General features: G+C 44.5%; 6 protein-coding genes across 10 annotated transcripts; 2 read left to right on the top strand and 4 right to left on the bottom strand.

The window, feature by feature from the left end:
- Positions 1-876: 876 nt before the first annotated feature.
- On the top strand, positions 877-7,381 carry LOC308673889 (ERI1 exoribonuclease 2-like; the record flags this gene model as incomplete). The annotated part of the gene is made up of 9 exons (XM_081337935.1): positions 877-899; positions 1,715-1,785; positions 1,881-1,958; positions 2,179-2,306; positions 2,820-2,967; positions 3,694-3,794; positions 4,351-4,432; positions 5,741-5,829; positions 5,972-7,381. The coding sequence occupies 9 exons, from the start codon at positions 877-879 to the stop codon at positions 7,238-7,240; spliced, it is 1,989 nt and encodes a 662-aa protein (XP_081194061.1). The 3' UTR covers positions 7,241-7,381.
- A 145-nt stretch (positions 7,382-7,526) lies between these two features.
- LOC308674142 (acyl-coenzyme A synthetase ACSM3, mitochondrial-like) lies at positions 7,527-25,122 on the bottom strand. Of its 3 annotated transcripts, XM_081338391.1 has the most exons (15): positions 24,957-25,122; positions 21,125-21,395; positions 20,562-20,772; positions 19,056-19,263; positions 18,087-18,230; positions 16,751-16,907; positions 15,939-16,018; positions 14,592-14,715; positions 13,746-13,826; positions 13,175-13,276; positions 11,611-11,738; positions 11,416-11,515; positions 9,802-9,921; positions 8,822-8,933; positions 7,527-8,684 (listed from the first exon to the last, which is right to left on the bottom strand). In XM_081338391.1, the coding sequence occupies exons 2-14, from the start codon at positions 21,344-21,346 to the stop codon at positions 8,847-8,849; spliced, it is 1,764 nt and encodes a 587-aa protein (XP_081194517.1). In that variant the 5' UTR covers positions 21,347-21,395; positions 24,957-25,122; the 3' UTR covers positions 7,527-8,684; positions 8,822-8,846. The 3 variants fall into 3 exon arrangements, with proteins under 3 accessions (XP_081194517.1, XP_081194516.1, XP_081194515.1); XM_081338390.1 differs by having other exon boundaries at positions 7,527-8,933; XM_081338389.1 differs by having other exon boundaries at positions 7,527-8,959.
- Positions 25,123-26,794: 1,672 nt separating this feature from the next.
- Positions 26,795-38,533, top strand: THUMPD1 (THUMP domain 1 NAT10 acetyltransferase adaptor). 3 transcript variants are annotated; one of them, XR_014027813.1, is made up of 5 exons: positions 26,795-27,058; positions 28,420-28,618; positions 29,130-29,378; positions 31,370-31,723; positions 34,600-38,533. XR_014027813.1 is itself a non-coding variant. In XM_081338393.1 (4 exons), the coding sequence occupies exons 1-4, from the start codon at positions 26,828-26,830 to the stop codon at positions 31,666-31,668; spliced, it is 978 nt and encodes a 325-aa protein (XP_081194519.1). In that variant the 5' UTR covers positions 26,795-26,827; the 3' UTR covers positions 31,669-34,010. The 3 variants fall into 3 exon arrangements, 1 of the variants encoding a protein (XP_081194519.1); XR_014027814.1 differs by lacking the exon at positions 34,600-38,533 and adding an exon at positions 32,709-34,010; XM_081338393.1 differs by lacking the exon at positions 34,600-38,533 and having other exon boundaries at positions 31,370-34,010.
- Positions 35,098-68,807, bottom strand: LOC308673914 (acyl-coenzyme A synthetase ACSM3, mitochondrial-like; the record flags this gene model as incomplete). Its single annotated transcript, XM_081337963.1, has 13 exons — positions 35,098-35,184; positions 56,746-56,865; positions 58,729-58,828; positions 59,035-59,162; positions 60,070-60,171; positions 61,519-61,599; positions 62,354-62,477; positions 63,638-63,717; positions 64,182-64,338; positions 65,089-65,232; positions 66,194-66,404; positions 67,308-67,518; positions 68,598-68,807. 13 exons carry the CDS (start codon positions 68,805-68,807, stop codon positions 35,098-35,100), a joined length of 1,755 nt encoding a protein of 584 aa, XP_081194089.1.
- A 7,388-nt stretch (positions 68,808-76,195) lies between these two features.
- On the bottom strand, positions 76,196-87,313 carry LOC308673915 (acyl-coenzyme A synthetase ACSM4, mitochondrial-like; the record flags this gene model as incomplete). Its single annotated transcript, XM_081337964.1, has 13 exons — positions 76,196-76,282; positions 77,261-77,380; positions 77,465-77,564; positions 78,596-78,723; positions 79,365-79,466; positions 79,964-80,044; positions 80,689-80,812; positions 81,882-81,961; positions 82,643-82,799; positions 83,506-83,649; positions 84,421-84,631; positions 85,777-85,987; positions 87,128-87,313. The coding sequence occupies 13 exons, from the start codon at positions 87,311-87,313 to the stop codon at positions 76,196-76,198; spliced, it is 1,731 nt and encodes a 576-aa protein (XP_081194090.1).
- A 3,760-nt stretch (positions 87,314-91,073) lies between these two features.
- On the bottom strand, positions 91,074-103,192 carry LOC308674143 (acyl-coenzyme A synthetase ACSM5, mitochondrial-like; the record flags this gene model as incomplete). The annotated part of the gene is made up of 13 exons (XM_081338392.1): positions 91,074-91,234; positions 92,765-92,884; positions 93,712-93,811; positions 93,894-94,021; positions 95,399-95,500; positions 96,164-96,244; positions 97,757-97,880; positions 98,427-98,506; positions 99,186-99,342; positions 99,494-99,637; positions 100,375-100,582; positions 102,018-102,228; positions 103,007-103,192. The coding sequence occupies 13 exons, from the start codon at positions 103,190-103,192 to the stop codon at positions 91,130-91,132; spliced, it is 1,746 nt and encodes a 581-aa protein (XP_081194518.1). The 3' UTR covers positions 91,074-91,129.
- Positions 103,193-142,499: the final 39,307 nt, after the last annotated feature.

Consider the following 142,499-nt stretch of genomic DNA (forward strand, 5'->3'; position numbering starts at 1 on the left):
CTATGTTTTCCAAACTTGGCAACTTTAAAGTGTGTGGACTTCACTCCCCTGCCTCCATGCTCACAAGGAATTCTGGGGGTTGAAGTCCAGACACCTTGAAGTTGCTAAATTTGAAAAATATTGCATTGAAATGACACCTCGCATAATGTAATTAAGGCCATTATCATAATATAAAATAAAGAGCAGCTCTCAGCACCCTTTTTGCACCCAGCCTCGACTGCGGGACAGCAGCTCCCATAATCCCCATCCAGGTGGAGATCAGCAAGTTCCCCTTGATTTTAAATCTGGCTGGGGGCGGGTACGGGGATAGTGGTCCAGCAATGTAAAAGCAGTAGGTTTAAAGCTGGAGCAAGCTGCTCTAAAGCGGCGCGTGGTTCCATCCGTGCAATTCTCAAGGGTTGGCAACCACGTGCGAGCCTGCAAACACGTGTAAGGGAGAATTGTAATCTATTTTCTCTCCCCTGCAAGCAACCGCCTCCCAACAGTTAACCTGGGATCGCCTTTCCTTGCTAACAACCGCTCCCCATTAAAAAAAATGGGGGGGCGGAAAGAGGGGAAAAAATGAAGTTAGTGGGAAGCCTGACCTGGGTCTCTGCACCCTATTCCCGGGGAAGCCCTTCTTGCAATCGAGGAGAATCCTCGCTCGGCAATCGTCTGCTCGGCCCTGAGCCGCCACCAGCCCCGCCCCACGCTTAGCTGCCGATGCTTTTAGAGGAGGAAGCAAGAGAGCGAATGGAAGGCGGGCAGACCTTCTTAGTCGATGGGCCGAAAGCATCGAGGGGAGGAGGCGGGGCCTGCGCCGCGGCGGGCTGTTTGAAATGGCGGCTGCCGAGTAGAGCGAGCCGGGTGGGACCGGGGCGCGGGGCGGCGGTTGCCATGGCGACGAGGCAGCTGGCCAGGTAAGGGGCCCAGGTGGCGTCGACCTCTCGGTTGGTTGGGGCTGCAACCCCCCCGTTTGGATCAAGCTGTAAAGCAGGGGTCTCCAAACTTTGCAACTGTTAAGCTTTCTGGACTTCAACTCCCAGAATTCCCCAGCTAGCATGAACCCTAAGTCATTAAAATACACTAGCTTTACATCAGGGGTGTCCAACCTTGACCACTTTCAGACTTGTGGACTTCAACTCCCAGAATTCCCCAGCCAGCATGAACCCTAAGTCATTAAAATACAGTAGCTTTACATCAGGGGTGTCCAACCTTGACCACTTTCAGACTTGTGGACTTCAACTCCCAGAATTCCCCAGCCAGCATGAACCCTAAGTCATTAAAATACACTAGCTTTACATCAGGGGTGTCCAACCTTGCCCACTTTCAGACTTGTGGACTTCAACTCCCAGAATTCCCCAGCCAGCATGAACCCTAAGTCATTAAAATACAGTAGCTTTACATCAGGGGTGTCCAACCTTGACCACTTTCAGACTTGTGGACTTCAACTCCCAGAATTCCCCAGCCAGCATGAACCCTAAGTCATTAAAATACAGTAGCTTTACATCAGGGGTGTCCAACCTTGACCACTTTCAGACTTGTGGACTTCAACTCCCAGAATTCCCCAGCCAGCCTAGGTACTGGGGAATTCTGGGAGATGAAATCCACAGGTCTTAAAGTTGCCAAAGGGAAATAACCAACAGGAATGGCCTTGAATTACATCCTAATGGGACCTTTGCTTTAACACTCTAAAATTGGCATGATGGATTTTGTCTTCTTTCTTGTTTGATAGGCAGCTGGGCATTATTCGAAGTGTTTCTAAGCCCTCTCCTGGTGCCCAAAGTCACAAACAACGCAAGCTGCGTGAGTATGCCACTTACTTCATAAAGTCAGTGTTTTGTTATCTGCAGGTTAGGGCAATGAGATAATATATGATTTTTTCCCCACCGATATTGCAGGGCAACTGTTTGACTACTTAATAATTATTGATTTTGAGTCCACCTGCTGGAAGGATGGCCGAAGATGTCAAGAAATAAGTAAGTCAAGCCTTAATAATTTTAACAGTTGCTTCCGTATGAATTGGGGGGGGGGGGGCAAAGAGAAGGCTTGATCATAGTTCACACAAATGCAGTTAGTCCTTGACACACAACCTTCATTTAGCGATAGTTTGACTGTATTATTAGCCTGATGAACTTCATGGCTTACTGTTTACATAGTGGTAGAACTAATATAATTTTTTGTTTTTTTTTGACATAGTTGAATTTCCAGCAGTTCTCTTAAACACCTCAAATGGAGAAATTGAGACTGAATTTCATACGTACATCCAGCCCCAGGAACATCCGACTCTCTCTGAATTTTGTATTGAGCTAACCGGAATAAAACAGGTATAATTTCAATAGACTGCAGTCAGAGTTATTAGTTTCATTTTGTTTTGAAGCATTTTACTTAACTTTTGGTGAATGTTCTTAAAGAAAGGAATATGCTTGCTGGCTTGAACATATTTCTTTTATCATCAGAATATGACTTTTCTTTGATGCTCCAAGGCTCTAGCAATGACCAAAAAGGTTTTTCATTTTTATTGAATCATTTTAAAATTGCTGATTTAAATTCTTTTCTGTTTCCAGCTGTTCATTTCTATCCATTAAAAGTGGGCCTAATACTGTATATTTTAATTGAATACCAGTGTGCACTCTTGGAAATCAAATTAAAATGGATATACTGTATATTGGTTGTTTTCACCATTTTGTGTATTAGAGGAAATTTTTTTGGTTCTTATACAATGCTGGTAGAATTTGACTTCATGGTCCAATCAGAAATATCAATATCGATGTCGATAAAACCAAATCTAAATCTAGATTCTGAATGTTATCAGCAAGTTCTTTTTTCTTTGAATTAAGAATCAAGTTGACGAAGGAGTTCCTCTACATATAAGCCTGTCCCAGTTTTCCAAGTGGATTCAGAAAATCCAGAAGGAGAAACACATTGTTTTCGGTTCGACTTGTGCAGCCCCCGAAGAAAAATTATGTGCCTTTGTTACGTGGTCAGGTAATTCATAATGTTTATCAACATTATCTATGATAAAGTTTGCTCGTTCTTCATTGCTGGGCTTGCTGAAGATTTAAGACTGTGGTTTCCCTGATAATAAAATGGAAAAATGGTTTGTTTTGTTATGCTTTTTGATTTCTGACTCCGTGTAGCACTCTGGACTATTCAAATAATAACCAGTTCTGTCTTCTGCTTAGGTTTTTGAGACCACTCATTATCAGCTATTTTACTACACTGTCACATGGTGCTCGTGAGTGCTGCATTCCCCCTGGCTCGTGTACCCTCTCTGCTGTGTATTTTCATGGCTTTCCCACCATCGTGAGGACTAGAAGCTTGCTTGAGGGAATCAGAAATCCTTTGGCCCTCTAGCCTCATTGCATGATCTGACATTAGAACCATAGGTGCTCTCCATCGAAACGGGAATGAATAATTTACATTCCTAAGTACTGCTTCGTGAATTCCAGAATCAAACCCTCAGAATGGCCAGGTTTGATTTAGTTTTCCATTACGCTACACATTTGGACAGATTGCCCTGTGTGCTTCACAACCGGACTGCACAGGACAGGTGGCTAAATAAATAGCTTCTCTTGCTTTTGATCCTCACGTTTCTATTGCACGAAATCATGACTGTTGCACAAAAAGAAAATTTCACACCCAGGGTGAAAAACGATGGAGGGGGAACAATCAGGAAACCGGAAACTTTTATGAACATTTGTTTTTATGCAGACTGGGACCTGGGAGTTTGCCTGCACTACGAATGTAAAAGAAAACAGCTACGGAAGCCTCATATTTTAAATTCTTGGATTGACTTACGGGCCACCTACAAGGTGAGGGTATTTGCCTCTGGTAGTGATCACGACAAGAAAATGTACGTTTTATTTATTTGGGGGGGGCATACATTTTAAGGACGCTGAGCTTGTCGATCAGAAGGTCGACAGTTTGGCGGGTCGAATCCCGAGTGCTGCGTAGCAGAGTTAGCGCCTGTTACTCGTCCCAGCTTCTGCCAACCTAGCAGTTCGAAAGCACGTAAAAATGCAAGTAGAAAAATAGGGACCACTACAGTGGGAAGGTAACAGCGTTCCGTGCGCCTTTGGCGTCTAGTCATGCCGGCCACATGACCACGGAGACATCCTCGGACAAGTGCCGGCTCTTTGGCTTTGAAACGGAGATGAGCACCGGCCCCTAGAGTCGGAAACGACTAGCATGCATGTGCGGGGGAACCTTTATCTTTACCTTTATACAATTTAATCCAGATACATCCAGCTCTCTTTGAGTTGCCAAGGCTGAGAAAACACTGGCTTAAAAGAGCCCTGAGCAATTTACATTGAATTGAGCAAAAGAGCAGATATAATGAGGGTTTTATTTGCACCTTTTGTTCCTTAGAACTTTTACTCCAGGAGGCCGCAAGGTTTAAATGGCGCACTGAAAGATGTGGGTATCCTTTTTGAAGGACGAGAGCACTCCGGTAAGCGAGTATATGTACCTATGTCAAGGAACTGCTGAAAAAACAGATTTGGGGTCTTGTTTTTATGCAAGAAAGGGCCTGCAAGCACGGAATGAATAGGGGTTCAGTGCAACTTAACTGGACTTTAATATATAACGTTGCCAGCGGGTAACGTTCTATATTGAAGTCCAAGACAATATAGTCCATTCTGATCACCTTTGGGTATGAAATCCGTTAACTAAAAGTAATCAAGTGAACCTAAGGTGTTTTTTTTTCTTCAAGAGGCAACTGGACTTCCTTGTTTTTCTTTGAAGCTCTTTCTTTGAAGCTCTTCAGCTCTGACTGGATGGTGGGGAATGGAAGGATGCTGTTGGTCAGAGCTGAAGAAACTTCTTGGGCAAGAAGCGAAACGTCTTCAAAGAATGTCTTCAAAGAGCCTTGGTGGAGCAGTGGGCTAATGCCTCCTTAAGTAACACCAGCTGCCTGCAATTAGTGCAGGTTCGAGTCCCACCAGGCTCAAGGTTGACTCAGCCTTCCATCCTTCCCAGGTAGGTAAAATGAGGACCCAGATTGTTGGGGGCAATTAAGCTGACTTTGTAATAATGCCGCTTGGGGGGGGGAAGCCCTAATAAGCAGGCATATACATAGAATGAAGGCTACTGCTAAGCTTGTAAGCCGCCCTGAGTCTTCGGAGAAGGGCGGGATATAAATGGGATTTAAAAACAAACAAACAAGAAAGTCCACTTGCCTCTGGGAAAAGCACCTTTGGGACAACCATGAGCTGGATGACGGAGAACCTCCATAGACAAGTGGACCTAAGATGATCTTCCTCAGTTCCTCCAGGACTGAGTTTACGTTCCATGTAGACATTAAATACAGGAAGTCCTCGACTACGACGGGGCCCATATTTTCTGCGGCTAAGCTGCCAAGGAAATCGCTGTGGTGGTTAAGTTTCGTAGCACAGTCGTTGAACGGATCTTGCCTCCCCAGTGACTTTGTCAGAAGGTCGCAAAAGGGGAATCACATGGGCCACTGCCACCGTCATAAATACGAGTCAGTTGCCAAGCATCTTGAGTTTGGATCGCGTGACCACGGATGGATGCTGCAACGGTCGTGTGAAAAACGACCATCGGTCATTTTGTTTTTCATTGCGGTTGTAATGTTGAGCTGTTGTAAGTCGAGGCTTACCTATAAGAGGTGAAGAAGGGACGTGCTTTGGAAATTGCCATAGGTATTATTAGGCTAACTTAGGATTGCCAGGATGAGCAGTAAGGAGAAATAGGTTTATTAGGCCTTTCGACTAGCAATGACGCCTCCTGTTTTCCGTAGGACTGGACGATTCTCGGAATACCGCCCGCCTGGCTTGGAAGATGATTCGCGACGGGTGTGTAATGAAAATCACAAAATCCGTCGCTAAGGTTAGTGGATTCTCTTCTTGGCACCCGTGACTGATGAACGTTGAACCAAAATAAAATTCTGTGGACCAAAGCTTTGACTTAGGATCTTGTCTGAAGCTACGCCAGGGGCGGGGTTGACCTCCTTTGTTTGTGGAATCCTTAGGCACCTCCGGCGAAGAGTTCCATTGCCAGATTTGGGGGTGAGAAACCCACCCGTGGTGGCCCTTTGGCAATCAATCCTCTTGTCAAAGCATCACCTTTGGATGAAAGGGAAAATGAAGTTCTTCCAGGAATCAGAAAGAAAGAGGAAGATCCACCGCAAGAGACGGTTCATGTAGGCTTGTTGGAGGACACACGTCTTACGTCTAGAAGCAGCAAAGAGACTGTTGCACTTTGTAGAAGCACAGAGAGCCTAACCTGGTCCTTGGGAAGACTCCATTGGCCTCTGGGTAATCTTCAACACCCCTGCTGTAGACCTTCAGGCTGGGGAGACAAGGGGCATCTAATTTCAAACCTTTCTAGACCCAATCAAGGGCTAGTTTTGGTCCCCACGACTCTTTCCACCGTCAACATTTCCGAGACTGACGTCGGCACCTCTCCAGAATGTCTATCTTCGTTGGCCGATTGGGAGGACGTAGCAATCATTCCAGAAAAGGAAGATGACCCAGATCCAGAATCCTGGCCATCCAAAGATAACCCTCCACTTAAGAGCGCCTTAGCGACAGAGGATGGGAACAAACTGATGAATTGGGCGGCTGAAAATATGGCAGAGGCTCCTCCGAGTGCAGCGCTCTCGAAATCTGTTGTCTACAAGAGTCCAAACACCACTATTTATAACACGGCCGGAGCTCCAAACGAAACTTTGGATGCTTCTACGTTTAAATTCCCTCTTGTGACGACAGAGGCATCTCCCCCCAAGCTGCCGGCTAGAAATCTTCCAGCATCCTCAACCGAGGCCATCAAAAGGAAGCCTTCCAGCCCCAAATCTTTGCCTCCGACCAAAAAACCATCTTTCAGAATCTACGAGGACGGAAGCCCGACGTCAAGCATCTCCCTGTCGCCCAGGGCAAATCCGTGCGGCGTCTCTCCTGCCCTCTTGAGCTCTTCGGGCCGTTTCAACCCAACCTTTAGGGCTGGCGAAACCGGGAGGATGACCCCTCCGCTCTGCCGGTGTGGCCGAAGAGCTAGAAGGTTGAACGTTTCAAATGGCGGCCCTAATCAGGGCAAAGCATTTTACAGCTGCCCGGTGAGAAAATGCGAAAGGAACACGAAGGGCTGCAGCTATTTTCGATGGGAAGATTCGCTTATAAAGGAGAAAATGGCCCTTCCGACTTTGACTTTTGAGGCTGGGGGTTTAAAGCCTTTGAAAACTCAGGGCTCCTCCCTGGGAAATGTTAAATGCCTGCGTCTCCGGCCTTCCATGCGAAACTAAGCAGATTTTCTCTCTCTCCCCCCCCCCCCTTTACTGGGGAAATTGAGTATTTCACCTCTGGAAAGTTAGTTTTTCTCTTCTACAAAGTACAATTAGAAGCATCACCCAAGTTGTGTGTGCATTGAGCATCTGGTCTCGTCTGAATGCAGCACAACAAACTGTCTTGTCTTTTAAGTGTGTTCTTTCTCTCCTGTGTTCTAGGCTCCTGAGTTTGATTATTATTATTATTATTATTTTAGGAATTGCGTTGTCTATACTTTAAATCAGTAAGCCTGACTGCCGAGCAATTTTTTTTTAAAGAACTGGCTTGTAAAACTTGCATCATGCTTTTAAACGTTGGTTTAAAAATATCCTTGATTCTGAGAAATGAAATAAAATGAACTCTTTCTGCCCACCCGCTCCCCCATCCGAAAAAAGTAAGTGAAGTTTGTCCATTTTAACAACGGCAGGAAAGCTGATTTATTTGGAATTGTATTCAGTGTGCTTTTTAACTGCCCCAAATTTCCATAGCACAGCAGGTGTAAAAAAGAAGAAGGAAAAAAAATAATCCAGAAAAGGATGCAGCTGCTTTAATGAGTCACAGACGAGCTGTTTTCATATTCTGGGGTATGTTGAAGCATCATTTCCAAATTGTATCTGAAACACTGCACAGTAAGGAGATCATAAAAAATCTGGCGAACAGAACGACAGGCACAGATTCTTTGAGGAATTCAGAAGGAGCTGGCATGGTGGGAACGTTGCCTGGGCTATAAAATATACCATGGAGATTAAGTTTTCAGCATGCAAAAGATAAAGGGTGGGGGGGCGATAGGTTCTCATTGACGAAACTATTTTAATTTGGAATTTGGTAATTAGCTGAAATGCATGCAGTGGAAATGAAACCCTTGCTTTTTTTTCTTCTTTTTTTTCTTCTATTGATGGCTTGACTTTTACAGCGTGTTAGGCAACTGTGAAAAGAATAAATCCGACAATATTAATAGCTTAGCTTGAAAGCCAGCCACGTTCAACCTTTGAACTTCAAAGGGGTTCTATTTGATTGTGGAGCTTGGCTGGCTGGGTAATTCTGGGAGTTGAAGTCTCTCTCACGGTTGAGAAACACGGTTCTACTGTAACAAATTGCAGTTCTACTTTTTTTTCAGTAACCTAGCTTTGAAAAACCCGCACCATCATTGCTTAATTAATTGAGCTGGTCAAAATGTCTCTGTGTTCTCATATAGACTTTTGTCCTTTAGGGATTAGAAAGAATGTTCTGATTTATGTACTGTTTACATATCTGGCTTGGTCATGCAGCTCCCTGGAGCTTTATGATGCCGGTAACATCTTGACTGTGAAAGATACCGTACTCTGCGTTCTTTCCGATTGAAAAATCGACATCTGGAAGCAGAGTTACATCTTTGCTTAACCTGGCCAGCTACGGTTAGGCTTTTGTACGAAGTTCAACCCGCTGATAAGCAAGCAGAGGAGAGCTAGTTGGACAAACAGCCCACGGAAGGGACCGCAAATGCGAAGCTTTCGGGACATCAAAATTTCTAAATATGGAGAGTAACGCAACAGGCTTTTATTCCTGGAACGATTGCTCACTCAGAGAGTAAACAGACAAGGAATTCTACGCGTGTCCCCATTCTTTCTTGCGCAATTCATTTCTTCTGATTTTCCCACTGATTGTCTTTGGCAAATGTGGAACAAACTCCATCTGTTGGGCAAGAGCAGAAATGAAGGCTGGCCAGAAAAAGGAAGGATGTGTTGGTAGATACAGCTGGAATAAATTCAGACATTGCAAAAGTGCGAAACGAAAAGAAATAATGTCTGACGCAGCTTTTCTCCTGGTTATGACAGACATTCAGCTTGCATCTGTTAAAATAATCACCATGTTCCTAATCTGTAAACCCACTCAGTACACAAAAGCTTTAATTTATACCAGGGGTCCCCATACTTGGCAACTTTAAGTCTTATGGACTTCAACTCCCAGAATTCCTCAGCCAGCCGTGCTAGCTGCGGAATTCTAAGAGTTGAAGTCCACAAGACTTAAAGTTGCCAACTTTGGAGACCCCTGGATTAATAATAACAACAATAATAATAAAGTTGGAAGGGATCTTGGAGGTCATCTAGTCCAACCCCCGCTCAGGCAGCAAACCCTATACCATTTGAGACAAATGGCTGTCCAGTTTCTTCTTAAAAACTTCCGGTGTTGGAGCATTCACAGCTTCTGGAGGCAGGTTGTTCCACTGCTTAATTGTTCTAACTGTCAGGAAGTTTCTCCTTAGTTCTAGGTTGCTTCTCTCCTTGATTAGTTTCCCTCCGTTGCTTCTTGTCCTGCCTTCAGGGGCTTTGGACAATAGCTTGACTCCCTCTTCTTTGGGGCAGCCCCTGAGTTACTGGAAGACTGCTATCATGTCCCCTCTCGTCCTTCTCTTCATTAGACTAGACATACCCAATTCCAGCAACCGTTCCTAGTATGTTTTAGCCTGCAGTCCTCTGATCATCTTTGTTGCTCTTCTCTGCCCTCTTTCTAGAGTCTCAACCTCTTTTTTTACATTGTGGTGACCAAAATCACAGCTTACCTTTCTAGGATATTTGTATGGGGCAGTGACCGTCTTGACGTAGTCCTGTAGTTCCTTAATCAAGGCTTCTTGGTCATGGGAAATGTATTCAGGGGCCAAAACTACGAAGGCTTTCACCACCTTGAATGTAAGCAATTTGATCAGGAGAAGGACATTTTGAAAAACGCAGGCAGTTTATAAAATGGGAAATTTCTAGTAGTGCCACAGCAGCTGAAAAGTGCCAAATGAAGTGTCTTGGACCCAGTCGGTTGTACTTTTCAACATTAAAAGCTTGAACTTTTTTTGGAAAAAAAAATCTGGAGATTGTTTCTTTTTTAATATATTTTTTTAAGTCTAAATAGAAAATCCTGAAACCTGCAACCTCTTGGCTTCTACTTTCTGCCTAGATCTTCTGGAAATTAAGGGAATTCTGAAAGGCTTAATTTCTTTGCGTTTGATCAAGCGTTCAGGTTATCGGATGACAAATCTTACAAAAAATTCTGGTTGCTGAATTGAAAAGGTAAGCATAAGCCCTCGCTGTGATCACCCAGTTCATTAAGCTCCTGCCTGCTTAGCCATGATTTATTACATTCATTACGTAAGCTAATAATTAGTCACCCAAGATAATTGGCTATAAACTACAGTTTGCCAACAGCTGGATACATGAGCTGCAAAAGGAAAACAAAACCGCGCCGTTTTCCAGCTTAGTGTGTGTTGCATGAATCCAGGCATTCAATCCACAGTTTGTGCTGCAAACCAGCGTTGAGTTAGTATTAAGTCGGTAGGTGGTTGAAAGGTGAACTTTGACACGGCTGATGGATAAGATGCAGCTTCTGAGCTCAAGGGAGACCTGGGTGATGAACAGGGGTCTTCAGACTTGGCCCTTTTATGACTTGTGGGTTTCAACTCCCAGAATTCTTCAGCCAGGCACGCTGGCTGAGGAATTCTGGGAGTTGAAGTCCACAAGGCATAAAAGGGCCAAGTTTGAAGACCTCTAAGTGATGAAGAATCAACCCTACTTTAGCATCTCAACAGCTGAGCTTCATCTGTTTGAGAGATTCTGCAAACGTTTGTAGACTACACCAGGGCTCTTCAAACTTGGCCACTTTAAGACTTGTGGACTTCAACTCCCAGAATTCCTCTGGCTGAGGAATTCTGGGAGTTGAAGTCCACAAGTCTTAAAGCTGCCAAGTTTGAAGAGCCCTGGACTACACTGTCCCTCTCTTTTCAAAGCACATATAGGTAATCCTCGACTTTGTTTAGTGACCAAAGTTACCACAGCACTGAAAAAAAAGTGATCTATGACCATGCTCTCATGCTTACGACCGTTGCAGCATCCCCAGTGTCACGTGATCAAAATTTGCACGCTTGGCCCCTCTCTCATATTTATGATGCAGTCTCCCAGCATCATGGAATCCCCTTTTGTGCCCTGACAAGCAAAAAGCCAGATTCACTTAACAACCATGTTACTAACTTGATAACTGGGGGGGTCCCTGAAGTGTGGCGAGACATCATAAAATGGGGCAAAGCTCACTTAACAAATGTCTCTCTTAGCAACAGAAATTTGGGGGCTCCATTGTGACCCTAAGTCAAGGACTACCAATAGTTTGCTTGCATACGTTCAGCCTTCTTTACCTCGCCTCGAATAGGGTCTGGGCTGCTGACGACGGCCGCTTCAACCACCGCATCGTGTTCGATCAAAGCGTTCTCCACTTCAAAGGGTCCGATGCGGTATCTTTGAAAAGAAAAAAAAAGAATTGAATCGCTTTGATCTTTGAAAATCTTCCAGAAAAGCGTTGTACAATTGGGGCGTGGTTGAATTAACCTTACCCGGCAGAATTGATTACATCGTCTCTTCGTCCCACCAGCCAGATGTAGCCCTCCTCATCTTGAAATCCTCGGTCCCCAGTGATGTAAAAGTCCCCGCGAATAGTGGAAGCTGTTCTTTCTAGATCATCCTGGACAGGGGATCAACGATTTAGAAAGTCGTGACTCTCTGCCAACACTGGACAGAGGAGACCACATAGTTTATGAGTTTCAATAAATGCCCACATTATGCATTGACCCGTATCTGAGAGTGTATAGTTCCAAAATTCACAGCCAGATAAATATTTTATGAATTGTCTGAGGTCACTGCCCAGCACTAATGTTAATTTGTTTGGGCTGTTTTAGTTATAAAGAAGATTATCCGGGTTTCTTAGCCGAGGGTGTCAGTCTTGTCCCAAGACAATTTCTGCGGTCATGTAGCCAGCATGGCTATATGCCCAAGATGCACAGAACGCTGTTATCTTCTCACTGAAGTGGTACCTATTTATCTACTCGCATGTTTTGTCCCAGCCTACGTGAGTCCTTGTTATGCTCACAAGGAGAAACCCCTCTTCCAAGAAACAGGCAGGAACCGCAAGAAAAAAACAACCTCTTATTATTCACAGACCTGAGTCAATGTCCAAGGCAAACAAACACAGTCCACAGAAACTCGATCCTCAACACAAACAGTTGCCTTCGGCAACCAACACCTCCCACACCTTCCCTTTTATTATTCAGCCAAGGCGTGGCTTTCCTAATGCCTTCTCCTTTGCCTTTGGAGCCGCCCCGTTGCGTTCCTCTGTCCTACTCGCTTCTCTTGCCTGCGCTTTCATGTATCCGGGATTTGTCCCAACTGTGCTTCATCACTGTCCAACTCAGACTCCCAGCACAGCTGTGTTTCAGCCTGAGCGCGAGTAGAGGGGCCAGGCTCCTCCACAGACTGCAAGTCTTGGAGCTCCTCAGAGCCTCCCTCTGACTCTGGTGTCACTCCAGGCCCCCCCCTCCTCCTCCTCTGATTCCTCAGACTCACCTGCCAGGTCCAGTGGCTGGCGAGGAATCACATCATTGCACTCGCATGCTTTCAAACTGCTAGGTGGATAGGAGCTGCAGCAAGGAACGCGAGCTCATGCCGTCGCACTTAGCTCAGGTCTCGAACCGAGCTGTCAGCTTTCCAGCTGACAAACTCAGTGTCTTTAATGGCTGAGCTACCACATCCCCAAAGAAGATTAGACTGCTACAAGGAACACCAAGGAACCCATTTTTTTGTTGAATTGGCAAACATCCAAACCGCAAAAAGGGAGCTTCTGAATAGTTAGGCAATTAAGAGCAGTCTTGTGTCAAGAGTTTTTGTCTAAATGCCACAGGAGTTGTTATTATAATGCATACCGGCTGGTGAAAATTTCTGTTCCAAGATTCTGCTTGTATTTATGCTAGCCATGGTGGAACATAGTGAGCATCCTTCCACGGTCTAACATTCCCATTATTCTGGAACCAGGTTACCAACTAGGGCTGGCAAGCACGCTGACAATATTCAAGTGGCTTAATTGCCTTTTTCCCCCGGATTTGCCCTTGGTCAATAAATACTTACTGTATATTGAGTGAAGAGGCAAAATGATCTTGTCGGTTTGATTCGGAGAGCGAGATCTCCTTCTACCCCGGGAGGTAAAATGTTACCGTTTTCATCTATTACCTTAAGCGCAAATAGCAAAATGAATTTTATTCAACAAGTACAGACAGTCCTCAAGTTGGAACAGTTCACTTAATGATTGTTCGAAGTGACAACGGCGCTGAAAAAAAAGGGACTTAGGACCGTTGTTTCACACCGTTGCACACCCTCCCCCTGGTCACCTGATCAAAATTGGGACACTTGACTCATATTTATGACGATTGCAGTGTCCCGGGATCACGTGATTTCCCCTTTTGCAAACTTCTGATGAAGAAAATCAGTGGGGAAGCCAGATTCACTTAACAACCGTGTTAACTAGCTGAACAACTGCAGTGATTCACTTAAGAACTGTGGCAAGGAAGGTCGTAAAACGGGGCAGAAAGAAGCCAGTATGTAAACAAAAGAAACAGTTCAAAGTGGACTCAGCCTTGTCAGTGCCTCCCTCTCGGCCCCACCTCCCCGCTTTTCCTGGAGTATTAATAAATAACAGTACCTGAGTATCATAGACTGGTGTTGGTTTCCCCACAGATCCTGGCTTGATTTTCATACCCTTGAAAGTTCCACAGACCAGCACCTAATTGCAGGGGTGGAATGTCAAGCAGATTGAGAAGCAAATTGTGTAGAAACCTTTCAGGTGGGGTGGGGGAATATGTGTTCACTGTCTAGGATATCTAGTGAGGAGGCCGTAGGAAGAACCTCAAAAACCCCAATCACATACAGGGAACTCAGTTAATCCTAATTCAAGGAACTGTCAAGAAGACAACACTCCCACCAACACTGACAGAGTAAGTATATAAACCAAACTCAGAGAGCGCCAAGGACCCCACAGTCCTCCTCCTCCTCCTCCTCTCCACAAACCCCATTCCCTTCTAGCACTGATGATGTTCCCTAGTTGGGTCATGAAATGTCTGCAAGAAAACCACCAAGCTCAGAGTAGCACCAAGGTCCCCACAGTCCTCCTCCTCCTCCTCCTCCTCCTCCTCCCTACAAATACCACTCCCTTCTAGCACTGATGATGTTCCCTAGTTGGGTCATGAAATGTCTGCAAGAAAACCGCCAAGCTCAAAGTAGCACCAAGGTTCCTGCAGTTCAACCCTGAGGTATAAATAATATTCTCTATTGGTACAATTTGTTGAACAATTCAAAGGTCAACCCTTTCCATCCAGTCCCATCGGAGATGCTGGGTTTGTAATGGGCTGTTACATTTTTGAAATAGATCAAAGCGTGAAAGAGGGTGGTGATTTTAACCAGCACGCCACCTTTCTCCCCAAAGAGCCTTCGAAGCTCTTCAAACTTTTATGAGTAGACTGTCCTCCATTGGCAAAAGAGCTGAGCTCACCGTTTCCGTCTGCCCGTAGCCTTCATAAATGTCCAGGCTGGTTTGTGTTTTCCACTGGTCCATCACTTCAGGATTGATGGGTTCTCCCGCACTTACACAATGTTTGAGGTTCTGGAATTTATAACTTGGAATAAATGAAGAATAGCAGAGAAGGAAAGACATCATTTTGTAAAGGTTAGCTGTCATGGTTATTAACAGCTGACTTGCTGAGTTGGCAGTCTAGATTTTACAAACGTAGGCATGAATCGGCTTGGAAAAAGAAGACCTTGTTTTGAAGATGCTGTGGGATGACCCGGGGACCTGCAGTTTGAGGAAATATTGTCCCCTTCCTGCAAAATCTAGGGTTTAAAATGAAAAGACACCCACATAGATGCTTTCACAATGCTTAAAATGTTTCCGCTTATAGCATACTGGCTTATTAGTTTCTCTTAATCAGAGAAGGCTAATTCCTTTTAACCAAATAAGCAGAGATTAATCTCAGGAGTAATACAGACCAACAGTCAAGCAGGAAGCAATACCCCAATCGGGGAACTGCCAACTCAAACCAATAGTAAGCAACTACCTAATCAAGGTAGACTGTTGTTCCCATCAACACTGACAAAGCAAGCTACTAGTATATAAATAAAGAGCAAAGCTTGCTTCCTTGTAGCACTGATGATGTTACTTAGTTGGGTAATGAAACATCTGCAAGAAAACAATCAAGCTCAGAGAGCACCAAGGACCACACAATTCTCCTCCTCCTTCTCCTCCTCCTCCTCCTGTCCACAAATCCCACTCTTTCCTAGTACTGATGATGTTACCTAGTTGGGTAATGAAACGTCTGCAAGAAAACAATCAAGCTCAGAGAGCACCAAGGACCACACAATTCTCCTCCTCCTCCTCCTCCTCCTCCTGTCCACAAATCCCACTCTTTCCTAGTACTGATGATGTTACCTAGTTGGGTAATGAAATGTCTGCGAGAAAACAACCAAGCTCAGAAAGCACCAAAGGACCCCAGAGAAGACTATAACAGATCTTTCTGTCCAAACTGAGATCAGCATCCGTTGGGCGTGTAATCAAGTTCTTGCTAACCTCCCACCTAATCTAATTGAATCACGTCATGCCCCTAGGGTGACAGCTCAGTCAACATGTCCTGGTCGCCTGATTTTGAAGAATAGTCAACCATAAACCACAGTTTATAAACTGCAGAGCTGGGATCTCATCTTGCCTTCCATCCACCATGACATGGCACCACGTGATGGGTGAATCCAGCTAAGGCTTCCTGGGGCTTGTTCCCAATCGTCTAATTGTGGTTTAAAGGATCCAATCTCGAAATGCCTTAACTGCAAACGGCAGCTACCACTTTACCTGCTGAAATCATGTTGGACAAGCATCCGATAAACGGTTGGCGCAGAACATAAAGTTGTGATGGGAAATTTGGACAGTGTCTAGATAATTAGAAAAGATAATAAAATAATTAGAAAAGATGAGGACAGATGATGGAATGCACAACAGCCTCAATGCAACCAGCTCATGGCAAGCCACGCCAAACATGGTTAAGGAAGCTAACAAACAATGGTTAAAAGTGAGTTCACAATCCATTGTTTTGCTTGTGCACCCGGTACTGTGTGCTCAGGGGAGAGGAACTCAGATTTTGGCTTAATGTCATGGTTCCGACAGATGAAACCCTTCAAAGAACTTCGAGGCATTGTTTACCTTAAAGAATCTTTATTTGAGAAGCATAGCATCGGCGCTAACATAGTTGAAGCCAAAACTGAGTTCCCCTCCACTGAGCACATAGTATCAAAGCACAATTCCCTCCTCCAATTAACAGTCATAAATCACATTCTCCAATTAGCTTGAAATGCAGGCTTCCCCTCCAGCTCTCCAGCCCGCCAATTCTTTATCATCTCTTTGTTTCAATAACCTTGGTTCTCACACTAGGTTCAGTGTTGTTATATCTAGCTAGACTCTCATGCACATTTCTCCCCCCAGCATCATCTAACTCTAAGAGTAAAACATAAGAAAAAAATGGTTGCATCTCCATCTGCTGTCCAAGCAAAAACATTTGATGTTAGCAGCGTTGACAATGTACCTCTAGTGGTTCAATAAACCTTGGTCCAGTTGCCACAATTTAATCTTTTTTGAAATGGCTAAATATTAATATACTTGATGCTTACTTCAAGGACAAGTTTAGGATCAAAGCGTGGCATGTGATGGACAAACACGCCCGCTCCTTGGCTCCATGGACCAAAAACGCTACTCCACGCTGATTTTGCCCAGCCGGTGTCTGAAGTATTCCAGATCAGGTCTGTCGGAGTCAAATCAAGCCAATACCTAAATAACAGGAAAGTATATTAAAATATCATTTACCAATGGAAGAGAATAATTGTAGTTGAGGGTTGAGCTGTGAAATTCTGGGTGCTCTCTGTACTTGGTGGGTTTTTTGGCAGATGTTTCATGACCCAACTAGGTAACATCATCAGCGCGGAAAAGGAGTGGGGACATGTGGAGAGGAAGAAGAGAGAAGAACTATGGGTTTGGGGGTGATTTCTGAGCTTGGTGAGTTTTTGCAGATGTTTTATGACCTAACTAGGTAACATCATCAGTGCTGGAAAGGAGTGGGGACATGTGGAGAGGAGGAGGAGGAGGAGGAGGAGGAGGAGGAGGAGGAGGAGAACTATGAGGGTTTTGGTGCTTTCTGAGCTTGGTGGAGTTTTTGCAGACATTTCATGACCCAACTAGGTATCATCATCAGTGCAGGAAAGGAGTGGGGACATGTGGAGAGGAAGAAGAGGAGAACTATGGGGGTTTTGGTGCTCTCTGAGCTTGGTGGGGTTTTTGCAGACGTTTAATTACCAAGCTAACTAACATCTTCAGTGCAAGCCTAGCAGTGATGATGTTACCTAGTTTGGTAATGAAAAGTCTGCAAGAAGCCCACTCAGCTTCAAGAGCACCAAGGACCCCACAATGTCATTTAGGAAGGGGAAAGCATTTAAGCGTATGACTCCAAGGATCGTATAAGATCTAAAATATCCGGTCTGAGGTATCTTCTTGGAATAGGATACCTAATTATAAAAGAAGCTCTGATTCGCTTTCAGATCCCAATTCAGAAGCAAGTGATGTATCGTTTGTTAGAAGCAAGGAAGGCTGAAATGAGGAACTACTGTCCTCTTACAAGCCAACATTTGCTAATTCCCACGGTATCCTGGCAGCTTGGAATCACTCGGCAGATCCCAAGTGAGACTCGCTGGATTTTGCATTGGGGATTGAATCGATAGACCACTGATAAATCACGACTGGGCTTATTGGAAAATGCAAACCACTAATTTCAAGACTGGTGCGGATGTTTTTTTTACGTGGACCTGCCGATTACGTGGGTTGTTTTAAGCCATGGTTTTGCTTGTAGAAGCTAGAAGGGCCGCGTTCACGTCACCCAACCACACCAGTCACAATTTGACAAGCAGATCTATGTCCACTGAGGCACAACACCGCAACTCGGCAGCTTTTCCCCACCTTCCATTGAAGCCAAGTCCGATTCCGTGGCTGACGTGGGAATGTTCAGTCATTTTGGGGGCTCCCGTGGTGCCACTGGTGAAATATATGGCCATTGGATCGCTGCCTTTTGTGGCCACGCACGTGTGCTCTGGAGATGCGACCCTGTGTGCAACATTGTGCATAAGCCCGTTATCATTTCAACAGGACATCTCTGCCTGATGCAAATCGCTTTCATCGGAATGCTGATCCAGAAAATGGACCGGTTATTTATTTAATTTGTATCCTGCCATTATTATTTTTTTAATAAACAACTCAAGACGGCAAACATATCTAACACATTTTATCTCTTCTTTTTCCTCCCACCACAACAGTCCTGTGAGGAGAGAGAGAGGGACTGGCCCAAAGTCACCCAACTGGCTTTCATGCCTAAGGCAGAACTAGAACCCTCAATCTCCTGGTGATTGACCCCAAGTCACCTGGCTGTCTTTCACAGCTAAGGCAGAACTAGAACTCTCATTCTCCTGGTGATTGACCCAAAGTCATCCAGCTGTCTTTCACGGCTAAGGCAGAACTAGAACTCTCATTCTCCTGGTGATTGGTGTAAAGTCCCCCAAATGGCTTTCATGGCTAAGGCAGGACTAGAACTCACTGTCTCCTCTTGTTTGGTCCAAGGTCACCCAGCTGGCTTTCACGCCTAAAGCAGGACTAGAACTCACCATCTCCTGATGATTGGCCCAAAGCCATCTAGCCGGCTTTCACGAGCAAGGCCAGACTTGAACTCCCGCTCTCCCAGTTTCTACCCTGGCGCCTTCGCCACTGGAACAAACAGGCTCTCCCTGTTCCTTCCTGCATTTTTCCCAGTCTGATTGTTTCGGCACTGCTGGCTGGGGAATTCTGGGAGTTGTAGTCCACGCCACCTTAAAGTTGCTAAGGTTGAGAAACCCTGCTTTAAACGAATGCTTCCGTTTCACTGACCTGGCTACTTACTCCATCAAATTGCTGAAGCTTAGCCAGCCTTCTCTGGGCTCCTTGGATACCACGAACTTCAGCTCCAGGGATGGGCATTTGGAAGCCACCACGTCCACCACAGGGGCCAGGGCAGAGTCCGTGATGACACATTTGGCTTTCGAAGTCTCTAAGCGATGGTGAAGGTCTTTTGCTGTCAGCTGTGTGGTCCCGGGAATCAGCACGGCTCCTAAGAGGAGAAATCAGGGGATCTACTAGCACGCGAGCCTCTTATTACTTTGGGCATTAAGACACGCCACGAAGAGAATCAGACCCTCGGCCATCTCCCACCCAGCGTTTGAATGTGAAAGAATGCATCAAGAAAGAGGACTGCGGGGTCCTTGGTGCCCTCCGAGCTTGACCGTTTTAATAATGATAAAGTTGGAAGGGACCCTGGAGGTCATCTAGTCCAACCCCCTGCTCAGGCAGGAAACCTATACCATTTCGGACAAATGGCTGCCCAGTCTCTTCTTAAAAACCTCCAGTGTTGGAGCATTTACCGCTTATGGAGGCAGGTGGTTCCACCGATTAATTAGTCTAAGCGTCAGGAAATTTCTCCTTAGTTTTCTTGCAGACGTCTCACGACCCAACTAAGTAACATCATCAGTGCTAGAAGGGAGAGGGGATTGCAGAGAGGAGGAGGAGGGAGGAGGAGGAGGAGGGACTGTGGGGTATTTGGTGCTCTATGAGCTGGCTTGTTTTCTTGCAGACGTTTCATTCCCCAACTAGATAACATCATAGAAGGGAGTGGGATTTGTGGGGAGGAGGAGGAGGAGGAGGGGGCAAAGTAGAAGAAAGAAGGGAAGGAATAGAGAACAGGAAGAAAGAAGAGAAGGGGGAAAGAAAAGAAAGGAGGAGAAGGTGGAGAATTGTGGGGTCCTTGCTGGTCTCTGAGCTTGCAGACTTTTCATTACCCAACTAGATAACCTCATCAGTACTACAAAGGAGTGGGATTTGTGGGGAGGAGGAGGAGGAGGAGGAGGGGGCAAAGTCGAAGAAAGAAGAGAAGGAATAGAAAACAGGAGGAAAGAAGAGAAGGAGAGAAGAGAAAGGTGGAGAATTGTGAGGTCCTTGCTGGCCTCTGAGCTTGCAGACGTTTCATTCCCCAACTAGACAACTAGGTCATCAAGTAACATCGTCAGTTCTACTACTGATGATGTGGCCTAGTTGGGTAATGAAATGTCTGCGCCAGAATATAACCAAGCTGAGAGAGCAGCAAGGATGAGCGAGAGAAAAAGAGGGGGGGGGGGTAGGGGTAGAAAAACCACATATATACACACACACACATATACATAGACAATGCAATGTTTCTCAACCAGGAGTTGAAGTCCACGCATCTTAAAAGTAGCCAAAGTTGAGAAACACCGGTACAATGTATTAGCTGACGCCAACGTAAAAGACACAAGTTCTGCTTGCCCATCCAGAACCATCTCCTCCTCCTCCATTCTATCAAAAACTCATGGGTGGGTGGACATCGTTCCTTCTCACCTGTTCGGATACAAGCCAGGTTCAAGAGCCACCATTCGGGAATGCGAGGGAGGATCACCACCACTCGGTCTCCTTTCCGTAGGCCACCCCGCTCGGACAGCAGGGTGGCGGCCTTTTTGGACTCCAAGGCCAGCTCCTCAAAACTCCACTTGACTTGGGTCCCTTGATCACTGACCCACCAAAGAGCAGGGCTGGAGAGGCGCCTTCCTTCCTGGGGAGGAGGGGGGGGAGAGAAGTCAGCCGTGAGTAGATCTGCTCAGATCTGGAGAGCAACTGCCGCATTCTGCGCAGGGTGCACAACTGGATAGTAGCTACGTGCAACAACATGGACACGAACGTAGCCTTCGGGGAGAGAAAGAGTTGGCTTCTTAACAACGGCAGGGATTCTCTTAAACAGTGGTAGCGAGACAGGGTGTAATTCACTTAATTGTCACACTTAGCAACAGAAAGGTCAGGCTCAATTTCATGATGCTCGTAAGTCGAGGACCACCTGTATTCACCCAACAGGGGAATCCCTTAAAGGTGATCCCTGGCAGAAAAGATGGGGGGGGGGGAAATGATACCTTTTCTGACTGGGCCCAGTTATCCACCACATCTTTGGCGAAATTGAAATATTCCGGCACCTCCGGCTTATACTGTTCACAAATGGATTTGTAGTCTGTAAAATTCTGAGCCGCCGAGGCAGTTTTGCCTTTGCTGAAGCTTCTGGAAGAAATGAGGCAGAGAGACCGCAGAATCCTAGCGGCTGGGCCTTTACACCTTATTGCCAAGGTGACACAAGCCATGATTTTTTCTTCCCGAGGTTCCGCTTGTTTTCTGTCAATCACCACCGATCTGAAACGTAGAAGGAAAACGTCCTGATTGTTTATAGCCTTCTCAGGGCAAAGCAAGACTTCATTTCCTTGACGTGTACATTTCTGCTTTTAATTAATCTTGTTTTGTACCCTACTCTGACACTCCCTGAGAATTTCAACATTAAAAAAAAGAGAGAGAGAAAAGAAAAACCAAAGCTTCATGCCAACAAGAATGATTGCAAGAAGATGAGGAATTGCAAGCCTGCAAACGTGGCTGTTGGCTCGGAGGTTACAGGATTACGCTGTCCGTGCTTCACAGCAATAACATGGAAATTGGGGGTTTATTGTTGTCAAAGCCCCCAATCCCATCAGCCACAAAGGGCAGATTGAGAGATAACAGGATTTGTAGCCCAACCTCTACAGAACTAAGATTTCTCTTTGCACCCATGTCTGAATTAACTTGCCAGTCTCAGCCCTGATTTTTGTTCTGTGCAATCCAGGCTCATTTGCAGCAAAGAGCAAGTATTAAAGCTCTAATTTAAGTGTTTGCGAGCAGTGATCTTCTAGCTAGGCACAACCTTAGGGATTATTTTATTTATTTATGAAATTGGCTGCTGGTCTCACAACAAGGGACTATCTATCGTAGGTAGCCCTCAGCTTACAATCATTCATTCAGCAGCTGTTCTAAATTTTGGCAGCGCTGTGGGAAAAAAAAAAGGGACTTACAACCGGCCCTCACAACTTATGACCATCGTAGCATCCCCAGAGTCAGGTGCTCAAAATTTGGCTGCTTAGCAACCGACGGTTGCAGCATCCCGGGGGTCATGTGATCAATATTTGCGACCTTCTGACAGAGAAAGTCAGGAGGAGAAGCCAGATTGGCTGGCAGTTGGATCGGGACAAAAACCACTCCAGGCGAAGTTCTCTTGGCATTGCGACAAAGGAGACGAATGAGGTGCCAAGTGTGATGTAGTAACAACGCTCGGTGAGGAATGTGCAACCTGGCAGAGAGCTCTAACCCTTTGTAAGCTGCAGCAATTAACTTACATACCTGTGTAAGGCTAATCCAGCCGGTGTGCTGCAATACAGGTAGTTGTCTCAAAGGATGCTTTTTTCAAGAGGCAACTGGACTTCCTTGTTTTCCTTTGAAGACGTTTTGCTTCTCATCCCAGAAGCTTCTTCAGCTCTGACCGGATGGCGGGGAATGGAAGGATTTATACTCCTTGCAGACAGACAGCCATTTGCATCCTTTTGGAGAGTCGTCGAGGCCACCTGGAGGTTTACCTGTGCCCTCAGGGTCACCTGAGTGGTGCAAATGGGTGTGGAGCCTCCTTGGACCTGCTGAAAGGACTGTGTGTTGTGGAGCTGTGCTTTCTGCAGGATGTTTTGTGCCCTGCATCCCTTCACTGTCGAACACCATTCCCCACCAGCCAGTCGGAGCTGAAGAAGCTTCTTGGGTGAGAAGCGAAACGTCTTCGAAGAAAAACAAGGAAGTCCAGTTGGGTCCTGAAAAAAGCACCTTTGGGACTGACTTTCATCTCTTTCATCCTCAGCCACCTACAACGCGCACAGATTTAAGAAACACACACAAGCCAACAATATTGAGACTCAGCAGATCTTCCTTAGCAATGCCTGTGGAGATCCTCAGTCATCCAGGTCTGTCCCAATCATGCTTTTCCACGAGGCCAATGGACTTCCTTGTTTCTCTTTGAAGGCGTTTCGCTTCCCATCCCAGAAGCTTCTTCAGCTCTTCCACTCCCCACCAGCCAGTCAGAGCTGAAGAAGCTTCTGGGATGGGAAGCGCAGGGCTTTTTTTCTCATAGAACGCTCAGAACGGAGTTCCGGCACCTTTTTTGGATGGAACCTTGTCTGGTAGGCAAGGCGGGTTGTATGACATGTGTGAGTTCCGGCACCTTTTTCTTTTACAAAAAAAGCACTGGGGAAGCGAAACGTCTTTGAAGAAAAACAAGGAAGTCCAGTTGCCTCCCGAAAAAAAGCACCTTTGGGACAAACAGGACCTGGAGGACCAACGACCTACGACCAGAATCGAGGCCAAACGTTTCTGTTATTAAGCGAGACATGTGTTAAGTGAGTTTTGCCCCATTGTGCAACCTTTTTTGCCACAGTATTTAAATAAGTCACCACAGTTGTTCAGTGGGTAACCCGCTTGTTAAGCAAATCTGGCTTCCCCGTTGATTTTGTTTTCCATAAGGCTGCCCAAAGGGAATCAGGTGACCCCAGCTCACTGCGACCATCATAAATACGAGTCAGTTGCCAAGCGTCTGAATTTTGATCATGTGACCCTGGGGCAATGCTGTGACGGTTGTAAGTGTGGAAAAAGGCCATAAGTCGCTTTTTCAGTGCGGTTGTAACTTTGAGCTGCCACTAAATGAACTGTTGTAAGTTGAGGACCACCTGTAAATTGACTTGATTCTAAAGGAGCCCCTTGGAAGATCTTGCTGTGAGCCCGTGGGGCAGGTTATCATTCAATGAATCTGCAATTTCTCCTGTTCTGGGACATCCCAACCTACTCAGGTTGCTGTTTGAATGGGGGCCACCATCCAAAATCCAGAAGAAAGTCAGCGTGGCATCTGATCCGATTCCCATTAGCAACTGCCAGGAAAGGCTTGTATGGTTCCCGTAAAAGAAAAGGAGATTATTCTGACTGTACACGTGATAACAGCGGCAAGAATCACATTGGCACAATATTGGAACAAGGAAGAAACGCCACCAGAGGAAGAAATTATTTCTAAAAATGCCAGAATGTGCGGAAATGGACAGACTAACTATGAGGTTGAGAGAAAAAAGAAGAATCAGAATACTATCAAGACTTGAGACTTGTTGTATCAATGGCTGGAGAAAAGAACAAAGGATTAGGAATCAAATTTGTATTAGTGAATGATAAACTCAGACAACATGTTGTTGAATAAGAACTATTGAATTGTATGAAAAAAATTAATAAAAAAATTATAAAGGAAAGGAAAGGAAATGACATTGTTCCGTGTCGAGGCTTTTGCAAAACTCCTGGTCTAATATAGTGTGTATTTAAAGTTTCAAGCCCAAAGAAATCTGAACAAAAAAATTAGGGACTACCCCAGTTCTGTTTGGAACAACCAGAAAGCCATTCCAGAAAACAAAATTAAATATCGGATGGCTTATAATTTCAGAGGACCCTCAATGGAAATGGACAATGCTATGGATAATCACAGAAGTTGTCAGGGCGCCGAGGCAGATGATGCTTAATGGACAAAGGTATTTTTAATTTAAAACATGGGATGTGCTGAAAAGCAGCCAAGAAAAACAACAGAGTGTTAAATGCCAGCTTGGAAACCAATTTTTTTCCTTAATAGCCATGCAATCCGCAGCCAACAAAACGCATTTCTACGTCTCCGATCCAGAGACTAGTGTAGTTAGTGTATCTGGAAAGACAGAAAACCCAGGCTAACTCTTTCCAGTCCTACGTTCATTACCTGCTAAGTGGGTCTCAGCTTGATCTGTCCCACAAAACTACATGTGCATAACCGAAAGACACAAATGCAATACAAACAATTGCAATAAGAATAATTCTAAACACGAAGAGCTGGATTTATTGTTCTCTCACCTCCTTGAAAATTCAACAGGTGCTTGCCGTTCTGATTCTGGTTATTTTATTTTATTTTTCCAAAGAATGCCCTCTTCTCGATGATTTGAAAAGCAGCTGCCCTTAGCTCTCGCCTCTTTACAGGAGCCGTAGGAAGCTAATACCAGCCAGATAAAGAGAGCTGAAAAATTACAGGAGCCAAAGCAAACTTCCCTGGGACACAGCCTCTCTTATCCTCTTGGAAATTTTCCAGAGAAGGACGTTGTTGTTTTTTTTCTTCCTAAGGGTGAAGGACAGAGTAAGTCACACCCCATAGAGGCATTTTTGCTACAAGGGGAAAACCAGTCAAGCATCTCTGAAGCAAACTGCCACCTTCCACCAGGGCCAGGGAGCAGAGAAATTGCAGAATGGAGGGAAAGGGTTGGAGAAAAGGGATATGGGCAAGACTACAGAGACCATATTCCAGAAAAGTGTCCTGTGAATTTCTTGGTTGTTTTTTTTTTAACTTTCACCATGCATGGTTCCACTTACTGCGCAGTCTGGCTGCAGAAATCTTGTTAATCTTTGCTTCTTCATCTAGAAGACAGTAAGATTGTAATGAGCAGTTGAAGAAACAGCCAGAAATATCCCTAGATTTCATAACTTAAGTGTGTTTGTTTGTTTTTCTTTCTTTTCTCGCATGCTTTTCTTTCTTTTCTTTAATTTCCATCTTTTCATTTGATTTTTACTGCAGGTAAATAAAGATAAAGAATTGTGTCTTAAACTTTTGGGGCTTTCTATGCTTTTTAGATACCTTTATTCAAATAGGGATTTTTCTAAGTTTTTCTTGGCTTTGCTGTTGAATGTTGCTTTGTAAGGAAGGGATTATAAACGTAAAGAATTTTTGTCCTTGTGAACCTTTTTTGAATTTGTGTACTCTCTCTTTCATTCTATCTCTATCTATCTACCTGTTTTCTCTCCATGTCTGTCTGTCTATCTATCTATCTATCTATCCTATATCTATCTATCTATGTGTCTGTCTGTCTATCTATCTATCTATCTATCTATCTATCTATCTATCTATCTATCTATCTATCTATCTCTATCTATCTATCTATCTATCTATCTATCTATCTATCTATGTGTCTCTGTCTATCTATATCTATCTGTCTGTCTGTCTGTCTGTCTGTCTATCTATCTATCTATCTATCTATCTATCTATCTATCTATCTATCTATCTATCTATCTATCTATCCTGTATCTATCTATGTGTCTGTCTGTCTGTCTGTCTGTCTGTCTGTCTGTCTGTCTGTCTGTCTGTCTCTCTCTCTCTCTCTATTTATCTATCTATCTATGTGTCTCTGTCTGTCTATCTGTCTGTCTGTCTGTCTGTCTATCTATCTATCTATCTATCTATCTATCTATCTATCTATCTATCTATCTATCTATCTATCTATCCTCTATCTATCTATGTGTCTGTCTATCTATCTATCTATCATCTATCTATCTATCTATCTATCTATCTATCTATCTATCTATCTATCATCTATCTATCTATCTATCTATCTATCTATCTATCTATCTATCTATCTATCTATCTATCATTAATCTCTCTCTCTCTCTTGCACAAAGTGTCCTTTTGAGTTCATTTCTGGCGTTTGTATCAAAGAATGTCTGTCCCACATCAGATCTGGGCTGCAGAACTCGGGACGGCCACTAGTTGGAGCCACAGCAGCTGAGCATCCCCTCTTGAATTTCTCCGCTCCGGCTCTATGGTCACGCCGCCCTCTACCTTTTCTTATCTCCGCGGTCGTTACCAGCCACCCGCTCCGGTCGCGGTCGGATGACGCCATCAAAGCCCCGCCGTCCGGGTTCTGGCACCTTGCTGCGCCTGCGCCACCCTCCGCCTGCCCATGGCTGCCGTGGAGACGCCGCCGGTTGCGGCGGCCTCTCGTAAGCGACGGCCGCCCAAAGGGCAGTTCGTGCAGGCGGCCAAGCGGGCCCGGCCGGCCGGGCGGCGGCAGCCGCTGGAGGCCGGCATGTGCGGCATCCTCATCACCTGCAACATGAACGAGCGCAAGTGCGTGGCTGAAGCCTACAGCCTGCTGGGCGAGTACGGAGAGCAGCTCTACGGGCCCGAGCAGGTGAGGCCGCGGCCTGGCTGGTTGTCTCTCCCGGGGACGCCTCGAGCGCTCGGGACCACAACTCCCAGGATTCCCGCTCAGCGAAGGGCCCGCTGGGAATGCTGGGAAACGTAGTTCCACGAGGTTTGCAGAGCCCCTGCGCTTCTGCTTGCTTGGGAGATGGTGGGACGGGTGTTTTTCTAGGGCAGGGGTCCTCAGACTTGTCCCTCTTGTGGCTTGTGGACTTCAGCTCCCAGAGTTCCTCAGCCGGCCTGCCTCAAGCGTGGGAAAAGGTAAAAATGTTGTAATGCGGGGAGTCCTCGACTTACGACCACTCATTTTGTGACCGTTCGGACTTAACAATGGCACTGAGTGACTTATCAGTGGTTTTCACACTTGTAACTATTTCAGCATCCCCAGGGTCATATAGGGAACGGTTGCTGGAATTGGGTATGTCTAGTTTAACGAAGAGAAGGGTGAGGGGGGGACAGGATAGCAGTCTTCCAGTATCTCAGGGGCTGCCAAAAAGAAGAGGGAGTCAAGCTATTCTCCAAAGTGCCCGAAGGCATCACAAGAAGCAACGGATGGAAACTAGTCAAGGAGAGAAGCAACCTAGAACTAAGGAGAAACTTCCTGACAGTTAGTACAATCAACCAGCGGAACAACCTGCCTCCAGAAGTGGTGAATGCTCCAACACTGGAGGTTTTTAAGAAGAGACTGGACAGCCATTTGTCTGAAATGGTATAAGGTTTCCTGCCTGAGCAGGGGGTTGGACTAGATGACCTCCAAGGTCCCTTCCAACTTCTTCTTCTTCTTCTTCTTCTTCTTCTTCTTCTTCTTCTTCTTCTTATTATTATTATTATTATTATTATTATTATTATTATTATTATTATTATTATTATGAAGTGACAGGATAGATAGGTAGGTAGGTAGATAATGGATGATGAATGATGAATGGATAGATAATGGATGATGAATGGATAAAGAAATGACTAGATAGATAGACAGGCAGACAGACAGATAGATGTGTGGTATAGGTTCTCCTGCTTGAGCTGGAGGGCTGGACTAGAAGACCTCCAAGGTCCTTTTCAGCTCTATTCTGTTCTACTTATATATTTATATTGATGAAGGTTGCACTTTCCTTGGGTCACGTGACCCTCCTTTGTAACCTTTCCAGCCGGCTTTCGACAAACAAAGTCAACGGGGAAAGCCAGATTTGCTTAATGACGGATTCATTCGCTCAACAGTTGCAGCGATTCCCTTAACTGTGGTTGTACAATGGGACGAAGCTCACTTAACTGTCTGGCTTAGCTATGGAAAGTTGGGCCTCCCTTGCAGCCGTAAGTCAAGGGCTACCTCTGTGTACCTTTGCCTGTGCTAAGTTTGCAGAGCGAGAGGAGGACAGGCACTCTGAGAATGAGGAGGAGGAGGAGGAGGAAGAAGAGGAGGAAGACGATGCCGAAGCGGCTTTGAAAAAAGAAGTGGATCAGATTCGTACCTCCACGGAACAGAAGCAGCGTCGGTTCCAGTCAGTGGAGAGCGGGGCTAACAACGTGGTTTTTATTCGAACGCTGGGTGTTGGTACGTGGGCAAAGAGTTGGTCAGTCAAACGACGGTGATTTGTTTTATTGCTAATTTTATTTACACATCGCCCTCCCTAGAAGAGCCCAAATGACTTAGAAAAGAATAAAAAAAATAACCCAAACATCTAAAGCAAGGGTGTCCGTCCTTGGCCATTTTAAAACCTGTGTAGTTCAAATCCTAGAATTCCTAGCCAGCAAAAAAAAACCAAACCACCCTGTAGTGAGTCGGCTCGACAAATACAGCATTTAAGGACTGCAGATTTCGCTCAATGCCCATGAGGTTTGGCGTAAGAACTATCGCAAGAAAAGATTGCAAAATCAGGTCCATTCACACGATGCCCTGCTTTATGACCACCCTGACTTAACGACCATAATGGCATGCTCCATTATGGTCATAAATTGAGGGCTACTTGAAGGGTGATTTCCCCCCCCCCCCCACGTCAAAGGACTGTGCTTCTCACACTTGAAACAACCTCCCTTTGAATCCTCCCCTTCGTGTCTCCTTGCAGAACCGGAGAAGTTGGTCCACTACATACTAAAGGACATGCATGCCACCAAAAAGAAGAAGACCAGGGTCATCTTGCGCATGCTGCCTGTGTCGGGGACCTGCAGAGCCTTTCTCGAAGACATGAAGCGGTATTCAGAGACCTTTTTCGAACCCTGGTTCAAAAGCCCCCAGAAGGGCACTTTCCAGATCGTTTACAAGGCGCGAAATAACAGCCACCTCAGCAGGGAAGAAGTCATAAAAGAGTTGGCAGGTAAACGAAAGGGCAAACTGATCTACTTTTAAGAGTAGATCTCCGAGCAAGGCAGATCTGCAGCGGTTTAAGAATTAGGATGAAAGGCTTTACGTCCCTGGTGGGTGTTTCGGAATCTTAACAAGGGGTTCGACCAGGGCACCCTAAAAGTTGCATCTAGATCCTCACTTCCAGAAGTGAGCATATCGGCACTTCTGTTTCTGTTTGATTTTTCAGGGGGGGTGAGTGGATTTTCAAAAAAGGCAAAATGGTTTCCTTGAGCCTTGCAGAGACTTGAAACGCGCTCACTTCATCCCTTTAGATTAGGGGTCTTCAAACTTGGCCCTTTTATGACTTGTGGACTTCAACGCCCAGAATTCCTCAGCCAGTGTACCTGGCTGAGGAATTCTGGGTGTTGAAGTCCACAAGTCATAAAAGAACCTAGTTTGAAGACCCCCGCTTTAGATGACCGGTTTTTCACGATGCACGGACATCAGAAATTTTATTCCCCCATCGCTTGGGTAGCCTTTGAGATGTTTTACGGAGCATGGCTCAGAAACTCGGTGGGAATTGCCTGGTTATATTCTAAAATTTCTGACCCTCGGCCATGCTTTCGGGCGATGGGAATTTCTTGTCTAAAATGCCCGAAGAAGACCGGGTTGTCTCAAGATTTTGTGTGAAAAGAGCACCAGAATACCTAAAACATCAAGCAGATCACCAATCCCAAAAGTTATTTCTAAGAACACACCCAGTGCCATCTCTTCCTCCCCATAAAAAGTTTTTACATTGTTTTCTTTTTTTAAAAAAAGATACTCAACCCTAGAACCAGAGTGTGGTGGGGAAGGAAAGACAAAGATAAGAATTTACACGACATTACAAAAAATGCATAAATCCCAAAGTGCTTTTTCGAAAGGCAACTGGACTTCCTGTGTTTTTTTGTTTGTTTTTCTCTCGAAGACGTTTCGCTTCTCGTCCAAGAAGCTTCTTCAGTTCTGACTGAAGAATTGAAGGAGCTTCTTGGACGAGAAGCGAAACGTCTTCAAGGAAAAACAAAAGTCCAGCTGCCTTTTGAGAAAAGCATCCTTGAGGCAGCCCTGATCTGGATGACTGAGAATCTCCTTAAGACGATAAAACAAAACCTCTTTCTTTATCTTTCTTTCTTTCTTTCTTTCTTTCTTTCTTTCTTTCTTTCTTTCTTTCTTTCTTTCTTTCTTTTCTTTTCTTTTCTTTTCTTTTCTTTTCTTTTCTTTTCTTTTCTTTTCTTTTATTAAATTTGTACACCGCCCTTCTCCCGAAGGACTCAGGGCGGTGAACAGGGCATATATAAATAGAGAATACAAAAATTAAAAGGAATTAAATAATCGCCCAGATAAAAACAATAACAGTATAAAAACCCCATTAAAAACCCTAACATCCCCCATCAGGCCAGGCCGGCTTGTTCAAATAAATGGGTCTTTAACCCGCGCTGGAAGGAGCGAAGGTCCGGTGCCGTCCGGAGCTCGACCGGCAGCTGGTTCCATAAAGCCGGAGCGCCCACAGAGAAGGCCCTCCCCCTGGGGGCCACCAGCCGACATTCTCTGACCGGAGGCACCCTGAGGAGGCCCTCTCTGTGGGAGCGTACTGGGCGGAGGGAAGTTGACGCCGGCAGCAGGTGGTCCCTGAGGTACTCCGGACCCATGCCATGTAGGGACTTAAAGACCATTACCAAAACCTTGAATCTCACCCGGAAGACAACTGGTAACCAATGCAGCTCGCGGAGCAAAGGTGTAACATGGGAGTACCGGGAAACTCCCAAGACAACTCTCGCGGCTGCATTCTGTACCAGTTGGAGCCTCCGAGTGGTCTTCAAGGGAAGCCCCATGTAAAGAGCATTGCAGTAGTCCAGACGAGAGGTCACGAGCGCATGAGTGACCGTACACAGGGCATCCCGGTCCAGATAGGGCCGCAACTAGTTATGAAATTAAATGAAGGCAATAATGCCCGCCTTCTCTCCCCCAATCGCTGCCTTGCAGGCATCGTGGGCCACCTCAACCCAGAGAACAAGGTCGACCTGAGTAACCCCGAATACACCATCGTGGTGGAGATCATCAAGAACATCTGCTGCTTGAGTGTGGTTACGGACTACGTCCTCTTCCGAAAGTACAACCTTCAGGAAGTGGTGAAAATCAAAGCCGAGGGGCAGCCGGAGGCTTCTAAAGCACCCCCGGAGAATGACACCCCCGGAGCAAAACCCCTCGAAGCACAGAGGGGAGACCAAAACGAGCGCCAAGACAAGACGGAGACCGCCGCCAACGACAATCACGAGGACTAGGAGCAGGAAGGAAAGAGCCAAGAAGAAAAAGAAAAAAAATGGATGGGTGTGACTGGTTCGTTAAGCCAGGGTTTGATGTTTGTTTTTGTTTTGCTTTTAACTGTCTTTTTAAAAAGACTCTAGGTGACTTGGCTAAAGCACAGTTTGTTTGTCTCAAGGCTACGCCTAAGGCAGGGGTAGGCAACCTTGGCTCTTTTATGACTCATGGACTTCAACTCCCAGAATTCCTGAGCCAGCATGGCTCAGCTTGGAAACCTCTCTCTTTCCCCTCAGCATGGCTGGCTCAGGAATTCTGGGAGTTGAAGTCCACGAGTCATAAAGCGGCCTAGGCCAGGGGTAGGAAACCTTGGCTCTTTTTTGACTCGTGGACTTCAACTCCCAGAATTCCTGAGCCAGCATGGCTCAGCTTGGAAACCTCTCTCTTTCCCCTCAGCATGGCTGGCTCAGGAATTCTGGGAGTTGAAGTCCACGAGTCATAAAGCGGCCTAGGCCAGGGGTAGGCAACCTTGGCTCTTTTTTGACTGGTGGACTTCAACTCCCAGAATTCCTGAGCCAGCATGCCTCAACTTGGAAACCTCTCCCTTTCCCCTCAGCATGGCTGGCTCAGGAATTCTGGGAGTTGAAGTCCATGAGTCATAAAAGAGCTAAGGTTGCCTACCCCTGGCCTAAGGGAATCTTCCCCACCATTCCTGCCTTGTTTCTAGTAGTTATTCTGGATTGGGGTGGAGGGTGGGGGGTTTCCAACTGAACGATGCAAGCCACGATTTTCACAACCCGTAGATCAGGGTTGTCCAGCCTCAGCAACTTTTTAAGAATCCCCCAATCGGCTATTCTGGAAGTTGAAGCCCATGGTTTTTAATGCTGCCAAGGGTGGACACCCCTGCCTTAGGGTGTCATGTTACCTACAAAACAGATGATTGTGGCTGGATCAAACTATGGCTAGCTTTTTCCTGACCCAGAGCCTTTTACGAGTCCCACCCTTAGGACTAAAAGCCCCTGTGCTGACCAGCCAAACATGTTTCTGCTTTCTTTTCTTCCAGTTGGAGTGTTGACCCACGACCTGCCTTTTTAAACTTAAAACTGCAAAAATGCAGCCAGGATTCGGAGGTGGGAGGTGGTATGTGGGGGGGGGGTGTGGATCGTTCCTAAACAGTGCCCGAGGTTGGAAGTAGAAGTAGCTGATCCTAGGACGGTTGGGTTATTAATGGAGGTTTTAAAATTGTCCCCTTCTGTTCTGATTATCATGACGAAAAACTCCCAGGTTGTCTTATTCAGAAGTAAGGAGGGCAGCTGGACTTTGATGACTGTTTGCTTGTAGTTTTGCAAGGTGGTTTTTTTAACTCTTCGCCCTCGGCAACTTTGTGTTTCCAAGTCCTATACTTTTCCCAAGTGAGTTATGACAGCTCTTTACTGCCAGATTTTTCAGGTGATCCCTGCCAACATCCTGATGTGAAAAGTCTAGCGGGACTGGAGAAGAGAAGGGATCATCTCCTCTTGAGCTGGCCATCTCCGTGGACGCTGGGGATCTCGCATTCCAACCTCTCTGGCAAAACAGCATCTCTTCGGATGTCGTTCAGTGACGGGGGTCTCTAACCTTAGCGACTTTTAAGCCGTATGGATTTCAGCTCCCAGAATTCCTCAAGCAGCCATGCATGAATTCTGGGAGTTGGAAGTCCACAAGTCTTAAAAGTTGCCAGCTTTGGCCACCCCTGGTCTATGAGAATAGGTAGACTAACGCTCTGGTGCTTTTTTCTGACTTGGGAACATCTTCCGCTTTCTCCTGTAGCTCTTTTAACATCTTTGAGCCTGGAGGAACTTTTGTGGGTTTGCTTGTAGAGAATCTTCTTAACTATCTGAAGCAAATTGTAAAATATTAGCCAAGTGGGGCTTTGGGGGGAAAAATACACCTTCTGTTTAAAAATGTTCTATTTGCAGTTACATTGTTAGAAGGACATGCTAATGCTTCAAATTCCTAATTATTGTGGGGAGGTCAAGGAGAGGAAATGGGGAAATCTGCAGACATGGGTCTTTGCTACCTTTAAAGAAAAAAAAACAGACAAAAATCCAGCTTTTCTCTGGTAGTTGTTCCTTGTCTGAAAATAAACGTTCACGGCATTACATCGTTGCAGGAGCATAATATTTTCCAGTTTGTATGTGGTCTTACTTTTTTGTACGTTGTTTTCTATTAAATTGACCTTCTTTTGGTTCGGAGCAGATTGGCTAACACATGTTCTGTGCTTCTGTTTTGTTTTTTTTTAAATCGCCCTTCTCTTTGTAAAAATCGAGATTCATTGTGTGAAAATAAATGATCAGTGGGGAGCAATTCTGCCTTTTAAAATCAGCATGCTTCACTATTGCAATCTGTGTCAACTGGAAAAATATTATCTCTGTGCCTGTCTATTCATTCTCTCTCTCCCTCTCTCTAATTGTTTCTCATCTCATCTATTTATCATCCATCTATTTATCTAACACACACAGAGAGAGAGAGAGAGAGAGAGAGAGAGAGAGAGAGTAGGGATAGGAGAATCGAGCTGGCTGGGGAATATTGGGAGTTTTAAGTCCATACATCCTAGCTACCAAATGTGACAAACGCTAGAGCAGGGGTCCTCAAACTTGGCCACTTTAAGACTTGTGGACTTCAGCTCCCAGAATTGAAGTTGCTGGCTAGGGAATTCTGGGACTTGAAGTCCACAAGTCTTAAAAGTGGCTAAGATTGAGGACCCCTGCGCTAAAGTGTGCAAAACACCTCAAGTTTGCAGAGCTGCTGTGGTGACCAAATTGGATAGCTTTGATTGGGGATGCTTGTGACCTCAGCACAGATTGAGAGTCCAATTTGCAATTAAGTGTTTTGAATATAGAACGTGTACGCACCATTTGCAAGCTAATATTAATTAAGAGCGTAATTAACTAATCAGTCTTCCAATATCTCAGGGGCTGCCCACAAAGAAGAGGGAGTCAAGCTGTTCTCCAAAGCCCCTGAAGGCAGGAGAAGAAGCAACGGATGGAAACTAACCAAAGAGAGAAGCAACCTAGAACTAAGGAGAAACTTCCTGACAGTGAGGACAATTAACCAGTGGAACAACCTGCCTCCAGAAGTTGTGGATGCTTCAACATTGGAGGTTTTTAAGAAGAGACTGGACAGTCATGTGTCTGACATGGTATAGGGTTTCCTGCCTGAGCAGGGGGTCGGACTAGATGACCTCCAAGGTCCCTTCCAACTTTTTTATTTTTATTATTTTTTTAATTATTTTTTATTTTTATTTTTATTTATTTATTTTGAGTAATGGGGGAACACTACGCAGAAGTTACACACTTTGCCAGACCCAGGTAGCTGCTCGGCTTTCGGCTTTTCAAATGCAACCTCGACAACACAAGTCTGCCGGCTGATCTTTCTGCAAATGGTGATGGGATGGCCAGACTGACGTGGAGCTAAATCTGACCCCATTCCCTTTTTCGCAGTTCGTTCCTTCTGATTTTGCCACTGATCGTCTTGGGCAGCTCCTGTACGAATTCCACCTTGTGAAATTTAAAATAGACAAGAAAAGAACCATCGCTACTTTCTTCCTAAGGCCAGAGAGATTGAAGTAGTTCCCGACTTGCAGCCAAAGCTACAAACACCAAAATGGTCTTTCGTGAAAAGAAGGACTAGAGGGGACACGATAGCAGCGTTCCAATATTTGAGGGGCTGCCACAAAGAAGAGGGGGTCAAGCTATTCTCCAAAGCACCTGAAGGCAGGACAAGAAGCAACGGATGGAAACTAACCAAGGAGAGAAGCAATCCAGAACTAAGGAGGAATTTCCTGACAGAACAATTAATTGTTGGAACTGCTTGCTACCAGAAGTTGTGGCTGCTTCATCACGGGGTTTTTTAAAAAGAAATTGGACAGGAGATGATAAGGGTATCCCTGCTGCAGGATTAATTCTGTGCAGGTGACAAGTAATCTCTCCAAAAGGAGTGGTCATGGGGGGGAAGGACATTTCACACACCTCCTGCTTGCCTCCCAGAGGTTGTGGGTGCTCCAACACTGGAGATTTTTAGGAAGAGATTGGACAACCACTTGTCTTGAAATGGGGTCTCCTGTTTGAGCAGGGGGTTGGACTAGAAGACCTCCAGGGTCCCTTCCAACTCTTGTTATTCTGTTATCTCCCTCCAGAGCAGGCTTCTGTATGATTCAGGATCGCCCTGCAATAACACTCACCTTTCTTGGGTACTTGTATGGAGCTGTCACTTTCTTGACGTGGTCCTGCAGCTCACAGGTCAGTTTCTCTGGGTTGTGTGAGGCGAAGTCGGGGGTCAAAACCACAAAGGCTTTTACCACCTGGAAAACAAAACTGCCTGTAACAGCTACTCTTCAAGAGACTAAAAGCAGACAAGTTTTTTATGAAAGCAAAAAGCGGGTGGAAACTTGGGTTTGCACCGATCTTCAAGCAAACACCAGGCATTGTGCAAGGCCAGGCTCTAAGTAGGCACCTATTACAATTCAGCCAATAGAAATACTTTCCTCCTGGGGAGGGAAGCCATGGCAAATTTAGACAGCACACTAAAAAGCAGAGACATCACCCTGTCAACAAAAGTGCGTGTAGTCAAGGCTATGGTCTTCCCAGTTGCAATGTATGGCTGTGAAAGTTGGACCGTAAGAAAGGCTGAGCGCCAAAGGCCTTTGAACTACAGTGCTGGAGAAGACTCCGAGTCCCTTGGACTGCAAGGCGATCAAATCGGTCAGTCCTAGAGGAGATCAACCCTGACTGCTCTTTAGAAGGCCAGATCCTGAAGCTAAAACTCAAATACTTTGGCCACCTAATGAGAAGGAAGAACTCACTGGAGAAGAGCCTAATGCTGGGAAAGGTTGAGGGCAAGAGAAGAAGGGGACGACAGAGAATGAGGTGGCTGGATGGAGTCACTGAAGCAGGAGGCCTGAGCTTAAAGGGTCTCCAGAAGATGGTAGAGGACAGGAAGGCCTGGAGGAACATTGTCCATAGGGTCGCGATGCGTCGGACACGACTTCACAGCTAACAACAACAACATATCCAACTATTTATAGTAGCACCTAAGCAGGCAGAACAGAATAAAAGGGTCCTTGGAGGTCTTGTAGTCCAGCCCCCTGCTCTGGCAGGGAACCCTATACACCATTTCAGACGAGCGGTTATCCATTCTCTTCTTAAAAACCTCCAAGGTTGGAACACCCACAATTCATTTGCAGATTTATACAAAAGCTTCCTTACCTCCCCTCGGACTATATCCGGACTGCTGACAACGGCTGATTCAACCACTGCTGGATGTTCCATCAATGCACTTTCTACTTCAAAAGGGCCAATGCGGTATCTGGGGAAGAGGGAACCAAATTATTCTCTAAACGGCACGTATGACTTTGAATGTAGGAGTGGCATTTGTCAGATGGGACCCAGAACAAAATCAAAATTTGTACATTTAAATACAATCACAATGTGCCTGGTTTGGGCTGCTCCTTAGCTGGTCTTGCCTTAGTTCAAAAAGCTGAGCAGGATTGGATTGGGTTAGATGGAAAAAGAGTTCCCCAAACCAGGATTGGAAATGTAAAAAAAAAAAGAACAAGGAACGAAAGAATATTAGAAATAAGCAATCAAAAGATCGGAGGCTGTTAGTTGATCGTCTTAGAAACTCAGTCTAGGTGGCAACAAGGAACTGAGAAGAAATATTTCACATCTTCAAAGAGACTCCACTTTAATATTGCCTTTAATATTTTAATAATCAGGTTAATGAAATCATGAATAAATCAGGGTTAGCAGTTCCCCTCTCCTTTCCCAGATTCCTTATTTGCCCCTAATTCTACGGGATCTCTGGCTAAATCTGGCTTCCTTGATCTTTACCAGCTACGTGGGGTTTAGCAGAAGTCATGAAGGAGCAGGAGTTGGCCAACGTTTACATCTAAAGGAAATCAATGATCAACAGGGTCCTTCAAGACCAAATTAGACTAGACCCAGATGATGCTAAGGATGACTTTGTGATGCTTTCCCGCCTTTGCAAGTTTTGTTGAAGATACGTTCAAGATGGACCTACCCAGAGGAGAGGATGACATCATCGGATCTTCCAATGAACCAGAAGTAGCCATCTTCGTCCCTCCAGCCTCGGTCCCCAGTGATGTAGAAATTTCCCCGGACAACTGCTGAGTTTTTTTCTGGGCAGTCCTGGATATTAACAAAATGACATTCATGTATTAATTCAAAACACGGGAACAAGAGGATTGTGGTTTAAAAAGATGCCCCGTTGGGAAAGAAGCAAAGTCTTCCTTCTCCGTGGTCATGTGGCCAGCATGACTAGACGCCAAAGGCGCACAGAACGCTGTTACCTTCCCACCGTAGTGGTCCCTATTTTTCTACTTGTATTTTTTATGTGCTTTCGAACTGCTAGGTTGGCAGAAGCTGGGATGAGTAACAGGCGCTCACTCTGCTAGGCGGCACTCGGGATTCGACCCGCCAAACTGCCAACCTTCTGATTGACAAGCTCAGCGTCCTAACACTGAGCCATCACGTCCCTTAACATCTCTGTTACTTCCATGCTAATTGAGTGAAGGAGGTCAAGATTTGGGTTGCGTTTAGATTGACGCCTCAGGCTACAATCTTCTTAGTTCCTTGCTTATCACGTAGCGAGAGAAGAAGCTAAAGGGGCGTTTGGGTTTCATCCTGATGGCGATGTTTCCTTCTTGTCCAAGCGGCAAAATCTCGCCTTCTTCATCTACAATCTAGAAAAAAAAAAGGGAAGGAAGAAGAAGGAAGAGTTGGGGTTAAGGAGAAGCAAAGGAGCCAAATTCCTGCTGACTTTCTGGGGGCTGTTCATATCGTTCTCTTGGCAAGAACAAGGAAGCGGGCTTCCGACCTTAATTTCAAATATTTTTCATTTCTTTTCTTTCCCCCCCCCCCCATTTATCTCAGATCGGCCTCCGATCCTGGGATCTCTTGGGTTCTCAGATCCAAGTCCTATCCAGGCCTGATCCTACTTATGGCTGTTTGCCTTCTATTAGTTGAAGTTGGGGGGAAGCTAAAAAATAAAAGCAACCCCCCTCCCCCCAAACAAATACATGTTTCCCTCCCCTGCTAAACAGACCTTCCAAACTTGATCCCACCTGGTCCTACCTGAACGTCGTAAGGTGGGAGTGCAGTCCCCATGGAGCCTGGTTTAACTGGTCTCCCTTTTTCGTTGGCCGTTATCATCCCCTGCAACAAACGATTTTGGATATTCCTGGAATTGCAGTTCTTTTTAAACATTTGGTTTAAAGAGCTACGTATACCAAGGTTAGGCCACCTTGGCTCTTTGATGACTCGTGTGGACTTCAACTCCCAGAATTCCTGAGCCAGCATGGGGAACTATGGCCCCTTCATGACTTGCGGACTTCAACTCCCAGAATTCCTGAGCCAGCATGGGGGAACTATGGCCCCTTCATGACTCGTGGACTTCAACTCCCAGAATTCCTGAGCCAGCTTGGCTCAGCTTGGAAACCTCACCCTTTCCCCTCAGCGTGGCTGGCTCAGGAATTCTGGGAGTTGAAGTCCGTGAGTCATAAAAGAGCCGAGGTTGCCTACCCCTGGTTTAGACAATGCCTCTTGCACTGTGAATTAATAAGACGGACTGCGTATAGACTCAGCCATGAAAAATAATATCGATAAAACCTCAGCCCTAAATTTAAGCCCCTTTAGCCACTTAACAATCCTGGTTAAGAGAAAGGAGCTTTTATAATCAGGCACATACGACTTCAGTTTGTCCATAGCCTTCGTAGATTTGCAACCCGGTCTGTTTCTTCCATTGTGACACCACTTCTGGGTTCATTGGTTCCCCTCCAGTCAAACAGTGAGACAGTTTCTTGAATTTGTAACTTTATGCAGAGGAAAAGAAGAAACAGATTGGTTCCTATAGAACATGGGATATCTTTTATCAATGGCTAGAAAAATGAGGCAGAGAGAAAGGAAGTTAATATGTATTAGTAAGTTACATGTTGGAACCCAGACAATATGTTAGCAGCAAACTCCTTGAAGGTTTTACACATACTTTTGGCTTCTCAGTTAATCAACCAACCAACCAATCAATCAATCATAAAGGGTAAAGGTAAAGGTTCCCCCCACACATGCGTGTTAGTCGTTTCCAACTCTAGGGGCCAGTGCTCATCTCCGTTTCAAAGCCGAAGAGCCAGCGCTTGTCCGAGGACGTCTTCATGGTCATGTGGCCGGCATGACTAGACGACAAAGGCACACAGAACGCTGTTACCTTCCCACCGTAGTGGTCCCTATTTTTCTACTTACATTTTTTACGTGCTTTCGAACTGCTAGGTTGGCAGAAGCTGGGATGAGTAACAGGCGCTCACTCTGCTACGCGGCACTCGGGATTCGACCCGCCAAATTGTCGACCTTCTGATCGACAAGCTCAGCGTCCTAACCCACTGAGCCACCGCGTCCCTAATCAATCATACAGATGGTTAACTGATAACCAGGTACCTGCTAAGATCCTCCTGCACCAGCATGCGGTAAGCTGTTGGAGCAGTGCACATCGTTGTCACTGGGTACTTGGAAAGTGTCTAGAGAGAGGAAAAAAGGAAGGAGGAAGAAACAAAAATAAAAGGATGGAGTTGCATCTTCCTTCATTCTTTAAACGTCTTCCTGGGTTAAAGGTTGGCAAAGCTATTACTTTCTAGATTTTGCTGATCTAGAGTAGCCCATGGCGAGATAGGCGGCAAGTAAATGTAATCATGATGATAAGCCACAAATCCAACGGTGCAAAATTGGCATGGTTAAAAGCAAGAAATAATGGCAGTTGGGAAGTCAAGAAGAAATGATAAATACGTAGCAGGGATAATGGTGAAGGATCTCAGAGCCAGCAGGATACTAGGTGTCCTATCTAGTCTGGCACATTTAAAAAAAAACCTCTTGGTATTCTGGTTCACTTTAGGTTCATAAAACGTAGAAACATAGAAAAGTTGCGTTCTTTCATTTAGTGAGCTTGTAAAATGTAATAAAATTAAAGTAATGGTGCAAAGAGTTGACCGCTCACCCAGAAAGCAATGTAAAATAGTATTATTAAGTGAACAAGGCTACAGTTAGAAAAAAATATAGAAGAAAAACTGGAGGAAACTTAACCGAAGGTGGCATTTCTACTGTACATTTTCCCCAAAGGGTTTCCACAATTTTGGCCACTACTGTACATTCCCCCAAAGGTTGGATGTATCATTCTTACGTTTAGAACCTCCTTTGGGTCAAACTGTGGCATGCTGTGTATGAAGACACTGGTCCCTCGTAGCCAAGGGGCAAAGACATTTCCTATAGCTGCCTTCACCCAACCAGTATCAGACATGTTCCACATGACATCTGAAGGTTTGAAGTCCAGCCAATACCTGTGAGATACAGACATTCAGGGTGGGATTCTGGATTCCCTTCCAACAAACTAGTTCTCACCCCATTTTAGGTGGCCTTAAATTTTCTGTAGGTCCTCAGTTTTTCATTGGCAACTGTCATCTGGGGCCATCACTTCTCCGGAGGCCTTTCAGGAAACCCCAACAGGTAGGAAGAGATCAAATTCTGGCTGGTTGGGGTCAAGTTCAAGACATACAAGAAGGATACCTTCCCAATACAGCCAAGCCCAAAGCTAAGCTGGTTTGAGAGTGTTCAGCCATCTTTGGAGATCCTGTGGTTCCACTTGTGAAGAATATAGTCATTGGTTCCTCACTCCGGGTTTGAACACAATTGTGGCTGGAAGGAGCTGCCCTGAAAGAGACCCAAGGGAGGACTTCAGCAACGAACGGAAAGAGGAGTCATTTCTTTCACTTAAAAAAAGAAAAAAGAAAAATTGACCAACGAGGTTAACTGGTTAACTGATGTCACCACTCCTAGAGGGATGTTTTATCTTCAGTGTTGTCTATCTCAAGGCTCCCTGTTGTGTTCCTCGCCTGAATAAAGTAATTGTGTGCCACAAATTCACAGCAGAGTCTAATATGTGTTGACTTGAAAGAAAGCCTCAATGTGTGTGTTGAGAATTATTCCCAGATAGGTGTTTCATTTGCAGACTTAAGTCTCTCTCTGGCCCATAATGATGGTGGAACATGGCGCTTACAAATGCAGGGGATCCGTGTCATTTGTTTTAAGCACCTGCTTATTTTATTTTCACAATGTTTAAAACGCACCACCACTGCGTCTTTGATAGCTCTCTCTCTCTCTCTCTCTCACTCTCTCTCTCTCTCTCTCTCTCTCTCTCTCTCTCTCTCTCTCTCTCTCTCTCTCTCTCTCTCTCTCCTCTCTCTCTCTCTCCTCTCTCTCCTCTGTCTCTTTCCTCTCTCTCTCTCTCTCTCTCTCTCTCTCTCTCTCTCTCTCTCTCTCTCTCTCTCTCTCTTTCCTCTCTCCTCTCTCTCCTCTGTCTCTTTCCTCTCTCCTCTTTCTCTTTCTCTCTCTCTCTCTCTCTCTCTCTCTCTCTCTCTCTCTCTCTCTCTCTCTCTCTCTCTCTCTCTCTCCCTGGGAAATAGATTTTGCTACCTTTAAAATTGCCACCTTTAACATTTCATTCGCAATTTGCATTTCTATCGCTGGCTGTTCCACGGAGAAGCTGAACTCAAAGGTGGCTCCAGGGATGTAAACAATTACGGAGCACGGATCTCTCAAAAGCGTTTTGAACGGGTACATTCTCAGATTTCTGGAATACGACAGAGACACTCATGTAATGCTCTCACCTGCCCCTTCTCAGGTGTACGAGCCTATCTACCCTTGCCAGATCTGTTTCCTTATTTCTCACACTACTCCTGGGTTCAAATTATCCAAGTAGAGGCCCATTGTGTGAAGGCCCAGCTCTCTGGAGAAGACTGATGGTGGAAACGGTGGAAGGAAGGAGAAGAAAAAGAAGACAACCGCCAACAAGGTGGAAAGACTCAGTTACGGTGACAATGTGGACACCGTTGGAAGAAGCAAAGGAGTAGATTAGGGATTATCCTGGAGAAAACCTATCTATATGGGTGCCAAGAGTCAACAGTGAATTGATGGCATGTAGTCAATCAATCATAGCGTTCTAGGGCAGTGGTGGCGAACCTATGGCACGGGTGCCAGAGGCGGCACTCAGAGCCCTCTCTGTGGGCAGCCGTGCCATGCCCCGAAGGTGGCAACTGTTCCTCTTCAACCAGCTGCCTGCTAATTTGCTGAGGTCCCACGTGGCTGAATGCATCCCGGCACGACTGGTTTCCCACCCCCCATCCCGTCCCTCCTGGCCTCGCATGCTCTCCTTTTCCCAGGCACGACCCACTGCATCACCTCCTCAGCTGTTGGCCAACCATCCATCTCAGAGGCGGCTTCTTTGAATTGCTGGTGATGGACTGTGGAACCCCAGAGTGCGCCTGTCGAGGGGCCGGCAGGCCGTGGCTACTGATGGATACCATTGCCCCCCATGCGCTCGCTGGCCTCTGTGTGTGGGGGCCAATGGTGTCAGGCAGCAGCTGCCCCAGCCCTTGCCTTGCCCCATGGCAATGGCACCCCCACCCTGCCTTGCCTCACCCCACAGGATGAGTCTCCTGCCTACCGCCCCACCTGCCAGAGACCTCCTGGAGCTCCCCCAACCCTGCCCTCCCACGGTGTCCTTCCCCACGAGCAACATTGAGGTGGCCACACCCATCCAATCTTCCATGACCACCACAGCCACGCCCACCCAGTGGGCCACGCCCACCTGGCACCCAGCGATAAATAAGTTGGTTTGGGGTTGCAGTTTGGGCACTCGGTCTCTAAAAGTTTCGCCACCACTGTTCCAGGGTAATGCTTAGGCCTTTGGTTTGTTAGAGTCTATCCCATTCTTTCTTAAAGAAGTTAAGGAGATCTAGTTTCATTTTAGAGACCCAGTTTGGCGTAGTGGTTAGATTAGAAATCAGGAGTGTTTGAGGCACAAAGCCTGAAGCACACAAAACCTGAGGCACAAACCCAGTTGGCTGACCTTGGGCCACTCACTTTCCGGGGAAAAACAGGCAATGGCAAACCGCCTCCCAAAAAACAACCTTTCCCCCCCCAAAAAAAAATTCAGGGACTTGTCCAGGCAGCCTGGAGAATCAGACCCAATTGAACGGAAGAAAACTACATACCGTATATACTTGAGTATAAGCCGAATTTTTCAGCCCACTTTTTGGGCTGAAAAATTCCACTTCGGCTTATACTCCAGTCAACAAAAAAACTTACCGAGGACTTGTGTGCGGCCGAGGCTTTGGTGCTTCCGGGATCGCGCGCACCTCTCCCAAGCCACCGCCGTCCGCAGACCTGCCGATGTTTAGGGAGGTTTGGGGAGGTGCGCGCGCACCTCCCCAAACCTCCCCAAACGTCGGCAGGTCTCCGGACCTCCGTGCCCTGCTTGCCTGCTTCTTTCCGCAGCGGAAAGAAGCAGACCTCCGCGCCCTGCCTGCCTGCTTCTTTCCGCTGCGGAAAGAAGCAGACCTCCGCGCCCTGCTTGCCTGCTTCTTTCCGCTGCGGAAAGAAGCAGACCTCCGCGCCCTGCCTGCCTGCTTCTTTCCGCAGCGGAAAGAAGCAGGCAGGCAGGGCACGGAGGTCCGGAGACCTGCCGACGTTTGGGGAGGTTTGGGGAGGTGCGCGCGCACCTCCCCAAACCTCCCCAAACTTCGGCAGGTCTCCGGACGGCGGCGGCTTGGGAGAGGTGCGCGCGATCCTGGAAGCACTGAAGCAAGTCCTCGGTAAGCTCCGGGCGGTCACTTGCTTCGCGTCTCCTGAGGGAAGGGGGGGCGACTGGAGCGGGCGTGTTTCCTCGCCTGCTGGGCGCCGCGATTTGCCCGGGGAATGCGCGGGCCCCGAATGGCAGCGTGGAGCGAGGAAGCGGACAGCCAGGGCTTCCCTGAGAGCCGCGGCCACACAGGGTATTCCTGTGTATTCAGGCTTGCAAAATGGCGGATCGAGCCTCTGCTGGCGGCAGAGGCTTGCAGAACGGCGGATCGGCTTATACTCGAGTCAACAACTTTTTCCAGTTTTTGGGGGTGAAATTGGGGGTCTCGGCTTATACTCGAGTCGGCTTATACTCAAGTATATACGGTATATTAAAATGGCTCAGAAATTAAAATGGCTACCAGTTTCACAGTGTCTGTACCTCTGGGCACACGGGTTGCTTGCGTCCGTCCTTCTGGACAGTCATTTTAGCCCAAAGGAGTTGGTTCCTTCTTAAAGGCTACGGTTACCGAGTGCCTAACACACTTCCCAATGGTGGGCGCTTATGCATTGTGCCTTACTCAAACAACTCCTTGAAATGTTGCCATCCTTCTCGCCTGCTTTCGGAGATCAGCAACTTGGTTTGCAGAGAAGGACATGCCGAAGAGATGGAGTCCACCAGAGGGGCCAACGAATCATTTGTGACGATGCCTTTAGCTTTGGAAACCTGGAGTCTATACTGGATATCTTTAGCTGTCAGCAGTGGGGTCCCCGGGATGGAGATGATCCCTGGCAAGGTCAATAAATACATCACTTTGAGAATGTTCTTGCAACTTTGCTCATTCACAAGGATTCGCCCTGTTCAAGAATGGATGAGGAGATTCTGGATCATCATTCCTGCATCCATTATTTTGACTTTTGGGAAGCCTGGAGGCAGGACACCGAAGATGGTGACAAGTAACAGAGAGTTGGAAGGAACCTGGGAGGTCTTCTAGTCCAACCCCCTGCTCAAGCAGGAGATCCAGTGCTGGAGCATCCACAACTTCTGAAGGCAAGCCGTTCTACTGGTTGATTGTTCTTGCCATTAGGTCTTCTTCTGGACATGGAAAGTCCGTGCCTTAAATTGGGTATCTCTGGTTTAATGAAAAGAAGGACAAGAGGTGACCGTATAGCAGAATTCCAATTTCTAAGGGGCTGGCAATTGAAGAGGGGGTCAAACTATTCTCCAAAGCTCCTGAAGGCAGGACAAGAAGCAATTGATGGAAACTAATCAAGGAGAGAAGCAACCTAGAACTAAGGAGAAATTTCCTGACCAGTGGAATAGCTTTCTTCCAGAAGTTGTGGTCGTTCCATCACTGGAGATTTTAAAGAAGAGATTGGACAGCCATTTGTCTGAAATGGTATAGGGTCTCCTGCTTGAGCAGGGGTTGGACTAGAAGTCCTTCAATCTCCCTTCCAACTCTGTTATTCAAGGATGGAAGCAATTGATGTGAAATAACCTGAACAGGTCTTCCTATGCCTAGATGTTTTTTTGTACCTGCTCTCATACATGCCACGGTTAACATCCACCATTCTGGGATCCGAGGCAGAATGAGGATCAGCCGATCTCCTCTCTGCAGGCCACAGGGTCCCGTGAGGACGTTGGCCGCTTTCCTGGAGACCAAGCCCAGTTCTTCAAAGCCCCATTTCACTTCTCCTCCTTTTCCGTCGATCCACCAGAGAGCTGGATAAAACGCTCTTCCTCCATCCTGAAAAACAATATTGAAAGAGACAGCGCTTGTTGTTTCCTCCGCCGTGTTAAGGAAGACGATCTGAGGAGGTTCAACCAGGCGGTTTCTCGGTTGGAGTGGTCAACCAAAAGCTACGTCTTCAGTTCTTATAAGGAGAAAGGAAAATAGAGAAGAACAGGCTGGGTCTAATGAAATTTCAGAACACTTTTGTCTTCCTGAGTTGTGGATTTCGCCTCCAGAAGGGATCAGGGTTGGCTTTAGAGATCTGGATATCCGGTAGCTTGAAGAAGATTGAAGAAGGGCATTTTAACCTTTTCATCTGTTTGGTTTGATAGTTTTAATATTTTTATATGGTATTTTTTTTTTTAAAAAAGAAACCTCTTGTTTGGGAGTCGCCCAGAGTTGATTAGAAGATGAGCAGCTTCTGCATCTGAAGGTTTTAAATAAAATAATAAAATCAAATAATAAATCAAATAAAAACCACAAGAGAGATATTTTAGAATTTTTTTAAAAAAATTCTACTGAGCAGGGCGTAGGTTTTTAGGATCCGGCTGTTTTTTATTTTCTTATTTCTTCTCCTGCTCGGATCTTCTTAAAGGAAAATATTTTCATATTCTCTTGTTTGTGTTTTATGTTTGTGTTTCTTCTCCTTACGTGTATATTAAGGCGTGTCTATTGTGTATATGACTGTGTACGTATGTTATGTCTATATATAATATTTATTTCTACATTGCCTGTTAACCAAACCCCTTGCTCAGGCGGGAAACCCTATACCATTCCAGAAAATATATTTATGGTTTCATATTTTTTGGTAGTATTTTGTTAATTTTCTAATTTTACATTTAAGTATTTAAAAAGCAACATGGTGGCTGGGTTAATCGATAATTCAATAGCATACAAAAATATTTAGTACAAATCTCGACTACATTAAATATTTCCTCTCTTTTTTCCTTAATGTCTACTGTCACACATTTGAACTAATAACAGTTCTTATTAAATCAATTGAGTACAATGGTTTCATTTTAATACTGTAAGTCTCCCAGAGTTGCCTTGTGGCAGCAAATGGGCGGCAAACAAATTTAATAAATAAAAATAAAATAAATAAAAAGCAAATATGCAGGTTAACAGGGTAAGTGGCGAGACCCTAATTATACTTATAATTTGCCAAATTTACACCTGCCTAAATTCATGCACTGTTCTTGAACTGCACAAAGGAACGGAGTTCGAAACAATATTTTCTTCTATGGTCTCTTAATACTTCTTTTTTTAAAAAAAATAAAATAAAAATACACAATTTGCTTAAAATTTGGGGCCCACAAAAGATTGGGTCTCCATCTCGTACGATGCCTCACTTCTCTTTAATTAGTTGAAGGGGGAAAAATGAGATATGGGGACATGCACATCAATCAGGAACACCCCTTCCGCCGCCCTGTTAAAGTTCCTTGGAAGGAATCTTACCTTTTCAATTTTAGACCATTTATCCAGCACGTCATTTGCAAAATTAAAGTACTTTGGCACCTCTTTGTCCCCTCGATTAATGGCTTCAAACTCAGAAAGATTGAGAGAAGTAAAGATCTTCATGGCTTGGGGGACCGATCCACCAAGTTTCCTGCTGCTCCAGATGGACTTCAGCAACTCACCTTTGAGGAATAACATCTTCATGGCTGAACGGTGAAGACCACACAGTATCTTAGAGTTGGTTCTTCAGGGAAGGAAGAGATTAGAAATGGATTTATTATCATGTATAGCATGTCAAAGAACACTTAAGCTGGATGGTGAGATGTGTGTGGATTCTCCTCCTCCTAAAAAGTCTGTTGGCAGCAGGCACGGTGCAGGAAATAATTTTATTGAGGAAAAGCCAATGCAATTCATAAAATAGTGCCCCCGACCCATTGAGATTGTGATGACAATTCAAACCGCCCTTTAATTACTCCAGGTTTTCCCCAAATACTCCCACGTTTCTGGCAAGCCCCAGAACAAATTAAGACACACGCACCTTCAGCAGCCTCTGGCTGCAAGTAAGTTTCATATACAATTAGATTAGAACAGTAATTCACTCAAGGCCACGTAGATAACAAGGGATGAAACATACACCCCAAATCTAACGAGCCTGCGGAAATGCACACTTGCCTGAGCAGTTTCAGAAGAGAAGCCAAAATCCAATCCCAGGTCTTTGAACACCAAATCCAGTTTGTCAGCCAGTCCGATGGTCAGAGTTTCAGGGTTTCCAAGCAGAAATCACAACGCCGAACAAGAGATCAGAGAGTTGCTTCCAAGATCAGCAACAGCACACAAAATTCCAAGGAATCAGCCTTTGTTCTGGACAAATACCCTTCCCCACAACTTCTCCTTAAGTCTCAGTCTCCAGGTGTGCCTTGTGGAGAGGGGCGGGGCACTCTCCTCCGGAGTAGTTGAACCTGCCTGCCTTGTTCCTTCCTTCTTTCCACTTTCCGTGCTCTAGGATCAAGAGTGGGTGGCCCTTGCTCATCGCCTGAACTCTTTCTCTCCTGTTCATCGTGTCCCAATCCTGGCCTGCCTCGGCCTGCTCTTCCCCACAGATACCTCTCCCTCAGGCTCCAACGGAGGCACGGCAGAGATGAAGTAGCTGGGATAAGGCATGTTCTACTATCACGTTACTAACACTGGGCACCGCTTGTTCCTTCTCCTCTCTTCAAACCCATTCCTCTCCCATAGAATTTAGTCCAAAGAAATCAACCCCTCGCAAATTCATATCAAAGAGACCATAGGACGCGCCTGTTCTCCAAGACCTCCTCGCCACATTCTTGGCGAGGGGCAGATAAGAAATTGTGGAAACCGTAGCAAAGCAGGGGGAAAAAAAAGAGTTAGGTAGGAATAGCAGAGAAAGGCAAAATAACGGGGTTATTCTTACTTGAAAATGATCAGATGGCGTTTGCCTGTTTAAGGTTAGTTTAGTTCGCCTTTCAGAAGCTTTTACAGGTGGATGGAAATGTCACCTCCTCGCTTTCTCTTTCGCAATCAGGCTTGCAAAAGCCCAGAAGATTTGTCGTTATGAAGTAGGTGGTTTTCAATGGAAAGAATTACGCCTTCGTGGGAACAGAGTTTTTTATTTCTCCGATTACAGGCCCCTCCCCCCCTTTTTTTTTTTTAAAAAAAAGGCAAAACAGTGAAAAGGAGAAGAGAAGGCTATCGTTTCTGCAGGATTAACTCTGAGCAGGTGACAAGTCATGTAATCTCTCCAAGACGGATGGGCATGGTGGGGGGGAAACGTTTCACAGACCTCCTTCTTGCCTCCGGAGGTTGTGGGTGCTCCAACCCTGGAGATTGTAAAGAAGAGATTGGACAGCTATGGTAATCTAGGGCTTCCTGCCTGAGCAGGGGGTTGGACTAGAAGACCTCCAAGGTCCCTTCCAACTCTGCGATTCTGTTGGCTTTAGCCATAAGAGCGACCAATTTCCTTATTTATTTAGATAAAGAGTAGTGGTTTTGACAATGACGGTAAGGAATAAGATTCAACAGCTTGGCCATCTATTGGCATTGTTTGAAAACCCAACAGCATTCCCGGATATTTGTGTATGAGTGTGTGTGTGTGTGTGTGTGTGTGTTTGTTTAAATGGAAAAGCCACAGTAAAAAAAAATGATGGTAATGTATTCTTTTTCTACGGATGAAAGGAAAAACTTCTAATAAAGCTTCTCTAAAAAGAGTCTTTACAGAGATTTGAGGGTGGTTTTTTCAACGAACAAGAATTTTTTTTTTGTCATGGCTGCCGTTCTGCTAAGCCAGAAGTCCCAAACCTTTTGGCCACACCAGGGACCACTTCCGTGGAGAGAGGTTTTTCCACAGACCGGAGGATGCGTGGTTTTGTGTGTTGCCTGCATCTCACGGATGGGGCTTTGCTTGTTTGTGCGGACCGGTTGCTGGCAGGCTGCAGCCTGCTACCGGTCCACAGCCCAGGAGTTGGGGACACCTGTGCTAAGCTACACAACACAAGCTGACAGCTGACAACACTAAAGGTGGGGGGGAGTAGTAGTGGGGGTTAGGGACACAGGGAGGGGACTCAGAAGGAACAAAACCAAGCACACCAAAAGGTCACACCGAAAAGTCTCACCAAAAGATTGTGGAGCCGGCGAGTGTAAAGACAGGGACTGTTTCCCAAACAATTTGTTAACAGGTGTTAACATTGGACATTGACTGCTAAATGGGGGGTGGGGTGGGGGGCTGGCCAGGAACAAGGGAAAGTTTTTTGTATCTTTTGCGCGTGAACCTCTCAGATCCAGCTCTGTTCTCTTCTGTAACCGCTTTGGCTTTAGTAAAGTATAAAAGGTAAAGGTAAAGGTTCCCCCGCACATGTGTGCTAGTCGTTTCTGACTCTAGGGGCCGGTGCTCATCTCCATTTCAAAGCCAAAGAGCCAGCGCTTGTCCGAGGATGTCTCCGTGGTCATGTGGCCGGCACGACTAGACGCCAAAGGTGCACGGAACGCTGTTACCTTCCCACCGCAGTGGTCCCTATTTTTCTACTTGCATTTTTACGTGCTTTACGAACTGCTAGGTTGGCAGAAGCTGGGATGAGTAACGCTAATCATGGGCCAGGAGTCTTTCTTTCCTAACTGACCAAGTTGGGATGGCTGACAATTTTCCCGCCAGCCAACTTAACAAAGCCAGACAGGAGCCCGTTTTAGGAAACTGGATACCAAGCCAAACAGGGACGCTCTGCAATCCAGGTTGATTGTAGAATATTTTGTTGGGACTATGCAAAATATCCGGGAAAGATAGCTAGATCTCTCAGCTGAAGCCAGTTTTAAACTGGGGTTAAAGGATTTTTTTTTAAAAAAAAACTTGCTCAATACCCAAGATATTTCAGAGTTTCTCTTGAAGTCCATGAAGTGGCAAGTCCTACCGGATCCTAATATTTAAAATATCATATATGAGGGAAGAAAATTGATGGTCATCTAGTAAAACCGTTGCTTCACAACTACTTCTAACTTTCACGTAGATCTCGGAGGCACCCTTAGTACATAAAAAATGGTGGGTATCTGCAACTCAACACTTGATCTGGAAATAATGTGCCCAGGAAAAGAAGGAAGAGAAAGTTAGATGTAATGGAGACCATCTTGAAAAAGTGGAGGAAAGGACGAATCATTACTTTGGCTTCTAAAGACTTCTCAGCAAATAGATTTTGTGGGCAGCCTCACTTCCTTTTGATGTGCTCTCAAATTCCAGAGGTGCCCAGAAGTTCTTAAAGATGAGAGATCCCTTTTCTGTGGATAAGCTAAGAAGGAACAAGGACATGTTCGTAACATCAGAGTCTTGCTGAAGTTCATTGGATTTGATGGCGCACGGGCTTTGTCTTGAGGGACCTGGGGGGAAAGCTGAAGCTAAACATGAGGATAGCAGATGACCCCTAATTTGAATTTAGCTATTCCCTGCCATCAACAGTGTCCGGTGGAGAAATAATTGGATCTCAACAGGCTGCAAAGCGACAGCTGATATCTGCTTTGTGTTGGTGTGTTTCTAAAGCAGCCTCAGTAGGAAAGAGCACAATTAAGTGTGATGCAAACTGGCAGGCACGCTGGGGAACTCATTAGAGGGGACTCATTGCAACAAAATTGGTCTTTAGCAAGTGATGTCTTGTTCCTCTCCCCCACCTTTTTTTTTTTGCTCCTATTTTGCGCAGCGTAGAAACACACACACACGCTGGCTGAACAGTGTCTTCAAGCAATTACGTCGCCTCTTCTTATTACAGTAGCCTCTTGTTATTACAGTATTGGGTCTTCAGAATAAGTTTTCCTTTTATGATGAGCTTCTCACTGTTTTTTTTCTCCAGATTCTGCCGTGGCCGAAGAACTAAGCACATTGCGGCAACCAAGATCCAGAAAGCAAATCTGCAAAGTCACACATGCGCAAAGTCACACCTGTGCTTTAACAAAAGAGTTTGCAGGGTTTTAGGAGAGGTTTTCAGATGCTTCAGCCTGGAGGACAGGGAAAGCATCAGTTCATTAGTACAGCTAGTCCTCGGCTTACAAGAGTTCATTTAGTGACCCGTTCCAAGTTACAACGGCACTGAAAAAGGTGACTTATGCTATGACCGATCTTCACACTTATGATCGTTGCAGCGTCCCCGTGGTCACGTGATTGAAATTTGGACGCTTGGCAACTGACTCGTATTTACGACGGTTGCAGTGTCCTGGGGTCACGTGGTCCACCTTTTGTGACTTTCCGACAAGCAAAGTCAATGGGGGGAAAGCCATATTCGCTTAACGTCCGTGTTACTAGCTTAACAACTGCATGTCTACAGGCGGTCCTTGACTTGCAACCATTTGCTTAATGGCAGTTCGGAGTTACAGTGGAGACGAAAAAGGGACTTATGAACTGTTCCCAAAGTTACAATGATACAAACACCCCTGCATCATGTGGTTGCGATTTGGGCACTTGCCAACCGGCTCATATTTCTGACGGTGGCCGCGTCCTGTGGTCTTGCGATCCTGATTTGCAACTTCACAGCCAGATTCCGACAGGCAAAATCGACGGGGGAAGCCGGATTCGCTTAAGAGCTGCAGGGTTCACTTAACAATTGCCTGATCTGCTTAAGAACTGCAGTAAAAATGGTTGCCAAATCAGGTCTGGTCATGTGATGGATCCTTTTATGACTGTGTCACTTAGCGTCACTTAATTTCTGTAAACCTCAGCTGTGGCCATACGTAAGCCCTCGACTTAGGCTTAACAACCACCGTAAAAATGGCTGTAAAATTTCAACGACAGCCTGGCTTAGCAACCTAATTTCTGCTCACCATTGTGGCCATAAGTCAGAAGACTATCTGTATTTCAGAGAACGTACAGAAAGAAGCCTGGGGCCTTTCTCTCTGCACTGAACGTTAGAATCTTTTCCCCAGGTGCAAAGACGTGGCAATTTTCTGTTCTTTCTCAGCAGCAATTAACTGCTTAGCCATTGGAGAAGCAAGCTATTCTTCCCTTCCAAGCCCGAGATTATTGAGGTATTTAAAATCCACCTATGGGACAATGCTTGGTGTGGTTCCCTTGGGGAATGGATATGTTTGTTTGCACTGCAATTATTATTATTATTATTATTATTTCTAAAATGTAACAGACTGCTTTGTAATGGAATCACTTTCCCATATGCAGGGATATGCTCCACCTGTTCTGTACCAGCCTGCTACCGGCCCTGCAGAAAAGGCAGGGACAACCCCTTTACAACCGGCAAGAGGCTGGAATTACGCCTGCCAAATTTATAGCTACAAAAACAAACAAGACACGAACCAAGAAACAGGAGCTTTAAGAAACATGAACCATCCGAGCGGTTGCCTTCAGCAAACCAGCCCTCCCAGACATTCCCCTTATATAGAGTTCAGGGCGTGGCTTCTCTCTGCCTCCTTCCGAGAAGCCCCATTGCCTTCCTCTGTTTACTCCTAATTGACTGCCTCCTGCGTTGGGCGTCCTTGAACAGGGCCAGCTGTGGGTCATCTTCATCCACGCTGTCAGGCTCACACAGCTGGGTCTCCGTGGTGACCAAGTGGGAGGGGCCTGGCTGAGGGCTATCATCAGCAAGATCTTCAACCCCCTCAGCAAGGTCTTCAACACCCCCCTCCTCCTCTGAGTCGTCCGACCCAACTGCCGAACCCACAGGCTGACCCTGAATCACAACACCACCAAGTGTGTTACCTGCGGAGAAACATAAGCCAGATCTCCAATGGGGGCAAAATTCCCTTCTGTGGGAAAATTGTGTGCTCTTCATTTTAGGGAACGATAGAGTGAAAAACATTTGCGCGGAAAACGCAATCTCCGTTGGCTTATGCGGAGACAAAAAAGTAAACTACTGTAGGCCTTGGAGCTGCTTCCTGAAAAATTTAATATCCCACATTCCAGGCCGATGTATTTTATTTTTCTCATGGGAAAACCATTGGTTGAGATGGTATAGGGTTTCCTCCTTGAGCAGGGGGTTGGACTAGAAGATCTCCAAGGTCCCTCCCAACTCTGTTATTCTGTTCATTGTTACTTTCAATGAGCCTCATCTACCATTTTGCCTTGACGTGTAAAGTTGAGGTTGCTGGATTCACACTTTAGGGCAAACTGTTGTTGTTGTTGTTAGTTGCGAAGTTGTGTCCGACCCATCGCGACCCTATGGACAACGTTCCTCCAGGCCTTCCTGTCCTCTACCATCTTCTGGAGTCCCTTTAAGCTCAGGCCTACTGCTTCAGTGACTCCATCCAGCCACCTCTTTCTCTGTCATCCCATTCTTCTCTTGCCCTCCATCTTTCCCAGCGTTAGGCTCTTCTCCAGTGAGTCCTTCCTTCTCATTAGGTGGCCAAAGTATTTGAGTTTTAGCTTCAGGATCTGGCCTTCTAAAGAGCAGTCAGGGTTGATCTCCTCTAGGACTGACCGGTTTGATCGCCTTGCAGTCCAAGGGACTCACAGGAGTCTTCTCCAGCACCATAGTTCAAAGGCTTCAATTCTTTGGCGCTCAGCCTTTTTTATGGTCCAACTTTCACTGCCATACATTGCAACTGGGAAGACCATAGCCTTGACTATACGCACTTTTGTTGACAGGGTGATGTCTCTGCTTTTTAGTGTGCTGTCTAGATTTGCCATGGCTTTCCTCCCGAGGAGCAAGCGTCTTTTAATTTCTTGGCTGCAGTCCCCATCTGCGGTGATCTTGGAGCCCAGGAAAATAAAATCTGTCACTACCTCCATTTCTTCCCCATCTAGGCAAACTGTTAGATTAAGCTAAAACGTGATTGACAAAGTAAGAACTGGCATATTGAAGGACCTAGTATTGTATGTGAATCGTGCTCTCTTTGCTAAGCCCTAACAGGGTTTATTTCTTTGGGACCGAGCTTCTGCCTTGTGTGTGTCCAATAATTAAGCTCTTCTTTCTTCTTCCTTTGATGTTGTAATTTCTGGGCGGGGTGGGTGGGTTGAGGATTGCAAAAGAAAGAGATTTGGGGGTTGGGTTGCCTGGTCCACGTGTGTATTCATTTATCGAATATTTATTTATTTGCATCCTGCCTTTATTATCTTTACAAATAAGTCAAGGCAGAGAACATATCCAACACAAGCTCCTCCTCCTAGTGTCCCCACCACCACCACAACAACCCTGTGAGGTAGGTTGGGTTGAGAGAGAGAGAGGGACAGGTCCAAAGTCAGCCAGCTGACCGCCCACCTCACCACTGACTTTGGCAAGATCCTAAAACTACAAAAAAACACAAAAAAACCCATCCCTGAGTCCACTATTAGCTCTGGAGTGCATTAGGCTTTCTCCCATTCTTTATTTCTCAGCAGCCTCTTTTGGATTTTTCCAGAAATGGTCTTGGGCAGGTCTTGAACAAACTCGATCTAATGAACACAGAATGCATTGCATTGAGAGAGAGAGAGAGAGAGAGAGAGAGAGAGAGAGAGAGAGAGAGAGAGAAGACTGTCAACCCTTTGAGACGGTCTTGACAAGAAAACCAGGAGTACTAGCATTACCTACGTTTAAGGTTGCATTAACAAAACCTTGCAGGACGTAAGGTACTTCTCTCTCGCCTTTATAGTCTACGAAACTTTTGAGATGTTTGCCACACCCCATTCTTTCTGTGGACACAGCTGTCTGTTATCTGATCATTGGTGCCTCCTCCTTCTCCTCCTCCTCTTCCTCCTCCTCCTCCTCCCTTCTAGCACTGATATTACCTAGCTGGGTCATGAAATGTCTGCATGCAAACTACCAAGCTCAGAGAGCATCAAGGACTCCACAGTCCTCCTCCTCCTCCTCCTCCTCCTCCTCTCCTTCCCCCCCATTACAACGAAATGGGCGTGGAGGTCCTTCTTCCATTGTCAGAGAAGCATCACTTGCTGAATTTCTACCTGTGTAGCTGTAGAGACACCAGGATGCCAATCCTTCCGATTGCGCATAGCTTTACACCAAGAGTTGGTGTCACTTAAGTTCAGCTTTGCCGAATCATTTAAGAGCAAAAGCGCACCGCGAAGCTTGACTAATTTGGGTAGACAATCCTCTTTATGCCACTACAGGGACTCCTTGGATTACAACCATTCATTTAGTGGCCATTTGAAGTTATAACAGCGCTGGAAAAAAAATGACTTAGGATGGTTTTTCACTCTTAACGGCCGCTGCAACATCCCCAGGGTCATGTGATCAAAATTCGGATGCCTGACAACTGGCTCGCATTTATGACGGTCGCAGTGTCCCAAGGTCAGGCGATCCGCTTTTGCGACCATTGCAGCGATTCGCTTAACCAGGTCGTAAAACGGGGCAAAACTCACTTAAAAGCAATTTCGCTTAGCAATACAATTCCTGGACTCAATTGTGGCCATAAGTCGAGGGCTGCAAAGTGCAAAGTGTTCACTCTGGTTTTTATTGCACCTAAAGCAGAGGTCCCCAACCTTTTGGCCACCAGGGACCAGTTACGTGGAGAGACGTTTTTCCGTGGACCGGAGGGGGCGTGGTTTCATGTACTGCCTGCATCCCAGGTGGGGCTTTGCTTGTTTCCGTGGACCGGTTGCTGGCTTACCGCGGCCCGGTGCCGGTTCACGGCCTGAGGGTTGGGGACCTGCGATCTAAAGCATCCACCTATTTTTTTCCGCGAACGGAAGGAGTTAGCACAGCCACTCAGGCTGTAGCCTCTGGATGGCCCTTAGAGACCGTGGCACTTCAGCCACCTTCAAGGTCCTACCAATGGTTCAAGCCCAACAAGACCCGAATCGCCTGTTGTGGCAAGGACTCACCTTTCTGGGATACTTATATGGAGCTGTAATTTTCTTCACGTGTCCTTGCAGCTCCACAGTTAATGTCTCCCTGTCTTGCGATTGGTAGGCAGGAGTTAGGATGATAAAAGCTTTTACCACCTACAGCCAAGTCAGCGTAAAAGAAGAAGAGTGAGCGTGACTTTGTGCAAAGTTAGCTTTCTGGTACTATAGCAGTAATGCTTAATAATAATGTTAGTGGTAATAAGGATGATAATACCAATAGCGATAGTTGCCTTGGGTGCAGTCCTCCCCAAAATGAGACCGCTGCTTGAACACCATCAGTATTGACAATATTGCCGTCAGTCAATTGCAAAAGGCAGCTTTATAAGGAACAGTCTACCTCCAATGTCTTTAACATCATCAATTTGCTTATCCCAGGTCTTTAGGAAGGACTCAGTGTATTGATAAAAACGCCAAATCCAATCTAAACATCTGGCTGTGTGACTAACCATAAGGTAAAGGTAAAGGTAAAGGTTCCCCCGCACACGCGTGCTAGTCGTTTCCGACTCTAGGGGCCGGTGCTCATCTCCGTTTCAAAGCCGAAGAGCCAGCGCTTGACCGAGGACGTCTCCGTGGTCATGTGGCCGGCATGACTAGATGCCAAAGGCGCACGGAACGCTGTTACCTTCCCACTGTAGTGGTCCCTATTTTTCTACTTGCATTTTTACATGCTTTCGAACTGCTAGGTTGGCAGAAGCTGGGACGAGTAACAGGCGCTCACTCTGTTACGCAGCACTCGGGATTTGACCCGCCAAACTGCCGGCCTTCTGATCAACAAGCTCAGTGTCCTAACCCACTGAGCCACCATAATGACAATTAAACTTCCATTTGTTCCCTGGAATATTGAGTGTTGTTGTCTACTGACTGTCTACTGATTGGGACTATGAGTCGATCTTGCTTAGCGTGACCTTCATTAGTTTTCTTCTGGTGTCTTCCAGATGTCTCTGGCTGCTGCCTTCACCCAGCAAGGAAGGGAGATCAGACTAAAAGATTATCACATTAAGATTTAGCACGTTGTGTGCAAGCTGGCACAATGTGCCTAATGCACTGAACCATGGCTAATATGGTGAATAACAGAATAATAGAATAAACTTTCCTTTCTTCCGTACTGTGCTTAGGAACTATGGTATGCTCTTCTCCTTGCACAAACGGAACGAGATTTCGTAGTATTGTGATTTTTTAAAATGTGAAACAGAAGTCAATGAGATCAATGAAAGACAGAAGAGATAATAGCTCAGGGTTTGGCCATTTTCAGGACCCTGGAGAGTTCCCCTAAGACTGAAATAGTACTGAAGGAGAGAGCTGTTAGAATAGATAGAATAGAATTACAGAATTGGAAGGGACCTTGGAGGTCTTCTAGTCCAACTCTCTGCTCGGGCAGGAAACCCTATACCATTTCAGACAAATGGTTGTCTTAAGAACTTCCAGTGTTGGAACATTCACCACTTCTGGAGGCAATTTGTTCCACTGGTTAATTGTTCTCCCTGTCAGGAAATTTCTCCTTAGTTCTAGATTGCTTCTCTCCTTGATTAGTTCCCATCCGTTGTTTCTTGTCCTGCCTTCGGGCGCTTTGGAGAATAGCTTGACTCCCTCTTCTTTGGGGCAGCCCCTGGGATATTGGAACATTGCTATCACGCCACCGCTAGTCCTTCTTTTCATTAAAGTTTCATTAAAATGATGTTGCTTCATAACTTCCTGCGCCAACTCAAGCCTTTTGAGAGAACATCTCTACTCCTTCATAATGTGGACTAGGGAATAAAAATTGCCCTTTCTGAAGCCTTTCCTAGAGAAGCTAAGGAAGAGTGATCACGAGATGTGAAATCACAGATTATGGGACACTATGGCCTCAGATGAGAAGGCACATAGGGGTGATGAGAGATGCTCAACAATTGGATGACCTAGGGTGATCGTGTTGGATTCCCGACTCTGAGGACCTAATACACAGCATTATGGCCACCTCACCTCTCCTCTGATGGGATCTGGGCTGCTAACAACAGCTGCTTCAGCTACTGCAGGATGCTTCATCAAAGCGTGCTCCACTTCAAAAGGACCAATGCGGTATCTAAATAGGAAAATACCATAAATCAAGGGAGGCTCTTTAGGCTGCAGCTTGTAAGCCGCCCTGAGTCTTCGGAGAAGGGCGGGATATAAATGGAATTAAAATTAAAATTAAAAAATTAAAAATGCATCTTGGATTTTGCATTGCCATTGTTGTTGTTAAGCATCTCAGATATCTTGCAAAGCCTTAGCAAACATCTAAGATCTTACCCAGAAGTCAAGATAACATCATCTGCTCTTGCGATGAACTGGACGTATCCCTCTTCATCCATGAGTCCTCGGTCTCCAGTGAGGTAGTAGTCCCCACGTTCAGTAGCTCTGGTTTTTTCAGGATCGTCCTAAGGGAAAACAAACAGGCAATCTACACCTGGACATTCTTTGCTGGGTGGTTGCAACACTGAGGGAGTCCACACTTGTGAATGTGATCCATTCATCCATCTTGAACTCTCAAGCTTCCTCCTCCCGTTATATACTCAAGATGAACAGTGTATAATATGTATTTGTTATGTATATATAGGGGTGTGGGCCTATACATATCTTGTATATAGTATGTTTAGGTGTGTGTTGTGTATGTGTTCACTTTGAGAGCGGGAAACTAAATTTCATTTCTGAGGTGTGCCGTTGTACCCACAGTAAAAAACGACAATAAAGCATATCTTATCCTATCCTATCCTATCCTATCCTGTCCTGTCCTGTCCTGTCCTGTCTTGTCTTGTCTTGTCTTGTCTTGTCTTGTCTTGTCTCGTCTCGTCTCGCCTCGCCTCACCTCACCTCTCATCTTATCTTATCTTATCTTATCATCATCTCATCATCTCATCATCTTATCATCTCATCTCATCTCATCTCATCTCATCTCATCTCATCTCATCATTAGTGTGGAAACCCCACAGTTTCTGCCTGGGCCCTAGCCTCATATTTCAGCTTGCCGAGACCCACAGCACCCCAACCCAGAACATTCTCAAATCATCTCAGTTCAAAACTCTTTCCCACCCCACTTGTCATCCACTGGTCAGCAATTATCCAATGACATCTCCCTCTACTCAGCACGAGATCACTGCTTTGCCCAATACGAACTGGGCATGTTGGGGAATAGAGAAGGGCAGAAGCTTCATTTGAAGCTTCACCCCCGATCATTTCTATAGCTTCTCACTCGGGCTGAGGGACAATGGCTCATGCTGTCTCCTCTGAGATAACCTCTTCTACTTCTTGGAATTTGCTCAGTTGTTTGAGGGCTTCCTTCCTTACCACATAAGCACTGAAAAGACCCAAGGGCCTTTGCGGCTTGATCTTTATGGCGATGTCTCCTTCTTCTCCAGGGGGAAGGCGATTGTCTTTTTCATCAATGATCTACAAAGAAAGGGAATCTATCAATGGCCATTCAGGCTTCACTTTGGACTTTTTTTTTGATAGGACCTCTTTGGCTAGCAGACTAATTGTAATGTATAATTCTCAGGGTATTGGGTTATGGCCCAGGGGTAGGCAACCTTGGCTCTTTTATGACTCATGGACTTCAACTCCCAGAATTCCTGAGCCGGCATGGCTCAGCTTGGAAACCTCTCCCTTTCCCCTCAGCATGGCTGGCTCAGGAATTCTGGGAGTTGAAGTCCACAAATCTTACTAGACCTGGGTAGGCAACCTTGGCTCTTTTATGACTCATGGACTTCAACTCCCAGAATTCCTGAGCCAGCATGGGGAAACTATGGCCCCTTCATGACTTGTGGACTTCAACTCCCAGAATTCCTGAGGTAGCATGGCTCAACTTGGAAACCTCTCCCTTCCCCCTCAGCATGGCTGGCTCAGGAATTCTGGGAGTTGAAGTCCACAAATCTTACTAGACCGGGGTAGGCAACCTTGGCTCTTTTATGACTCATGGACTTCAACTCCCAGAATTCTTGAGCCAGCATGGGGAAACTATGGCCCCCTCATGACTTGTGGACTTCAACTCCCTGAATTCCTGAGCCAGTATGGCTCAGCTTGGAAACCTCTCCCTTCCCCCTCAGCATGGCTGGCTCAGGAATTCTGGGAGTTGAAGTCCACAAGTCATAAAGCGGCCTAGGCCAGGGGTAGGTAACCTTGGCTCTTTTATGACTCATGGACTTCAACTCCCAGAATTCCTGAGCTGGCATGGCTCAGCTTGGAAACCTCTCCCTTTCCCCTCAGCGTGGCTGCCTCAGGAATTCTGGGAGTTGAAGTCCACAAGTCATAAAAGAGCCAAGTTTGAAGACCCCTGGGTTATGCTATATCAAGGAATTTCTCCACCTTACGATAAGGTAGTTCTCAACTTACGACCACAGTTGGGCCTGTTGTTAAGTGAGAAATTTGGTGAGTTTTGCCCCATTTTACCACATTTATTGCCATAGCTGTTAAGCGAATCACTGCAGCGGCTGAATTAGTGACATGGTTGTTAAGGGAATCTGGGCTTCCCCCTTGACTTTGCTTGTCAGAAGGTCGCAAAAGGGGATCACGTGACACACCCACACCCACCCCAGAACGCTGCAATGGTCATAAATATGAATCAGGTGTCGAGCGTCTGAATTTTGATGCTGTGAGCATGGGGAATGTCGCAGCGGTTGTGTGAAAAATGGCCACGAGCTCCTTTCTTTCAGTGCCCTTGTCACTGTGATGGTCACTAACCGAACTGTTGTCCACTGAGGAGGACCTGTATTGCCGCTATCCATTACAAAATGGACTTACCTGGAGATCAATGCCAGGAAGAGGCTTTCCAATGAATCCAGGTTTAATTTTCATCCCTTTTCTGGTGCTGCATAGTATCGACTGTGAGGACAAATGATAGGAGTGCAATTAAGTTATACTTTTAATAACAACAACAACAATAATAATAACAATAATAATGATGACGATGATGTTGAAAGGGACCTTGGAGGTCATCTAGTCCAATCTCCTGCCCAGGCAGGAAACCCTATACCATTTCAGACAAATGGCTGTCCAGTCTCTTCTTAAAAACTCCCAGTGTTGGAGCATTCACCACTTCTGGAGGCAGGTTGTCCCACTGCTTAATTGTTCTGTCAGGAAGTTTCTCCTTAGTTCCAGGTTGCTTCTCTCCTTGGTGAGTTTCCATCCGTTGCTTCTTGTCCTGCCTTTGGGCGCTTTGGAGAATAGCTTGACTGCCTCTTCTTTGGGGCAGCCCCTGAGATACTGGAACGACGCTATGTCTCCCCTGGTCCTTCTCTTCGTTAAACTACACATACCCAATTCCAGCAACCGTTCCTTATATGTTTTAGCCTCCAGCCCCCTGATCATCTTTGTTGCTCTTCTCTGCACTCTTTCTAGAGTCTCAACATCTTTTTTTTTACATCGTGGTGACCAAAACTGGATGCCGTATGGACTGCTGGGCAGGACGTTACCAAGTCCATGTTTGAGACCCGAGAGTTGCCGTGGGGCAAGGTTGAGCACCCGTCCTTCACTCCAGCTCCTGCCAGGGGAGTGAAAGGAGCCCATAGCTGGGCTTCCCCAGGGCAATCTGTATTTAAAAAAGAAAAAGAAAAGACTCAACGGGTTGCAGACGTACACTTTCTGTCTGCCCGTAGCCTTCACGGATATCGGACCCGGTCTGTGCTTTCCACTCTTGCAGCACTTCCAGACTGATTGGTTCTCCACCGCTCACGCAGGACTCCAGGCTCTTGAACTTGTACCTGAAGAAAGAGGAGAAGAAAGCCGTGTTCTTCAAGAAGGGATCCTCAAAACGATCAATGGGCTCCAAAATATGAAAAAAATGGAGCGCTTGGCTAGACCTTCTCTTACAACAGTTCATTTAGCGGCCGTTCGAAGGTACAACGGCACTGAAAGGAGAGACCTAGGACCATTTTTCACACTTACGACCAGTGGTGGGATTCAAATAGGTGAACCACCGGTTCTCTGTGGGGGATGCCGCTTCCGGAAGTCCATTCTGGGCCTGGGCAACCAAAAAGCTAGCTACCGGTTGTGCCGAAGTGGTGCGACCGGCTGAATCCCACCACTGTGCCTCCTCACGGGCACGTGATCAAAATTCAGATGCTTGGCCACTGACTCGTATTTATGACGGTCGCAGTGTCGCGGGATCCCCGTTTACGTCCTTCTGACAAGCAAAATCAGTGGGGAAGCCAGATCCACTTAACACCCGCGTTCCTAATTTAACAGCTGCAGCGATTCACTTAACAAACTTATTTTATCAATGGTTGGAAAAACGGGACAGGGGGTAAGAACTTAACACGTATTATTACTAAGCGAAAGAAGTCAGACCAAGCGTTGTTCATGAAGCACTAATGAATTGTAATAATGGAAAATGAATAAAATATTATGACTTGTGGATTGCAGAATGCCTGAACTAGCCATGCTGGCTCAGGAATTCTGGGAATTGAAGTCCACCAGTCATATAGAGGTCGTCCTCTCTGGCCGTCCTCTCTTGGTGGAGCAGTGGGCTAATGCCTCCTTAAGTAACACCAGCTGCTTGCAATTAGTGCAGGTTCGAGTCCCACCAGGCTCAAGGTTGACTCAGCCTTCCATCCTTCCCAGGTAGGTAAAATGAGGACCCAGATTGTTGGGGGCAATTAAGCTGACTTTGTAATAATGCCGCTTGGGGGTGGTGTGAAAGCCCTAATAAGCAGGCATATAGATAGAATGAAGGCTACTGCTAAGCTTGTAAGCCGCCCTGAGTCTTCGGAGAAGGGCGGGATATAAATGGAATTAAAATAAAAAAAATAAAATAATAATTGGTCCCCATCCTGGTCCTTCACATCTTCCAAAAGTGATACAAGATAACACAAGAGTTAAAGCACTGCAGAAGGGTGTTCTTTTTCGTGCAAATTAGTTGTACCTGCTAACATCGTGTTGGAGCAGCATCCGAAATATGGTTGGTGTGCCACAAAAAGTTGTCACCGGGTACTTGACAAGAGACTAAATAAATGAGAGGGAGCAATTTTTTTTAATACCACTGAGTATGATTCGGCAATTGCCATTGAGAAATATAACTGAGTAATACATAAACAAATTAGCAAATCTTGTAGGGTCCCCCTAGAACTCTAATGTAGATACTTAGCGTGCAGTTGGTTTGTTGGTTTGTTTATAAAATTTATAGCCCGCCCATCTTACCTCAAAGTAATTCTGGTGTCTTACAATCATAAAAGATTTTTTTTAAAAAAAACTATATATAAACTACAAACATAAAGGAGTTAATAGCTTTGGGACAGCTATGGCCCATTGAGTGGCTACTGATTCTCAAGTTTGAACTGTAGTGAAGAAAGCAGTAAACTTTTTCAGAAAATTTGGGAGGGTGAATCATGCAGATGTTGTCTGCATCTTTGGGGATTATTACCGTCTGTCCGTATGGGACCTTTCAAATAAAACATCTGGGTTCTTACCTCCAGAACTACTTTGGGATTGAACTGGAGCATGCCATGTTGAAATATACAGGATCCTTGGCTCCAAGTAGAGTAGAAAGATCCTATGGCAAACTTTATCCAGCCAGGATCAGAGAAACCCCACATAATGTCCGAAGAAGACAGACCCAGCCATTCTCTGTTAATAAAGAAGCCAAGAGATATTTGGGCAATGACATTAAGACTCATGCTACAGTTGTGGCCAAAATTGTGGAAACTTTTTGGGAAAAGTTTATTTTTGAGGTTTGATGGCTAATAACACCGCATTTTTTTAAGGAGTACCCTAAAATTATATGTCAATGGAAAGATAATTTAATCAAGAATGTAATGCAACAAAGTTTGTTCAATTATCTGTGCTGTATTCTATGAAAAGTTATAGCCAAATAACCAGAAAAAGGAAGCACAACTCGCTTAGGTTGATGTCAGGTAGCTTCATCTGATTGTAGCCAATTATCATGAGATTATTATTATTTTTTTGGTCCTCTCTGCAGCTAATCCTGCAGCGATCCATCTTCTAATATCTTACAGATCAGGACACTGCAATGAGTCACCAAGAGGCTGCAATTGAAAATTGTCCAGAATAGTAGAGACAGCAAAAATATATATATCAAAAGTTGTGATCATGTGACCACAGGATGCTACAACTGGTCTTATATGCAAGCTGATTGAAAGTGCCGAAATTGCACCCACATGGTCACGGAGCTGGTACTACGACAGCCGTAAGTGCGAGTACAGTGTATGAAGCAACTTTTTTTTGAGGCTGTTGTAACTTTGAACCAATGCAACTTTGAACCAAGGAATAGTTATAAGTCAAGGACCACCTGTAATCAATCAATTAATCAATGAAGAAATAGTTAGAGAAGGGTCAAATGCAGGCATGTAGAAGTACCTTGTAACCCTGGGCAGCCCAAGCCCCAAACTGCCGTGGGAATGTTGTACCATTTTGGGGTAGCCCATGGTCCCACTGGTAAAGTAGATGGTCATTGGATCAAGGCTCTTCGTCTGAACAGGTTGATGCTGGTCAAAGGAAGCTCTGCAAAACAGAAGCAGGGTGTCAAGTATTGATTTAACAGCTAACCAGCTGATGTAATGTAAGATGTAATGTAATGATGGGAATGACTCAGCAGGGTCTGTGTCTCTTTAAGAGCAGGGACAGCTGTGCTGGTGTGTTGTCTCCCTTACTTTCCTGCTGTAATTGTGGTTCGTTGGATCCTGCTGTATTAGCACGGGTATGTATATTGTTCCTGGTGTATGATATTGTAGATAGTCTTAAGATAAACCACCATTTAATACAAACCACTGTTTGCTGTGTTTACTCCTGGGTTATCTCAGCACAATAAAACTGTGCACGCTCTGACACAGGGAAGGTCAGAAGGACCAAGCAACATATACTAAATTATAGTAGAAAGGGACACATGTGGGGTGTCACCCATTTGTTCTTCTGAACAAGAGGCCAGATGTTGCCCCAAAGTCACGCTTCGGCAGCTGTAAAGCAAAATTCAAGTGGTCCTCGACTTACGACCGCAGTTGAGCCCAAAACCTCTGGTGAGACAGTTGTTAAGTGAATGTTGCCCCATTTTGCAACCTGTCTTGCCATAGCTGTTAAGTAAACACTGCAGTCGTTAAGTTAGCAACACGGATAAGTGGCTTCCCTATTGACTTTGCTTGTCAAGGCCACAAAAAGTGATCACATGATGCTGGCACAACAGCATAAGTACATGCAAGTTGCCAAGCCTCTGAATTTTGATCCTGTGGGCCATGAGGATCCTTCAAGGGCTGTAAGTGTCAAAAGTGGTCATAACTCACTTTTTCCCAGTGCTGTTGCAACTTCGAACAATCACCAAATGAAATGTTGTAAGTCGAGAACTACCTGTACAATATAAAGCTTGTGGGTTTAGATATTGCTTGGCAGAAATGCCAGGGTTTTCATCATGGATATATGATATTTATGGATGATATCTCTTGGGCCTTGAAGCGTCAGGAAGGATACTCACCGTAGTAGATCATGGAAGTTCAGCCAACCTTCCCTTTTGCTGCTCTTAGAAACCAGGATCCGAGTTTTCAGCCAGCTGCATTCAGACCCCACGGCGTCTACTAAGGGTGCAATAGCCTCATTGGCGACAATACCCCTGACTTTGGATTGCTGGAGTCTGTACAATATGTCTGGAGCAGTCAAGAGAATAGTAGCTGGAATGAAGACAACACCTGCCAAAGCAGAACAAAGGACTCTGAGAAAAAAAAGGAAGAGAGAGAAATGGCCTGCATTATCTGGCGCCCGATATCTGGCGCCCGATCTTCGCTCCTTCCATCGCGATCTAAAGACATTCTTATTTGAACAAGCCGGCCTGGCCTGATGGGAGATTGGTGGGGTTTTTTATTGTTATTTTAATATTTGTATTTACTGTTTTTTTAGTGGGCACATATTTAATTCTTTTTTAACTTTTGTAATTTTGTATTTTTTATTCTTGCCCTGTTCACCGCCCTGAGTCCTTCGGGAGAAGGGCGGTATATAAATAAAATAATAATAATAATAATAATAATAATAATAATAATAATAATAATAATAATAATAATAATAATAATTATTATTATTATTATTATTATTATTATTATTATTATTATTATTATTATTATTATTATTATTATTATTATTATTATTATTATTATTATTATTATTTCTCAGGTTTACTACGTCGACCCGATAGGAAATAAAAACAGAGATGAGCTAATTTTACTTTCAAGGGCCCTTGGTGCTCTCTGAGCTTGGTGGTTTTCTTTGCCTGGTTTGTCAATGAAACGTTCTGCAAGAAAGCCAGCGAGCTCAGAGAGCACCGATCCCTCATTTCAACCCTGAGCGACAAATATTCTCCTTTTGTTCTGCTTTGTCGTAAAGCTACGTTAACACAATCTTGTAAATTTCCCCTTGCCTCCTTCACAGCCAGAGAAACTAGGGCGGGTCTCTTCTGAGCTTTTTGCTCCTCCCGTTGTGCAGCTTCAGGCTAGTAGCTGACCATGCTCTCCTAGGCAGCCTCTCTTTGCCCCGTCTCCCAAGGTCTTCTCCGTAAACTATGGCAAGATGGTTGGTGCTTGAACAGTCTTTCAACTGACCTGTTCGGATACAAGCCAAGCTGATCAGCCACCACTCGGGCACTCTTGGAAGTATCATGAGGAGTCGGTCTCCCTTGCACAGGTTACAGGCCTCCGAGAGCACGTGGGCAGCTTTCCTAGATAAGTAGCTCAGCTCCTCAAAGCTCCATCGCACCTCTTCACCGTTCTCTTTAACCCACCAGAGGGCTGGATTGGAAGGCCTCCTCCCTTCCTGGCAGACAATTTAGAAGAAATGATATCAATAAAGGGGAATATCTGTAGCTCAGGATTGAAAGGAGGGGCCCTTGGTGCTCTTTGAGCTGGCTTGTTTTCTTGCAGATGTTTCATGAACCTAACTAGGGAACAGCATCAGTGCTAGAAGGGAGTTGGGGTTGTGGAGAGGAGGAGGAGGAGGAGGAGGAGGAGGAGGAGGAGGAGGACAATAATGATTATGGGATCCTTCATGCTCTCTGAGCTGGCTTGTTTTCTTGCAGATGTTTCATGAGCCTAACTAGGGAACAGCATCAGTGCTAGAAGGGAGCCCAACCAGGGGAATTCTGGGAGTTGAAGTCCACAAGTCTTAAAGTTGCCAAGTTGGAAGACCCCTGTTGTAGACCCTTGCGAATGGTGATCACGTGACCCCGGGCTGCTACCACTGTTGTAAATGCATGCCAATCTTGATCGTGTAACCATGGGGATGCTACAACATTGCAAGTGCAAGAAACCATCGTAAATCCCTTTTTTGGTGCCACTGTAATTTCAAATGGTTGCTAAATAAATGGTTGTAAGTCAAGGGCTGGGACGTGGTGGCTCAGTGGGTTAGGACGCTGAGCTTGTCGATCAGAAGGTTGGCAGTTTGGCGGGTTGAATCCCGAGTGCCGCGTAACAGAGTGAGCGCCTGTTACTCGTCCCAGCTTCTGCCAACATAGCAGTTCGAAAGCACATAAAAATGCAAGTAGAAAAATAGGGACCACTATGGTGGGAAGGTAACAGTGTTCTGTGCGCCTTTGGCGTCTAGTCATGCCGGCCACATGACCACGGAGACGTCCTTGGACAAGCGCTGGCTCTTCGGCTTTGAAACAGAGATGAGCACTGGCCCCTAGAGTTGGAAACGACTAGCATGCATGTGCGGGGGAACCTTTACCTTTACCTTTTAGTCAAGGGCTACCCGTGCAATGATTCAATTAACAGTCTGAGTTAACCGAGATTAATTGCCAGAGTCACCTGTAAAGTTGATTCCTTTCTCTATAGACTACCAGAGAATTAAGAGAAATTCTTGGGAAATTCTCAAGAAGTGTAATGCTCTCTTACCTTTTCTCTTTGACTCCATTTATCGAGAACATCACGGGCAAAATTAAAATATTCAGGCACGTCTCTGTCTTGAGGCTCAGTATCTGGGGCAGCCAGAGATGAAAACCCACGAGGGGTCTGAATGTTGAATCCACATCCACACGGGAACGTAGGAACGCTAGCAGACCGGAGCCCAGGAAGTCTGAAGAGTAACTTCATAGCACCAGCCATGGGTAATGTCTCTGTCTAGGTAAAGTAAAAAAGGGAGTAAGTTGAGGGAGCTAGTTGTGATGAAAGATAAAGAAGGAAGCCAACGAGCTGGTAGGCTCCATGCTGCCTAATGGGCAAGCAACATTTTATTTTTATAGCCTTGGTCCTAAGCTATAATCATAGGGATGACCTAGATAAGACCTTGGTAGATCTTGATAAGGGACGCAGTGGCTCAGTGGGTTAGGACGCTGAGCTTGTCGATCAGAAGGTCGGCAGTTTGGCGGGTCGAATCCCGAGTGCCGCGTAACAGAGTGAGCGCCTGTTACTCGTCCCAGCTTCTGCCAACCTACCAGTTCAAAAGCATGTAAAAATGCAAGTAGAAAAATAGGGACCACTACAGTGGGAAGGTAACAGTGTTCCGTGCGCCTTTGGCATCTAGTCATGATGGCCACATGACTACGGAGACATCTTCAGACAAACGCTGGCTCTTCGGCTTTGAAATGGAGATGAGCACCGGCCCCTAGAGTCGGAAACGACTAGCACGTCTGTGTGGGGGAACCTTTACCTTTACCTTTTAGATCTTGATAGCCGTGAAGTTACTGAAAAATGTTGGAACGTGTCTACATCTACAGGGATAAGACTCGCCCAACTGTGGTATTCCCTGTGGTATTCTATGAAAGCAACAAGACTTTGAAGACACAGGCTAGGAAAAGTATTGATACTTTTTGAACTTTGCTGTTGGAGAAGGCTCCTGAGACTACCATGGACAGCCAAGAAGACGTACAAATGAGGGGTCCTTGGTGCTCTCTGAGCTTGGTTGCCTTCTTGCAGACACGCCAAGCAAGCTAACACTAAACAGCCTAACCAAAGAACCTCCAAAACTATTCCCACCAAGGCTGACCGGGCAAGCCATCAGAATATGCTGTAAATTGACCGCAAATCCCTTCTAGCACTGATGATGTTCCCTAGTTGGGTAATGAAATGTCTGAAACAAAACAACCAAGCTCAGAGAGCAGCAAAGACCTCACAGCAGGTTCGCATCCCACCAGGCTCAAGGTTGACTCAGCCTTCCATCCTTCCCAGGTAGGTAAAATGAGGACCCAGATTGTTGGGGGCAATTAAGCTGACTTTGTAATAATGCCGCTTGGGGTGTGTGTGAAAGCCCTAATAAGCAGGCATATACATAGAATGAAGGCTATTGCTAAGCACCTTGATTTGTGCTTTAAATTGTAAGCCGCCCTGAGTCTTCGGAGAAGGGCGGGATATAAATGGAATTTAAAAAAAAAGCAAAACCCTGAAACACAAATATTCATCAGAGAACCCAGAGGCACAAATGGCCAGCTTCTTCTTACTTTAGAGCAATGATGCACCTGAGAGAAGTGGAAGGAAATAGAAGAGAAGGATAACCAGCAGTAAGGTGGATGGATTCAGATATAATGGGGATGAGTTTATCTCTGAAAGAACAGATGAGGAGATCACGATGGGAAACAACCTGTCTAGAAGGTTGCTAAGAATCCACAATTACAGTACTTGGTGGCACGTAGTCAATCCATCCAAAAATTTACGTTAGAGGTCCTTTTCTAGAGAAAATAATTTTTTTAAAAGTATAGTTCAACTTACGTCTGCTGGGACGGAGCAAAAATGATGCATTAAATCTCAAAATACTTGGGAAATGTAGCCATTAAACCCACAATTTCGGTCTCCTTCCTTGTGGCCATCTTCAACAAGACAGATGTTCTATGCATATTTGGATGGATTACTTCATATTTTCACCCTTAAACCCATGCATCTAGATCAAATCCACATTAATCTCTCTCAGATGCTCACTTTAAAAAAACACCATCCTTCTCAATCTGGAGTTTGCCAATGTTTTCAGACTATATGATTATTATTATTTTTTTAAAAAAAGAATATATACCTGTGCAGATGATTTAAAGGCCTCCTCATTAGTAAGTGAGTTCCCCAAAAGAAAGGCACATGAAAAAAATGGGATGTTTTAATACTTGAGAGATAAATTATTGTTAAAGTTAATGTTTAGCTTTGAATCAGAAGATCATATTGTGCAGGTTAAAGGTGGTTACATTTCCCCCGAACTATTTTGTAATTAAATGTTAATCTTAGACTATGCCAGTCATGTGAAAATCAAAAGATGTCAAGATTTTTATTCTCTGCCTCCTCAGTCTTCCTACCAACGTCTCCAAAAACGTGTTTTTAATATTTGAAGTGATGGGGATTTTTTTTTTAATTCCATTTATATCCCGCCCTTCTCCGAAGACTCAGGGCGGCTTACAAACTTAGCAGTAGCCTTCATTCTATGTATATGCCTGCTTATTAGGGCTTTCACACACACCCCCAAGCGGCATTATTACAAAGTCAGCTTAATTGCCCCCAACAATCTGGGTCCTCATTTTACCTACCTCGGAAGGATGGAAGGCTGAGTCAACCTTGAGCCTGGTGGGACTCAAACCTGCACTAATTGCAGGCAGCTGGTGTTACTTAAGGAGGCATTAGCCCACTGCTCCACCAAGGCTCTTGGATGGACAGTGCATTTTTCCATCCGATCCCACAAAAATAAATATTTTAAAATCATAATCCAAAAAAAAATAATCATTTGAACTTTGGCAAGATAGGAAGAACATTGGTCCCACAGAACTTTGGAGAAGTTGAAGAAGACCACATATAATCCCTGACTTACGACCACAATTGAACCCCAAAGTTCTGTTGCTAAGTGAAACATTTGTTAAATGAATTTTGCCCCATTTTACGAATTTTCTTGCCGCACTTGTTAAATGAATCACTGCGGTTATTACATTAAGTTAAGTCTGGCTTCCCCATTGACTGCTTTTAAGACGGTCGCGAAAGGGGATCACAGGACCGTCATAAATACGAGTCAGTTGCCAAGCATTCGAATTTTGGTCACATGCTGAAATGGTCGTAAGTGTGAAAAATGGTCATGAGTTACTTTTTCGGTGCCGTTGTAACTTTGAACGGTCGCTAAACAAACTGTTTTAAGTCGAGGACTACCTGTACTCAATCACTACTTACATCTCTTCTTTAGGGGGATGCTTAGCAATCATCGGCATGTTTCGCTGTTGCTTAAATTGCTTACGTACAATTTGAGATGAGCTTTATTGCAGTTGTAGACCGTTCTCAAGAAATGAAGATGCCTCAAAAAAAAAAAGAGGACACATCATTTGGGATATTTCCTATTCGTACAATAGTGATAAACCTTAATTGAAATTGACTCAGGATGTAGTAGAAAAGAAACTAAGGTCAAATCAGCGTCACCTTTCTTTTCCTGACCTGTATTCCAGGCGGACCCTTTGCATCTCATGAATATTCCAGGCTTAACGTCGTATTAGCTTGATGAGCACCTTATGAGTCATCAGCCTCTTGGCTCCCAACTGATCACGCTGCGGAACGAGAAATCAGACTGTCGTAAGCGGTGCCCAAGTTGATTTCTTACATTTCAAATAAGCGAGCTCTAGGCCAATTCTAAGAGAATAGGGTCCCTTTAAACTCATTCACTCCAGACCCCATAAAAATTATAGAACCGAAGAGTCTGTGCAAGGAGCAAAAGGGAAGTGAAAACGGGATCTCCATATTGCACTTCTGTGTTGCAATTCTTGCACTTTGGTTTTCATCCAACCATTCCATTGTACAAACCGTATTGGTTAAATAATACCTCCTAAACTCAGTTAACTTAGGACCAAGATAGAATGGGCACCTTCTTTGGGAAAGCTGGAATGGGGTCAGAAAAAAAATGTGGAGGAGCCAAGAAGAAAACTTAGGCAGAGTTTGATTGTAGGCAATGCAGTAAATGCTTTAAATCGGGGTGGACAATCTTGGTTTTCTCCTCTCTGTGGTTGAATGCCCTAGGTTTATATATTTTCAGAGACAGTTGAGTGACAGGCACAGCCATTGCAGGAGGTTAAAAAAAGTATAGTAGTTGTGACAGGTGATTAAAGCTCCACCCCTTTTACAGGTGATGACACAAGCAAACAAGGACTGGTTTTCAGCCCCACATTTGAGGGCACTATCTTGATTTTTCCTCCTTGGTCATTCTCTGCTTGAACAGGATTTTGTTGTTGTTGTTGTTATTGTTGATGTTGAAACTGCGGCAAAAGGTTCCTGAGGCCAATGACTGTCACTGTGAAATAACCTCTTTAATCAGATGCAATTTGTAAGAAGAACTCTGTAATTGAAGCTTTTGCATCTTATTTAATATGCCTGCCACACTTCTTTCACTTATGTGCATTTTTACTCAACTGCTCAGGTGGGAAACGGAGGAAATATTGGGAGAAACATTCATGAGAGTAAGGATAAAGCTTAGCTTATTTAGTCTGACCAGGATGTTATTTTGCATAAGATTATCATGAAATCTGCTCAGGTAGATTTATTGCTAGGAAAAAGGTTGAAAAATCTTGAAAACTGGTCATGTGTGAGCATCTTGGGGGCGATTCTTGATCATCTTTCTAACCGTGTCTTGGTTTAATGGGGAAGGGATTCATAACCTCACAGATACCACCCAAAAATATCCATCTGTTCTTGTTCTACAATATTCTGGAACTAGCCATATTTGTTCCCAGGCTTTGTAAAGTCTATCACAACTCACTTGTGAGGCACGTCTCACGACACCCTCAAAGAGTGAACAGTCTCTCAGAAATATCACCCCAAATACTTGGCAGAACTATATTTGTTAAGGCTGATGCCTTATACCCAACCACATGCCTCTTTGGCTAGAGAGATGAGCAGCATATAAATTGAATGATAAATAAAATAAATAATTATGGAATCTTCTTAAAAGTTGTGAGAATAGGCTCAAGGTCTAGTGACATGAGCAAGCTCCTGATTATATTATAACATGTAGCTACTGGAGCCCCCAAACCAACCATTGCAACTCTAACCAGGCTTAGCCTATACCAGGGGTAGGCAACCTTGTCTCTTTTATGACTCATGGACTTCAACTCCCAGAATTCCTGAGCCAACATGGCTCAGCTTAGAAACCTCTCTCTTTCCCCTCAGCATGGCTGGCTCAGGAATTCTGGGAGTTGAAGTCCACAAGTCATAAAAGAGCCAGGGTTGCCTATCCCGGGCCTATACAAATGCGGCTGTTCTGTCTAGTGACCATGATACAACTTGTATTGTTGTGTTGTATTCATTTAGTCCTCCTAAACTTCATGGAAAAATTATAATTACAGGAAGTCCTCAACTTACAACATTCCGCTTAGTGACTGTTCAAAGTTTCAACAGTGCTAGATTTCCCCCCCCCCTTATAACCATTGTAGCATCCCCATGGTCATGTGATCGAAATTCAGATGCTTCGCAACTAACTCGCACTTATGACGGCTGCAGTGTCCCAGAGCGATGTGATCAACTTTGGCAAATTTCTGGCAAGTCAGGTCAATGGGGAAGCCAGACTCACGTAACGTCTGTGACAAGGAAGCTTGTTCAATGGGGCAAAACTCACGTAACAACGGTCTTGTTTAGCTACGGAAATTTGGGGCACCATCGTCGTAAGTCGAGGACCGCCGATAGTGGCAAAGTCTGGAAAGATCCTCCAGGAGAGATTTAGCTAGAAAGATGTGCAATTATTTATGACTGCTAGACCGGAACGCGGAATTAGATAGCAACTGTTTTGGCTGCAAATTAAACTCTAGACTTGCTTGTAGAGTTAAATGCTGTGTCAGACTGCAAACTGTCTTGGAAAGAGGCTTTAAGGAGCACCGCTGATTGCACTGAATTTTATTTTATTTTATTCTATTTTTCTTTCAGCTGTGGCAGACGTTCAGCATAACCCAGGGCTGAACCTGGTTAGCAGGCCTTGCCTAGGGAGGGTTGATTTTGCTGAGTTCACCTTTTATTCAATCCTTTGCATTTTAACTTTTGTTAATACTTAATCAGCATTGCATTTGAACCCATCTTCTCCTATGAACTCGTCTGTAGCATGATTATTAACCCTGTCTTGTCCACGTGTGGGGCAGGGGGTGTCCAACCGTCAGCCCCAACGGTTTAATCATTTGTGATTCGAGTATTAATGCGTAGATCTAGTATCACTCCCAATCAGTTGAGCTCTTTTTGTAAAAAGGCAGAACAGTTAGCCACAGAATAGAAAGGGCCAGTTCAGGTATCAAAAATGGAAGTTTGTGGATCAGGATATAAACACCTTGGTGGTTTCAGAGCATAAGAAAGCGAGTTCTGTTAGTTATGCTTCCTGCTAGCTAACTCCCATGTAACACCTCTACTCTGCAAGCTACATTGGCTTCCGGTTGCCCTCCGGGTGAGATTCAAGGTGCTGGTGATGACCTATAAAGCCCTAAATGGCTTGGGTCCGGGATATTTGAGGGAACACCTGCTGCCAGCATCAAGTTCCCTTCGTCCTGTGCGCTCCCACTTGGAGGGCCTTCTCAGGGTGCCGCCTGTAAAAGACTGCCGGCGGACAATACCCAGGGGGAGGGCCTTCTCAGTGGGTGCGCCTGCCCTGTGGAACCAGCTGCCTGTGGAGCTTAGGACTGCCCCCGACCTTCGGTCATTCCGCCGGGACCTGAAGACCTGGCTCTTTGAGCTTTCCGGCCTAGGCTGAGAGGTTTTTTTTTTCCTCTCAGGGATCAAATTTAATTATTTTAACTGTTTTTAACTCTTGTATTGTATTGATGTTCTTAAATACTTTGTAAACCGCCCTGAGTCCTACGGGAAAAGGGCGGTATATAAATTCAATAAACTTAAACTTTCAGTGTTAATTAATTGGAAGGAATTTGGTAGCACCTTTTCAGGAGTTCCAGCTTAGGTTTTGGAATAAGCTTTGTTAGCTTAGTTTGTTAGTGTGTTTGTGCTACCTGACGCCTACTTTTTACCTAACGTGGCCTAACCTCTTACAATTTCATTGTTAACCTAATTCCGACTAGCTTTGAATGACGGTAAATGGGAATACCACAGATGCAAAGTGAAGACAGACCAGATGCCTACAGGGTCAACATTCTTACAATGAGATAATTTTCTATTCATGTAGTTGTCTGGTTGAGCTCTTATTTCTTTTTGAAACAACGTACTATCAGACACATTGGGGGAAATAGATCTTGAACTGGGAGAAATGTTGGTATGTTTAGATTTATCTCCTGCCTTTTCTCTAGGACCTCAAAGTAACTTACATAGGGATCTGTTGTGTATCTCGACAACAACCAGCATCTTGTGAGAGTGTCAAGGCTTAGAAAGAGGAGCCCAGAGAATTTCTAGGACCGACGGTGATTTGAACCTTGTTCTGCCCAGTCAGAAAGTGCAGGATCTTAACCACCCCATCCCATTCTACTTGTCCTCTAGATTTCTCTTTCATGTTGACATCAGCAACATCTTCTTGCTACATGGTTTTGAGGAAGACCACTTTTAATGTATAAAGCAAGCTTTCTCTCGATTTAAACTCGGCCCCATTCTTGGTCTCTTAATTCGTTCCGCCGGATCTTCCCTGTTGGGGATTTTGGTAGCTGCTGGACAAATTCCACCTGTTAAAGACAGAAAAAAATGCAAAACAAAGGCCATGTAGATCTTGATGAGATTGTCTTTGCAAACTTGATTACTCATCGGCGATGAATACCCTGGAATCCTTTTTTTCCCCCCCTCATTTCAGTGCCTCTCTTAAATCAGTTGGAACATCGGCGCTGAAATTTCGCTTGCTAAAAGAAGGGGATCCTAGTCTTCCAGGACAGAACGCAAGGGCCAACATTTCCCATTGTGAAGACCTGGACAGCCTCGTTTCTTTTTTTTTTTGAAGCAGTCTTCAAACCAGGAAATATATCAGGCGACTAGGTTTTTCCAAGAAGGGACAACATTTTTGTCATTGGATTTTGAAAAGAGCACTAGTAGAGAATTGTTTAAGGAGAGACAACTCTTGACCTTTTATTCACTGTCATTCGTAATGTCAATTCTAAATGAATGGACATGTCCTGTGTAATGTCAATATTGATTGACATCGTTATTGAGGGAACTAGGGTTGTCTTGTCCAACAAAGAAAAGGACTAAGGGGTGATAGGATACCAATTTTCAGTACTTCTCACAGAGAAGAGGGGTTTGATTTTCTTGTCAGGATGAGAAAATGTCATGGATAGAAGATCATTAAAGAGAGATTCAATCTAGAACTAAGAATATTCCTGAAAGTGAGAACAATTGAACAGTGGAATGACTTACCTCCGGAAGTTATGAGTGCTCCATCACTGGAGCTTTTCAAGAAGAGATTGGACAATCATTTGACTGGAATTTTATAGGGTCTCCCGTTCAAGCTGGAGATTGGACTAGGAGACCTCTCCAGGGCCCCTTCTAGCCCTACTTTTCTACTACTCTATTTTCAGTTCTGTGTCACTGGGAGCAACAAGGATTCTCAGATTCATATTCATATCTTCAGTTCAATCAATCAATCAATCAATCAATCAATCAATCAATCAGTTGTCTTTCAACACATTTCCAATATAGGAATAAATATTTACCTTTCTTGGGTATTTGTAAGGAGCAGTCATTTTTTTGACATGTTCCTGAAGTTTCTTGGTTAATTTCTCCTTGCTGTGTGTTGAGTAGCCCGTAGACAACACCACAAACGCCTTTACCACCTAAAAAGCAGCCCACAAGTCATAAAAGGGCCAAGTTTGAAGACCCCTGGTGTAGAGATTATTGCTAGGGTGGCGTCTTCTTACCTCTCCTCTGATTGGATCTGGGCTATTGACCACCGCAACCTCTGCTACCGCTGGGTGTGTCAAGAGCGCACTTTCGACTTCAAACGGTCCGATACGATAGCTAGGAAAAAGGGATTCCAGTCAATGGATACTGGGGAAATTTATACATTTATAAACCAGGAGGCGAATGGTTCTCAAATCTACTGGGGATGGGCCATTTTGGGGAACGTAAAGTGCGTTAGCGGCTCTTCAATCTGTACACAATACTGCCTTATAGATCATCAACCCAGTAAAATTACAAGCCTGTAGAACTGCAGGTAATTGTCGACTTACAATCAGAACTGGGTCCAAAATTTCCATTGCTACGTGCAGCAGTTGCTCAGTTTTGCCCCATTTTACTCACTCTCTCTCTCTCTCTCTCTCTCTCTCTCTCTCTCTCTCTCTCTCTCTCTCTCTCTCTCTCTCTTGCCACAGTTAAGTGAATGACTGGATTTGCTACGTGGATCAGGCTGCCCCCCCCCCGTCCCCCACGTGATTTTGCCTGTCGGAAGCCTGATGGGAAGGTTACAAATGGAGATCGCATGACCTCAGGACACTGCAACCATCATTACATACATGCCAGTTGCCCAGCACCCAATTTTTTACCACGCGAACATGGAGATACTGCGTTGGTCGTAAGTGTGAAAAAATAAGTCATAAGTCACTTTTTCAGTCCCATTGTAAATTCGAAGGGTAACTAAGTGAAGGGCTATCCTGCTGAGAAAGTAAATTATTGGAGGCAGAAGACCACGGGTGTGGGCTAATGACCCACAAGTCTACCCCAACTTTTCATTTCAATTCAGATCTAAGCCAGGGTCTGATCTCAGTGGAAAGTACAGATGGCAGAAAAATATGGGTAGACCTCACCGGTTGACCTTGGCACCAAAGGGGACCCAGGGTTCAGATCTCTTTTATAAAGAGAGAGAGAGAGAGAGAGAGAGAGAGAGAGAGAGAGAGAGAGAGAGAGAGAGAGAGAGAGAGAGAGAGAGAGAGAGAGAGCATTGATTTGTAAGACATTTTGATGTTTGCCTTGGCGGTCCACGTTTGCAAAATTGGAAGGTTCTCTCAACTCTAGAGGGCTATATATAAATAACCCACAGGAAGGAAACTGACCCAGATGATTTGATGATATCGTCAGCTCGTCCTATAAACCTAAAGTAGCCATCTTCATCCATCACTCCTCTGTCTCCAGTGCAGAAAAAATCCCCATGTTCTGTGGCAGCTGTTTTTTGTGGTGCATCCTGAGGAGAACATTTCAGAAGGACACAGTCAACCATATAACTACCACTTCAATGGAAGTCTGTAGGGAGAGTTTCATAGGCCACTGGGATAGGTCAGTAAAGATGTATTCCCCCATACAAAGAAAAGAACACAATCTAATTTACTCTCTAGACCAAGGGTGTCCAATCTTGGCAACCTTAAGACATGTGGACTTCAACTCCCAGAATTCCTCAGTCAGCTCTTGTAGACCAGGAGTATCCACCCTTGGCAGCTTTAAGACATGTGGACTTCAACTCCCAGAATTCCTCAGTCAGCTCTTGTATCTTTAGACCAGGAATATCTACCCTTGGCAACTGTAAGACTTGTGGACTTCAACTCCCAGAATTCCTCAGTCAGCTCTTGTATCTTTAGACCAGGAGTATCCATCCTTGGCAACTTTAAGACCTGTGGACTTCAACTTCCAGAATTCCCCAGCCAGCCATGGATGGACACCCATTTTTTAGACATATCTGGTTTTTTCCTGCAGGAAATGATTAAGAACTCTAGAAACTCTGAGTAAAATTAAGGAAGATTGTGACACATTTTCCTATTAAATAAAGGAGTTTCCCGAGCCTTAAAGAATGACTGGGATTTTTCCAAGGCTACAAGAGAGTTTACTTACAATGTACTGAGTGAACAAACCAAGGGGTCTTTCGGGTTTTATTCTGATCGCTATTTCACCTTCTTTCCCAGGAGGCAAAATATTTGCTTCTTGGTCTACAATCTAGAAAAGAAATAAACGACTCAAACACTGGCCCTTATCTGGATAGACAAGTAGTCCCCGAGTTACAACCACTAATTTGGTGACTGAAATTACGACAGCACTGGGGAAAAAAAAGGACTTATGGCTGCTGTGGCATCCCCCTGGTCACGTGATCAAAATTCGGATGCTTGGAAACTGGCATGTACTTATGACGGTTGCTAGTGTCCCGGGGTTACATGACTTCCTTTTGCGACCTTTTGACAAGCAAAGTCAATGAGGGGAAGCCAGATCCACTTAACGACCGTGTTACTAAATTAACAGCTGCAGCGATTTGTTTAACAAGGGTGGCAAGAAAGGTTGTAAAATGGGGCGAAACTCACTTAACAACTGTCTTGCTTAGCAACAAAACTTTGGGCTCGGTTGCGGTCACAAGTCAAGGACTCCCTGTAATCTCTTTTGATAGCGTGAATGCATTTAATTTGAAAATTAATACGAAGGAGAAGGTTGAAAATGCCAACCTGGACATCGTAAGGGGAAAGTGCTTTTCCAATGGTGCCAGGCTTAATTTTCATTCCTTCGGGAACTGAACAAATTGATCCCTGTATAAAAGAAAATGACTTTATTCAGAAATAAATGCACGTTCACGTACTCCCAAACACACACAGCCTCCTCATTTTTCCCATGGTTTTAGGAACACATACAATTTGGCCCACCCATATTCACAGAGGGATCTGTTTCAATAGGCTTACTCACAAAGACGTATGCAGAGGACTGTAATTTCACCTCCATTAGGCTTATTCTTGTTTTGCGTTATTGATAAATTATTATAGATCAATTAGAACTGGATTCCCAATCACCTTGTCTATATTTTTTTTCCTCAGTAGTGTCTATAGTTTACTGCCCCCCAAACATAAAATATTTGCTCGGTAGGAAACATTTGAACTATTAGAAGCCAACATCTACCAAACTATGTCAATTATAATTTTTTTTTTCCTTTACTCTTCTTCTAAAGGTAAAACAATGTTCCATCCTCTGGAGCAGTATTTCTCAAACTCAGCAAAGTTAAAATCGATGGATTTCAATTCCCAGAATTCCCCAGCCATCCGTGGGGAATTGTGGGCGTTGAGGTCCGCACACCTTAAAAGTTGTTGAGGTTGAAGAACACTGCTCTAGACATATCTGGGAGTCTTGCAAAGTTTTAAAATAATTGTGAGAAAGCCACTACGAATTAAATAGGACTTACGGTTTCTGTCTGTCCATATAATTCATAGATGTCCAGTCCTGTCTTGTTCTTCCATTGTTCCATCACCTCAAGGTTTATGGGTTCTCCTCCACTTATACAGTATTGGAGGCTCTTGAACTTGTAACTTAATGAGAGTGTACATAAGATTTTTAAGAAGGTGGACATTAATATCCTGGGGCAGGTTATAAAGAAAGCATCAAAAGAATTCTGCTAGAAGTATTATTGAGAGCGAGGTTCATTTTAGGAACCGTTAAGTGTAGAAGAGTAAGCAGAAGAAGGGGGTGGGTGGAGTTAAGTGTGTTAATCAGCTTAGAATCATTGCGTTCTCACAAATGATCCAAGGTTAACTTCTGAGTTCCATTGATCTTTATCTGGCACCAATTTAGTGTTGAACTTTAGTTGACTAGATTCTTAAATATAAGCCTTGAACAAATCTTCCATGGTGCAACTAACGGACGGTCTTGACTCTTGGTCACTGAGATTAACAAGGTTAATGAGGAGACTTCTGTATCAATGGGAGCTTCAATATAGAACCTTCATATCTCCTTACTGGGCTTCTCTTGAGTTAACTTTGGACTTTAAACCAAACTCAGTTGGTGTTAAATCATTAAACCATTACTGTTTATTACGTAAATCACAACCGAGTTTCCACCTCATGCTCTACTAGAAAACGTGGTTTATAAGCAATTACAGCTGAGTTTGTAAAACACCCTGAACCAAAACTAATCTGCAGCTGAACACAAAGTATAACCTAGATCAGGGGTAGGCAACCTTGGTTCTTTTATGACTCGTGGACTTCAACTCCCAGAATTCCTGAGCTAGCATGTCTCAGCATGCAAACCTCTCCCTTTCTCCTCAGCATGGCTGGCTCAGGAATTCTGGGAGTTGAAGTCCACGAGTCATAAAGGAGCCAAGGTTGCCTACCCCTGACCTAGATCAAGGGTGTCCAACCTTGGCCAACTTTAAGTCTTGTGCCCTTCAGCTCCCAGAATTCCCCTGGTTGGCTGGGGAATTCTAGGAGCTGAAGTCCACAGGTCTTGCCAAAGTTGGACACCCCTGACCTACGTTTTATCTTTCTGAGACCCTCAGGAGCAGGTTGGAAGGATAAACTTCAATATGGGTTCTGAAAGGAGGAACATCCTTAACAAAAAAAAACACACATTTTTTTTTAAAAAAATTGCTTCCCGCCATACCTGGTGAAATCTTCCCTCAAGAACAGGCGAAAGAAGGTAGGAGGGCTCAGGAAAGTGGTGATTGGAAATTGGGAGAAAGTCTAAAAAGAATACAGGTGTATAAATAAGAAGCCAAGCAAAAGTTGTGCATGAATTACACAATGAACTAATCCAAGGGTTGATACATTCAGTGTTAGGCTAACTGTGTTGACTTCTAACCCAAATGAGCTGATACAGAGAAAGGATAAGACACAAAGGTGAGGTTCAAGATTCTTCACCTACTCATACTGGAAGAAGTATTTGCACACCTCCTAGGCTGGAGTATAATACTTGTGAGGCTAGCTTGACTCCTGGGACATGCAGGTTTCATGGGTTGCTATTATTTAACGATACAAAATGTTGTCATTTTATAAATGTTATAAATGTATACTTTTATAAATTTTGCAAACTTGCAATTTTATAGTCTTCCCGAATTTTAATTTCGAACTTCGACTCTAATAGTCTTACGCTCCTTTTTTATATTTTGATGCCATACTGCACACCACCCAGAGTCCCTCTTTGAGGGAGATGGATGATCTGGAAATGCAAAATGTAAATAAATAAATTTATCGCTAGGTATACGGTATCCAGCAACTCGTCAAGAATTGAGCTAGGTTAGATCTTGATAAACAAGTCTTCAGACTTTGGTTTTGAGACATTTAGGATTGTTAAGTGAAGTAGGTGGCCATATAGACTCTGTCAATGAATAAAGAAGCATGAAGGTCCAAGAAATGTCAACTTACGTCTAGGACGGTCGTTTTCTCTAACATTGGTAGGTTATGGATGAAGACGCAGGATCCCAAAACCCATGGATCAAAAAATGAACCCAGGGCAGCCACCACCCAGCTTGTATCTGCTGTGCTCCATACAATGTCTGAAGGGGTTGTATATAACCAGGATCTGGTAAAACAAAGAAAACCATATTGTGAGGAGCAATTTAATGGACCCACAAAGTCAACCACTGAATGGAAATGGATGGAATGGAAGCGACTGATGAAATTGATGGAATGGAGTCAAAGCCAACTAAATAGTTGACAGACATTCAACGTGATGAGTTTGACTCAGTGATGGACAAGTCGTATTCAAGGATATGGCTGGTTGGCATCTTAGCTACTCGCATGTTTGTTTGTTTTTTCATGTGTTACGCTTTTCTCTACAGTAGAAGGGCTTTTGAAGAACCCAGTTAATGTTAGCTTCCTCAGCTTAATCACCACAATAACCATGTATGGTAGGTTCGGCTGAATGTTCCTCTTGGGCTTGTGGTTGCTCCATCACAAGAGGTTTTCAAAAATAGACTGCTCAACCATTTGACTGGAATGGTATAGGCCTCCTGCTTGAGCAGGGGGTTGGACTAGAGGACCTCCCAAACCTCTTCCCGCCCTATGATTCTATGATATTCTTATATCTAAAATTGTTGCCCTTGTTTCTTAAGCAGCCACGTTTAAAATCAGTTAACACACAGCCTCTGAACACAACAGCATTACATAATTATAAAGAAGAGTGTGCTGATCATATACTTGTCTATGAATATTCATATGCAATATATCTAACAATGAATTCCCTATGATGAATTCCCACTGAGATTTTGAGGGAGTTTCTTTCAGACCTTTGACTAATGATGGGTCTGAACCCCAGACTTCCTTGCGTGTGTTCAACCATCTTGGGAGCCCCTGTGGTTCCACTGGTGAAATAAACCAACATGGGATCATTCATCCTGGTTTTCGCACAAGCGTGGCTGTCAGGCGCCTCTCTGTATAATTAAAAAAAACCCCATCCCCAGCAATTGAAAATGTTAGAAACACAGACTATTGAAGCAGTCACCTTCAACCCCCCATACGATATTATACTTGCTGATTAGCAGATCGCAATACTTCATTTCATTTCCTTTTATTAAATTTATATGCTTACTCATCTATCCTTCTGTTTATATTCTGGCTGGAAGAAACATCGAATGTTATTGCTTGACGCTCTTTGGTTTTAAACACGTTCACCCTTTTTAGTGAAGTTTTACTGATCCTTATGTAGAATGGCCGCGGAACGAATTTTGAACTCTCTTTGGGGAAAGCAAGGGCTTCCATCTTTGGATTCGTTCTCCCATGTTCAGTATTGAGAACATTGCTCTTGATATACAACCTCCACCTACCACCCTTTGTGTAGCGATGAGTTTGGACGCTTGGCAACTGCCTTGCATTTAGGACTGTGGAGGTGTCCCAGGGTCACGTGATCGTCGTTTGCGACTTTCCGACAAGCAAGATCAAAGGGGGAAACCCAATTTGCTTAATGACCCCTCTATTCACGTAGTCTTAATTCAAGGACTGTCTGCCCTCCAGTGTAAATCTAGACTGACCTCAAAACCAGCATCTTGAATCAAACTCGGGGGGGGGGGGAATAATTTAGACAGGCTAAAACCAAACTCTTTCTTTCAGGTTCCAGCAAGGGAAGATCACCATGGTAGGGACGATTATAGCTCATAAATTCACGCTGGTGCATCCTGAGAAATAAAACTATCCCAGAGGCTCACCTGAGCAGTTCCTCAAAGTTCAGCCAGCCTTCTTGCTTGCCTTCAGAAGATACCAGCAGCTTGGTTTTCAGGGAGGTGCCCTGTGGGGCAATGGAATCCACTACAGATCCTAAGGCCTCTGTAGTGATGAGACATTTGGCTCCCGAAGCCTGGAGTCGGTACTCGATGTCCTTAGCAGTGAGTTGCGATGTTGCGGGGATGGCCACAATTCCTGCAAGGTTGAATAATAGATCAGTAACAGTCCTTGACTGACGGTCACAATCTGAGCCCAGAACTTCGGTTGCTAAGCAAGGCAGTTGAGTCCTTCGGGAGAAGGGCGGTATAAAAATTTAATTAAATAAATAAATAAATAAATAAATAAATAAATAAATAAATAAATAAATAAATAAATAAATAAATAAATAAATAAATAAATAAATAAATACATGAGTTGCGCCCCGTTTTATGACCTTTATCCCCCCCCGGGGTGATTAAGTGAATTATGCAGGCGTTAAGCGAATCCCCCGTTGACTTTGCTTGTCAGGAGACAGCTTGGGATCAAACGGTGATCCGAGGTCCCTGGGACACTGCAACTGTCACACACACATGCCGGTTGCCAAGCCCCTGAACTTTGATCCCTTGACCAGGGGATGCTGCAATAGTCATAAGTGTGAAAAACCAGTCCTAAGTTACTATTTTCAGGGGGGGTTGTAACTCTGAAGAGTCAACTAAACATATGGACTGCATTTATTGTTTTAGAAGTTCTACATTTTTTGTTTGGCAAGTTCTCTCGAAGGGAGGAAACCTGGCCAGATCAAGATCTGATCAAGATCTGAAAGCTGCTTTCAAGAGTTGGCTTGATCACAGTTCTCTACTTGCGTCCTTTTCTATCCTAGTCTGTTGATTGTAATGGATTGGATTGTGATAGATTGATAGCAGACGCCACTTTCCCCCTTCCTCTCTGCTCTCTACTGTCTATCTTTTTTTTAATCATATTGATATATTCCCCTTCCTTCCTTCCTTCCTTCCTTCCTTCCTTCCTTCCTTCCTTCCTTCCTTCCTTCCTTCCTTCCTTCCTTCCTTCCTCCCTCCCTCCCTCCCTCCCTCCCTCCCTCTCCCCTTTCCTTCCTGCCTGCCTTCCTCCCTCCCTCCCTCTTTGAATTAGTTGATCAATTTTTATGCTTTCTCTAAAACCTGTCCTTTTTCATTGTTTATTTTATCGTTCTGTTATATTACTTCTGTTTTGTTTACACTCTTTTCATTTCTTCCTTCTTACTGTTACAAGCCACCCAGGACAGCCCCATGGCAAGAGAGGCGGCAAATAAATTAAACAAATAAAGTAAATAAAAAATAATGTCATTTTTTTAAAAAATTGACCTGTTCTAATGCAAGCCGTGGTCACCAGCCACCATTCCGGAATTCGGGAGAGGATGAGGAGGATTTTGTCACCTTTGCGTAGTCCACATTGGTCAGTGAGGATATTGGCCACTTTCCTGGAGTAAAGGCCCAGTTCTTCAAAGCTCCACCTGACCTCACCTCCTCTTCCATTGATCCACCACAGGGCTGGGTTGGATGATCTTTTCCCAGCCTACAAAATGAATCCCCGCAAAAGAAGAGGGGGTCAACTTATTCTTCCAAAGGACCAGAAGGCAAGACAAGAAGCAACGGATGGAAACTAATCCAAGAGGGAGAAATAGGGAGAAATTTCCTGAGAGTGAGAATAATCAACCAGGGGAACGACATGCCTCCAGAAGTTGTGGGTGCTCCAACACTGGAGACTTTTAAGAAGACATTGGGTCTAGGGTCTCCTGCTTGAGCAGGGGGTTGGACTAGAAGACCTCCAAGGTCCCATCCAACTCTGTCAATGCTTATTCTTAAAACAGAGAGAGAAATAGTTCTTGTCTTAAAACTTCATTAAATTAAATGTTTCTCCGTGAGCACAGTTTGATGGACAAAAACTCATTTTGCAGCTGACTTTGGTCTGCTACTCTGGGTCATTCAATGTCCCCTATCCCTTTTCCGAATGGGAATGTGATTCCTGGTGGCTGCTACAGGCAGTCCTTGACTTACGATCACAACTAGGAGCAAAATTTCCACTGCTAAGCAAAGCGGTCGTTAAGTAAGTCATGCCCAGTTTCTATGACCATTATGACCTATGATTGTTAAGCAAATCAGGCAGTGAAGTGAACCATGTGATCCTTAAGTTGTCAGAAGCCAACTGGGAAGATCGTAAATAGTGATCCCATTGATTGATTGATTGACTGAGAGATGAAATTTACTTGCCGCCCATCTTGTATCCAATTACTCTGAATCACATGAACGAGAGGCTGCCATTATAGTAAAGTACATGTAAAACGGCTTAACAGTCCACACATTTAATGAGGATCACAGCATCCCAATGTTCCTGGGATCAAAATTCCAGTGCTTGGTTGCCAAGCGCCCAAATTTTGACCACCTGAACATGGGGATGCTGTGATGGTCACTATTGCGAGGACCGGTTGCAAGTCATTTTGTTCAGTGCTGTTGTAACTTCAAACAGTCGCTAAATGAAAGTTGAGTGCCACTTGGAGTTGATCCCAGCTAACTGGAAAAAACCACAAAGGTAGGTTAGCAGGGTCATCCTAGATTAATAGGATAGAGTGAAGTGTCTGGGTCAAAATGTCCATTCTGAGGGATGGCAATACTTTAGAAACGAAGGAAGATCTTACTCAAATAGAAGAACATTTACCTTTTCTATTTGTGTCCATTTATCCAGCACATCACTTGCAAAGTTAAAATACTCTGGTAATTGATCCTGTCCCTGGCTTACAGCTTCGTACTGTGCAGATATAGGATTGCTGATGTATCTGGAATGTCTCGGAAATAATCTGGGGATCTTTTTCCATATCGCGTAGAAAGAAAGTGAAGTCTTCATGGCTGGGGGAAAAAAAAATTCAATGGTGTTAGCAAATATTAGCCCCTACAGATTTAACCTACAAGATGAGAGAGATTAAAAAGGATAAAGTAACAAACAAATAAATCAGCAGGGAAATCAAAGTTCTTCCCAACTATTTCTTGTTGCACTTTTATAACCACCCTTTCAGCTAAACGTGTGCACCATTATAAGAGTTGAAGGAAACACAGCATGAAGGGACACTTTATCGTGTCGGGTAGACATGTAAAAGAACCCAAAATAAAATCAGACACAAATATATATATTAATTCAGAAGACTGGGGAGATTTCAAGTATAACTGAATCCAGACTCTTGTCTTTTGGGACTAATAAATAGGCAGGCAATTAGGAAAAACTATGGAACGTGGTGGCTCAGTGGGTTAGGACACTGAGCTTCTTGATCAGAAGGTCGGCAGTTTGGCGGGTCGAATCCCAAGTGCCACGTAGCAGAGTGAGCGCCTGTTACTCGTCCCAGCTTCTGCCAACCTAGCAGTTCAAAAGCACGTAAAAATACAAGTAGAAAAATAGGGACCACTACGGTGGGAAGGCAACAGCGTTCCGTGCGCCTTTGGCGTCTAGTCATGCCGGCCACATGACCACGGAGACGTCCTCGGACAAGTTCTGGCTCTTCGGCTTTGAAACGGAGATGTGCACCGGCCCCTAGAGTCGGAAACAACTAACATGCATGTACAGGGGAACCTTTACCTTTATGGAACTTTGTTTTTGTAGGTGACAACTGCAGCAAGATTATTTTATGCTAAAAAATGGGAAGAGTCAAGCTATCCACAATGGGAGAATGATTGGAACTTGCAGGGACGACTAAATGAACAGCATCTACTTTTATGGCTGGCTAGAAACCTCTTATAGACTTTGGCATGAAATAGAAAAAAAATGCACCTATGACTTGTGGTTTTGATGATTAGGGGAAAAAAATGATAATAGAGAAAGTGACCTCATTGAGTAAAAGATAATTTTGCAGTTGTATTATATTTGCTGCAAAGAAAATTGCAACTTTCCTTCCTTTCTTCTCTCGTCCATTTCTTTCTCTCCCTCCCTCCTTCTTTTCTTCCTTCCTTCCTTATTCTCCCTCCCTCTTTGAGTTAATTTATTACTTTTTAAAGTTTTCTGTAAGGGACGCGGTGGCTCAGTGGGTTAGGACGCTGAGCTTGTCGATCAGATGGTCGGCAGTTTGGCGGGTCGAATCCCGAGTGCCACGTAGCAGAGCGCGCGCCTGTTACGCGTCCCAGCTTCTGCCAACCTAGCAGTTCGAAAGCACGTAAAAATGCAAGTAGAAAAATAGGGACCACTGCGGTGGGAAGGTAACAGCGCTTCATGCGCCTTTGGCGTCTAGTCATGCCGGCCACGTGACCACGGAGACGTCCTCGGACAAGTGCTTTGAAACGGAGATGAGCACCGGCCCCTAGAGTTGGAAACGACTAGCATGCATGTGGGGGGGGAACCTTTACCTTAACTAAAGTTTTCTGTAAAGCTTTTAATAAGATTTATATATAAAAAAGGGAAGAGCTGAAAGATCAACTTAAGGACAGACCTTCCTGGAGAAAACCTATCTATGTGGTCTCTTAAGAGTCAACAGAAATTGGATAACACAATTTCAAGTAACGTTGTCAATGCCCTGTTGAAGATTTGGGAGCAGTTTTGGAAAAGACTGACCTGCAAGTTGTGCTAGAGAAGAAACCGATTGGAGAACCCAAAACCTGTGAAAGAAGAACTTCTTGGTAATGTTGGTTGTCTTTCCAAGTTCTCTGATGGTTTACAACTGTACCCCTTAAATATAATTCCATAGTTGCGGGACACAGTGCAATTCAAACCAGCTCACTGCGTCTCTCCTTTAATAACTGACATGCTTGTAAAATATTATCCCAAAATTGACTTTGAATTCCGCCTTTGAAAGGAGGAAACTATGAACTCTGGCCTAAGAATAAACATGGCAAAACAACACACAACAAGTTATCTTGATTTTCCCCCCCCCCTTATTCCATCCCCTACATTCAAGGATCAGATGTCTTGGGGATTTGAGTTTGTCCCATTAGTTCTGGTCAGCTATCTTTCTTTGAAGCTTGATTTCTCCTACTTAACAATATAATTAAGTCTTTGGGGATCTTGGATCCCAGTCCTTCCACAAATCTTTATCTTCTCTCCTGCCCCTTCGGTGCTTTTCCCAATGGCTGCTGACAGAACACATTATTACACAATGATCTTAATCCAGCCCGCTTCAAGGTTATACGACTGATAACCTGGATGGCCTGGCAAGATGGTTCAGGTCTTCATCGCAGCTTCTTCTGACACGAGTGCAGCCAATCCTTGTTAAAAGGTTAAATTTTTGCAGACAAGACAATGAAAAAAGGGTAGGAATGATGAGAGACAGGATGGAAGATATACAAGGATCCAGTCGGTTGCTCAAACAATATGCTTAGTAGGAGTAATAGCAGCTGCTTAATTTTTTTTTAAAAAAATGTGCTAAATATTTACTTAGTTCTAGAGCTGCATTTCAGCATGTTCCATTTACTCAACTTTGACATGCTATGGCCAAAAGCCTCATGGCTGTTTGCATAAATATTGAATTATATTAAAACAAGCCATTAAAAATCAGAGGGGGGGAAAAATAAAAAAAAATAAAGTTAAAGCTAGCATATAACCCAATGCAGTGAAATTAACCCAAACAAAAAAATGTGGATGATGATATTCATGATTCCAAAACAATTGAACAGGAGATAAAGTTGAGAGGAGAAATTCATGATGAACGCAATTATTATGTTGGTCGCAAAGTCAGCCAGGTGTTTAGACTGGGTTTCACATTGGGTTATTAATAAAAATTTCATTTTAAATGTGGCAACTTAGACGTTTGTTGAGCTGGGCTTGTTCCTAATACTTGTCCAACTTGTTGCATCATCTCCAGGTTTTCCAAGAACGTTCATTTTGAATGTTTATGCTACGGTTTGGGATATCCAGCTTGGCGTTCTTAATCAAGGTATTCATTGTTTATTTTTTTTTTATCGGCTATTAGGCCTTCGCTCATCAAACTATTCAGGAAATAAATTTCACGTTAGGAAAAAAGACTGGCGGAAAGGAATATACGTAGTCCTCAACTTACAAGCTCAACTGACCCCAAAAGTTCTCTCGCTAAGTGAGACATTTGTTAACTGAGCTTTGCCCCCCTTTGCGACTTTTTTTTATGCCACAGTTGTTAAGTGAATCAGGGCAGACCTTAAATGAGTAACCCCGTTGTTAAGCGAATCCAGCTTCCCCATTGACTTTGCTTGTCAGGAGGTCGCAAAAGGGGACATGACAACCGTCGTAAATATGAACCAGTTGCCCAGCATCTGAATTTCGATCACGTGACCCTGGGGAGGCTGCAACGGTCAGAAGTGTGAAAAACAGTCGTAAGTGACTTTTTTGGAGTGCCGTTGTAACTTCAAACGGTCACTAAACTAACTCTTGTAAGTTGAGGACTACACGTAATTAAACCCACGACTGAAAGATGATAGTCTCAATTACTGCTGTTCTTCCCTGTCATGAAAATCAACCAACCAACCATATCGTATCTTTCCATATCAGCCCGTATTTATAAGTACAACTCATTCTTTTGAGTGCCACCCACCAAGGACCCCAAATTTGACTCAGAACCTTTTAGCACGGAATCAATTGGCTTGGAATAATAATAAAATAATAGAAAAATAATAATAAACCTTTATTGTCAAAGTACAACATGTGTACATTGAGATTAGCTGAACGAATGAATGAAAACGGGACAGCACAGAATGGGGAAAAAAAAGTATTTTATTTGGGACGGTCGAGCTTGACTTGGTTCCATTCTTGTTTCCGCAAGATACTCCGTTGAATTTTTCCAGCTGCTGTTTTGGGAAGCTCTTGGACAAATTCTATCTGTTTGGGGAAATTTAAAAATAAATAAATAAAAGCTTTTCTTTTTCAGCCCGTAGTGGCAGCCCTGAAACTCAGTGGATTTTGGAGGGAAAGGGCACCTGGAAATCCCAGAACTGTTGGCTAGGCAAGGAAATAAAATTTAATAAAATAAAAAAATAAAATAAAATAAAGAAGGCAAAGGGAAATTAATCTGGCAACGCTGCCAAGAGTCAGCCCACGTTTCAGTCCCCATTAATCTTCGCTCCTTCTGGCGCGATCTCAAGACACATTTGTTCGAACAAGCCGGCCTGGCCTGATGGGGGATGGGTTGGGATTTTATTCTAAATATTTTTACCTATTGTTTTAGCCTGGGCAGTTGTTTAATCTCTCTTTTAACTTTTGTATCTTTGTATTTTTATATGTTTGCCCTGTTCACCGCCCTGAGTCCTTCGGGAGAAGGGCGGTATACAAATAAAATAATAATAATAATAATAATAATAATAATAATAATAATAATAATAATAATAATAATAATAATAATAATAATAATATTATTATTATTATTATTATTATTATTATTATTATTATTATTATTATTATCCTCAACTTGATTGCATGTTTGCTTACCAATTCAGACATATGGCTGGCCTGGCCTGATGGGGGATGGGTTGGGATTTTATTCTAAATATTTTTACCTATTGTTTTAGCCTGGGCAGTTGTTTAATCTCTCTTTTAACTTTTGTATCTTTGTATTTTTATATGTTTGCCCTGTTCACCGCCCTGAGTCCTTCGGGAGAAGGGCGGTATACAAATAAAATAATAATAATAATAATAATAATAATAATAATAATAATAATAATAATAATAATAATAATATTATTATTATTATTATTATTATTATTATTATTATTATTATTATTATTATTATCCTCAACTTGATTGCATGTTTGCTTACCAATTCAGACATATGGCTGGCCTGGCCTGATGGGGGATGGGTTGGGATTTTATTCTAAATATTTTTACCTATTGTTTTAGCCTGGGCAGTTGTTTAATCTCTCTTTTAACTTTTGTATCTTTGTATTTTTATATGTTTGCCCTGTTCACCGCCCTGAGTCCTTCGGGAGAAGGGCGGTATACAAATAAAATTATTATTATTATTATTATTATTATTATTATTATTATTATTATTATTATTATTATTATTATATTATTATTATTATTATTATTATTATTATTATTATTATTATTATTATTATTATTATTATTATTATTATTATCCTCAACTTGATTGCATGTTTGCTTACCAATTCAGACATATGGCTAGACTGCAAGAGCGATCTTTCACTTGTAGAGAAGAGCTTATAAATCAGGCTCTCAAATCCCATAACGTACGTGCTGGACCAACCGACACCTTGAAGGGCTGGTGGACACCTCACCTCTGCTGCATTTTCCAAAGCTACCAAACATCAATTCATCAACCCAGAGGTAAATAGCCCTCAGTTATTCCTCGTTCCCATCATTCTCGTCCTCAACTTTCCTACTCAGACTTGCCTTCCTGGGATATTTATATGGAGCGGTAGATTTTTTCACATGGTCCTGAAGTTCTTGGATTAACGCCTCTGGGTTGCGGGACAGAAAAGCAGGAGACAAGATGATGAACGCTTTCACCACCTGTATGGGCACAAACATACCTGGGAGTGAACGCCTTGAGTAACAGGTTATAAAGCTGGTCCATGAATTACCTCAATCGTGGCTCAGGTGAGCCAATGCAGGTGGGCCCACCATTCAAGTCTGCTCTTGTAGGCTTTCCAGGAGAATTATTTTCTACTGGACCTATTTTCTATTTTTTTCCCCCAAGAGCTGACTTCTGTCCTTCTTCCTTGCAGTTGTTTCTCTCGTATTGGCTGAGAAACAGTTCTGGAGGAGTGGCCAATTACAGGTAGTGTTCAACTGACATTGATTTGTTCACATTACTAGGGTATTTCTTTGAATGTGTAATATGATTTGTTGAGCTCTTGATGCTTTTGTTGGCTTGCAGACATGTGGTTGCCCAACTGGATGCCATAACATCATCAGGGGGAGGGAGTGATGCAACCTAGTCAGGTTTCCTAGTTGAGCTGATGTTATTACTGAGTTGGGTCATGAAACGTCTGCAAGAAAACCCCCAAGCTCAGAGAGCACCTAGGACCCCACAGTCCTCCTCCTCCTCCTCTCCACAACCCCAACTCCCTTCTAGCACTGATGATGTTACCTAGTTGGGTCGTGAAACATCTGCAAGAAAACCCCCAAGCTCAGAGAGCACCAAGGACCCCACAGTCCTCCTCCTCCTCTCCACAACCCCAACTCCCTTCTAGCACTGATGATGTTACCTAGTTGGGTCGTGAAACATCTGCAAGAAAACCCCCAAGCTCAGAGAGCACCAAGGACCCCACAGCTGAACCCTGAGCTACACATATTCTCTTCTGCGGGATAATGTGTGGTGTTAGGGCCTAGCTTACCTCTCCTCTGATAGGATCCGGACTGCTGACCACAGCCGACTCGACCACTGCTGGGTGTTCGATCAAAGCGCTCTCCACTTCAAAAGGACCAATGCGGTACCTAAGGCAGAAGTTGTGGTTTTTAACTCTTCTGCAAACGGTAAAGCAAAGAAACCAACTTAGGTCTAGTGCAGGAAGCCTACCCAGAAGAATTGATGATGTCATCAGCTCTCCCAACAAACCAAAAATAGCCTTCTTCATCCTTGATCGCTCTGTCACCTGTGATGTAAAAATCCCCACGTTCGGTGGCTGCCGTTTTCTCAGGGCTATCCTGGAAAGAATCAAGCATTGAGTCCGTGACCTCGCATGTCTAGTTTCAAGGCCTTTCCCGTTATGCAGGCTACAACTCTGGCAATTTTTCAGCTAGTGTGGCCATCGCTTAAAATTCTGAGAGTTGAACAAGGACTTGCTAGGGCTTCTTTTTTTTGTATCCTGGTGATCAGAACTGGATGCAGTATTCCAAGTGTGACCTCACTAGTCCACTATAAAGCGGCATGAACGCTCCACGCGATCTTGATGCCATCTCTCTTTTGATGCAGCCTAGGATTGCGTTGGTTTTTTTGGCAGCTGCAGCACACGGCTGGCTCATACTTAAGTTGGTGGTTCACTAGGACTCCGAGATCCCTCCCACCGTTACTGCTATTGCTACTGTTAATGAATGCCGGTGGGTTATTCCCAGGGGAAGGGCGTTCTCTGTGGGTGCACCTGCCCTATGGAACCAACTACCTACGGAACTTAGGACTGCCCCCGACCTTCGCTCATTTCGCCGGGACCTGAAAACTTGGCTCTTCGAGCTGTTTGGCCCAGACTGAGGGGTTTTTAATTTTAATTGGGTTTTAGATTTACTTTTGGGGCTTGAATTTAATTAATTGTTTTAATTGATCTTAATTTTTGTATTTCATGGTTTTAACTGCCCTGTAAACTGCCCTGAGTCCTACGGGAATAGGGCAGTATACAAATTCAATTAATAATAACAATAATAATAATAATAATAATAATAATAATAATAATAATAATAATAATAGTAATAATAATAATAATAGTAGTAGTAGTAATAATAATAATAATAATAATAATAATAATAATAATAATAATAATAATAATAATAATAATAATAATAATAATAATAATAATAAGCCAGGCACCACCTCTTTCATACCTGTGCATTTAGTTTTTCTTGCCTAAGTCCAGTATAAACTATACAACCTGGAACAAATGTATAGTAATCCCATTTATTGACGTGTATGTTAAAAAAAAAAAAAGAAGGGACGCGGTGGCTCAGTGGGTTAGGATGCTGAGCTTGTCAATCAGAAGGTCGGCGGTTTGGCGGGTCAAATCCCGAGTGCCGCGTAACAGAGTGAGCGCCTGTTACTCGTCCCAGCTTCTGCCAACCTAGCAGTTCGAAAGCACGTAAAAATGCAAGTAGAAAAATAGGGACCACTACGGTGGGAAGGTAACAGCGTTCCGTGCGCCTTTGGCGTCTAGTCATGCCGGCCACATGACCACGGAGATGTCCTCGGACAAGCGCTGGCTCTTCGGCTTTGAAACGGAGATGAGCACCGGCCCCTAGAGTCGGAAACGACTATCACCCATGTGCGGGGGGAACCTTTACCTTTTTATGTTAAAAAAATGAATAAATCGTACTTACTGCATACTTCAAGAAAAGACAAAATGGTCTTTTGGGTTTGATTCTGATAGCCATATCTCCTTCTTTCCCAGGGGGCTGAATATTTCCTTCCTCATCCACCACCTTCAGAAATAAAAGCAAAGTATTCCTTGGGTGAGCTGGGCAGTGTAGAAATATGGCAAATAAATAAAGTATTGCTCTGATTGCATTTATTGTTAGAGGTCTTCTAGTCCAGGGGTCTTCAAACGTGGCCCTTTGATGACTTGTGGACTTCAACTCCCAGAATTCCTCAGCCAGCCGCGCTGGCTGAGGAATTCTGGGAGTTGAAGTCCACAAGTCATCAAAGGGCCACATTTGAAGACGCCTGTTCTAGTCCAACTCCTTGCCCAAGTCAAGAGTCTTTATATGATCCCGGTCAAATGTCTAATCACTATTTGTGACCTTCCCAGATGACTTCTGACAAGCAAACTCAATGAGGCATGCCAGACTCACTTAATGACATGTTTCAGTTAACAGCTGCAGCAATTTGCTTAACAACGACCTTGGGGGGAGTGGGGGTGGGAAAGGTTGCAAAATCGGGTGCCGTTCATTGAAACAACCGGCTTGCTTTGGGTCCCAATTGTGATGTTCAGTCAAAGACTACCTGTACAGTACATTGTTTTTCTCTTCGAGGTGACCAGCAAAAAGCAGAGCCATAAAGAGGATGACATGAATGACCACAACAGAAAAAAACAGCCTTTAAAAATGGTATTTTGTTCACTGAATGTCAAAATTGGTCCTTCTTACCTGGACATCATAGGGTGGAGATGCCTTCCCCAAGGATCCTGGCTTAATTTTCATTCCTTGGACATTAGCACAGATGGTTACCTGCAAGAAAGAGCAGGATGGGACACAAGGTGTCAGGACCCATGTTCAGACTGAATGGGATGGGATCAGACCCAACTTTGAAGGCAATTAAAACGAATATACAGTTGAGTCCTCAGTGCTCTCTGAGGTTGGCTTGCAGACATTTCATTACCTGACCAGCTAACCTCATCAGTTCGAGAGAGCGTGGGGGTTTGTTCCCTGTTTATATACACTAGCTTGCCCTGTCAAGTGTTGGTGGGGAGACACATAGAAATAATTCATTAACTCTTCAAAAGAGACAATAAAAACCCAAGAAAAAAAAAGAAAATACATCCTCTCTAGCAATCAGTACCCAGATAAGCAGGGATTAACACCAGACAAACCCTATCCCATTTCAGACAAATGGCTGTCCAGTCTCTTCTTAAAAACTTCCAGTGTTGGAGCATTCACCGCTTCTGGAGGCAGGTTGTTCCACTGGTTAATTGTTCTAACTGTCAGGAAGTTTCTCCTTAGTTCTAGGTTGCTTCTCTCCTTGACTAGTTTCCATCTGTTGCTTCTTGTCCTGCCTTCAGGTACTTTGGGGAATAGCTTGACTGCCTCTTCTTTGGGGCAGCCCCTGAGATCCTGGAACACTGAACAGAATAAGAGAGTTGGAAGGGACCTTAAGAGATCTTCTAGTCCAACCTCCTCCTCAGGCAGGAGAATCTATCCCATTTCAGACAAATGTTGTCCAGTCTCTTCTTAAAAACCTCCAGCGTTGGAGCATTCACCGCTTCTGGAGGCAGGTTGTTCCACTGGGTTAATTGGTCTGTCAGGAAGTTTCTCCTTACTTCTAGGTTGCTTCTCTCCTTGATTAGTTTCCAGCCTTTGCTTCTTGTCCTGCCTTCAGGGGCTTTGGAGAATAACCTGACTCCCTCTTCTTTGGGGCAGCCCCTGAGATATTGGAACACTGCTATCATTTCACCCCTTGTCCTTCCCTTCATTAAACTAGACATACCCAATTCCAGCAACCGTTCCCTATATGTTTTAGCCTCCAGTCCCCTAAACATCTTTGTTGCTCTTCTCTGTACTCTTTCTAGAGTCTCAACCTCTTTTTTACATCATGGTGATCAAAACTGGATGCCGTATTCCAAGTGTGGCCTTACCAAGGCGCTGCAAAGTGGTATTAATACTTCACGTGATCTTGATTCTATCCCTCTGTTAATCTAGTAGAAGACAATTATTATTTTTTTAATTCCATTTATATCCCGCCCTTCTCCGAAAACTCAGGGCGGCTTACAAGCTTAGCAGTAGCCTTCATTCTATGTATATGCCTGCTTATTAGGGCTTTCACACATTACCCTAATTAAGGAACTACCAGGCAGAAAACTACTTTCCCCAACAACATTGACAGGACAAGATGCTGCATAGAAACAGGCCACGCTCACTAGCGCTATAGATGTGGCCTAGTTGGATAATGAAACGTCCAAAAGCAAACAACCAACCAAAGTTTCACAGTTGAACTGCAGATGTTCTTTATCGAAATGAATATACCGTTTCAGTTTGTCCGTATGCTTCATGGATATCCAACCCAGTCTGAATCTTCCACTGCTCAAACACTTCCGGATTGAGTGGTTCCCCACCAGTCACGCAGTGCTTCAAGCTTCTGAATTTATAGCTTGAAAAGAAACAAGAGTCAATAAATAATTCGCTTTTTCTTCGGCCAGTTGATTTTGCTTACATTTGGAAGGAAATGCGACTTTTGCTGCCCAAAGAAGACAATCATTGATCTCCATCCCGCTGCTCCATCACCAAGGATGGAGCTTAACCTGAAGATTGACATTTATTTCTGGTCCTCTTAGCAACTCATGGTAGCGTGAATATTGCCTATTTATCTGGGTTTGAAATCCCAGGTAAAAGGGGTCCAAGAATGGAATCCTCACATTCACACCTCCTTCATAATGCAAGACATATTCACTATAGGGGCTACACGTTCAGTTGTGCAAGAAGGCAACCTTAGGAAATTATATTACCCCAATTTTAAGAGGGCCATCCTTCCAAATTGAGGATTAGTGAGAAAATAAGGACTGTCCCATGCAAGTTCATAGTAATGACAACAAAGCAAAAAAAAACAACCCAAACAGAACCTAGAAAATTCCATTACATTTCTAGACTTTCCATTTTCATGTTGCCCTCATTTTTCAAGCTTTGTGACAAAAAGTACCTGGTGGCATTATGCTGAACCATCATCCTATATGCGGTAGGAGCTGTACAGAAAGTTGTTATTGGATACTTTGCCAGAGTCTAGATAGATGAAAGGCATATGCAATCAACATGAAGAAAATGAACGTGCAATCAAGGTAATGTGCAATCAGATTTGACCTGGGGGCTTCCCTAAGATGGAAATGACCCAGCCTGAAGTTTAAGACAGGCAGGGCTGCAATCATACAACATGCTAAATCCAAAAGTCAAGTTTAGGAACAGTTGTTGCCTCTGCCTAAAATTCTATACTCAACAATGTTGGCCTATGGGGGTCCTCGGTGCTCTCTGAGCTTGGCTGTTTTCTTGCAGACGTTTCATTACCAAACCAGGTACCATCATCAGTGCATCATCAGTCTAGCATGGATGATGTTTGGATGATGTTACCTAGTTTAGTAATGAAACATCTGCAAGGAATCAAGCAAGCTCAGAGAGCATCAAGGATCCCATATTTCTCCTTCTCCAATAATAATAATAATAATAATAATAATAATAATAATAATAATAATAATAATAATAATAATAACAACAACAACAACAACAAACAACCATCATCATCATCTCAGAATTAAGATACTTGTTCACCGTATATTGGTAAGCCAGCATTCATCTCTACAGGCCATGATGGCTGGAGGGGTATAATGAATTGCACAAGGAGAACGTCTGATTTCCCATTACGTCTACATACTTCCAGGTCATTGGCATATAAAATGGACATGCTTACATTTAATATGAGTGTAGGTTCAAACTGAGGCAGGTGATGCACAAAGACACAAGACCCATGGATCCATGGGGCGAATAAGTTGCTCCAAGCAGTCTTTACCCATCCTGGATCTGAAGTATTCCAGAAAACAGTTGAAGGAGACAGATTCATCCAGTGCCTGCTCGAAAAAATAATAATAATGTACAAGTAGTCCTTGAATTATGACCACTTCGGGACCAGAATGTGAAGTCAAGTCAAGTCAAGTCAAGTCAAGTCAAGTCATAACTAAATAAATAATCCAGGACTTCAAAACCATGCCCTGATACTACCTGCCACTGGATGCAAATCCAATGCCATAACTACAGTGGGAATGTTCCACCATTTTGGGAGATCCAGTGCTTCCGCTTGTAAAGTAGATCAGCATTAACTCTTCACTTCTCAACTTTACACAATCGTGGTCACCAGGGGCTGCTCTGGAAAACAAGCAGATTATTATTATTAATACATAATTAGATTGGAAAGGGACATTTGGGGGTGGGTGACTGGGAAGTATCTTTCATAATTGGGATTTATATAGATCACGAGTGGAATTTTGGGACGTTTCTGCACAACTGGAAGGCAACGTCCGTAACTCTTCCAAGAAATTCAGAGTATCTTAGTCAAGCATGTGATGCAGATATTTACAACCAGAACTTAAGGAATGTGGGACAGCTGATCGTTAAAAAGAGCCAACCTTGGTTCCTATTTATTTAATTTATATCCTGCCTTTATAATTTTTGTAAGCAACTCAAGGTGGCAAAAACCTATCTAATATTCTTTCCCCCCCTCCTATTTTCATCACCACATTTGCAAGATGGGTTGGGCTGAGAGAGAATGCCTTGTCCAAAGCCATACAGCCGGTATTCGTGCCTAAGGCAGGACTAGAACTCACTGTCTCCTGATGATTGTCCCAAAGTCACCCAGTTGGCCCTCATGTCTAAGGCAGGACTAGAACTCACTGTCTCCTGATGATTGGCCCAAGGTCACCCAGCTGGCTTTCTTGACTAAGGCTAGACTTGAACTCCTGATCTCCCACTTACTAGCCTGGTGCCTTAACCACTAGACCAAAACTGGCTTCTTATATTGCCCAATTTTAAAAAAAAACCCTCATAAAATAATATTCCAGCCCAGACGATGGTGATGTAGTTCTGACTTTTAATGGAATACGTACTGCAATAAGTCCCTGAAGTTCAGCCAGCCTTCTCTGCTTCTATTGGACACAACAAGCTTGGTTTTCAGAAGCTGGCATTCAGCCGTAATTGAATCCACTGCAAGCACAGACTGATCGGCCACCACAATGCCTTTGGCTTTGGAAGCTTGAATTCTATAGGAAATGTCTTTAGCTGTTAACTGAGGTGTTCCAGGAATAAAAATAATCCCTAGGTAAAAACAGCAGGGAAGAAAGTCATTCAGAGAAGAGCAACTAAGATGATCAAAGGCCTGGAGACCAAAACACATGCAGAACGGTTGCAGGACTTGGGCTTGGCTAGTCTAAAGCAAAGAAGAAATAGGGGAGACAGGATAGCAATGTTCCAGTATCTGAGGGGCTGCCATAATGAAGAGGGGGCCACATTATTCACCAAAGCACCAGAGGGAAGGACGAGAAACAATGGTTGGAAACTGATCAAAGAGAGAAGCAACCTGGAACTAAGGAGAAACTTCCTGACAGCGAGGACAATCAACCAGTGGAACAGCTTTGCCTCCAGAAATTGTGGGCGCTCCATCACTGGAGGTTTTTAAGAAGAGGCTAGCCAGTCACCTGTCTGAGATGGTATAGGTTCTCCTGCTTGAGCAGGGGGCTGGACTAGAAGACCTCCAAGGTCCCTTCCAGCTCTATTCTATTCTGATCAGAGAAACCAACATGAAGGGTCCATTCCATGGACAAAGTGAAGCTAGTGTTGGGTTCCTCTATCTGGGGCCAATGACAGCTGATGGATTTTCCAATGTGGCCACATTGACCAAGGATAATAAGAGTTTGGTCTAACATATCTAGAGGACTGGGCCTTTCTCAGGTTGGAAAAAAAAATATCCCTCATTGCTAAGTTCATGAGATGAAACTGAGCCTTGGGAGATGGATAGATAAGGACATTCACTGCCACTCTCAGGAAGAGTGTCCACTTGGTCACTTCTTAGGAATGTCCACTGGCACTCTTGGGAAGAGTGCCCATTGGCATTCTTAAGGAACGATGTCCACTGGGAGACCTCTTAGGAAAGTCCACTGTCACTCTGTTAGGTATATATCTGTGGCCTAACCGGTTGGGTTGGCAATATATATGAACTACTATTGTATCATTGTTATAGAACTGTAATGTATCACTTTAACTATGTAATGCATTGCATCATACCTTCTAATGATTGGCCAGCACTGTTTCATACGGCCATAAGAGGGAGCTAGAGACATAGCTTCTCTCTCTGTGTTATGTTCACTCTCGCTTGCTGTTACTTGCTGTTTATCATGGTTTGTGGGTTTGCTACTGTTTTGCTAAACCTGTAGAGCTGTGTTTGACTTACAGACTGGTAAGAAGACTCTGTATCGGATAATCCTTGGACTGTTGTTATCTGCTATTATTTCATTACTCGTGTATGACCTGGACTGTTTTTTTCCTGGACTGTGCCCACAAGTATCTTATCCCACAAGTAAAACTTTGCACACACCTCAGTGTATCTGTGTGGTTGCTGTGTAAACTTAACTACTCTCAGTATCCTCTTTTTTTCTGTGCAAGCTCTCTTTCGCTCAAGAGTTGCTCTGCTCATCCTTGTCACACTCTTGGGAAGCAGAGGCAGAGGGTTGTCTTCCCTATAACATTTACTAACCTGTTCGCATACAAGCCAGAGTGAGTAGCCACCACTCTGGAATACGAGGCAGAATGATCATAACTTTGTCCCCTCTTTGGAAGCCGCAAGGACCAGACAGGACATTGGCAGCTTTTCGGGACAAGAAAGCCAACTCCTTGAAGCTCCACTTCACCTCTTCGTCCTGATTGCTGACCCACCAGAAGGCTGGCTTGTGGACTCTCTTTCCATCCTAGTGGGGCAACTCAAGAAGTTAACATTCAAGAAGGGGGCAGCTGAAACCTGTCCTGATCCAAACAAGATCTCATGGTCAACTGCAAAAGAAAAGAAGAGCTAACCAGGAAGCAAATAAACTGGCACGTCAAAGCTTGCATGCTTCCAGTGATAACTTTGTGGGAAGAATTCAGAGAAAGAAAGTATTTTAGGAAATATCAGAAAGGCAGAATATATTTCCCCAAAGAATCTTAAAGGCAGAAACCAACACACACACACAAGTCTCTGTGCCCCAGACAGAAACCAGGTCTGCAGAAATGCAAATTTGATAATCTTGTCAGAAAGACTGGAGTCAGGAAGCTGGGATTAGAAAGACAAAGATCCCTAGAATCAACAATCCCTCACACCAAAAAAAAAAATCCAACAGTCATCAGCCACAGCCCCAGGGAAGCAGGATATGACCCTTGGGATATAATAGGAATAATCCACCACCATCAGAATACCAGAAAGACGCACTCAGACTCAGGTCAAAGTTCATGCCATGGGAACTACTCCAAACAAAAGCCCAAAAAGGTATAAAACCCCACCATTCCCTACTACATGTGGTCACTTTTTCCCCCCGGAGCCATCTTTCTGTCTGGCTCTCCTCTTCAATAAACTAAAATCTTCTTTCTCAAGCAGTCTCCTTGTTGTTTATTCCTGGCTTGGACTGGATCCCGATGAAGATTTTTATTTTAACAACTTCATACCCTACCTAGCTGTGGTCCTTTCCCCCCAAAGGAGTGCAAAATGTTTACCTTTTCTTCTTGGGTCCATTTGTCCACCACGTCGCTTGCAAAGTTGAAGTACTCGGGCACTTCCTGTTCGCCCCGATTAACAGCTTCATAATATGAGGGGATCAAAGAAGCTAAGCAACTCTTTGCTTGTTGAAGGAACACCCAAGGAGACCGCAGATGTCCAAAGCACTTGACTAGGACTTTCATGACACCAGCTTGGGATCAGCAATCAGTGGTTTGATTTCCTGCAAAAACAGGGGAGGGGAAGGAAAGGAAAGGAAGGTGAAGAAGGGATGGAGAAGGGAAGGAAATAACCCTGAGTTTTATATATATATATGGAACCAACTTCCCACGGAACTCAGGACTGCCCCCGACCTTCGCTCATTTCGCCGGGACTTGAAAATCTGGTTCTTCGAGCTGTTTGGCCCACACAGAGGTTTTAATTTATTTTAATTTAATTGGGTTTTAGTTTAACTTCAGGGACTGTAATTTAATTATTGTTTTAACTGATTTTAATTTTGTATGCTATGTATTTTAATTTCCCCTGTAAACCGCCCTGAGTCCTAAGGGAATAGGGCGGTATATAAATTTAAATAATAAAAAGAAAGAAAGAAAGAAAGAAAGAAAGAAAGAAAGAAAGAAAGAAAGAAAGAAAGAAAGAAAGAAAAAAAGAAAGAAAGCTACAGGAGCAGCTGAGGAATTCTGGGAATTGAAGTCTGCAAGTCATAAAAGGGCCAAGTTTGAAGACCCCTGTAATAGGACAAAGATGCTGTGTGGCTTTCCAACATACTGACTTATTGCTTGTCTGAAAAATGCTCCTGACAAAGGGTATTTAAAAAAAACAATTTCTTGGTCTACACCTCACCATACACAAAATAGCTTATTTTGCTATAAGTGCCCCATCTTGGCCACTTATAGGTTGATACTGGTCTCTCTGAAGGCTGATGCCTACTCATACATTTAGCCCAACAGACCTGGTCAAAATTTAAGATGTGTGGATTTCAGCTCCCAGAATTCCCCAGCCAGCATGAAATGGTATAGGGTTTCCTGCCTGAGCAGGGGGTTGGACTAGATGACCTCCAAGGTCCCTTCCAACTTTATATTATTATTATGATGATGATGATGATGATGATGATGATGTCCTCTCATCTGAACAAGTGCTGAGGTTGAGAAACACTGCCATATTGGAAGAGAGAAAGAGACAGTTATCAGATCTGGTCTACCTTGTAGGACTGGGAACCACCATGAGGGCTCCAGCAGTTTGGGATCTGAAACCTCTAACCATTACTTTAAAAAAAACAACAACAACAACAAAAAAGCAATTTTACCATTTCTGTTTTCTTAAAAGTGGGAAACAGATGCAGATTGCAGCGCACACCCCCAGTGCATCCTAGTTAAAACACACAGGGGAAAAATAAACTCCCCAGAAATAGGAATGTACACTTAGCGGTCCTTATCCCTTTCCATACGTTCTCGGTAGCCTTCAGCCACCCCAAAGTTAGCCGGCTTCAAAAATTCAGAGTAATGGTTGAAAAGTCAAGCTATTTCCTAGAGGCACCGCTAGATGGCACTTTGCCACACAGGACGGTACTAAACTCTGGTGGGAACCATTTTTCCCCCCCTCTCCTTTATCTGAATTTCCTTCTAATTATTCCTTTAAGATTAGAAAAACCAGTTCTCCCTTGAAGGATTTGGAAGAACCAAGGAACAAGAAGTCTTTGAATGACAGATGAAGCGCAAGAACTGTCACGCACAGGGTTGGGGACTGTCCCTATTAGGGAAAGTTTCAATTCGGTTCCCATCTCCAGGTTGAGATTTTTTTAAAAAAAAAATACTCTGAAATGCTGCGGAGATGCTGTCCATCTTCCTAGGAAGGGCCCATTTTCCCCAGAGTGCATTTCTTTGCCTACTTAATCTCCCACCTCTACATCACTCTGCATCTTTTCATGACTATTTCCGCAATTCCAGAAACGTTCAGCTCCATGCAAGAAAGGGTACAGAGAAGAGCAACAAAGATGATTGGGGGACTGGAGGCTAAAACATATAGGGAACGGTTGCTGGAATTGGGTATGTGTAGTTTAACAAAGAGAAGGACGAGGGGGGACATGACATCAGTCTTCCAATATCTCAGGGGCTGCCCCAAAGAAGAGGGAGTCAAGCTATTCTCCAAAGCACCCGAAGGCAGGACAAGAAGCAACGGATGGAAACTAACCAAGGAGAGAAGCAACCTAGAACTAAGGAGAAACTTCCTGACAGTTAGAACAACTAACCAGTGGAACAACCTGCCTCCAGAGGTGGTGAATGCTCCAACGCTGGAAGTTTTTAAGAAGAGACAGGACAGCCATTGGTCTGAAATGGTATAGGGTTTCCTGCCTTAGCAGGGGGTTGGACTAGATGACCTCCAAGGGGTCATCTATTATTATTATTATTATTATTATTATTATTATTATTATTATTATTATTATTATTATTATTATTAAAGGCTGGGTGGACACGAAATCTGTGCGCCCCTTTATTCTGCCTCCCACTGGCTCTTACAGGTAGTCCTTTCGTTTAGCGACCGTTCAGAGTTACAACGGCACTGGGAAAAGTGACCGACGACCGTTTTTCACACTTTACGACCGTGGCAGCTTGCCTGGGGTCACGTGATCAAAATTCAGACACTTGGCAACTGGCATGTACTCACTTAACAACTTGGTTACAAACCGCAGTGATTCACTTAACAACTGTGGCAAAAGAGGCTGTAAAGCAGGGCGAAGCTCACTTAACAGATGTCTCGCTTAACGACAGAAATTTTGGGCTTCCTTGTGGCCGTAAGGCAGGGACTCCCTGTACTCAGCTGCATAAAGGGAACTGGCTTCTGACATTTGTTTCCAAGGAGCAGTCAGCGTTGTCGTTGCATTTCTCTGTCGGTGGTCTTAACTCATTCGCCTACGTAGTCCACAAAAAATCTAGGAGGGTTATAACACTGGACGGGTTCATTTACTGCAGGATTGCTGAATGAAGGAAAAGTGAATTTCTGTTGCTGTAAAAGAGGACCTTCTCACCAGCTTCTAGCTGATCTTATTATACGGAGAGACCGGGAACTGAAACTGGAGGTCTTTCTGCTTGAAAAACACAGATTATCTCTGAATTCTAGTCCCCCTTTTTTTAAAAAGGAAGTTTGAGAAGAAGAAAAAATCCAGATATTATATTAATCCATTTATGTTTGCGAATGTTCGTGATTTGAGGGCAGAGAGGAAGTTGGCATGACTTTGTTTTGAAGAACATCCCGCATTTGCCGCAAATCTAGAAGCCTGTCTTGAACTTACCCACCTCCAGACTTCTAGAAGTGAAAGGGACGTCTTGGCTGAGTAGACTTCTCCCAGTAGCTGCCCAAGGTGTCTAGCTGTGCTCTGTTCATTCTGATCTGTGTCTCAGGGATGGAGCTTTTTAAAAGGGGAAGTAGGAAAGACTGAACTGACCATCAAGTGAATGGGGCAAGAGTGATGGGGCAAAGTCCTGTTTGTCTTCAGAGCAATGACCGAGGTGGAATTGACTGTCTCCTCCGTCTTATCTGCTGAGGACACAGATAACAGTGGAATGGGAGGAAGAGAGGGGGGAAGAGAAAGGCAAGGAGAAGAAGGAGGAAGGGGGAAGGGGAGGGAGGAGGGGGAGGAGGAAGGGGAAGGAGGAGGAGGAGGAAAAAGAGGAAGGAGAAGAAGAAGAAGAGGAAGAGGAAGAGGAGGAGGAGGAGGAGAAGGAGAAGAAGAAGAAGAAGAAGAAGAAGAAGAAGAAGAAGAAGAAGAAGAAGAAGAAGAGGAGGAGGAGGAGGAGGAGGAGGAGAAGAAGAAGAAGAAGAAGCAGAAGAAGAAGAAGAAGAAGAAGAAGAAGAAGAAGAAGAAGAAGAAGAAGAAGAAGAAGAAGAGGAGGAGGAGGAGGAGGAGGAGAGAGAAGAGGAGAAGAAGAAGAAGAAGAAGAAGAAGAAGAAGAAGAAGAGGAGGAGGAGGAGGAGGAGGAGGAGGAGAGAGAAGAGGAGGAGGAGGAGGAGAAGAAGAAGAAGAAGAAGAAGAAGAAGAAAAAGAAGAAGAAGAAGAAGAAGAAGAAGAAGAAGAAGAAGAAATCTTATATCACCTTATACGTGACACATTGGGGGCAGCCTTCACTCCCAAAACTTCATGTCACTTTCAAGCTTTCCTCTCCAGAATCTTCCATAATTACACTGCTAAAAATCAGCGTGTTCCCTTCTGCCGTTGTCTGAATAATATAGCATTGGGGGGTGGGGGGATCAATTTAGCAGTCAAAGCCAAGGAATTCACCCAGAAACCTGCAGCTCTCAACGACTCAGTTTTAACCCCTCCGGTCCTCTTTTCCAAGTCTCTCTGGTTAGAGTAACTTCCTTTTTTACTTTATTGTCCCAATCCTCTGTTGCCTAGAGAACACCCCCATTGACATCTCGTTTAATTTCTGAATATTTTCACTTGCCGATTTCAAAACTTGGCGAAAACTTCGATCAGGCAAGTCTCGGTTTGCTGCGGGAATGAAAAATTGAATTCTTTCCTCTCTATGGGAAGAATTTTTCAGAGGAGATAATTCAATGTGAAAAGGAGGTTTGGGATATTATTTTTCAGCAGCTGGTGGCTGAGTCTGGCCAAAGGATGATTAATGACGGGCTCCCAATCATTAGGATGAAATTCAATGTTTCATGGATAGGGCACTGATCAGCGTGAGAAGATTAAAAACCTCCCATTTATCAACGTTTTCTCCGAAAAATCTCATTGGGGGAAACAACGGTGTCCCCATTTAAGAGCGAAGAGGTGAACATTCAAGATCCTTTGAAGATCCTTGGACACCTTGAATGGGGCTTTCACGGCTTCTCAGACACTGCCACAGTCCTGTCCCTACTCAGTTTGACCGAGGGAAAAACAACCAACTACAGGCAGTCCCTCGGACTGCAAGGCGATCAAACCGGTCAGCCCTAGAGGAGATCAACCCTGACTGCTCTTTAGAAGGCCAGATCCTGAAGCTAAAACTCAAATACTTTGGCCACCTAATGAGAAGGAAGGACTCACTGGAGAAGAGCCTCATGCTGGGAAAGGTGGAGGGCAAGAGAAGAAGGGGACGACAGAGAATGAGGTGGCTGGATGGAGTCACTGAAGCAGGAGGCGTGAGCTTAAATGGACTCCAGAAGATGGTAGAGGACAGGAAGGCCTGGAGGAACGTTGTCCATGGGGTCGCGATGGGTCGGACACGACTTTGCAGCTAACAACAACAGGGTGGAATTGAGGCCTTTGAATTATGGTGCTGGAGAAGACTCCTGCGAGTCCCTTGGACTGCAAGGCGATCAAACCGGTCAGTCCTAGAGGAGATCAACCCTGACTGCTCTTTAGAAGGCCAGATCCTGAAGTTGAAACTCAAATACTTTGGCCACCTAATGAGAAGGAAGGACTCACTGGAGAAGAGCCTCATGCTGGGAAAGGTGGAGGGCAAGAGAAGAAGGGGACGACAGAGAATGAGGTGGCTGGATGGAGTCACTGAAGCAGGAGGCGTGAGCTTAAATGGTCTCCAGAAGATGGTAGAGGACAGGAAGGCCTGGAGGAACGTTGTCCATGGGGTCGCGATGGGTCGCACACGACTTCGCAACTAACAACAACAACACAGGCAGTCCTGGATTTATGACCTCAACGGAGCTCAAAACTTCTGTCGTTAAGCAAAACAGTGTCTCACAATGTGTCACTTAGCGAAAGAAATGTTGGACTCAATTGTGGCCGTAAGTTGTGAGGACTACCTGCACACTTTTTTTTTTAAGAAAGGAGATTTACCAAATAAGAATAGTGTGTGCGTGTGTGAAGAAGTTGAGATAAGGAAAACTTTTGGCCACCTAAACATCAAACACTTGGAAATCATAAATAATAGCGTTACTTTGAATATTGATGGGAAACTAAAGCCTGAAAAAAAAGATCCCAAAACAATAACAGGGCATTGGTTGTATACAAGGATTAAGTGCAAACGCAATTAAGATCTGTCTAATCTAAAAATTATTGATAACTGTAACAAAGATGTTTTCATTTAGTTGATAACAATAAGAATCGTACTAGCCCAATATGAGATAACAGATATTAATGGAAAAAGAGAGGAATTATTTGACGTTGTAACATGAGATTTATACGAAAGATTTATCTACACTATTGAACTATTGATTAACCCAGTCATCACGTTGCTTTTAAAATATCCAATTGTAAAATGAGAAAATCAATAAAATATTATATATAAAAAAGAAAGAATAGTGTGCCTGTGGAGGTGGGGGGGGGGCGAAGAGATCACCGCCCACCACTTGGATATCTCAGGGGCTGCCCCAAAGAAGAGGGAGCCAAGCTATTCTCCAAAGCACCTGAAAGCAGGACAAGAAGCAATGGATGGAAACTAGTCAAGGAGAGAAGCAACCTGGAACTAAGGAGAAACTTCCTGACAGTTAGAACAATTAACCAGTGGAACTCCTTGCCTCCAGAGGTGGTGAATGCTCCAACACTTGAAGTTTTTAAGAAGAGACTGGACAGCCATTTGCTTGAAATTGTATAGGGTTTCCTGCCTCAGCAGGGAGTTGGACTAGAAGACCTCCAAGGTCCCTTCCCACTCTGTTATTCTGTGCAGTGTTCCAGTATCTCAGGGTTTGCCCCAAAGAAGAGAGAGTCAAGCTATTCTCCAAAGCGCCTGAAAGCAGGACAAGAAGCAACGGATGGAAACTCGTCAAGGAGAGAAGCAACCTAGAACTAAGGAGAAACTTCCTGACAGTTAGAACAATTAACCAGTGGAAGGACTTTCCTCCAGAAGTGGTGAATGCTCCAACACTGGAAGTTTTTAAGAAGAGACTGGAAAGCCATTTGTCTGAAATGGTATAGGGTTTCCTGCCTGAGCAGTGGGTTGGACTAGATGACCTCCAAGGTCCCTTCCAACTTATTATTATTATTATTAAGTCCGACCAACGTGAAGAAAGAACATCACCTCTAGAGCCAAATCATTCCATTCAATACTACGTGTTCATAATTAAGACGCGCCTCAGGTTTCTATCCCCATACGCGCATTATATTCGGAGACATCTCCCTTCATTTAATCTCCTTCAGCAAGCCTGCTGGGTATACATATGGGTGTGCGTACGCACCCAGACGCTACAAAGCTAGCAATTATCTCTTGCCTTGAGGTGGCGTGAAAAAGCACAGCTGACTCAATTCTCTGCTCTTTTCTTTCATTTTGGATGGAAAGGTTTTGTTCTTTTCCAGATAGCTTAATTGTGAGGACAGTTTAAGGCTGGGGTTTGCGTTTTTTTTTGTTTTTTTTTTTAGCTTAACCCGGTCTCATTTATTATACAAGAAGTCTCCGGTTTGCAACAGTTCATTTACGTAGTTCATTTGAACTTACAGCACCGCTGAAAAAAAAAAGGGGACGTACAGCTGTTTCTCACACTTACAACCGCTGCAGAATCCCCAGGGTCATGTGACCAAATTCGGCCGCTTGGCAACTGGTTCCTAGTTATTATTTTTTAATTCCATTTATATCCCGCCCTTCTCCGAAGACTCAGGGCGGCTTACAAGCTTAGCAGTAGCCTTCATTCTATGTATATGCCTGCTTATTAGGGCTTTCACACACACACACCCAAGCGGCATTATTACAAAGTCAGCTTAATTGCCCCCAACAATCTGGGTCCTCATTTTACCTACCTCGGAAGGATGGAAGGCTGAGTCAACCTTGAGCCTGGTGGGACTCGAACCTGCACTAATTGCAGGCAGCTGGTGTTACTTAAGGAGGCATTAGCCCACTGCTCCACCAAGGCTCTTATGACGATGGGGGTCACGTGGTCACCTTTTGCGAACGTCTGACAAGGGGTTAGTAAAACCTAAGCACTAGCAGAGTTAGTAGCATTTAGCAACCGTGTTACTAATTTCACGATTGCCGTGATTCACTTGACTAACTTAAAAGGGGCAAAATTCACTTAGCAACTGTCTCGCTTAGCAACAGAAATGTTGGGCTCCATTGGGGTCGTAAGCCAAGGACTGCCTGTAGCGAGGAGAGGAATTAAAGAAACAGAAGGGGTCCCTGAAACAACCACAGATGGTACCATTGATCAGGGATCTCCAACACTGGTAACTTGTGAACTTCAACTCCCAGAATTCCTCAGCCAGCACTAAATTGGTGCTAGTTAAGAGTCAGTGGAATTCACAAGGGATTGGCCTTAGACCATTTATGACTCCAGGCTGATTCCTCTCTTAACTCTACCCCCAGATTTTGCCTGTCCTTCTCCTTCCTACACCCTCTTGACCAATGATACGTGCGTTTGTATTCCAGCATGCCTGCGTGAGACAATAATATGAAGAGCCAGAATTCCTCTCCAAAGTTTCACAAGGTGGTGGAGAAGAAGAAAAGATGGAAAGAGGAGGTAAAAGGGCCCCGGTGTATATACAAATAGGCCTCCGCTTGCGACCGTTCCTTTAATAGTGTTTCAAAGTTCAATCAACCTCTAGAGGTCAGCAAAGAGCCAGTCATTTGCTTGTGTCTATTTACTGCCCCTCTGTGGCCATCTGTAATTTTGCAGCTCTAGAATTGGGGGTTAATGTTTTTAAATTTTATTGAAATCAAATTGTTCCTATAATGTGGGGCCTCTGAAAAGGTCACGGAATGCGTTAATTCTTTGGCAATACAAAATACGTGCTATGGATAAGACAATTGGGGAACGAGACGCTTGCAAAACTTCTGAGTCTCATTAACATTCAGAGACCCTCAATTATGCAGCTGTTTGGACAGATGGATCTTCTGAATGAATTATTCTTGAGGGAGCCACAAAAGGTCCCTGAAAGACCATTTGGATTCAAATTCAAACTTCAACTCTCTGGACATTTGTACCTGTCAGTTTTGGATTATTTCTGTTCCTCCTTTTATGGTGGAGAAGGAATTGAAGGGTACTGCTTATACCGCTATGTTCTCGGTTATAATTGTTCAACAGAACACCATATTCACTCACTTTATTGAAGAGATAACACCTGTAAGCTGATGAGGAATTTCAGAAAACAAGGGAGAAAAATCTAATTATATGGAATAAGATGTGCTATGAATTTGCGATTGAACATAAATACTTATTAGAGGGGGGGAAAGCTAGATTCCTGATCTGATCTGCAGTTCTTACGATTATAAATGGAACTAAAGGTAAAGGTAAAAGGTAAAGGTTCCCCCGCACATGTGTGCTAGTCGTTTGTGACTCTAGGGGCCGGTGCTCATCTCCGTTTCAAAGCCGAAGAGCCAGCGCTTGTCCGAGGACGTCTCCGTGGTCATGTGGCCGGCATGACTAGACGCCAAAGGCACACGGAACGCTGTTACCTTCCCACCGTAGTGGTCCCCCTATTTTTCTACTTGCATTTTTATGTGCTTTCGAACTGCTAGGTTGGCAGAAGCTGGGATGAGTAACAGGCGCTCACTCTGGTACGCGGCACTCGGGATTCAACCCGCCAAACTGCCGACCTTCTGATCGACCAGCTCAGCGTCCTAACCCACTGAGCCACCGCGTCCCTTAAATGGAACTAGTATGACCAATTTTTCTTGCCCTACAACTTCCAAAACTGTATGATGTCCACACTCCCTTTTCCACATTATATTCGTGTAGGTCTAGATTAGAAGATAAAGTCTTCTTCAACTTAAATCCAATTCACGGATATTTCAAGTTATTTACTTGGAAACAATACAGAAACACTTCCTTTCAGGATGCTTTTTCACTGTCCATGTCTAGTATAGTGATCCAGGCATTTCTTTGTGGTCTTCCATCCACATCCTACCTTGCATTTTCAAGCACAACTACTGGTATGTGTTGCCACCTAGTGGCAAGGCTAAAGATTACAGACAGCCTTTCACTTGCAAACCATTCATTTAACAATCATTCAAAGTCATAAAAAAGTGAAACTTACAACTGGTCCTTAAACAGGTCGTCCTTGAATTACGACCAGAATTGAGCCCAAAATTTATGTTGAAAGGTGAAACATTTGTTAAGTGAGTTTTGCCCCATTTTATGACTTTTCTTGCCACACTCATTAGGTGAATCCCTGCAGTTGTTAAATTAGGAACACGGTTGTGAAGGGAATCTGGCTTTCCCTCATTGACTTTACTAGAAGAATAGAATAGAATAGAATAGAATAGAATAGAATAGAATAGAATAGAATAGAATAGAATAGAATAGAATAGAATAGAATAGAATAGAATAGAATAGAAATAGGAGTAGAGCTGGAAGGGACCTTGGAGGTCTTCTAGTCCAGCCCCCTGCTCAAGCAGGAGAACCTATACCATCTCAGACAAGTGGACCGTCTAGCGCCTCTTCTTAAAAATCTCCAGTGAGATTTTCAAATCACTTCTTTCAGTGCCGTTGTAACTTCGAACAGTCACTAACAGAACTGTTGTAAGTCGAGGACCACCTGTATTTATAACCGTCACTGCCGTCCTACGGTCACATGATCAGAATTTGGGCGCTTGGCAACTGGCATGTATTTAGGACGGTTGCAGTATCCCCGGGTCACGACAAGACAATGGGGGGAAGCTCGTGATTCACTGCAGCGGCTTGCAGCGATTTTACAAAAGGTTGTAAAATCAGGCGTACCTCAATTAACCACCGCCTTGCTTGGCAATTGTGGCCTTAAGTCAAGGCCCACCTGGACCAGGTGGGCCTTAGTTGCTAAATGCTGAATAAGCCTCAGCAAACCTGCCGTTGCTATGCTTTCTCACGCTGAGCTCCCTTTGGTTAGCTGGCACAGAAGCTTCCCATGAACCTCCGATAAATATTAATGAAGTTTTTGAGAGAGAACTTTATTGAAACGTGGGCGGATTTGCAATATTCTCAAACAAATGTCATTCGTTTGGCAAGGAGACTAAAGTAAGCAGACTCCTAATTAGTCCGGCAACAGAGTGTTTGTGTGCTTGTGTGTTCAAGTGCCAGAGATAAAGCCACATGCCTTTATTAAAGGAGAATTTCTTCAATTTGGCATGCATTCCTCTCTGCTCTCCAACCCACATCCCTGGCAGGTGTATGGATTGATTCTGAGGATGGAGTTCTACTAAATAATTGGCTTCACAAGATGGCCTTGTCAAATGCTCCTTGCTCATATAATTGCAACCACAAGAACTATACAAATTCTAGAGCTTGCCTGCCTGCCAAGCCCAGAATGCTATCACCGGGGACCTGGATTGTGCGTTTGTGTGTGTGTGTGTGTGTGTGTGTGTGTGCGCGCGCGCCAAGCTTTCAAAATGCTGGGGAGGGAAAAATGCTTTGAGCCCTGGGCTTCTTTTGCTGTTGTTGTTTTTTTTTTGCCGGCCTCAAAGAATGAGGAAATTGCGACTTCTACTTTTGGGAAAATTGCCTCCTGGCATTGCACCCTCGGATTTTGCAGGAATGCAAGCAGGATTGTGTGTTTCTAACCTGAATGGACTCTTGGCTTTATTTCTTTACTATTTGCTTATTAATCCTTTCCTCCCTCCCCAAAGTTCCCTGGGTTAATTAGTTGTCTTTAGCGATGTGCGATGGCAACATTGGAAGCCCGATAAAGGTAAAGGTAAAGGTTCCCCCGCACATGCGTGCTAGTCGTTTCCAACTCTAGGGGCCGGTGCTCATCTCCGTTTCAAAGCCGAAGAGCCAGCGCTTGTCCGAGGACATCTCCGTGGTCATGTGGCCGGCATGACTAGACGCCAAAGGCGCACGGAACGCTGTTACCTTCCCACCGTAGTGGTCCCTATTTTTCTACTTGCATTTTTACGTGCTTTCAAACTGCTAGGTTGGCAGAAGCTGGGACGAGTAACAGGCGCTCACTCTGTTACGCGGCACTCGGGATTCGACCCGCCAAACTGCCGACCTTCTGATCGACAAGCTCAGCGTCCTAACCCACTGAGCCACCGCGTCCCCTTAGGAAGCCCGATAAGGCAGCCCAAAAGTGGAGCTTCTCTACGATTTCTTACATTGGAACATCCCTCGGAATATCGCAGTGCGATCTGTTGGTTGGGATGTCGTAACAAAATGCTCCGGTCTTTGCATGATGAGACAGAAGAGGAATTTCTTGTTCTGCTCAACTGCCCAGACTTAGCAAACACAAGACTGGTGTTATAAATCAAGAGCATTCACAGCTTCTGGAAGGCAGGTTGTTCCACTGGTTAATTGTTCTCACTGTCAGGAAGTTTCTCCTTAGTTCTAGGTTGCTTCTCTCCTTGGTTAGTTTCCATCTGTTGCTTCTTGTCCTGCCTTCGGGCGCTTTGGAGAATAGCTTGACTCCCTCTTCTTTGGGGCAGTCCCTGAGATACTGGCAGGCTGCTGTCATGTCACCCCTCATCCTTCTCTTCATTAAACTGGACATACCTGATTCTGGGAATTGAAGTCCACCCCTCGGAAAGTTGCCAAAGTTGAGAAACACTGCTGCAGAGTGTTGATCAAACTATTTCCTATTATTATGGTGTTTTTTTAAAAAAAGGAACAACCTGTACAATAAGGAGAAGAACAAGGAGAACAAAGGAAGTTTGGTTCCAAGATGATACCTTTGTAGAATTTCTGATGAAGTCAATTGCACTGATTTTGTTCTGCAGGTTATTAGCATTAAAGGGAAATCAGGAAGTTTTAGGAAGGGAGGGGGAAAAACATGTTAGTCTTTGGCCACCAAACAGAGGAGTCCAGTAGCATGGCCAAAGCTAACCAACTTTACCATGTTTCTCCCAAAATAAGACCCAATTGGAAAATAAGCCCTAGCACAGGGGTCTTCAAACTTGGCCCTTTGATGACTTGTGGACTTCAACTCCCAGAATTCCTCAGCCAGGGACCTTGGAGGTCATCGTCCAACCCCCTGTTTAGGCAGAAAACCCTACACCTCTTCAGCTCGTGACGATGAAGGTGAGGGCTCTGGACCTCAGACTATTCACGTAAGTAGTTTTCTGAACTGAAACGGGCCATGTGCTCGTATGTGAGAAAGACATACTACTATGAGATATTCTGCCTAGGAACTAAGCAGATAAGAGACAGTGCAGCCCTCAGCTGCACAACAGATGGAAAAAGAGACTCAGAAGGGTCCTTCCCTGGCTTCTCAGCTACAAAGGAAACAACGGGAGAATTGCACTTTTAGTCTTAAAAAAAACCTAATTATTGCTCAATACACAGCCTGGCCTCACCAACAGTAGTGCTTATTTGGATTGTAGTAAAGCTACAGTGGGTTAGGACGCTGAGCTTGTCGATCAGAAGGTCGGCAGTTTGGCGGGTCGAATCCCGAGTGCCGCATAGCAGAGTGAGCGCCTGTTACTGGTCCCAGCTTCTGCCAACCTAGCAGTTCGAAAGCACGTAAAAAATGCGAGTAGAAAAATAGGGACCACTACGGTGGGAAGGTAACAGCGTTCCGTGCGCCTTTGGCGTCTAGTCATGCCGGCCACATGACCACGGAGACGTCCTCGGACAAACGCTGGCTCTTCGGCTTTGAAACGGAGATGAGCACCGGCCCGTAGAGCCGGAAACGACTAGCACGCCTGTGCGGGGGAACCTTTACCTTTACCTTTAAAGCTATCAGACGCATCTGAAAAATTGTGTATCAGGTTTCCTACTCGTACCCAGCAGATACACACGGCAGGCCACAGGCAGATAATAATAATAATAAGTTGGAAGGGACCTTGGAGGTCATCTAGTCCAACCCCCTGCTCAGGCAGGAGACCCTATACCATTTCAGGCAAATGGCTGTCCAGTCTCTCCTTAAAAACCTCCAGTGTTGGAGCATTCACAGCTTCTGGAGGCAGGTTGTTCCACTGGTTAATTGTTCTCACTGTCAGGAAGTTTCTCCTTAGTTCTAGGTTGCTTCTCTCCTTGATTAGTTTCCATCCGTTGCTTCTTGTCCTGACTTCAGGGGCTTTGGAGAACAGAACAGAATAAGAAGGTACTTTGGAGGTCATCTAGTCCAACCCCTCTTGCTCAGGCAGGAAACCCTACACCTGACAAATGGCTGTCCAGTCTTTTCTTAAAAACATCCAGTGTTGGAGCATTATATATGGATGCTTCTACGTTTTTGCCTCCAGTCCCCTAATTATCTTTGTTGCTCTTCTCTGCACTCTTTCTAGAGTCTCAACCTCTTTTTTTATGCTGTGGTGACCAAAACTGGGTGCCGTATTCCAAGTGTGGCCTTACCAAGAAGGTGAGGGGTGACATGATAGCAGCCTTCCAGTATCTCAGGGGCTGCCACAAAGAAGAGGGAGTCAAGCTATTCTCCAAAGCACCTGAAGGCAGGACAAGAAGCAACAGATGGAAACTCATCAAGGAGAGAAGCAACCTAGAACTAAGGAGAAACTTCCTGACAGTGAGAACAATTAACCAGTGGAACAGCCTGCCTCCAGAAGTGGTGAATGCTCCAACACTGGAAGTTTTTAAGAAGAGACTGGACAGCCATTTGTCTGGAATGGTATAGGGTCTCCTGCCTGAGCTGGGGGTTGGACTAGATGACCTCCAAGGTCCCTTCCAACTTACTATTATTATTATTTTGCAAAGGAAGAAAACCTAGAATAAATTGCTTCAGCGCAACATTTTGCCCCTTGGTGTTGAGTCAAGCTAATAACGATCGCTCAAGGAAACATTCCGCGAACGTTCCTCCCTTTGACCGTGCGGTCAGCTGGGGATGTTCTGTCAGCAGCTTATTAAAACAAGAGATCTGCAACCAGAGGAAGGAAACATACCAAACCAAACAAAACAAAACCCAGCCATCTGTAGCTGGATTCTCTATTAAGCAGGAGGCGATTAAGATGCGGTGTTGTGTCTGTGGGAAGATGCTAGCTGTAGCTGCAAACTGAGCTGAGATGTTGGCCGAGGGAAATCACGGCGTTAGCAAACATATAAACAGGCGTCAAGCTGGTAGGGCCACTCAAATGTCATGCAGCAAACAACAGAGAGAGATTCCCAGGCTTCTAAAACGCCGCTGCTCTCAAGTTACTCTGAGCCTCTGCTGGGTTGCAGGGCTTGGTAAGCCCCGATTTGGTTGTTGGAAGATGGCCAGCAGTGGCTTAAAGTCCTCACGCTGCCCTTGTTAGAAGGGGGTGTGCGTGTGAAATACAGTCCAGCCTAAAACCCAAATCCCGTACTCCGAACCAGCTACGCGTCAGCGGCAAAAGGCAGTCCCCGCCTTACGGCCGCAACTGACTCCGAAATTTCTGTGGCTCCGCGAGACATTGGTGAAGGGAGCTTTGCCCCCGTTTTGTGACCTTTCTGGCCTCGGCTGCTAAGCGAATCACTGTTTAATCGTTGTTAAATTGGTAACACGGTTGTGGAGAGAATCCGGCTATCCCATTGATTTTACTTGTCAGAAGGTCGCAAAAAGTGACCGTAGGATCCCGGGACACTGCAACTGTCAAAAAGTACAAGCCAGTTGCCAAGCATCCAGGTTTTGTCATTTAAGTGTGAAAAATGGTCGTAAGTCGCTTTTTCCGAGGCTGTTGTAACTTCAAGCAGTCACTAAATGAACCGTTGTAAGTTGAGGACTATCTGTGCAGGAGATGAACAGAGGAGAGATGTACCTCTTCAGCTCGTGACGATGAAGGTGAGGGCTCTGCACCTCAGACTATTCACGTAAGTAGTTTTCTGAACTGAAACGGGCCATGTGCTCGTATGTGAAAAAGACATACTACTATGAGATATTCTGCCTAGGAACTAAGCAGATAAGAGACAGTGCAGCCCTCAGCTGCACAACGAATGGAAAAAGAGACTCAGAAGGGACCTTCCCTGGCTTCTCAGCTACAAAGGAAACAACGGGAGAATTGCACTTTTAGTCTTAAAAAAAATACTAATTATTGCTCAATACGCAGCCTGGCCTCACCAACAGTAGTGCTTATTTGGATTGTAGTAAAAGCTATCAGATGCATCTGAAAAATTGTGTATCAGGTTTGCTACTCGTACCCAGCAGATACACACGGCAGGCCACAGGCAGATAATAATAATAATAAGTTGGAAGGGACCTTGGAGGTCATCTAGTCCAACCCCCCAGCTCAGGCAGGAGACCCCATACCATTTCAGGCAAATGGCTGTCCAGTCTCTTCTTAAAAACGTCCAGTGTTGGAGCATTCACCACTTCTGGAGGCAGGTTGTTCCACTGGTTAATTGTTCTCACTGTCAGGAAGTTTCTCCTTAGTTCCAGGTTGCTTCTCTCCTTGACTACTTTCCATCCATTGCTTCTTGTCCTGCCTTCAGGGGCTTTGGAGAACAGCTTGACTGCCTCTTCTTTGGGCCAGCCCCTGAGATACTGGAACACTGCTATCATGTCAGCCCTCACCCTTCTCTTCGTTAAACTACACATACCCAATTCCAGCAACCGTTCCGTATCTGTTTTAGCCTCCGGTCCCCCAATCATCTTTGTTGCTCTTCTCTGTTCTATCTATGCAGCCTTGGTGGAGCAGTGGGCTAATGCCTCCTTAAGTAACACCAGCTGCCTGCAATTAGTGCAGGTTCGCATCCCACCAGGCTCAAGGTTGACTCAGCCTTCCGTCCTTCCGAGGTAGGTAAAATGAGGACCCAGATTGTTGGGGGCAATTAAGCTGACTTTGTAATAATGCCGCTTGGGGTGTGTGTGAAAGCCCTAATAAGCAGGCATATACATAGAATGAAGGCTATTGCTAAGCACATTGGTTTGTGCTTAAATTGTAAGCCGCCCTGAGTCTTCGGAGAAGGGCGGGATATAAATGGGATTAAAATAAATAAATAAATAAAATATCCCAAAGATGCTGTTCAAGAGGCAACTTTCTTGTTGTTGTTTTTCCCCCCTTGAAAACGTTTCGCGTCTCATCCAAGCAGCTTCTTCACTTCTGGATGAATGGTGGGGAACAGAAAGATTTATGTCCCTTAGTAGTCCCCTGGTCTACTAAGGCACTCTGAAGAAGGTTGTTAGATGAGAAGAGCAGTGTTTTCAAGGGGCAAAAAACAAAAAAACAAAAAAACCACAAGTAAGTCCTGTTGCCTTTCGAAAAGCACCTTTGGGACAACCATGACTTGGATGATGGAGAATCTTCCCAGATGTTCGCTCTGTCTGAAAAGAACAGTGTCCTCAAAGGTTTGAATGATGGAAGAGATTTGTGGCACAGCCTGCTGGATCTAGGGCAAGAACGAGGGCCTGATTGTCCAGTTGTGGCCTCTCAGCCTGGGGTCTGATTCTTTTCCAGGTGCTTTGGCTGGGACGGGACGGAACCACGCCAAAATGACGGGAAACCATGCCAGAGATATTCCACTATTTTGCTGCTGAAATCCAGCAGTAGGATCAAGAAAGCCTTGGGCTCCCTCAAAGGGCGGTTTGGAGCAGGGCGAGTGGTTTGCCTTGCATTATTTCCTTTAAAAATTGATTCATTGATCCACGGGTCTTTGAGTCTGCTTTCCATTTTATGACTAGGTCAGGTGATCCCAGCTTGATCAGACCAACCCAAAAGTCCACTTAGCTCAGACCGTCAATGGTTTTGCATGAATTCTTCTGGTGCCCTGAAATGAGCAGGAGTTGAAGGTCAGGCACCATTGAAAACTCCTACGGGATATTTTCTTTCTTTTTCCCCCCCCCCTTCGAAAGGGTGGATTGAAAATGTTCGTGAGTCACCAATTAGGGAGCGAAGCAATGAGGCTTTGTAAGCAGGCAGACAATACTTCGATGAATGATGGTTGCACAGGGCAGGAGCTTATGACAAATATCCTCTGGTGGGTCATCACCATTTTATTTCATCTTTCTTGGCACTCTTCCCTCTTCATCCCAATCATCGCAAGAGCCAAGAAAGATAATTGACACATCATACTCAGCTCTCCAGGGTAAGGACACTCATCCTTTTGCTTCCTAATCATTTCATCGCAACTTGCCAACAAAGTCAGAGTTTAGCATCCATGTGAGGTGGAGATGGATGCGTTGGATTTCCATAATCAATCAAGAAAAGCACTGGGTCCAAGGCAGCGTTCGACAAGCCAACTATCCAATTGTCCTTACAGAAATGAGGCTGTGTGCAATGCCCACAATCTTGGATGACCGCCTGATCAAACAGGTGTTCGGTTCTTCAACTCAATTTCTGAAGGAAGAAAGGTGGGGGAGAAAAGACAGAGATTCATCGGAAACCAAGAGTCTTGGAGTATCTTGGAGGCCAAGAGATTTATATGCAGCAAAAACTAGGGTGGGTCAGGCTGGGAGAATCAGGACCACACATTAAGATCCAGTAGTTGAGAATAGAATAGAATAGAATAGAATAGAATAGAATAGAATAGAATAGAATAGAATAGAATAGAATAGAATAGAATAGAATAGAATAAAGAGGGAATGGAATGGAATGGAATGGAATGGAATGGAATGGAATGGAAGACTAGACTAGACTAGACTAGACTAGACTAGACTAGACTAGACTAGACTAGACTAGACTAGAATAATGGAATGGAATAGAATAGAATAGAATAGAATAGAATAGAATAGAATAGAATAGAATAGAATAGAATAGAATAGAATAGAATAGAATAGAATAGAGCTGGAAGGGACCTTGGAGGTCTTCTAGTCCATCCCCCTGCTCAAGCAGGAGAACCTATATCATCTGAATGTCCAGTCTCCTCTTAAAAATCTCCAGTGATGGAGTGCCCACAATTTCTGGGGATAAGCTGTTCCACTGGTTGATTGTCCTCACTGCCAGGAAGTTTCTCCTCAATTCCAGGTTGTTTCTCTCCTTGATCTGTTTCCAACCATTCGGGGAAAAGGCGGTATGTAAATCGAAATAAATAAATAAATAAATAAATAAATAAATAAATAAATAAATAAATAAATAAATAAATAAAGCACCAGTAAGAAGTCACAAAGCTTTCTTCAAATTCTGAAACAAATGTAACTTGGCCAACGTGAGCTAACCCATTGTCCCTAGTTCTTTATCCAGCCTTACTGCTCTTAATAAGGTTTAAACGGTTAAGATACAGTTCTCCAGCGACTGGGATCTAGATGTCCTAGAGCAGGGGTCCCCAACCTGTTGGCCGCTGGGCCGTGGAACAGGTTGGCCAATGCACGCACGTCTCTGTGTGTGTATGTGTGTGTGCAAACTCACCCCCACTTGCCCTGGTGCTGCCACTGCTACAGAAACGGGGTCCCGTGTGGCAAAAACAGGGCACCACACGATGTTTGTGTCGTGCGTGCTTGCAGCCCTGTTTTGTCTGTCTCTGTGTGTGTGCGTTTGCCTACGTAAAATGCTTTCCCCTCTGTTTCCCTCCGGTCCTCCAACAGAGAAACGTTGGGGTCCTCTGTTTTAGAGGACCACCACCCAAGTATGAGCGAGCAAAAAAAAAAAAGCCAGTGAAACTTTATTTTTTTAGTATTATTTTTTAATCCCATTTATATCCCGCCCTTCTCCGAAGACTCAGGGCGGCTTACAATCTAAGAAGCACAAATCAAATGTGCTTAGCAATAGCCTTCATTCTATGTATATGCCTGCTTATTAGGGCTTTCGCCGCCCCCCCAGCGGCATTTTTACAAAGTCAGTTTATTTCCCCCAACAATCTGGGTCCTCATTTTACCTAACCTCGGAAGGATGGAAGGCTGAGTCAACCTTGAGCCTGGTGGGACTCGAACCTGCACTAATGGCAGGCAGCTGGTGTTACTTAAGGAGGCATTAGCCCACTTTAGATTGGATCAACAGTATCACGGTCCCAGGAATGATTTAGTGCCCCTTTACACTGCTTTGTTAGGATCATCCTTGGAAAGCATAATACTTCCTGACATTCCTTTGCCCCCCAAAAAAACAAAAAGAAAAGAAAAGAAACCCCAACGGAAGAGGATTCACACATTCACACAGCCTTTGCCTTCAGAACAAACAATTGGCTTGTTTCTTTGGCCCAACGAGTCAAGAGGAACCAGGCTGCTCAGCCCATCTGTCCAGAAATGCACCAGGGATCTCTAAAATTAAATAGACTTGGGCAAGATGCGAGGAAGGCTGATTCTTCCCCAAATGAGATTCTTAGGACAGATGTTACGAGGGATTCCGAAAGAGCTCGTTAAGAAGCCTGTCCGCATGTTCAACCTTAAAAAAAACAACAGTCTGTTTAGATCTCCTGTTTTCTCTTCATCCTTTACTGACTTTGAAATACAAATCACTGCCCCAAGACATCATTAGCTTCAAGCATCGGCTTGTGAAACAAGAGGGGCTGGATCGGGGAGAGCCCTGAAGGTAGTAGCAGGCGGAGAGGGAAGCAGTTCAAGGTCAGTCTGCTCTAGCGGTGAAGGCACCGGGCTACAAATCAAGGCACTGCGAGTTCTAGTCCCGCCGTAGGCACAAAAGCCAGCTGGGGGACTTTGGGGACAATTACCAGGCGACGGTGAGTTCTAGTCCCGCCTTAGGAATGAAAGCCGGCTGGGTGACTTTGGGCCAATCACTAGGCGACGGTGAGTTCTAGTCCCATTTTAGGAATAAAAGCCGGCAGGGTGACTTTGGGCCAATCACCAGGCGACGGTGAGTTCTAGTCCCATTTTAGGAATGAAAGCCGGCAGGGTGACTCTGGGCCAATCATCAGGCGACGGTGAGTTCTAGTCCCATTTTAGGAATGAAAGCCGGCTGGGTGACTTTGGGCCAATCACCAGGCAGGGTGACTTTGGGCCAATCACCAGGCGACGGTGAGTTCTAGTCCCATTTTAGGAATGAAAGCCGGCAGGGTGACTCTGGGCCAATCACCAGGCGACGGTGAGTTCTAGTCCCATTTTAGGAATGAAAGCCGGCTGGGTAACTTTGGGCCAATCACCAGGCAGGGTGACTTTGGGCCAATCATCAGGCGACGGTGAGTTCTAGTCCCATTTTAGGAATGAAAGCCGGCAGGGTGACTTTGGGCCAATCACCAGGCGACGGTGAGTTCTAGTCCCACCTTAGGCATGAAAGCTGGCTGGGGCCAGTCACTAGGAGACAGTGAGTTCTAGTCCCACCTTAGTCCACGTTCCTGTTTTCAAAATGACAGAGGGCAATTGGCCAGCGTGGCAAGCCACTGGATTGCAAATGGAAGCATCCTCCTATTAAGGCTAATGGCTGGGATCCTCCTACACAGAAAATCGTATAATAATTTGCCGTTGATTGAACAGCAACATCTTGTTGAGCTCTAGGACATTCCGGTGTCTGAATTCCTGCCTTGATTTTAGCCTTCTAGTTTGTGTCTTCTTCCCGTGGTTCTATCCTGGCTACTAGCCTGTCCAGCAGTTCCTTCTTTCATCAACGGGCTGCCCAGTTTTGACAAGCACGAACTACATCAACTTTGGAGCCTGACATTTTCTGCAGAGCTCTTAAAAATGAAGGGAGGAACCATTATCAGCCTGACTATTTGCCTATCTCCTCCGTTACTCTATTCACCTTTTTAAAGGGCTGGGTAACGGGAGAGTGCGTTAAATTATCAGAAAGGCAGGGGTGGCTGACAGAGCATCCTAATGATGCGGTTAGGATCTGACATTTACTAGCTTAAAATCTGGCTGCCTTTACATCCTTGTATATCAAAGAAAGAGAAGGAGCAGGTGTGCAGCTAGTCCTCGGCTTACAACCACAATTAAGAACAGAGTTTCTGTTGCTAAGCCAGGTGGTGATGAAGTGGGTTTTAACGACCATTTTTCTGCCATGCTGGTTAGGCAAATCACTGCAGCTATAAGCAGATGACCTCATTGTTACGGGAATTCAACTTCCCCCGTTGACTTTGATGTCAGAAGCCGGCTCTTTTGGGGGGGGGGTGTCACAAGTGGTGTTCACATGACCCTGGGACACTGCAGTCGTAAACACATGCCAAGTGCCCACATTTTGATCATGCAACCGTGGGGATGCTGCAGTGGTCGTAAGTGTGAGGACTGATTATAAGTCATTGTAACAGTCACTAAATGAGTGGTTGAAAGTCAAGGATTATCTATAATACAACACGAACTACAGAATTGATGCAAATGCCTGGAAACGCTCGTGACTATAAGGCTGAATGGGTTGAATCCAGACATAGCGAGACCAAGATCAGACTTGTGAGGACCAGCTAAACAAGGTGACCTTGAACTACAATTCTCACAAAACTGAGAAATACTATTATTATTTGTTGATAATGATGTTCAACACACTCTCTAGATATCCTTTCAGTTGGAGCAATTTCTCCTTGCTTAGCTTCAACTGCTAGGTCAAACGAGAGAGAACAAGTTGCAAAAGACATCAGATCTCCAACTCTGGATCTGAATAAAGCTTTTATTTTCTGGGAATTTCATGAGAACTTGGCTTCCTTCGGTTTTCCTAATCCAGGGTTTCTCAACCTTGGCGGTCTGAAAATGCGTGGACTTCAACTCCCAGAATTCTTCACCCAGCATAGCTGGCTGGGGAATTCTGGGAACTGAAAAGTCCACACATCTTCAAACAGCCAAGATTGAGAAACACGCTATTCTAATCAAAAAAAAAAACCACACCTCCATTACTATTTTCGGTAATGCCTGCCAAATGATGCTGTATCCGTTGCACTGAAAAAGCTTTTTTGATTTCCACTGGAGGTGATTTATGAATATATGAAAAAAAAGGAATACAGGACAGGAAATTGGAAGCATAGGGAAAATTAACAAATCACACACACACACACACACACACACACACTCCTACAGATGATCATTGGTTTCAGTGCAAAATCCAGCTTGGGCTGCTGCTGAGTCAAGCTCGCCAGCGTTGAGTTTGGCTTTTCATGCTGATATTGTAGCCCGCAGGAGTAAAAAAAAAGAAAAAAAGAAACTAATTACATTTAATAATTCAGGGAGACTTGATAAGCTTCATTGTTACTCAGAAACTAATTACTTCTCTTCATCCCAAAGCAGTATAAATAAAAATGGGTGGAGACAATATGGTTTCAAATGAAATACAGGGATTTACAGATGAAGGCCCTACTGAAGCTCTGAGCTTAGAGGGAGGGTGCAATTTGTGTTCCCCCCCCCTCCCAATGACGGTCATGTTGTCTTGGGGTTGGGGTATGGAACCGTACAGTCTGGTGGATTAAAGCACATCATAAAATGGAGATACCTGCTTTCTTTCTAATGGTATTTTCTCTTCCCCAAGTGAGCCGCAAGTCCAGTGGTAGATCGTTTCCACCAACAGACGACAACATCTGTAGCTCAAGATTGAACTGTGGGGTCTTCGGTGCTCTCTGAGCTTGGCTTCTTTTCTTGCAGATGTTTCCTTACCCAACTAAGTAACATCATCGGTGCTTGAAAGGAATGGAGTTTGCAGAGTAGAGGAGAAAGAGGATTGTGGGGTTCTTGGTGCTCTCTTGCAGACGTTTCATGACCCAACTAGGTAGCACCATCAGTGCTAGAAGAGTGTGGGGTTTGCAGAATGGAGGAGGAGGATTATGGTGTCCTTGATGCTTCTCTGAGCTTGGCTGTTCTCTTGCAGACGTTTCATGACCCAACTAGGTAGCACCATCAGTGCTAGAAGAGTGTGGGGTTTGCAGAATGGAGGAGGAGGATTATGGTGTCCTTGATGCTTCTCTGAGCTTGGCTGTTCTCTTGCAGACGTTTCATGACCCAACTAGGTAGCACCATCAGTGCTAGAAGAATATGGGGTTTGCAGAATGGAGGAGGAGGATTATGGTGTCCTTGATGCTTCTCTGAGCTTGGCTGTTCTCTTGCAGACGTTTCATGACCCAACTAGGTAGCACCATCAGTGCTAGAAGAGTGTGGGGTTTGCAGAATGGAGGAGGAGGATTATGGTGTCCTTGATGCTTCTCTGAGCTTGGCTGTTCTCTTGCAGACGTTTCATGACCCAACTAGGTAGCACCATCAGTGCTAGGTTGAGTTCTAACTAGTTCTCATCCTGCTTAGCCTTTTTGAAATCAGACATAGTCAGCTAGGTGCACGAGCTTTTCCAGTCTACATCACGTTAACTTCTGCTCCACAGCCAATGATCATTTGGGTCCTTTCTGGACTAGATGCAAGGCCTGTCGCCCCTCCAAAGTCATGAGTAAATGGCAATTTCTTAATGGAAAAATTCTTTTAATGCTTATTAACTGTGTGTATTCAATTGAATTCCATTAAAATCCAAATTAAAGCAAGCTGAACCGTTGCTATGGCCCCTTCAATTCCTTTTAGGTTCTGGGCCTGTCCACTTCTGGAGAGTCTGGCTCTTACAGGGCAGCCAGGATGATGATGATGATGATGATGATGATGATGATGATGATGATGATGATAATAATAATAATAATAATAATAATAATAATAATAATAATAATAAGAAGAAGAAGAAGAAGAAGAAGAAGAAGAAGAAGATGATGGAAGGGACCTTGGAGGTCATCTAGTCCAACCCCCTGCTCAGGCAGGAAACCCTATACCATTTCAGACAAATGGCTGTCCAGTCTCTTCTTCAAAACTTCCACAGTTGGAAAATTCACCGCTCCTGGAGGCAGGTTGTTCCACCGGTTAATTGTTCTAACTGTCAGGAAGTTTCTCCTTAGTTCTAGGTTGCTTCTCTCCTTGACTAGTTTCCATCCGTTGCTTCTTGTCTTGCCTTCAGGCCCTTTGGAGAACAGCTTGACTGCCTCTTCTTTGGGGCAACCCCTGAGATATTGGAACACTGCTATCATGTCACCCCTCAGCCTTCTCTTTGTTAAACTACACATAGCCAATTCCAGCAACCGTTCCCTATATGATGATGATGATGATGATGATGAGTTTGATGATGATGATATCTATTCGGTCATGTCCAACCTTTGGTGATTCTATGGGCAGGTCTCGCCACATCTTCCAATCTGGCTGGTGTCAGTTTTGATGGTGTGCAGCCACCGTATTCTTTGACAGCCTGGTTTCCTTTTATCACAAACTCTTCCAAACACAGCTCCTTTCTCCAAAAGATCTTCCTGCATGACATGGCCAAAATAAGCGAGATGCAGATTTGGGATTTTTGCCTTCCGATGACACATCTGGTATTATGCGCTTCAGTGTTTGCTTGTTAGTCCCCTTTGCTGCCCAAGCAACATGCAGGAGACTTCTCCAGCACCACAGTCAGTTTTGAGTCGATTTTATTCCTTGTCTTGTTTTTTGAAGGTCCACCTTTCACAACCGTAGATAGCTACGGGTTGAGTCCAAAGGCGGAGTTAAAAGAGTCATTAGTTCGGAATCCTTACGCAGCCATAAGGGCTCAAGTCCAGCCTCCTATGAATTCTGTTGACTCTTAGCTAGTGCCTTGACCGTTAGTAGTTCAGATTCTTGTGTACAGGGAGCATAAAATAAAACTCGTAGTACTTTTGAACTCCGTCCTGGCTCTTGGCTTCCTCCTCCTGACAAGAGCTCTGCTTTAGAGATGGCAGAAGCTGATCAAATTGTCCATGAAATTATTTCCTAAAAAGAAGTCTTTACATTTAATTTCTGCACGGGGGGGGGGGAGAAGCAACTCTGATGAAGAATGACTTATCTTTATATTTTCCTCTAGCTTTCCTTAATTTCTCTTTGCTTGTTAAGGTCATTGACGAGAGAGCAATTTTTCTGATGAACCTTTATTGCTCCAACTTTCAAAGGAGGCTGGAATGGATTGTTATTTTACAAAGGAGAGATTGTGCCAAAGAATATAAATTGGAATCATACTTTGAAAAGCAAAGGAAAAAACACACCCTGATTTCTTTTTTTTCTTTCTTTCTCTTTTTTTAAAAAATCACTTTGGAAAAATGCCAGAATAGCCTGTTTCATTTGCGTTATAACGTTGGCTCTGCTAGAACTGTATAAGGACCAAAAGAAAAAAAGGAAAAAAAAGTGAGTTTTCTAACAGCCAGTCTGGACAGGTAGACGATGAAGGATGGATTTCTTTTAGTTGTCTGACCGAAGTACATCAACAGATTGCTAATTCAGTGCCCAAACGAATAAGGAAGTTACAACAGGGTTTTATAAGTGGGTCTTACATAAAATCTTTCAGATAATAATCTAGGGCAACGCTTTTTACAATGTTAACATATCTTTTACCCCAGCCAATGATGTGAAAGGGATTTTCACATGTATTTTACCAGGAAAGTCATAGACCAAATCCATTGGCAATGTCCATTCCTCCCCCCCCGCCCCCCCCAAATGGGATTTGCTCCAATGGGTTTTTCTCATGTTTGTTACTGGGAGATGCTGATAAAGCAGGCTCAAAATGTCAGTGCCCACCTAATCGTACCCATGTGCTACGAATCCATTGGCGATGTCTATTGTCTTCTCTGAATTCATGTGCCTCTATCCCTAACTTTAACACTAAGTGGATTTGTAGCCCAATGGGATAGAACGTATAATATAAAGTAATAGCTTTGGAAGGGAATTTTCCCTACCTCTTATGTTTTTTTCTTGCCAAGCCGGGGGGGGGGGAAATCACTGCATTTTTTTTCTGAGCGGTTCTTATTTATCTAGAAACATGTGATAAATCCACGGCTGCCATGGGCCCAAGCTTAGACTGGCTGTCTTCCAGCCTCACTGCATCCTTAAACATCGCTGTCCCTGGGATCTCCAACTTGCTAAACAAGGACGGAGGAAAAGTAGCTTGCGCAGCTGAGAGACGAATTGCCCCATCATTTTTGTTTTTGCTACTTTGAGTTGCAGAGACATCAAATTCAGAAATGAACTCAGTATCCTAGGGATCCATAACTCTTCTCTGCTGGGCTAAGGGGCCATAATTATCATTATTTAGATGGCTGTCAGCAGCAGTCTAATGAGCTCCAGCATAAAGTTTTTTCAGAAAAGGCGAGGGGGAATTGGCAGTCTGGTTAGAGTTAAACAACCCACAGTTTCTGTCCCAGCGGTTGGTTTCTTACAATTATAGAAATAACCGCAGTGAGAAAGTAACTCTCCATAGCTGTGTCAGTGGGGAGATTCAGCCTTTTGTGGCTGTGGGTCACTCTAAATCAGGGGTCTTCAAACTCGGCTCTTTTATGACTCATGGACTTCAACTCCAAAGAATTCCTCAGCCAGTGTTGCCTGGCTGAGGAATTCTGGAAGTTGAAGTCCATGAGTCATAAAAGGGCCGAGTTTGAAGACCCCTGGTCTATTGGGTGCAGAACTGTAGTGAACTGATTTTCACCTGGTGAAAATCATGAAGGGTTGCGTCAATTGTGTCACTTGCATGACGTGACAATGGCAGGTGAAATTTCCTTGGATTTGGGTGGTGGTGGTGGTGGTGGTGGGATGTACTGATTTATTTCCCACCTTGATTGTTTTTGCAAATAATGTAAATGGATGCTCCTTTTAAGGTGTCCATTCCAGGTTCCACAGGTACATTATTTTATTAATGTTTTAAACAGATTTATATGGGTAACGTGGGGGCCCAGTGGTAAAGGCACCCCCCCTCCCACTTGGAAGGTTGAGAGTTCAATCTTAGGTAGCGGCAAATATTTCTCTCCTAGCGTGCAAAGAAAAAAAAATCTGCTGTGAACCCCGTGTGGTGTCAGGAAGGGCATCCAGCCAGTAAACGCTCAGCTCCATCCAGTTGCCCTGACTGTACCCCGAATTAAGGGATCACAGGGTCATTAAAAAGGGATTTTTTTAAACTAAACAGATTTATATGACTGCCCAACTCACAAAATGAAAAAAACAAAAACCTGAGGACGTGGGAGATGAATGTTCTGCTTAATCAAGGTGATCCTCTTCATAGTTGCACATGCTGCGCAATATATGGAACTGAATGAAGAGGATCACTCTGGATTGCAGAGAATATTCATAACCCTTGTCATTTCCTTCAAGAACAGCTGGGGGTGTTTTGCTGGCGTTTCCGTTTGGGCCCTGTCTTTTTTTGTCCTACTCAGATGGATTCAAAATGGGCCTTTTCTTATGTGGCACGTGCACCAAAAGAGAGAGAGAGAGAGAGAGAGAGAGAGAGAGAGAGAGAGAGAGAGAGAGAGAGAGAGAGTAGGAAAACACATCTATTGATCTTTGAAAGTGCTTCAGCATAAGGTCAAAAAGTATGACGAGGTTTGTCAAAATCAATGTGCCTAAATGAAAGCTCCTCTATGGAAAACAGAGAGGACTAGAGACCTGAAGAGGTTTTAAATGGACATTTAAAAACCTCAGCACAGCAGAGGACCAAAATAGTTTGGATAGGCCTTTTTTAATAAATAAATAAATAAATAAATAAATAAATAATTTTGATATGTGGAGTAAAGACATCCATTATGCATTTCTAAATTTTGAAAGGCATGGGATCTTAAAAAGGTAAAGGTAAAGGTTCCCCCCCCCGCACGTGCGTACTAGTTGTTTCCGACTCTAGGGGCCGGTGCTCATCTCCGTTTCAAAGCCGAAGAGCCAGCGCTTGTCCGAGGACGTCTCCGTGGTCATGTGGCCGGCATGACTGGATGCCAAAGGCGCACAGAACGCTGTTACTTTCCCGCCGTAGTAGTCCCTATTTTTCTACTTGCATTTTTACGTGCTTTCGAACTGCTAGGTTGGCAGAAGCTGGGACGAGTAACAGGCGCTCACTCTGTTACGCGGCACTCGGGATTCGACCCGCCAAACTGCCAACCTTTTGATCGACAAGCTCAGCGTCCTAACCCACTGCACAAAAAAAAAGCAGACATACAGTAGGATGCCTGCTTTGCCCTCCACTACAAAGACACCATAATTCCTCTCGTGCATCAACTTTTCTATGCCTAAATGAAGAAATCTTTCGAGCGTCCTTTACTAAACGAACCATTTATCATTTCTGCAATTTACTGTCAACGAGATGACAAGCCCTTGCTGAGAGGGCTTTAGAAGAGAATGAGACGTATTCATCAGGGCTGGACTTTCTTGGTAAGCGATCGAGGGCCAAAATGATTCGTTCGTCTTCAGAAGCTCATCAGTTGTTAGCGGGCAACAGAAGCAGGAGGGACGTCTTCATGAGTCAAACGACTGTTCTGTTCTACCCTATCCTCTGGTCTAGCTATGATTTGCAGAGGCTGTGTTGGAATCCCATCATCTTTGTTACTGCGTTTTCAAACTTGCAAGTTCTGTCAGTGCAGCTTTAGAATACAGTTGATGTAGCTCACCAAGCTGTGGTTCCTATCTGGTTTATCCCACAAGAATGACCTCAGTCTAGCAGGCACGAAAGCACAATTCTTCACTGCTCTCTCTTTTACAGCCTGAGAAACTAGGGTCTCTTCTGGGCCTCTTATCCCACTCACTATCCAGCTAAGGGCTGTGCTGTCCCTTACCTGACCATTCCTTTGGCAGTGTCTCTTCATCCACTTTCCCAAGGTCTTGTTCACATACCATTACATTTCTGCAGGTGTACCCAGATCCCTTCCTCATAGAGTTGCATCAGTAGTCCCCTTCTGAACTTATTCCAGTTTGCCACTGTCCTCTTTCAACTCTGGTGCCAAAAAGGGGACACAATACCGAATCCAAGTGGGGTGTGACCATCGCGGAGTTGAACAGTTTAACTTCCTGAGATCTGGACCTGTATGCTGGCCAGTTCTCTTGGAGAAATCGAAAAGGGTTCTAGGGGACACCGAAAGATTTGGGGACCCGTGCTGTGAAGAGCCGTGCCTTGTTATTTGCAAGTTGTTTTCAGTAAATAGATTCTCTCTCAGACATGATCTCAACCTTCTCGGGGCCTTACAACTGATGTGTTATTAGTGGAAACAATTGCAACAGGAAACATTCAACATTCTCGCCTTTCTCTGACATTATTATTACCAGCGTCATATTTCCATCTAACTGTATTACACACTTCCCCGGCATCACACCGTTGCCTTCCAGTCTTTGCAATATTCCTGGCAAAGCAGACGGGAGGCAAAAATGCGCAAAGATTAAAATAAGGCAGAAGCAGCATTGAAAGCAGTTCTCAATTTATGACCACAATTGGGGAATGGCACTTCCATCGCTAAGCAAGGCAGTTGTTGAGTGAGTTACACCGGAGTCTACGACCTTTTTTGTTGTCGTTGTTGCTGAGGTCAGCTTTCTACACTGACTTTGCTTGTGGGAAGCCAGCTGAAAAGGCAGTGCAGAGTCCCTGCAATGCTGCATATATACATGCTGGTTACCAAGTGCCCCAATTCTGATCACGCGACTGTGGGGATGCAGCGATGGTTGGTCATAAGTGCAAGGACCGGTCATTAACTGCAAAGGCTGGTGTTTTTCAGCCCCCTTGTAACTTTGAATGGTCACTAAACAACTCGTCGTAAGTTGAGGACTACCTCTATTATCTATCCCGTTACCTCCAGAATGGAGAACTTCTATCTCTTCATAGTTAGCTTCCCTACACTTCAGAGTGCCAGAAGAGAGAAACATGAATTGAATTCTTTTCCTGATTAGTGTGAAATATAGATTAAGGAAAACAAATTAACAAAAGCGCCCCCCCCAATTAAGGTTGACTTCACCCAACTCAAATTGGCAAAGAGAATCCATAAATGTAGCAACAGGCCTACATTAAACTATAGGAGAGGTCAGTGCTGCAGCTGTCAATAATTATTATTATTTTGGCATTGCAGTCTGAAAATGTTGGCAGCTGTGCTGAAATAGTACACAATTATTTTTTTAAAATAAATAAATAAATAAACCAGCTGCATTTGATATGTTGTAACAGACAAAGCAAAAATGTTGTTCCTTGCCAGGAAGTCTAAAACATGCATTTTTAAAAGTCTGTGTGGCTTTGGGCATGCAAGTGTCTCTCTGAAGGGTGTACACAAGTAGAATTTAAAGAGGCTCCAAATATTTTGCCTCTGAGTTCAGTTGGATATTTACTTGGGATGAACACCCATGAACTGGGAACATGCAGGTTAGCTTGAGATAATTTTGCAGAAAGCCTCCTTGATCATTTAATTAAATGCAGGTGGGTAGCTGTATGGGAAACCTTTTGCCAATTATCTGTACCATTTCCTCCCCCCCATAAAAATGCTTATTGGGGAATTAAATATTTGTCTTGCAAAACAATTGCCTTAATTGTCTTAGGGGATTTAATAGCTGCCACAGACCTCCATTTCTATCAGAAAGCCGAACTTGGGCATTGATGCTATTTTTTACTTTTTATTTTCCTGTTCGAAATCAGCTCTAGAAAAACCTCCTGTCTGAGATTGCTTTGGGGGGGGGGGTGAGGAACAGAGGCGAGACTTGTTGTGAAAATGTTCCCTTTTTAACCTTCCCCCACTTTCATAGAAGCGATCTGCTGTTATCTAGTAATACTGAGATAATGGGTCCTTTCGTAGCTGTGGTTTTATTTTTCTTTGTCAGGTTATTATGCCCAGAACTGCATTAATAAAATCGGGAAATCTCATTTCAAGTAGTCAGGGGCCCCTGCAGGAAGGTTAAAAAAAAAAGGCAAGAGGGCAAAGGTGATGCCAAAACAGAAGCTGTATGTCTTTTGGACGTGTACTAAAGAAGACAGGCTTGTATAGTAACACTGTCCGCCATCTTGCTTTTTAAATGCACATATACACATGGATGGATGCCGTTGAAGGCAGTTCCTACCAGCAAGGTTCAAACTAGACATTTGCAGTCCTTTGGTTTGATTTTGGGGTGGGATGTACAGGTTTGGGTTCTAATTCTGGGTCAACAAGTCGTCAACTTACAACTATTCATTTCGTGACCATTTGAAGTTACAGCACTGGAAAAAGCAACTTGGTGGCCGTTTTGCACACTTACGACCATTGTAGCATCCCCACGGTCGTGTGATAAAAAAAACAACAACAACAACCTGGCCACTGGTTCATATTTATGACAGCTGTAGCGTCCCGGGGTCAGGTGATTCCCCTTTTGCGACCATTTGACGAGCAAAGTCAACGGGAAGCCGGATTCAATGAACAAGCATGTTACTAACTTAACAACGGTGGCCAGAAAGGTGGTAAATTGGGACAAAACTCGCTTAGCAACAGAAATGTTGGGTGAAATTGTCCTCATAAGTCAAGGACTACCTGTAGTAGTCTAGATTCCTGGGAGGGAGGTTGCATAGCAGAGAGCCAAGAGACAGGGACGTTCAAATAGCTTGGGTGAGTGGAAGAGAGTTAAGATGGCTCCTCCTTAGCATTTATCAGAATCTCTCTTTCACAATGCAAAATGTCTGTCTTTGGGTGAGGAAGAGACTCTCCTGGTTTTTGCAGCCTGTCAGAATTACAGAATACAGTCATAAAAAGTGTAATGCCTGCTCAATAAATGGATGCACATGGTCTGCACCCAGGAGATTTGGGAATGTGATTGATGACCTTTCCTCAGACCTAAAGGGCAAGTGTCCTGTTGGCACGAGTCAATCAAAAACTGGATGCCTTCCGTATACCTCCTTCTCATTTCCATTCATTTATGCCAGGTTTCCCCCAGCTGCAACAACTGACATCATCCCCCCCCTCCCCCTGCATTTCTTTCGAATAAAAGCAATGCTCGGAATATGTAATTGTTACGTGAGCTAAATTACATTGATTCTGACAGCTTTATAGTAGTTTGAAGTTTAGAATTGGCAAACGTTCTGATTATTGGTGGAATAAATCCAAGCAAATGGATTCCTGACAACAGGAAGTTAAGAAAATGAATGTCTTCGATAGAATATAACTTATGCTGGGGCGTCTTCACTTTTGGAATTGAGTTAGTGGCTTTGATTGTTTTCGTAGTCTGGAAATCCAGGAGATATTTATTATATATTGGTTTAGAGCCTGTTCATTAGTTGCTTTCCTCATGACTGCGGTTCAAGCAGCTCATCAATCTCTAAACTAACAGCAGATTTATGCATGTGTGGTCAGTTTCTAAATTATTGACTTAGAGAAAGACCTAATCAGATTCACGGAATGAAACAAGGAAAGTTTGAGAGCGAGAGAGAGATTCTGTAATAAAATAAGCCAGTTTGGTGTAGTAGTTAAAGTGCTGGCCTTGAAACCACGACTGGCTTTGGGCCAATCACCCAGAGACTGCGAGTTATAGTTCTACTTTAGGCATAAAAGTTGGCTGGGTGACTTTGGGCCAATTACCAGGACACTGAATTCTAGTGCCACCTTGGACATGAAAGCCGAATGGATGACTTTGGACCAACCCTCCCTCACAGGATTCAGTTGCATGTTTACTTGGGATGAACACGCATGAACTGGGAAAACACAAGTTAGAATAAGATAATTTTGTAGTAAGTCTCCTTGGTCATTTACTTAAATGCAGGTGGGTGGCTGCATGGGAAACCTTTTGCCAATTATCTGCACCATTTTTTCCCCATAAGCAACCTGAATTTCTTGCCTGAGCAGGGGGTTGGACTAGAAGACCTCCAGGTCCCTTCCAGCTCTATTCTATTCTATTCTATTCTATTCTATTCTATTCTATTCTATTCTATTCTATTCTATTCTATTCTATTCTATTCTATTCTATTCTATTCTATTCTATTCTATTCTATTCCCTAGAAGCTGTTCCCAGTTGACATTAATTCAAAGAAACTCCTGTGTATGTATCATAATTTTATTTATTTTATTTTTTATTACATTTTCAGATTTTCTTTTAACAATGAATACTGTATTTTAAGGGAGGGGGGCAACATTTTCAACTTCTTGCTCTCTGTTGCAAGAAGATGATCCCCTATCAACACCCCCACCCGGGAGGTGGCTGATGGGACTTACAATCCAAAGCATCCCCAAGTCTTCCTCTGGTCTCCTAGTCCTCAAAGCACCTCTGCAAAGTTAATAAGAGAAACTTCCTGACAGTGAGAACAATTAACCAGTGGAACAACCTACCTCCAGATGCTCCAACACTGGAAGTTTTTAAGAAGAGACTGGACAGCCATTTGTCTGAAATGGTATAGGGTTTCCTGCCTGAGCAGGGGGTTGGACTGGATGACCTCCTAGGTCCCTTCCAACTTTATTATTGTTAGAATTTAGAAACCGGACCTTTGTAGCGGAGGAAAGCTAAAGCTACCCCGGCCTTTCGTGCAAAAGGGGTGATCAATAGGTGGGTGGGTGGGTGGGTGGTTGGCGGATGGGATTTGTAGTCCAAAGGGCCCCCAGGTGGGGCGAAGCCTGGAGCAGAAGGCATTAACCCACTCATCACAGACACACGTGCACAGACCGCGTGCCTGCTCCAACCGCCCACACGTGTGCGGCCGCGGCACACCTGTCCGTGACGAGCTGCCGCGCGCTGCTTCCCGCCGTCTCCGTGGCAACCCCGGCCCGGGCGAGATGGCACAGCTGCAACGCGTGATTTTCCCGCCGCGGCTTTCGGACCGCCTCCCGGCCCTTCTCCACACCCACCTCGCCTGGGATTGGCTGCTTTGGAAAGTCCCTCCCTCGGATTTGCTGAGCGGCCTCTCCCTCCACCTCCGAAGGGTGGAGAAAGTTTAAAAACGTCGGCGGGCTCCTCAAACTCGAGGCAGTGGCGGCCAAGGCGCTGCAAAGAGCAGCAAGCGCCGCGGTCGCGTCTCTCGTTGCTCGGCTCGAGAGAGTTTAAATATATATATATTTATGGCTAAAGCCATTCGCCGCTATCGCAAAGCAAAGCGTCTCTTCCCAATTGCGCCTCCGCAGGGGGAAGGCTGGGCACCTTGCACCTCGCCGTCGCTTCTTGCCTCCTGAGGTAATTGTAGCCAAAACTCTTAAAAAGACTTGGTGGGGTTACGGAGGGCAGGTACTTAATAGCCTATTCTCGGGGAAGGAAAGGTAGCGTTTGTGGTCATTTTTAGCAGGGCGTCTATTCCTAGGAGTAAAACGCCAGCGGTGGCTGAGGTAATATCTCCAGGGCGTCTTTTATTTAAAGGACTCCAAATACCACAGCTTCACCTATGGGGGAGTTACCTCTGTCCCACGAAGGGGAATAAGGCAAACTTCTGGGTCTTAAATAATTTTAGCCAAGGTTCACGTGTTTTTTTTTAGGAGTAAAATGTTGGTGGCATCTGAGTTAATCTCAGCCAGGTCCTCTTCAAAAGGGCCAAGCCACCCTAGGCAAGTCTCTTTAAAAAAATAGCTTCAAAGGTAAAAATTCACCTCAGGAGCTGCTCTTGCTCTGGAGAATTAAGGCATTCTTGGGACCTGCGGCAATTTTAGTCAAGGCTCCAGTTCTTCAAATTCCTTGGCCACATTTTAAGTGTTCTGTTCTAAAGTTAACCGCAATTACTTCAGGTTCAGGATTTGACCCTCGTTGTCAGAAATAAAGTTGAGTTTGGGGGCAATTCTAGCCAAGGCTTGGGTTCTTCAAGTCAAATATGGGCTGAGGTAATTTCAGCCATGCCCTGTTTAAAAGAAAAAGAAAAAAACCCACCAAACCACCACAGGTGAATAAGAGTTAAAATTAGCCTAGGAGGAATAAAGGCAGTTTGAGCCATGTGCATTGAGAAAAGCTAAATTAGCACAGGTGAAAAAAGTGTTTAGCTGAGGCAAAAAAATAAAAAAAAAATGGCTTCACTCCCTGGAGCTCACCTTCCTTTTTCTTGAATAAAGGCAACTCTTGGGACCTGAGGTAATTTTAGCCAAGGTTCAAGTTCTCAAAAGAAGCCAGACAGGTAAAGGAGTAGCTGCTTCAAGTAACGAAAGGCAAGAGTTAAATGGCTTTAAAATGCTTTCTTGAAATAAAGCCGACTCTTGAGGTTGGAGGTGATTTCAGCCCAGAGTCTTAAGTTCTTAGAGTAAAATGTTGGCGCAATTGGAGTTTAATCTCAGCCAGGTCCTCTTTAAAAAGGGCCAAACCACCACAGGCAAGTAAATTAAAAAAATAGCTTCAAAGGTTAAAAAAAATCACCTGGGGAGCTGACCGTGCTCTCTGGGATAAAGTGAATTCTTGGGACCTGATGTAATTTTAGCCAGGGCTCAAGTTTTTAAAACAAATTTCTTGGGTGGCTATTCACACTTGGCCAATAAAGCTATTATGCTATAGCTAATGTTATGCTATGCCAATGCTGTTCTCCCCTGCCTTCCGTTGTCTGTTCTACTCTAAATGAAAAGAAAGCAAAAGATGTAGAGGACTAGCTGCTTCAGCTAAGGCAAAAGTTAACCAAAAATGACTTCAAGTCCAGGAACTGTCCTTGCTCTGGGGAATAAAGTCTATCCTTGGGACCTGAGGGTAATTCCAGCCAAGGCTCAAGTCCTTAAAGCAAAACATGTACTACTTCAAGGGGGGGAGGGGGGGGGAGGCAAAAGCAAAAGTTAACTAAAATTCCTTCAGGTCCAGGAGCTGACCTGACTTTATTGCAGGAAAGTAAATTCTCAGGGCCTGAGGCAATTTTAGGGATGCCTTCCTGTTCCTGGAGAGCAAGAGAAACTCCTGGGGCTGGCGGCCATATCTCTGGAAACAGTAGAAACCTGTAGTCTGAGGGTATTTTCAAGGGCACAACATTTTGATTCATTGCCCATTGCTGCTTTCACTCCCAGGGTAAAGGACATAAAAGCCCTTTCATACAATTGCTGAACTGGTTTTCTAGTCTTTGAAAAACAGGTGGACATTTGGTGATGTTGATTTTTTTAAAATTATTATTTCAGAGACACTGCGTGGCATCAGTGAAAATGAAGACATCAAAGGTAAAGTCAGTTTCATTATACACACATTTAGCCAAGAAGCCTGACAGGTACTGCTGGCAACATGTGCTTTATTACTACAACACAGTGCGGAGATGGGAGCGATGCCCCTACATTGGAGGTTGTTCAGTCCCTGAGCTTCCAGTCTCTCACACACAGACTCAGTGAGCCAGGGAGTCAGCCGATCCCTGTCTCAATCAGTCCATGCACACACGCACACCCTGGGAGACTCACACTGGACGACCTCTGGGGCTCCACTGGGTGACCCTTTCAGTCCATGAGCGAGTAATGAGGGCGGAAGACCCTGGAGGAGTCGAGAGCACTTAGCTACAAGCCTCCTTCAGGGCCTGAGTTCCCTCAGTACTCCGACTGGAGGGGAGTCCTTTTGGATGATCTCCCTCCCTCCCTCAGTTGCTAGTACAGTAGCAGTCAGACTTCTTAGCACCAAAAGTAGATGGTTTGTGGCACCGGCTGCGAGGCATCAATCAAGATTGAAGACTTCTGGGGTAAGTCATTTTCATTAACTATACACACCTCATTTAGCCAAGAAGCCTGACAGGTACCGCTGGCAACATGTGGTTTATTACTGTAAAAACCTTACCAACACAGCGTGGAGATGGGAGCGATGCCCCTACATTGGAGGTTGTTCAATCCCTGAGCTTCCAGTCTCTCACACTCAGATTGAATGGACGTGGGAGTCAGCCACTCCGTCTCATTCAATCCCTGCACACACGCACACCCTGGGAGACTCAAACTGGACGACCTCTGGGGCTCCAATGGGTGACCTTTTCAGTCCATGAGCGAGTAATGAGGGCGAAAGACCCTGGAGGAGTCGAGAGCACTCAGCTACAAGCCTCCTTCAGGGCCTGAGTTCCCTCAGTACTCCGACTGGAGGGGAGTCCTTTTGGATGATCTCCCTCCCTCCCTCAGTTGCCAGTACAGTACTGGTCAGACTTCTTAGCACCAAAAGTAGACAATTTGTGGCACCGGCTGTGAGGCATCAATCAAGACTGAAGACTTCTGGGGTAAGTCATTTTCATTAACTATACACACCTCATTTAGCCAAGATACCTGACAGGTACTGTTCGCAACATGTGGTTTATTACTATAAAAACCTTTGGGCCTTGGTGAGACTTGCTTTAGTGACGTTTTGCAAAAAAAAAAAAAAACCAAAAACCCCAAACCCCAAAAAACTAATGAGAAGGCCTCACAAACATTCTTCATACCAACACAGCATGGAGATGGGGGTTATGCCCCTACATTGGAGGTTGTTCAATCCCTGAGCTTCCAGTCTCTCACACTCAGATTGAATGGACGTGGGAGTCAGCCACTCCGTCTCATTCAATCCCTGCACACACGCACACCCTGGGAGACTCAAACTGGACGACCTCTGGGGCTCCACTGGGTGACCCTTTCAGTCCATGAGCGAGTAATGAGGGCGAAAGACCCTGGAGGAGTCGAGAGCACTCAGCTACAAGCCTTCTCCAGGGCCTGAGTACCCTCAGTACTCTGACTGTAGGGGAGTCCTTGTGGATGACCTCTCTCCATCAGTTGCCAGTACAGTACCAGTCAGACTTCTTAGCACCAAAAGTAAATGTGATGCATTTTAATATGATGCCATATACGGAAAAGGAGACTAATACATTTTATAGTTTGCTTGCCTGGCATATCTTTGGCAGTGGCGATGGTTCTTAGAACCGGAAAGAAGAGCTCAACGGCCCAATTTAATGCTAGGTGTGGCTGTTGACGTATACTAGATTTTATAGTTTGCTTGCCTAGCATAACTTTGGCTATGGCGATGGTTCTTAGAACTGGAAAGAAGAGCTCAACGGCCCAATTTAATGCTAGGTGTGGCTGATGACTTGCCTGGCGTAACTTTGGCCATGGCGATGGTTCTTAGAACCGGAAAGAAGAGCTCAACGGCCCAATTTAATGCTAGGTGTGGCTGTTGACATGCTTGCCTGGCGTAACTTTGGCCATGGTGATGGTTCTTAGAACCGGAAAGAAGAACTCAGCCCAATGTAATGCTAGGTGTGGCTGTTGACGTATACTAGATTTTATAGTTTGCTTGCCTGGTGTAACTGGCCATGGTGATGGTTCTTAGAACCGGAAAGAACGGCCCAATTTAATGCTAGGTGTGGCTGTTGACTTATACTAGATTTTATAGTTTCCTTGCCTGGTGTAACTTTGGCCATGGCAATGGTTCTTAGAACTGGGAAGAAGAGCTCAACGGCTCAATTTAATGCTAGGTGTGGCTGTTGAGATATAGTAGATTTTATAGTTTGCTTGCCTGGTGTAACTTTGGCCATGGCGATGGTTCTTACAACTGGAAAGAAGAGCTCAACGGCCCAATTTAATGCTAGGTGTGGCTGTTGAGGTATACTAGATTTTATAGTTTGCTTGCCTGGTGTAACTGGCCATGGTGATGGTTCTTAGAACCGGAAAGAACGGCCCAATTTAATGCTAGGTGTGGCTGTTGACTTATACTAGATTTTATAGTTTCCTTGCCTGGTGTAACTTTGCCATGGCGATGGTTCTTAGAACCGGAAAGAAGAGCTCAACGGCCCAATTTAATGCTAGGTGTGGTTGTTGACTTGCTTGCCTGGCGTAACCTTGGCCATGGCGATGGTTCTTAGAACTGGAAAGAAGAGTTCAACAGCCAAATTTAATGCTAGGTGTGGCTGTTGACATATACTAGATTTTATAGTTTGCTTGCCTGGTGTAACTTTGGCCATGGCGATGGTTCTTAGAACCGGAAAGAACGGCCCAATTTAATGCTAGGTGTGGCTGTTGCCTTATACTAGATTTTATAGTTTGCTTGCCTGGTGTAACTTTGGCCATGGTGATGCTTCTTAGAACCGGAAAGAACGGCCCAATTTAATGCTAGGTGTGGCTGTTGACTTATACTAGATTTTATAGTTTCCTTGCCTGGTGTAACTTTGGCCATGGCGATGGTTCTTAGAACCGGAAAGAAGAGCTCAACGGCCCAATTTAATGCTAGGTGTGGTTGTTGACTTGCTTGCCTGGCGTAACCTTGGCCATGGCGATGGTTCTTAGAACTGGAAAGAAGAGTTCAACAGCCAAATTTAATGCTAGGTGTGGCTGTTGACATATACTAGATTTTATAGTTTGCTTGCCTGGTGTAACTTT

The sequence above is a fragment of the Vipera berus genome (assembly GCF_964194415.1).
Source record: "Vipera berus genome assembly, chromosome: 13".
Classification (NCBI taxonomy): domain Eukaryota; kingdom Metazoa; phylum Chordata; class Lepidosauria; order Squamata; family Viperidae; genus Vipera; species Vipera berus.

Coding starts and splice junctions, on each gene's coding strand:
- LOC308674142 (XM_081338389.1), bottom strand. CDS start 21,346: ATGGCTTGTGTCACCTTGGCAATAAGGTGTAAAGGCCCAGCCGCTAGG. Junction 20,773..21,124: donor ACTGGGCCCAGTCAGAAAAG/GTATCATTTCCC, acceptor CCTCCTCCCCAG/GAAGGAAGGCGCCTCTCCAG. Junction 14,716..15,938: donor GTCCAACATGATTTCAGCAG/GTAAAGTGGTAG, acceptor ATTTATTCCAAG/TTATAAATTCCAGAACCTCA.
- THUMPD1 (XM_081338393.1), top strand. CDS start 26,828: ATGGCTGCCGTGGAGACGCCGCCGGTTGCGGCGGCCTCTCGTAAGCGA. Junction 27,059..28,419: donor AGCTCTACGGGCCCGAGCAG/GTGAGGCCGCGG, acceptor GCCTGTGCTAAG/TTTGCAGAGCGAGAGGAGGA. Junction 28,619..29,129: donor TATTCGAACGCTGGGTGTTG/GTACGTGGGCAA, acceptor GTCTCCTTGCAG/AACCGGAGAAGTTGGTCCAC.